The 144,179-nt window shown below is 43.0% G+C and overlaps 2 protein-coding genes and 1 long non-coding RNA gene across 17 annotated transcripts; 2 read left to right on the top strand and 1 right to left on the bottom strand.

Annotated features, from left to right (window-relative positions):
• Window positions 1–2,696: 2,696 nt before the first annotated feature.
• On the top strand, window positions 2,697–6,359 carry LOC311424700. Its single transcript, XR_014686164.1, has 3 exons — window positions 2,697–2,765; window positions 5,043–5,135; window positions 5,905–6,359. It is a non-coding gene; the product is annotated as an uncharacterized lncRNA (long non-coding RNA).
• A 27,324-nt stretch (window positions 6,360–33,683) lies between these two features.
• EMSY (EMSY transcriptional repressor, BRCA2 interacting) lies at window positions 33,684–73,374 on the bottom strand. 14 transcript variants are annotated; one of them, XM_084506081.1, is made up of 21 exons: window positions 73,227–73,374; window positions 72,155–72,268; window positions 68,579–68,678; window positions 67,880–67,954; window positions 65,447–65,622; window positions 64,186–64,338; window positions 60,625–60,884; window positions 55,859–56,135; window positions 53,632–53,937; window positions 51,345–51,494; window positions 49,619–49,792; window positions 47,403–47,539; window positions 45,722–45,895; window positions 44,610–44,808; window positions 43,556–43,720; window positions 43,190–43,348; window positions 41,277–41,336; window positions 40,067–40,221; window positions 38,101–38,664; window positions 36,758–37,264; window positions 33,684–35,235 (listed from the first exon to the last, which is right to left on the bottom strand). In XM_084506081.1, the coding sequence occupies exons 2-21, from the start codon at window positions 72,183–72,185 to the stop codon at window positions 35,041–35,043; spliced, it is 4,017 nt and encodes a 1,338-aa protein (XP_084362207.1). In that variant the 5' UTR covers window positions 72,186–72,268; window positions 73,227–73,374; the 3' UTR covers window positions 33,684–35,040. The 14 variants fall into 14 exon arrangements, with proteins under 14 accessions (XP_084362207.1, XP_084362199.1, XP_084362211.1 ...); XM_084506073.1 differs by having other exon boundaries at window positions 72,160–72,268; XM_084506085.1 differs by having other exon boundaries at window positions 36,758–37,120; window positions 72,160–72,268.
• Window positions 73,375–85,240: 11,866 nt separating this feature from the next.
• On the top strand, window positions 85,241–98,013 carry THAP12 (THAP domain containing 12). Of its 2 annotated transcripts, none has more exons than XM_084512212.1 (5): window positions 85,241–85,466; window positions 92,035–92,155; window positions 93,754–93,861; window positions 94,839–94,875; window positions 95,153–98,013. In XM_084512212.1, the coding sequence occupies exons 1-5, from the start codon at window positions 85,378–85,380 to the stop codon at window positions 97,099–97,101; spliced, it is 2,304 nt and encodes a 767-aa protein (XP_084368338.1). In that variant the 5' UTR covers window positions 85,241–85,377; the 3' UTR covers window positions 97,102–98,013. The 2 variants fall into 2 exon arrangements, with proteins under 2 accessions (XP_084368338.1, XP_084368339.1); XM_084512213.1 differs by lacking the exon at window positions 85,241–85,466 and adding an exon at window positions 87,765–87,876.
• Window positions 98,014–144,179: the final 46,166 nt, after the last annotated feature.

Here is a 144,179-nt window from a genome sequence, read left to right as displayed (position 1 = left end):
TTGAACACCCCCAGGGACGGGGACTCCCCCACCTCCCTGGGCAACCCGTCCCAAGGCCTGACCGCTCTTGCTGAGCAGAAATGTCTCCTCATTGCCAACCTGAGCCTCCCCTGGCACAACTCGAGGCCGTTCCCTCTGCTGCTGGCCCTGGTTCCCTGTGAGCAGAGGCCGCCCCCCAGCTCCCCACCCCTTCCTTTCAGGCAGTTGCAGAGAGCAATAAGCTCTGCCCTGAGCCTCCTCTTCTCCAGCCCAAACCCCCCCAGGTCCCTCAGCCGCTCCTCACAGGACTTGTGTCCCAGGCCCTTCCCCAGCTGTGGGTTCAGAGACAGAGGTATGGGATTAAGAAGGCCAGAGGAGCCTTCTGAGGGTTATGTCTCCTTCCTAGGAGACTGTCCTGTATATTTATCCAGCGCTTTTCTCGTGTCCGAGTGGTAACCGCATGTATTACAGAGCGAACGCACACCATCTCTGTGGTCTACGGAGCCGGTTTTGCTGGGAATTTGGAAAAACCAGCAAACCATCGTGCCTTTTAGATCTTCTGCATTTCAAGCTTCAGACCGCTGGATAAATATTTGGCTTACGCTGTGGGCAGCCTCTGGAATGCGGCTGTGAGCTGAACGGAGATGTGAATGCTTGGGCAGGGTGAGAGGGCACCGCCTCGCTCCGAGGGGTCTCGTAACCGGAGAATTAAGTTCTTGGAACAGCCTTGCCATTGTGGGTTGGCTGTGCTGGGCATTCCCCAGAGGATGTTCTGGAGGAAATGGGTTTTCTCTAACACAGAAATATGACCGTGCATTCCGGGCTGTGGGTGACGCTCCCGCTGGATAAAGGGTGATGGGATTTTGAATGAGGAGCTCATGCAAGGAAGGAATATTTTGTCTGTTTTCTGGTCATCCGCTCCAGGGTTTGTGGGGCACATCCTGTTTGAAGAGTCCAGTTTTTGTAAGCAAAGGGCTTAATTTCCATTTGAATTGTGGAGGATTTAGCATGTCCCTCCCTACTTTGCTAGATTTGACAGCAGATTGAGCACGTACTCAGTGTTTTGGTGACTTCAATGAGAAAAAACTTCTGGGGGTCTGCTCAAGTGGTGACTAATTAATTACAGACATACCAATCTAGATGTTTATTCCTGTAGTTTTGAGCCAAAAGCGACTGTCATATTTCTTGCTGCTGACTCTATCTCTATTTCTTCTGCAAATTGATCAAATTAGGTCTGTGAAACAGAACAGTTAAGGATTCAAAGTTTATTGTCAGAAGATAAAACCACACAGATTTATCTCATTGCTACACCAAAATTCTAATATTTAGTGTTGTGCAACAAACTTTCCAGTGTGAGGGGAAAAATTGAGTGGCTGAAATGCTCACAAAATGCCTGGTTTTCTATCTCTTTCTCCAGGGACAGTGTCTACATTTGAGGGAACCAGAGCTCCAGGTAGTGCAGGATCTGTATTTAGTGGCTGTATTTCTCTTATCACATCATTTATCACCATCACGTGGTCGAGGGGCTAACTTTTATAGGAGTAGACATCCAAAATGAGTTAAATTCATCAATGATAAAACACACGGGAATCTGACCACCTAAGTAGGCACTGGGTATCATGCCTTTCCAGAAAGTGGTTACCAGATGTGTGTGCGATTCAATTCTGAAAACGAAAGAGGCTGCAAAAGAGAAAGAGCTGGGGAATTCTCCCTAATGGCAAGATTTCTCATTGAAACATTCCTGTTAAAGGGGTTGCTCTTATCATTGGAGAACGCCTATTAATGAAGGAAATTTGTCTTATATTGTAGCCTTGGCTCTGAATTGGTATTTATTGTAGCAACTGGTTGCAGACCTCCTCATCTAAGCAATATTCAGTTTATACACTAGAATATGGCAAATTAGATGTTTCCTCATAGATTTTTGGGGAGCAGGCCACAGCTCAGGCTTCCCTCTGAACTTTTTCTTCTCAGTTATGACCTGTGCTACTGCTGATCTAATTCATCAGATAGGTACCTTATTCAGAACATACAGGCTGTGAGAATAAAACAAGATATGTTTGTCCCCTTAGTGAACCCGGATTAGAAAAACATACAGGGAATGGCTGAGTAAGCATTAGCATGGAACACACATGTTAATTTCCACACATTAGGATGCCATTTAGTTTAGATAAGAGAGCTAAGACCTGTGTAAAAAGCTGCTTATTATGCGGTCTGATACCACTTGCTAGAGCCTGCAGGAGGGTGTCTATAAGATGCTCCCTAGAGTGTAGCCTCCTTTGACAGCAGCATCACAGGAACATGAGGACAACACATCAACACAGAACCTGCATTTCGCATCAGGATATCTCAAAAACCTGCAAAAAATAAAATAAAAAATCAAGACTCCTTATCAGCCACCCTTTACAGATGAGCAGGCCAATGAACGAGCACACAAAGAGACGTCCTGAGCATACCTAGCAGAGTGCACAGTGATGAGCACAAGCCACCCAGCTACCCTGCTCTGTGGCTCTGCAGACAAACAAGTGCCACAATCCCTCTCCCCACCAGCTCAGGACTGTGGCCAAAAGCCATAAAAGGCTTTTATTCCATTAAAGGAAATGGACATTTTTAAGGCCGTAAAAAAGCTGAGGTCAGGGTGACCTGAAAGCCTGGAAGACATCAGAGTTTTCCCATAGTGCTGTCTTCGGCTTCAGACTTTCTGAGTTTTTCCTTCCAGGCTATACGTCATTTTGCAGATTCTGTGTTACACACATTCACGATATGGCCCCTCCTAACTACCCACACAGGTACGATGCTCTCATTATCTTTGTGCTTCTGTTATTCCAATGTCCTTTACTCTCACCCTGACAAATACAAAGCGAAGATTTCTTGCCAGTCATTAAATCATTTAAAATCATTTTATCCACCTTCCCCAACTTTATATCCCTCCATGCATATTTATTTTTAGGACATGATGAAATACAATCCGGTTTTCTTATTCAGGCCTCTTCTCAAGTTATGCTTATATCTTATATTTTATATCTTCTTCCTTTCGGGGCTAAAAGATCAGGTCCCATCTACAATGGACATATTTGCTATGCCCTAGACCTCTAAAAAATAATATTTTTAACTACTTTTGTTAGTTATGCATTTTTAGTCCATATTTGTAGAATGTCTCATACAGAAAAGCCTTCATATGACCTTAGATGAAGTCTTCAGACATTACTGGAACCTAAAGATAAAGGTTTCTCTTGAAAAATCAGCTCTAGATCACAAATAATGTGAGATATTTTGCTGCAGAAAAGTGTTCAAAGGTACTTTGCTGAAATGCAGATAAACATTAATGAAATGCAGATAAACAGTAGATAAACTATAGCAAACAGAGCATGGAAACCTATTCTTGCTATTGTGTAGGGCTGGAGCAGAGGACCTCAGGCTCCTGAGGTCCTTAGCTGTAAAAGAAAGCTCTGGAAGAAAACAAAATTCCTCGAGCAACAGCAAAGGTGTTGCCATTAGCAGTCCAGCCACACTGTCAGTGTGGGAGTGGTTTTCATGCCGGTTCCAACAACTCAGCAGGAGCAGTTTGCAATTCTGAGCCTGGGGATATTTTGGGTGTATGTATATTTGTGCTATTTATTTATTTTTTTTTACCTACATCATTTTTTTCCAGTCGTAATCTGATAATCTTAATGTTCTGGGGAAAAAAATAAATAATAATGGTGCAAACAATTATTGCTCCACGCAGTCAAGATTGTTTTCATTTACTCCATTACAGCACAGACTGGTCGGAAAAGAAGTCTTAGTCATGAATTTAATGTTGCATGAAGGGAAATTCCTGGGGGGTGACTGAAAGCAGCAATCTCTCGATGCCTTTTTTCTTTTCTTTTCTTTTCTTTTCTTTTCTTTTCTTTTCTTTTCTTTTCTTTTCTTTTCTTTTCTTTTCTTTTCTTTTCTTTTCTTTTCTTTTCTTTTCTTTTCTTTTCTTTTCTTTTCTTTTCTTTTCTTTTCCCTTCCCTTCCCTTCCCTTCCCTTCCCTTCCCTTCCCTTCCCTTCCCTTCCCTTCCCTTCCCTTCCCTTCCCTTCCCTTCCCTTCCCTTCCCTTCCCTTCCCTTCCCTTCCCTTCCCTTCCCTTCCCTTCCCTTCCCTTCCCTTCCCTTCCCTTCCCTTCCCTTCCCTTCCCTTCCCTTCCCTTCCCTTCCCTTCCCTTCCCTTTTTCCCTTCCCTTTTTCTCTTCCCTTTTTCCCTTCCCTTCCCTTCCCTTCCTTTCCCTTCCCTTCCCTCTATAAGAAACATCTGCTAAACCTTTTTTAATGATTTGTCATTGTTTCAGTCTGAAGTCAGCACTTCACATCCACGTTCTGCTTCGCACTGAGTTAGCCTGTACTCACTTTACCTTTCCAGTGTCATGACTAGGTGTATTTTCGCTGGTAGCAGAAAAAGGTCAAGATTTCCTCCCCTACCCAACCTAAGTCAGTATCTGGAGGGAGCATATCCAAACCTTGTGATGTAGTGATTGCTTTGCAGCTGGACAGCTTCCTGATTGAGATGGGGGGTGGGTTTACCTGTAATAACCTGAATTTACATCTGTTAGCGTGACAGAGAAATTTTGCCAATATAAATAGTGTTATCGAACCTCAATGTGTCTTATTCCATAGGAAGAAAGGCTTTACGTTGTTTAAGTAGATCCCAGGAACTTCTGGAAAACACTGCAGGAACTAAATTATCATTAGTGAACTGCAAATAGACCAATGCCCAATCTTTGGTCTTCATTTCCATCTCTGATGCTTAACAAGTGCAAAGACAGCAAAACACCCCTGGCCACATTCTCTGGGGAAACCTGAGGATATGTTTATTGCATGTTTAAGAATAAAAAGTGGGGCTTCCTAAATCTCTCTTGAAGTCTATTTGGAATGATTACGATGGAAACCAGAGTTCAAATACCACTGGAATCTCTTAGATGTGGGCTCCTACAGTTTCATTTTTCATTCTTCTGACTTTTAAGCACTACCACAAACTGATGAATGCCTAACTGTATGAAACACATTACATCCCACATTGCATTTCATCACTTCTGAACCCCCCAGATCCTTCACAGAGAAAAACAGCAGCTGCCACTTACAAGTAACCGCTTGCATTCGAGGAACTTGGACATCCACCGAGTGACCACGTGGACCCAGGTAAACCCATTTTACAGATACAAAATAGAGGCACAGATAACAGGACTGGGATCAGTCTGACCAAAATTCTCCCCCTGATTAGGGTTTGAGTCACCCTGGGCTCTCCCTCTAACTAAGGGGAGATGCCAGCACTCCTGGGGTGCGATTTACCTCCCATGGAAGCAGACATCTAAAACAAATAAGATGAATTGCAACCGAAAAGTGATTATTTCTCCCTGCTGACTGCAAAGGGAGTCATGGGTGACTGTGTCATATATAGACAGCAACACAGCACACATCTAAAGCTGTGTGTGAGGTATCACATCTAGGGTTTGCCCAAGACCTGACAGCCAGCTAGCTATTGCAGCAAAATCTGAAGCTCATTTAAAAGTGACATTCATTTAATTAACAAAAAATGAAATAAATAATATAATATAATACAATATAATTAAAAGCTTGTACTCTGGTCTGAGATCTGACTACTTTAACTGACTCAGAAGTTGTTATTCATCATTTTTAAATCTCTGTAGCAACAGGATGTCAATACATTGTGGACTACAGGATGTGTAGCAACTTTCTGTTGCAATAAGATTGTCGGCCACAATGAAAACTATGGGGGATCTCTGGGGGATGAGCCTCACGCTGTGTGTACAAGGCTTACAGGAGATGCAAATCATTTCACATCCTACAATATGTTCCACAAAGCATGGAAGGCTGAAACACCCCGATTGGAAAACCTGACCTAAAATATCCTGGAATTTACCTTTTGTCTTACTGTTTATTCTCACAGTTGCTGCTGCAATTCTGAGTTCAAAACAACAGCAGAGCACCTGGACTGCTCTTGGTGCTTCCTCCTGGCAGGAGGAATGGAAATCTGACAAATTCCCCATGGATCTGAGACTTGGGACAAATGGTATCAGCTCCAGGGGCTGAACTCAAAGCACACCCAGTTGTACCAGTGCTACGAACTGTGGGTTTTAGGAGAAAGCTGGTGGTAACGAAAGCATATTGTCATCTCTAGATGATCCATTGGTCTGTGCTTGGTGGTCTCAGGATATTTCAACAGTGGCCAGGTTCCTGTGGGGAAAATCATCACCCCAGAGGTGTTCATCTGGGGCAGTATGCACTTGCAAAAGCAAAGAGAAGAACTGCTCGCAGCTGTATAGGTGTCCTTATCTTAGAGACTGGGGTTTATTCCTTGTTGTAGGGATGGCTCCAGCAGGCACAGCACGGAGAGCTGCAAGCAATGAGGGAATTTGCAATGCTTCTGGAGTGAGACCACCAGAAAGCTTGAAACTGGGGAGTGGTGCCTTCAACTGAAATAAGGTTTTCATCCCAAAGACCCCAAAAGGGTTTTTTTTCCTCACCCTGGTGCAAAGCTCTGTTCTTTGCTGGTCCCAGCTGAATTCAGATCATGAAGGGGAGCGATGCTCTGGTGTTCCTTGTCTTCTGCTATGATTTGTAAAGACTCTGTAATAACCCCTACATTATGGGCACATTAGAAAATCAATAAATATAATTCTCCAATATAACTGTCAGTTACCTTTCCTGGAGATGTTTTTGGCACTTTTTTTTTTTTTTTTGGTCAAATTCCTTGGTAAACCTTCATTCCTCTATAACAGATCACAACTACCATGCATTTGTTTCACAAGACCCCATAGCATTGCGGTTCGCTTCAGTAATTATTTACAGTCTCTGTGTTGGAAACTCAGTTTTACCATGAAATTTTCAGGCAAATGAGTCAAAACTGGGTGCCTACAGCCATACTTAGGCTTTCTGAGAAATGTGATCTCATTCAGAGAAGTGTCAAGAATTTTTCTGTGTCAATGGAAAGCAGAGGTGCTCAGCACCTTTGAAATACTTTCAAACTCAAGTATCTAAAGATAGATTTAAAAGCCTAATTTGAGAACCTGGTTTTAAAATGTTGGTCTAGAAAATTCTGTGGTTTAAATTTTCTTCCACTTGCATATCTACAGAATGTAAAAGGTCTGGGGCAATGAACTATGAAATACTTGTGAATGTTACATCTCAAAAGCAGTTGCATTTCAGTAGGGAATTTGTGGTAAAGACAGTAGAGATTTTTGTTCAAATTAGGTAAGTGTCAGTTAGATGATGGCCCATTTCCCTTGAGGAGGTTCTAAATAATAACAATAAATCATTTTAAATATCCTCTATGTGTAAAAATCCCATGAATTCCTTCAAGACGCAAACTATGTTTTTACTTTTATTGCATAATAAGTCTAGAGTAAACAAATATGTACAAAAATATACACATCCCTTATGCCATTTCCTTTAAAACCAGAGAACATTAATTTGGTAAGAAGTCATTTAACCAAGATTTCTGATGAACTTTCACTGAATTATAGGAATTTACATTATGAATTTGGTTTACCATCTTGTCTGCTTTTGTTAGGAAATACTCAGAATAGCAGTGGGATCATCTGGGACAGCAAACCCCAAATCTCTCAGCATCGTCACTCTCCTAAAAATCAACGGATTGCACAAAAGGATGTTTTGCTCACGATGTTGGTTTTCGATACAGAACGTGTTTTCTTCTGTATTTGAGTAATAAATTGAAAGAAATGTAGCAAATTTACTAGTTGCTTATTGAAATCTCATTTAAAATGTTTACTTGTCATTTATTTCTACTCAACTATTCTTTTATATGGTCATGTTACCAGTAGGAAGTTAAAAAGAAAAAATAATAATTATCACATGCATAAATTTAATGATGTCATTTTTAGGGTCACCTATACCTTTTAACAAGCAGTCTTAAAAATAACCATGACTTTCATTGCTGGTGTGAGTTTTCACCAGATACCTGCTGAGCTTCTGAGCATCCGCATTATCTTTAGTAAAATGACGTGTTTTCCCAGGCTCAGATATTTTAAGACATATTAAGACGTAATTTACAATTTACATCACTCTTTCCAAACAAACCGTCCCATGGAAAGTCCCCAGCTGCAAACGTTTCACACACATGTACACACACACAAAAGTGATGAACTGATATTTGGCAACAAACCTGACAGACCATTGTAAAAATTAAACTCAAGAGGAAAAGGGTGGGGGTGTCTAGTTTTTTAAAAAATTAGCCAGCTTATATTACCCCTCCCTGTAAACCTACGATCTTGCTGCACAACCAGTTCTATTCTCAAAAGAAAACTCACTTGGTAACACGGCCCCATATACAAAGACTCACACTGCACATTGCAGCTGCAATGATGCATCCTGGGCCTGATCCAGTGTGGGCTAGAGGTGATGGAAAGGCTGTGCACGCCTGGAGACACCAACCCCGACCTCAAAGTCATCCTGAGAAGCACTTTGCAGAGCACCTCTGAACTCCCCAGGGCTCCTGAGGAGACCACAGCCCCCATCGCTGCTCCTCTCCCCAACAGCACGTTGAGTGAAAGTTCAGTTGGGCAGTGAAAGATGTGTTGGTCATCATCTCCAAAGCATGTGGTGGCCTCCCCCAGTGTATCTGAGAGCCCTCTGCTCCACAAAGGAAACCCAATCAGAGCTCTGTGGTTGTGTTTTGGCTGCAACAATGCCGTGATTGCATATTACAAGATAGAGAACAAAACCCGAGGCTGCCTTCTATCGCTTCTTCTCTGGAAGGCCATGCACCCAGTGTTGGCCCAAAACACTGCTGTGATTCCTTATCTACCACCAAGAGATGGTGTGGATCTGGTAGGAAGACAGAGGAGGGATCAAACCAAGCCCTGCACCAAGTTCTGCAGATCCAACCACCTTTACACCAACAGCAACACAACCAGCTTGCACCTCCAGGGAGTTACAGTGACATCAGAACCACAAGCAGTGAGATGAGTCCTAAGCAACTGAATCTGAAGAATGGAAAGAATTCATGAAAGACTGGAAAAGAAGGGAAGAAAATCTAGCTGGAAGTGGTTGGACTTTGTGCAAGAAGTGTGTTTGGCCTGGCTTTCCGTGGTTTTTACCAATGTGAGGTGAAAGCGTGAGTCAGTGTGGGCCTAGGTGGCCTGCTCTCCTCAGGCCGAGCACAGCCCAGGGAAACTTGCTAAGAAGGAACAACTTGGAGAAAGCAAAAACTTGCACAAGATGATTTCCCTCATATCTTGGCAGTCACTGTTTGAGTTCAGCCACAGTTTCATAGCAAGAAACTACTGCTCACTGCAGACACATCCCAGAGCCCTCACAGTTTGGAGGGGGACAGCATGACACCTCTATCTAGGCAGAAGCACACAGCTTAGGACATTACAACGTCATTTTTTAAATTTTTTTAATGCTCTATATGCTTCCATTTGTTAAGCTCTCCCATCAGATCACTCCTAGACAGCAGCTGTGTGTCTTTGTGTTCAGTTTCAGCTGAATTTGGAACAGCAGCCTAAGAAACCTGAGCCCTCAGCAAAACCCGATGTGGGTCCATCCCATGCTGGAGGCTGAAAACATCGCTTAGAGGTCTTAGGAGTGAAGAAATCAAATGCTTGTTACCTCCAGGCCTCACCTGTGACCCCGTGAGCTTCAGAAGCGGTTAATGGGGTGGAATGCTGCAATATTACATTTCAGGCCCTTTTCTGTGAATGAGGACCTAGGCTCCACCAGGCACAGACGCGAGGCGACCTCAGCCATGGTTTGAAACTAGGCACAGGTAAACGTAATTAAAACGAAAGCTGCTCTGCAGACCTGAAGGTTGCTAGATAAGACCGAAAGCAGAATGCACCATCAGACCAGAACAGAGGAAATGAAGAAATGGAAGCAGCCTATGCAATGGGGACCTTACCACCGGAGGAAACATCTTATCATACCTCTCTGACTGCTTGCCCGTAATTTCAGTGCTAGCGTCATTCATCTTGGAGCACAGCAGCACCAACAGGTTTGGGGGATTTTTTTCCCCCTCCACATCTGCTGGCAGAGGCCGTGCCAACCGAGACCGGCTTTGTGAGGCTCGCAACAAACTCTCACTGTGTGCGAAGGCGGCAGCGTGTTGGCAAATACATCCTGCCCTTCTCGGAAATGAATCTCACAAATTGGGTGAAGACACACTGAAATCCTGCCGAACCTTCACCACCTGCAAGTCCTTGTAATTGACTACAGCTGAGACAACCCCGCAGACCTCTGGGCTATAGGAAGCCCCATCCTCAGCCCCGATGGATGTCCCTCTAGCATTGATGGAACTCCTTATAAGCCAAGCCAACCCTCTGCAACTCCAATCCTCTTCTACCAAACCTGCACACCAACAAACAGCAAAACAGTCAACAGCACTGCAGTGATGAGTGAAGTGAACCCTAAGCATCTGAGCTCAGGGGCAGTCCTTAGCTTGGGTATATTCATGCTTCTCCATCATTCATGGCTCTGTTGACCTGCACAAGCTGGGGATGGGATGGGGCTTGCACCAGCCGTGGTTTCAGCCCCTGACATTGCTGCAAGGACCATTGCAGATCCCCCTCCAGATACACACCTCTTGATTTCACCGTGTGCAAGGTGGGGACGTCCCCAGGGGCTGGTTTGGTGGCTGTTTCTGATGAACAGCCTGGAAACCACCACGGGAGGTGAAACCACCGAGGAGGCTCTCAGCAGCCTGCCAAGGCAGCAACTCAAGCACCGTGCAGCACAAGGGCACCTCAAAATGCTGACAGTGGCTGTGCATGGTGTTGATCCCTTATGTTCTGCAGCCCCCATGTAGAACAGGAGCAAAGTCTGGTACCTTTGGGGTAGAAGATACCAAAATCCAGTCTTCGTGCCCCTCCCAGGGGCCTCCTTCTTGTTCCTGTACTTAATGGTACATGAAGTGGTAAATGTGGTGAAAAACAATGATTTACATACAGCTTTGGAGCCTGAGGCTTCTTTGCTAAAGGACAAAAAGATCATGTTGACCAGCAACTTTTATGCCTTATTCCCACACACCAGATAAGATTTGTCTTTCAGATTAAAAGACTGTGACATTTACAAACCACCGTGCAGTGCAGGCTTCCGGATAAATAATTATTCAATCCCAATTCACCTGCTATTCCTGGTCAAAAGCAAACACCCAGAAACAGAGAAAAAGACTCGTGGGACTTTACTACAGTGAGGTAAGACTAAAGGGCTGGAGAGAAGAAGCCAATCAATGCACATATATAATTGGGCACAAAGACTTGCATTTACCTTGAGATGTGTGCAGCACTTTGGGTAGAAAGCCAATGAAACCGTGCTAAAAAAAGAGACAGGTAGCAAAGGTCAGGATTAGCCCTGCGTGAAAAGGTAACCCTCAGCTTTGTTCTGCATTGTGCAATAAGAGATAATTAGGCATGGCATTGAACAAAACCCCAAAGCTTGGCTGTTAATAGTCACAGCGATGCTACAAGCAGTTCTCAGATACACTGAAATTGCTCTGGGAAAGAAAACTCCAGGGGCAGCGAGATTTCGGTAAATGTCGATGAACCTTGTGTGGCACTGAGTTCCCGGTGAAGTGGAGGAAGAAATCAATTTCCTTAGTCATTAGCGAGGCAGTCGTTGCTATCCACAGAGCCACCCCCATTCGTATGTGGGATGACACCGTATCGATTGCATTTTTTTTCATGGGGTAACTGGGAGGAGTGGTGAGGGCACCAATTGTCCCCAAATTTTCACCACACACACTTACTCTGATGGAAGTTTTCATTCCTATGGAATTGTACTGGTGTGAATTTGGGGGAACGAGGGAAAGAATGACAACCGCTCTGGGAACAAAGCACAAAGCACTGAGATTTGACGTGACTTGATAATAGTTTTAATGAACTTCACTGGCATGCAGGATCGGAGCTATGATACATCACTGACTGTATCCCTCTGCTAATTAACAAGAGCCCTGAAGCAATTTTTCCCTGTGTATGTCATTGAAGCACAGCCCGGTCTTTCCTGCCTGTCCTAATACACTGATTAATATAATTAACAGTCAGATTTTATGATTACTCCAGCCCACTTATTACCAGTCAGCCTGAGCCAAAAATTCACTTCCCTCTTACTGACAAGCCAACTATTTGCATTATTATTTTGTTTCAGACTCTAAACACCCTTCAATTTATACTGGTGAGTCAATCTCCTCTAGCTGTAAACCGCTGGCAATTTCCCTGGGAAGAAAAAAAAAAAAAGAACTAGCTTTCATCCTTCTTAGCATCTTTGTGAGGGGGAATGAAAGCCACCATGCCAAGAGAATCATCCTCTTGATATTTTTCAGCCTCTCTGCCTTGACTCCAAACCTTTATGGGGACAAGAGGTGTCATTGGGGTGTTTCATTGGGATGTCTCGGGGTTTGGGAAAGGAAATCCATTTCTTCCACCAGGGTGGATTCAAGCTGGCTTCAGTCTCTTCCTCCACGGTCCTCTTCCTCCACGTCTGCAGTTCCTGGTAAACCGCCGAGCGACTTCCAGATGGGCTAAAGGCCCGAGAGTATTTTTAAAGCTTTGTTGATTTTATATCTTCTGTTTATCTTTCTGTTCCGTGATGACAGCTGAAGTAATCCCAACCTTTGTGAATAAACTCAGCGTTTCACCTGTGCTTAGTTAAAGACCACGAGGTACAACACTTCGCACAAACACAGCCTTGTCAAAGGAGCCATGCATCGTGCATTGTGCTGGAAATTGTATTACCCAATTAATTAATTACCTTATTTTCCATTCTGCCAAGACCTCAGCTGAAAGTTTGCTAAGAGCTGTCCCAGCCCACCTCCTTTCATTACAGACTAGCTGACTCTCAACCTTTTTTTTTCTTATTATTATTTTCATTTTAAAATATGCAGATGTGACTTGCAAATTGCATTATGGGGTTCTTTATTTTTCCAATGAAATTCACAATTTCCAGTGAAAATGTTACATCTGAGCAAACTACTGGCATCACTTTCTTCTCTGAGATGAATATTCATCCATCTTGCATTAAGCCCTTTAGCCAGGGCCTTTATTGGCCAAGTACAATTTATTTAGTCCAAGCCCTTAACCTCCAGTCCTTCTTTTGCTGGCAGCCCGGAGCCTGAATATTTTGGGACAGATGCTCAGGGCCATGGATCATTAAGAAATAAAGATCATTAAGAAATAGGAGTTTGCTTTTCTCAGAGTTAGTCTGGAACATTTCATCCAACGCTCATTTTCCTGCACTCTGCATTTTTCATTTTCATTTTAATTTTTAACTAAGAGGTCTATTTCTTATTTTCTGGCTGTAAGTGAAATAAACCACAAAGAATCTCTCTTCTCATTAAAAAAAAAAAAAAAAGAGAGAGTGAGAGAGAGAGACTATAACACTGGTCTTGTGTGGATCTCAGGAAAAGAGCACGTAACAACCACAAAAGGTTCAAGAGGAAAGCTCCACACCCTTCGCCCAGGAGACATGGACTGCAGCACTTTGTGTACCACATTTTGGAGCACCCACCTGTTGCTCTGTGAGGTTGTAGAGATGCACCAAGGTGTTGTTTCTGATAATCTTTTGGGAGATAAGAATTTACAACCTGAATGAAATGGGTGATCCAACAGAAGACTACACCGACTTCATCACCGGATGCCAAAGCTTGATTTCTAATTCCAGGGGAGATTCAAATTGGAAATGAGGAGACATTTCTTCTCAGAAAACTTGGCAGGAAAAACTTGGCAAAAACGTAGGCAGAAAACTTGGGTGCATGTGCAGGGAGGGATCCCAAGTACACCACAGCAAGTCTGGTGGCTGGGGAGAATCAACTCAGGTGAAGTAATGGATCATCTGCACTTCATGTGACTGTACTTTCCTGTTGTTTCTGAAGTAAACTCAAGTCTTCAGCTTTTCAAAAATCTCAGATGAATTTGCAATAAATTTTTGGTTTTTGTCCCAAGCTTGGATACCCCCTGAGTTCCCACCTAGGCTGCACCCAACACTCCTGAGTCTCATTTTCTCTACTATTTCTATTAAGACCAACAGGAATTAGAGTCCCATTCTACCAGAGGGGCACTTGGGCAGTACAAAAGGTGTTGTGATTCATCCCACTGCATGGCCTAAAACCCAAGAAGCCAGCCTGGGAGGGTTTTGTATTGCCCAGCTGGGCACCCAGCTTGGCCATGCATTGCTCCTGAAATGGTGCTTTGTCTGGATTCCCTTCATCAGTCCACTGACACCCGGCAGTTCCATTTCCCCATTGCTCACCCTCCTTACACAAAAACCATAGCCAAGCTCTTTGTGCATCATATGATGAACCTCCTGTCTGAGGCTCTGGAGCCAGCTTAAACTCACCCTTTCCCAAATGAAAGAGAAACTAGAAGATGAGCGCAAGATCAGGCAGAGGAAAATATATAACATGCTGTGAATCCTATAAAGAAATCTTGGGTCTTCATCAGTTAGGACGGATGTCTATTTACTCATGAAAACGTTTGAAATAAATATCTATGTGTTTTTACCTTTTCTACGCAGCAAAAAAATAGACCAAGAGCACATGCAAATCTCTTCCAACAAATTGCTATCACTCTCTGGAGACAGTTTTTTGTTTTCCTAGTTTTTAATGATAATTTTTACATTTGAAAGCTGTAAAAATAAAGCTTCTGTGTTATTTTTTTTATTGTTATTTTACAGTTTTTTGTAGGAAGTACAGCATGGTGAGGCTGGGTTTCTGACTTGGGTCCATGGGAGAAGAAAGGCAGTAGTCCTCTTGCCGGACCGATGCAGAGCAATATCTGGGCAAATTTGTGAAGAAAAGAAGAAAGAAAGCATGTGAGCTCATTTAATTTTATTAGCTAGTTATGGAGTCCACCAAAGAAAATATTGCATAGGTCATTTCTTCCTTCCCTGTCTTCTAGAACTGAAAAGTACATTTTGGGAGGAGCACAACTCTTCCAGGATGTTTATATTGGTAAGGGAGCTGTTACAAAGGTAATTGTACACAGAGGGAAAAAAGATACTTAGAAATTAATTAAAATATGGTGGGAAGGGATGATGTGATGGTTAATTCTGGAAAGCGGAACAGCCCTGTAATCCACCTGACCTTGTAAAAGAGGTTGGGAGCCTAGGAAATGGTTGATTATGGGTCCAGTTTCCATTGGCAGAAATGCTGCCACTGGAAGTTTGTGGGTCCCAGAGTACCACAAAACTTCACTTGTCAGCCTTTTATTACCATCATTGGTGTAGAAAGGACACGAGGACACCTGCAGAAAAAATCACTGAGGGACATGTTCTCTGCCTTACCCTTACAAAAAGCAGGGTTTGCAAGGAAAAAAAATAAATACGAAAACCAAGTTCCTACATGAGAATATGCTCTCCATCAGAGTTTCTCAAGACATGGTGTGCAAAGACACATTCAGTGATGCATAAAAGATCAGGAATTATCCCATCTTCATAATATTTCCAGTTTCAAGTTTAATAGAAACATCTTGCTCCATATGAAATGTCAAGGACTTTGAAGGTTTGTGGTCCAAAATAATTGACAGTCTATTATCTAGACCAAAATTAATGGGCAAGGACTTTGTGAAAAAAATAAAAATAGAGTACGAAGACTCTAAAAGATGAGCAGATAACTTGTGAAAAGTAATATCCAACCCTGCCTACTCTTTCAGGCATAATCCAGTTTAGTAAAATAATCACGAACAGGCTCACAGTCTGAATATCAGCATCAGTGCTGCAGAGATATTTCTGCTACACGCCTGCCCTGGATGATCACTCCCTCTCCTGAAGTGCCACCAAACACAGTTTGGGAAAAAGCACAGGATGTTCTGACACAGTGTTTGGTAGGGACTGTTGTTGTGCAACCTGGACCCAAAAGAAAGAGAGAATCCAAATCTATTTCTTGTGTCTTTGGGTAAAGGAGTCACAGCAAATGCAACATTTTTAACTAGTTGGGTTGAATGTGGAGGTGTCATCAAAAGATGTTGAGTGGCTTGCTGCTTCTTACATCAAACAATGAACATCGTAAGGTCCATCAGCATTCCACTTTTCCCTTGCTTTGCTGTGCAAACATCCCTTTTTTGTCAAACTAGAGATTCAGCTTGGCTGCATAAAGCCAACAGCCAAGGAGGCGAAGGAGCAGTGCTGACATGTTTCAAGTAATTTTGCTTGAGATGAAAAGAAAAAAAAAAAAAAGGAAAAAAACTTTCATGGGCACAGATGTTACCCCACATATGATGAGTGGAACCTGTTTCCAGCAAAGTCAGTGAGTCAATGGCAAAGCCTGAATATAGATTTAGGATTTGAGTCTTAACCTAGGGACAACCCTGTTGTCTCTAACTGAATACTAAATGGAAATGAAAAAGCAAGGGAAAAGAAAAAAAAAATAGAACAAATAGAAAAAAAAAAAAAAAAAAACTAAAATAGCAAAAAAAGAAGAATAACTCCTGACAATTTTGCATGGAAACATGGATGCAGAAGCTATGGGTATTTGATAACAACATGGACACAAAGCAGATGTGCTGACCTGGTATTTGTTGGCAGGAATTGTCCAGCAACTCAACCCAGCCTGCTGAAGGCAGGGTGAGATGGGAAGGGAGCCTGCATGTACTACGCGTCGCTTGTGGTGTTTTTTCCCCCACCTACTCACACAGTAGGTTTGTGACTTGAATCTGTTTATTTTTAGTGGGAAGCCCGAGTAGGTAAATATGCGCTCTGAGCCGATATTTTAGGCAGGGAGGTTTAATTATGTATCTGTGCTAATTGTTGTTATGTTTCTGAGCACTATTGATTTTGGACTCACTCCTGCACACCCCTACGCACCAGAAGAGGAGAGGTTGTTTGGCTGCTATCGCAAACACTGCTACTGCTGTACAAACCGATCAGGGTGCGGGATTTTTTTTCCACTGGGTCTTTGCTGGAAAAGTCGGAGCTGTTGGAAGCTGCCAAAAAGGTCTTGGGAAAGAAGCTGTCTGTTTATCTGCAGAGGAGAGGCTCTAGAGAGGCACATCCCTGCCTTACACCTGCAAAACACAGCCACCAAGAGGTACAGGTGATGTGAGACTGAGCTTCTCTTCTTGCTCTGTGTTTGCTTTTTGCTGCAAGAAGCCATGAGATCAGCTGTGCCAGCACCAAAAATACCAACAAGCCTTGCCCACCCTGCCAAATTTGTTGATGGCTTACACCTTCTTACCACATCTGATAAGTCAATGAAGCCGATCAGGGTTCAGGTCAGTAAGAAATTGAGTCTTTCTCCTGCTCACATGGTAAATCTGCAATCCTTCAAGTGGTTGTGTAAGTGCTTGGCCATGCTCCAGTCACCCCAAGTCCCACAAGCAGCATGAGATTTCTGTGTTGTGCACAAATGTGTCCTAGGGCATCTGTGCATGGGAACTTTTCCTAATGAAAACTTCATAAAATGGAAAATTAACACTGAACATGGGCACTACAGGCTAATTTCATTTGGATGCCCAATTTTCTCCAAACTTCTTGGTCAAGACCTCTGAGAATAAAAACCTTTTTTTTTTTTTTCTTCTAGAAACACTCCAGTTCAGTCCCAAACCTATGTTTTTTGGGTAACATCAGAAAAATAAAACTTACTATAAATAATAATAAAAAAATAATAATAAAAAAATAATAATAATAAAAAAAACTTAAAGCAGATGGGCAAATAATTGCAAGGTGTAGTAAAATTACATGAGCGTGATTAAAACTGAGCATGGAAAGGCAAACCAGAGTTTAGACTTTAAATGACCCAGACCAAGTTGGACTAGCTGAAGACCTATCTTAATATCACCCATAGCTTTATCTTGTTTCCACTTATTTTCTAGTCTTTAAACCAAAAAAAAACTCTAATCACCCTCACCCCAAGCAGATCTCTCTTCTAATCACATTGTCATGACAATACATCTTTGTAATATTGCAGATGCTCAGGAACATCTTATAAACAGGATGTAAGTGAAATATCTATTAAAAAAATTAACTAGATTGCTGCAGTTGCTAAATATTATTAGATGTTTCATAATACTCAGTGTTTTATGGCCAACATATAAACCAGCAGCTGCTGTTAAGACAACTTTGTTTTTCCACTCGTAATCAAATTTTGGCTTGTGGAAGGGTGTTATTTTGCTACTCTTTTTTTTTTTTTTCTTTTTTTTTTTTTTTTCTGGGAATTGTTGCACCAAGCACAGACAAACAGAAAAAAACACTGTTATCTTAACTTTTTTTTTCCTGGGTTTCTTTATTTTTTGTGTTTAACCCATCCACCTACTCCCCCAGCTATTGCTGATAGCCGTCCTCTGTTGCTTTTGTGCTGCTGGGGATGGCTCAATGTGTCTGCAGCTGCTGCTCGGGGGCTGTTTTCCAGGTCCCACACCTGGGTGGCTGCCCCAAACCCTTTCCTGAATCCATACCATCGTGAAGCTGGGCTGTGTGCTGGCTTTTCCTTGTGCGCTGCTTTCCCTACAAAAGAAAACCTGGTGTTCAACTGGCTCCCAGTTTTGGTCCTCTGTATTTGTTTCCATCCACCTTCTCTTCTGATGTATTTCTACCAGGCTCTGGCCTCTCCGCTCCACCCTGGCGCTGCTCCTGGCACTCTCCACCCCACCACATGCCCAGGACCTGCAACTCAAACACTATTGTGTGTGTTTTTTTTTGTTTGTTTGTTTTTTCTTTTTTTTTTTTTTTTCCAGGAAATAACTCATTTTCCTTCCAGAACCACCTCTCCTCCTCCCATCGACTCCCACACCTTTGACTCTTTTTTCTCCTTTGCTCTCTTTGCTGCAACATGTCACTTGGTCTTTTCTTTGATTCCCAAGTCCACACTTTCCTCCTCCTTTTTTTGGGACTCACAAAAAGAGTCCTCCTTTTTTTTTGGGACCAAAACCCTGCACAGTATGCAGCCATGCACTTGAAGTTCAAAACAGAGCTGTGCAAAGACCTCTTCTTTCCTACCTTCACCAATCCTGCCTTTAAAAACCTTCATTTTTCCTGTAAGGGCCAAGCTTTAGATAGACCCTCATTTCAAAATACACTGGCTTATCTCTATCTTCTCATCTAATTTCTCTTTTTTTGTCTCTTCACATTCTTGGCCTTGTGCCTTTGCCCCTTCCCTGTGTTCATCTGTCAAACATTCTCTTTTCTTCAAAGCACTGCTTACGATTCAGCACTCCTCTTTTCTAATCACGGGTAACCCCGGATAATCCTTACCATGAAATATTTTCCCATGCTCTGCCATGTGTTTAGCTACTTCAGATTTCAAAGTCTCCTAGACAGGGAGTATGTCTTATCTGTGATCTATAAAACACTGTTCACGTCTAGGCTACCTTACAAACCTTATCTAACACATGGATTTCACTGCAGTGTGCTCTGATCAGCCACAAAAGGATGAGAAGGACTAACTAAGATGTGAAGTTAACCATTTAGAGCCTAAAACAAAGAACCCAACAACACAAAGAGATTGATTTCACAAGAGATTTTGATTTCTATTGTAAAGAAATTATTATTCACAACTACATTTCAGCAAGGGTTTGCTTTTTTTTCCCTTTTTTTTTTTTTTTGTATGTTTGGGTGTGTTTTGTTTTGTTTGGGTGTGTTTTTTGTTGTTGTTGTTGTTTGTTTTGTAGGGTTTTTTTTTGCTCCGTTGCTTCCACCCAGGAGGAATTTCCTCTGACCCATAAGTTTGTGAATAGATATCTCACGTTGCTTTGTTCTGATGGCAACTGCTGCGCTAACACATCAGGTCTGGGCAATCACTGGACCATGTTCCTCAGGACCCTGACACCCTGACCCTGTCCGGCTTATTGGGAGAGTTGTAGACAGTGAAATTAAGCTGTTGGGAGCGTGCGTACTGCCAAAAGCCAGGACGGTAGGGAATGAGGCAGAAAAGTCAGAAGTGGTTTTTGAAACCTAAGCAAGCAGGGTGACCTTCAGTACTGTTATAGTCCCCAAAGTGGTACCTCCAGACCTCCTACATGGTGAGAAGATCATTTGGGAACAGGGGGAAAGACAACTTTTTACATCGGCCCCCTATTAAATCACCCTGGATCTCTAAAAACTACCTTGCTGCAAACACAGTCAGCAGTTTCCCAGTCTCTAGCAGCAGAAGGTTTGGCAGGACACACAGCACCAGCTGCTGTGTCTTGTGTACAAAGTCAACACCTAGATTGCCGTTCCCTTGTAAACTGAAGTTACAACGTGCGGCTGTTGTTAACAGTCTCATATTCCACCCCAAGTGAAGTGGCTCAGCAGAGTGACTCTGGCTGACCTGCTGCGTGTGTAAGCATGGCCTTGATGCTGAGGCCAGGAGGAAGGAAAATTAATGCTATTGGCATCTAACAAAGCACAACTGCTGCAAAAGCTCCCAGAGCACCTCAGCGTCATCTGTTGCTGACCTGCACAAACCACGGTGGTTCCAGTGGAGAAGAAAGGACATGCTGACATTTGCTTTCGGAAAGCAGCACACTTACCCAGCCTCCAGCAGATGTGTACTCCATGAGCATGTTACTCGAAATTTAGGTTGGATTTTAGGAGAAATTTCTTTAAGGGTTGTGTGGCATTGGAACGGGCTGCCCAGGGAAGCAGTTGAGTCACCAGCCCTGGAGGTCTTCAAGAAAATTGTGGATGTGGAACTTGGTGACATGTTTTAATGGTGGACTTTAGGACTAGGTTGAAGGTTGGACCAGGTGATCTTAAAGGTCTTTTCCAACCTGAATGATTCTGTGATTCTGAGTGCTGCCTACCTAGCTTCTGGCTTCTTGAAAAGTCCAGATTATCCTACAGAGTATACACATGCACAATAAAATGTAAGGCAACAAGTAATTTTCTTCACATTTGAAAAATGAATATCAACATCTAATTCATGGGAATTGAGGCTTCTGAGCAGGTAAGATCTAGTAGTGTAGCTCTCTTGCCATCAGTATGGGCTGATCAATGTACACACCATATGAACCCAGCCAAATGCTCTTAACTCTGCCCTGAAAACCACTTTATCTCCTATCAGAACCACGAAAACCTAACCAGCCTCGGACATCACATATTAATACTTGTAAAGTTGCAGCTATGACCTCTAAGGATGCACAGGAAACAGGTTCTCTCTGGAAGAAACAGTATATTTCACCGGGTCAGCTATGCAGCCCATAAACAGTAACATTTATGGCATGCAGAGCTATCTTCCCAGCTGAAACCAGCAGTGGAGAAGGTGAGTTGGATGCTACAGTCCAGAATTTACCCACCTAGCTTTGGCAGTTCATTTTGGCAGCCCCTAAGATATTGTTGATCGAGAGTGTGTAGCTCTCTGCAGTCAGACTCATCTTCTTGGCCTGGAATTAGGTAGTAAAGATGAAATATCTATAACCACATTAGGTAATAAAGATGATGTATCTATAACGATTTTAGGTAATGAAGATCATATATCCATAATAGCAAAATAAGGCTGAAAATGAGCACTGCTGGTCACCGATGGTACAGGCTTCCTCTGGGGAGCAGATAACACGGGCAGAGCCCTGGATGAGGACAGCAGTCGTGTTTTATTGTTCAGGCACCACCCGGGGATGTTGCAGGGCAGAGAGGAAGCAGGCGGGAAGAAAGTGATGAGTTGTCAATTAAAAGTTGCCAATTAAGGAAAGAAGTTGCAGGGCCCTGCAGGGAAGCTGCTGAACGAGGACACCAGATGAACAGTGAGATCGGCAGCTCAGAATGGCAAACTAGCCCGAGGAAAGACACAGCAGTTGGTTAATTACATGAAGAAGGCTGGGGACCAGAGGGAAGACTCCAGAAGATGCATTTCTCTCTTTCTTTTTTTCTTTGAGAGAAAGAAAAGAGCAGAACAAATGATTTATTTGCCTGGGGTCATAGAGACTCTCTAACCCAGATGATAAGAACCCCATTTTCACCACAAAGGCTTGCTCTGCCCAAAGGAGGGAAGCTGGTCAGCAACCTGCTGGGGTTTATTTGAGAAGAGAGGCCTGAAGACAAGAAAAACACTAAGAGAGAAAGGACAGCAATTTCTCTCACACATGTGCAAATCACCATAGTATTATAGAATTTTTCCACTGGTAAAAATTACATGTGTGTCATTTCCATCTATGCCCACACACTGGAGAAAAGCTAACCTTGCACAGCACCTTTGGGTCAGCTCATGAAAGAGCTGGTAAAGTCCTGGTAAAGTCCTGGTAAAGGATTATGGACAACCATGGATCTATTTTTCCAAAGTCTGTATAAAAGGGACTTTTGCATCCTTTCCGACATGGAGGCTGCAGGTTTCCAAGCTGTCCCTTTCACCATCTGAACAGCGTGGTGATGGCGATGTATCTTCCCCAGTGCAAAAGCACTCCTTGCTTAATACTCAGTACTTGTAAAATCACTCAGTGCTGGATGGTCTCCTAGTCATTTGGATCCAACATGGTCTTCCTTGCTTCAACAAACAGTTTTCTTGCTCAGAGGCTCTCATATGAAAGTCCACTTGGATGAGCAGAGTCCAGGAGACAGGTCATCTCTGCACAAATCAGAATTTCTCTTCCTCCACTCCAGCTGTGTGCTCATCTCTGCTTCTCCAGAACTGGGAGCTGTTAATTTTCTCTTCCATGAGGTTTCTACATTGCCCTCTGAAATGGATACTGGGTTGAAGCCCTGGAAATGTCATGAACACCAAGGCACCAACCGTGTCAGCTCTGTGACTCACAGTAAGTTGGTGTTTGGGACCCTGATGGATGCTCCAGTTTTGCCATCTCCAAGACTCCATTACAGTTTCCACCACCTGTTCCTAGAGACCATTAGAACATAACAGAAAAAAGCATTGGACATATCCAGAAATATCATCTTTGCTCAGTTCCATTTCTCAAAGAAAATCCTGTAAGGTTCTCCAGGAGAGCTGCCATCCTAAGCAAAGTTTACTTGCATGATGGCTGTATAGAGACAAAATTTAATTATGATTTCAGAGAATAAATTACTGCTCTCATTCTCTCCAACCCTCATTTGTTTCTCTTACACGTGTTTTCCACACAGCCTTTAGTGGTTAACATAAGCACATTATTCCATTACAGGAAACAGCTATCCTTCCTCCTTCTCAAAAGGACAAATAACGGAGGATTTCCCACAAATATTTTAATCCATCACAGTTTCTTCAGTTCTGGACTTCTGAGAACATTCTGTTCAAGATGCTTCTTTTCAACTAATAGCTTTTCTATTATGTAAATCGCTTATATAATGTCACCCATTAAGAGCTGCAGAAAACATATAAAGAACTAAACTGGGCCTGCGCCTTTTGGTCACTCTTAGACATCACTTCAAATGTCAAGGAATGAACAAAAGGGTGAGAAACTAAGGGCAGATTGGTAAAAAGCATCACTTCTCCTCCAGTTGAGTCTGGGAAAGAAGTGAAGGATTTGTGTCCATAATGCCATGGAACATGGCATGACCAGAGTAGAGGATTTGGGGTTTTTCTGGTATTAATTTGTATTGTTTCATTTTAGAGCCATTTCCTTTGTCCAGTGATCATGAAGGAGACCAGCCTGCTACCAAGCTCAAAGTGCAAAATAAAAGAGTGATTAAATATTATTGTTCTTTGCAGGAAGCTCTGCATCCCACTGTAAACAGCTTGTGCTGCTCTGGTTTGAGTTCAATGTGAAACATCTGCGTAGGGTTGTTTATGCTCCTGCAAAACAGCAGAGAGCTCACAGCATGGCTGGACAAACCTGGCTTGATTCCTACAGGGCTTCATGCAGGTGGCATCTGATAGAGACACCTGAGCCTTTGATTTGTCTTTTACGTCAATAAGTATATGCTCTTAGGTCCATCCTTCCCCCCGAATCATATGTTTGAGACAAAACTCACGTAAGTCATCTGCCAGCTCAGCCCTTCAGCATCCAAATACAAGGCCATAATAGAAAGAAAAAAATAATTATGTGCTCATGTTTCAGAATTGAAGCATCCAATTAAACGAGTCAGTCTTTCCCAAGTAGCAACCTTTCTCCTCTCCCATTATAATCAAGTTCTATTATTTTGAGAAAACAATTTTATTTTCAATGGAACAATAAATGCTCAGCAGCTGAATCCAAAAGAAAACAGAACTTGGAGCAATGTCACATAAGCCCATGACAATCTAAAGTAACACTGGCCTTTAGTTCTTCAGATTAACCCGTTCATATTACATGTTCCTCACTGTCAGGGACATCAGAAATCTCGTGGACTCCTTGCTTTCTTCTTACCACAATCCAGCAGTATCCTACATAATTCGGAAGAGAGTGGCATCACCTAAATAGTAACGGAAATTAAAATTGTGTGTTAGTACAAGGCTGTAAGGGAGAAGAAACAGGAATAAGTCCCAGAGTCATTCTCCCCATGACTATTTCCCATCCTATTTCAGCCCTCCCCACTGCTCCACCACAACCCAGGGTGAGGAGAAACTAGAGCATCCTAGTTTGGATGGTAAACATCCAAAAAACCTTGATGCTTCAGATTTGGAGAGTCTGCCAGGAATGATGCCACCGATATCCCAGACACCGAGCTTCCTAAAACCAAGCCCTTCTACCAGAAATATCCTGTGCTCATTGTCTGAACTCTGCTCATTCAGCACATGGGTTCTCCCCCATGTTCTTCTGCAGGCAGCTTCTGATAATTCCTTGGGTCATTTTGCACCTTCTTTGATGCCTACCAGATGATACACTCTCTGGACAATTTGCAATCCTGCCCCATCACTGAAGAACTCACCATGGTCACTCCTCACAGAAGCACAGAATGGTTTGGGTTGGAATGGGCCTTAAAGGTCATCTTATTCCAACCCCTGCCACTAGGTCAGGTTGCCCAGAGCCTCTTCCAGCTGGCCTTGGGCACTGCCAGGGCTGGGGCACCCCCAGCTCCTCTATGCAGCCTGGGCCAGGCCCTCAGCGCCCTCAGAGGGCAGAATTTCTTCCCAAGGCCTCCCCGAAGCCTCCCCCCTGCCAGGCTCCAGCCGCTGCCCCTAGTCCTGGCCCCCCAGCCCTGACCAAGAGTCCCTCCCCAGCTTTCCTCTAGGCCCCATTTAGGTACTGGAATGCCTCTGTAAGGTCTCACCGGGGCCTTCTCTTCCCCAGGCCCACCACCCCCAGCTCTCTCAGCCTGGCCCCACAGCAGGGTCCAGCTTCTCACCCCAAACCACCCCCAGCTCCCTCTCCTCTGGGCTGCTCTCCAGCCATCCTCTTCCCATCCCAGATTTGGGCTTGGCATTGCCCTGGCCCTACTTCAGGTCCTTGCACTCGGCCTTGGTGAACCTCATGAGGTTTGATCCATCCATGAAGACGGATCAGCACATGACATTACAAAAAAACTTTTCAAAAACAAATAGTGTGTGGAAGGACAGGATGAATTTGTACACACCACGACACCACAGTCAGGACACCACGGTCACAAATTGGGAGGAGCAAGGCCGTAGCCGGGACACCATGCTCAGCATGGAGCTTGTTGCAACAACACAGCTCCGCTGGGTCCCTGCCAAGCCAACCAGAAGGTATCTACACTAAGTCCTCTTGGGTTGGATTATTTATGTTTTGGTATTAAAATCTGACAAATAAACCTAACAATATTTTTGGCAGGACTCCAACGGCAGCAATAGTGTTATGTTAACATAAGTTACTACTTACTGCACTGCAATACGCAACGTGTCTGGCCAAGGGAAGCAGAAGACAAGTCTGCTTGACAAGACACACCAGACAGTGTGAATTGCAGGAACAAAGCTGCCCTATTTTGCTCGACTTTTTTTTTCAGTATTTTCTTGACAATGAGGGATGAACTCTCTAGAAGAATGAGTACGATAAAATGAGCGGAACATAATAAGTGGAGGACTCAAATTACAAGCATTTGAATTTTGATAAATGAATCAAAAGGAAAAAAAGAATAAAAGAAAAAAAAAATAAAAGGAAAAAAAAAAAAAAAAAAAAAAAAAAGGACAAAAATTCTAAGTCTCCCAGAGAAACAATCATAATTTTCCACAGAAACAGAACCTGGGCTACCCAAGTGCTTCCGTACTTCCTGACTGCTTGTTATCTTCCAGAGCTCACCAATGATCTCAAAAACCAACGAAGGAGCTGTCATTACTTTAATGAACATTGCCATGGGACATTGTAGCCACTAGGCTGTCCAGGGAAGGTGAATGTTTTTGTAGGATGGGCTCATTCATTTGCAGGGAACTGTATGGTATTGACAAAGAGCCACAAAAATGTGAAGCAAAGGAAGAAGGGATCTTAGGTTGCTTGCAGGAGACTCTAAGTTTGTGGCAGTAATTGCAAAGTTGGTGTCATCACACCTCTTGGTAGCATTGACCTGCTGAGCTCGCCAGTCCTGGGCTACAAAAGAGGTCCTTAGATGACTCCTCTGGCTCTCACCAGCCCCATCTGGGGGCCTTTATCTACCTGTGGGGTAGTTTATGCACACCTCCAAAGACAATGCACAGTGTCTTGCTTTGTGCCGTGCAAGCAGTGTGCCACGCATACTCCTGCCTAAAATCCCATCCCAGAGCAGCCTCTCTTCTCTGAGGCATTGGGTCCAGGTCTGTTTGACCTCTGGTGAGGAGGTGGCCTCATGCTTTTCTGCAGCCATCTTAGCAGTCTACAAAACTTTTTGGTGATTTCCAATGGGAATCTCACCCAGACTCAACCTGAAAACCTCCATTCATTACATAATCTCTGTGCTAATCTCTGTGCTGTAGAAATTATTGCAGCATGAACATGACGTCCAGGAAGAAAATGGAGAGAAGAAGGGAAAAAGGTAACTGTGAAGTCCCTTGGCAGGCACACAAAGGACATCCTTTCTGCCAGAACCAAGAACCAGGGTGTGATTCAGGATGAAAATAAAGCTCACTCTCTTAAGAAAGTTGTCAGACAGGAAAAGTGATTCTCAGTGGCTTTAAAAACTTCAGAAAATTTATTTTCTAGGGGTGGAAGGTGAGGAGGAATGAGGTAATGAAGAGCTTAGCTCACCTCAGTCAGGAATTTGATATCTTTGTTTTACTTTGAGAGACACTCTAAGCTTTGCAAACAAGCATGCCACCACCAAATTGCCCATCTGAGTACAAACCAGGACTAACCGTTTCTCATTATTACAGGGATTTTAGCCATTCCCCTCCAGTTGTCCTGCTAGCATCTGCATTCCGTTGCTTCCCACATCCCACTCACCACTTGGCAAGCACCACAAGGCAAGCAAGTGTCCAGATCACTCTTTCTGCTCAACTCTTGCAAAGCTTTGGGGTCAGAGTTGTCCGTGTGTCTTCTTGCACCTTGCTTGAGAAGATTCAAATGGCCAAGGTTATGTTTACCCTCAGATTCAATGTCTGCAACTGCCTGGCTCCCAGCCCCAGTTTATTTCAGCTTCAGGTTCCTATTTTATTCTTATTTTATTCCTATTTTATTTCGAGACTCGCCCACAATATTGTTCTATAGAGCATCTGTACCGACATTTATAGTAACAGAAGCAACTCTAAGCCCCACGGTACATACAGAGCAGAGCATCTGATCAGATTAGGAAATTGATCTCCAACTCAATAATAATTTGTCATTAAGCCCTATTATGTGCTCTCTGTACTCAACCAACTCTGTTTTGTAGTTCTTTGTCTTTAGACACTTTTGCAGATCTTTATCATGATTTTGGTCTCTGCAACCCCACCTATGGCAGGAGAACTCATCCATCCCTCAGGATGAATTCACAGGAGGCACTGAAGCAGTATCAGCAACCAAATGAGTTCATATGGCCTCAAGACAAAGCCAGCCAGGCTCCATTTTGACCAAAATCACTGCTTTACAGGGGAGGCACTCTCAAATTCACACATACAGGCTTGTGTGTTGTGCGTTTACATAGTAGGATAGCGCAAAAGCCATAAATCATGCCATAAAACCATGTTGTGGTCACCCGTGGATCTATATTTTGTATTTTCACACCAAAAGAGGAAGATGCGTGGTGCTCGCTAACAACTACTGCACCCAGATGTAGATTGATGCAATTGAGAACACATTTCTGAGGGCCCAAATCCTCGTCCAGACACTTTTTTTAATATTAAGGATGCTAGAAAGTAGGAGATCACTACAAAGCTGCATTAGTTCCTTGCGTCACCGTAGTCCAAATGTGGCTGCAGGGTGTATGCACAAGTAAGAGTCTGGAGAGGAAAACAAATATCCCTATTTCTGGGAACGCTGGAGCTACAAAACTTTGTTCTCACTAAACTTGTGCTACTTCCTACTTCTTGTGGTTTGTTCTCAGGCTGTTTTTAACCTCTTCTCAACCCAATATAGTATTTCTATTTCATGTCCAAAACAAACTAAGGAAAAAACAGAAAACACAGCACATATGAAAAACAATTGAACAGAAACCTTTTCATTCCCAAAAGGATTTTAACCACAATTTAGGTCTTTTTTTTTTTTCCCCCCCTAATGAGTTCACATGTTCCTATTTTAGCTTATTACAAAAGCAGCACTGTGGTGCCTCTAAATAAAGCGTAGGCTCTATTTTCCTGTTAAATAACAAAACGGACAGCTTTGGAAAAAAAAAATCAGCTGAATTTCTCGCTGTTTTAAAGGTGACTTTTCCTACCTCGTTACTACAACCTCATATTAAGAAAAATGCCCAGATGGGATGAGAAGGGGGTTGCATCCTATGTGCTTTGAGAACTTGTGAAGCAAGGTGTGAAGAGTAAAGATTTTAAGAGCTATTGAGGAGCGTCTTCTTGACCCCTTGTGTTGGATTCCCATGTTATCCATGGTGATATCCTCCTGCAGGACCACGAGAAGAGTTTAAAACTGAGAAAAAGAGAAGAGGTCCCAAAAGGTGCCACTAGCATGGGAAGAGCACTTTCTTCAGTCACAGGACAAGCAGAAGGGCAATCCCAACAGCAGCTCCTCGCTTTTGGCTCAGGATCCTTACTTCTTTACACAGTCCCGCTGTTCAAAAAGGCTCTTCCCTCACTCACAGTACCCCAAAGTAGCTGTTTATCCTACGGGCTCTGTTTTTACTGCTGATTTCAAAACAAACCTTTGCCATTTCCTGACCAGAAAAGCTGTGCTTTTAATTCAGCGCTAGAGACTTTGAAAGTCGAGGTACTGCTGCTTTCCACTATAAATAGCCCCAGCTCGCTATGACATCTCGCTGTGACATTTAGTTCAAACAAAGAAAGAAATCTTGACAGGAAACAAACAAACAAAAAAGATACAAAGAAAAAGAAAAAAAATAAGATAATGAGTTCTGGTATCTCTGGGAGAAAATCATTTCTGGATAAATTCGTAGCCTTGAACAAAGTCCTGGTTTCCAGCCCTTGGGACATGTACATACCCTGTAGAAACTGCCTGAGCCTGATGCTGGAGGAGGCAGACTTTCTCCATATGACACATGGCAGGAAAAATTTATTCCATCATTTCTCAGTATAATTTCAAACTATTCCCTGGTATCATTTTCACACTTCCCAAAACCCATGGCTATCATCCCTCCAGGTTATAACTGCCTTTATTTCCCAGAGCCCTGAGAGCAGGGGATTTTGTATCACGCAGTTGAAATCCTTCCATCGTGTCACGTAAGGGTGGCTGAGCACTGGAGCAAGTCATCAAGTTTGGATCCTTGGAAACTTCCAAAACCCAGCTTGGCCCTGGTCCTGAGCAGCCTGCCCCAGCTGGCCCTGCTTTGAGCACAGGGCTGGAGCAGATAAACTTGCAAGAAGTTGATTTTCCTGCAAAAAGAGGAGCTGGCACAAATCACTGCTGTGAACTAAACTTGGAGGGAGAGCATCTACCTACGAACGAACTCAGAGAATTAGGAGAGACCTGAAGCAACCAGAAGACATTTATGTGTTGGCTTGCTTTGCTTTGAGAAAAGGCCGCAGTGCCAAATAGCATTTTAAGGTTTAATTATTGACGTTTAAGGATTAATTAATCTGCTGGGAAAGCCTGGCCGGATGAAACATCCGTCTCAAAGGGTTTACACTGCTGGAGACAGTGGCCATGGTGACAACTTCAGTGTGGCAATGACACTATCATACGTAGAGAAAACCAGCCTGTTCTGCACTGTGTATGCATTAAAAATAAATAATAAATCCTTAATAGCAAATAAACGCCTCTGCAAAGAGACTTTCAGAGCCTTCAATTGGTCTCTGGTAGAGACTGATGTGAAGTCCCAAAGTCCTGGGGCCCTATGAGCATCCAGGACTGTTCTGGCCAACAGCTGCAAAAAGCTGGGCTTGTGATGAGGCACAGCAGTTCCTGAACAGGATTTGCTGTAACGAGCAGTAAATGAGGCAGGTTTGCCCACTAAGAACTGTCAAAGTTTTAGCCAAGGCTCCATCAGAGAGGAGGCAATGTAATTTGGGCACCCGACTGACAAAACCTCTTCTAAGTCCCACACAATATCCGTGAGAGACGTGCTGATGTGCCCTGCTGCCCTCTGAAGGGTTTTTTGGTAACACCAAAGTCCTAATTACTCACCCCAGGTAAGCAATATGAGGTTTGCTTTTGTTTCTTAAACAACAAAACCCAACTTAAACGTGGCTACAGAAAATGGGGTCCCAGGAAATTTCCGCACTGCTAAGGGAAGTTTACGGACAAACGGAAAGCTGAGAAAAATATTGAGATATTTGTCATTAAAGAAATGATCAGATTTATCAGAAGTGGCCAACTACTGGGCAATGCCAAAGTTGTATGCAATTTTGAGTAGGAACTGATCTAATATTTATTGACAACTAAGAGTCTCATGCTCCAAAAATGATTCGAGGCTACACTACTGTTCTTCAAATAGCCTCCAGTGCTTATATCGTCCCAACCCCAAATAATTCAGACTCTTTTCTCTAGAAATGCTCTGCTGGACAACCACCAAGTTCTCAGGTACTCATTTCCAACACCCCATCCCAGTGCCATAGGAACGACCACCTCCGCCACAACCCACCCAAACTCACCAATTACCTTCATTTCCAGCCACACGTGCCTTGAGTTCCAAAATGTGTCACCCAACGATGGGATTTCCATCGTTTAAAGCTTCAAGATGCCCGTGCAGATGTCCAGAAGAGGTCTCTGGATTTCAGCCTGCAGCCCGTGTTTGCTGGAAGAGCCCAAACAATTTTTGCAGGTTTCTATCTCCATGCATGCCTACCAGACTAAGGAGCCACTGCAGAAAATTTCTTCTTTTTTTCTCTTTCTTTCTCTTCTTTCGGGAACCCACAAATACATCTCAAAGCACTTCTTGCCTAGCTTTCTCTTTGTTAAGCTCATCATATCGACCTCTGAACTTACCATAAGCTAAGTCTTGCATTCCTACGTGAAGAAACGAGACTCACAAATTGCGGTATGGTTTTAGGACGGGCTTTGGTGGAGGGGAAAACAAAGTCCCGTGGCCTGGAGGAAACTGCAGAGGCTGTTCTTTAGCACTAATGGCTTACCTTGAACCTAGGGAAGGGAACAAGTACCAAGCCTCGTATGGCCAGATGGGCACTAAACAGACTACGGCCAACACAGACAAACCTTTGAGTAGTGAGATTCTTCTAGCTCAGCACCCTAAAAATTGTGAACGGCCTTTTCAGGATTGAACACTGCCAAGCTGAAACTGTCTGCCTTTTCTGTGCCCCTGTGGGGAATCCAAAACTGGTGTTTCATCTCTGAAACACGTCTTAGATTTCACAGCTATTCACACACCCAGGGAAAAAAGTACAGTCTCAAATTTTCCTGACTTTGATTTTTCTAAAGATCTTTGGTTTTGTTTTGTTTTTAAATCCTATTTACTCAAGCATTCTGTTCAAAGGGTCCTCCACACGTAAGATGACATTCCTCACTTCTTCAAGCAGCTTCTGGTTTTCCATTTTGCTCTCAAATTTCAAAATCCCATTTTGTCAGTAGAAAGACTGAACATGCATTTATCCCGATGGTCAAATCTTTCCAGGAAACATAGCTCTCCATGACATCCTTAAACCTCTCCCTTATTTCACTACTTCCTCCAACTTTTACTGCATCAGATTTTATTGATTTACATATGTACTATTGCAGTGCCAGGGCACATTTGTTAAAATGTTGAATTCAAGGCAACTCTTCAGTCCTTTTTCACTTGCTCTCCAACTCACCCCCAGCTTCCCGCTGAGCTACAAGCCTATTACCTGCCAATTCCCAGGAGCACCGACTATGATCATCATCGTAGCTCACCTTTATTCTGTTCCAAGGACGGTCATCAAATTTATTTCAGGAAGGACGATGCGGCTTATTAGGGATAAGGGATATGCAAATGTTACTGTGCGCGCTGATCTTTTATTTTTAGCAGCTCGGTGATATTTATGAGGCTGTGGAGAACGGATGCAAGGCTGCAGGGGGATGAAGGAAGGACTTCAGGGACAGGTATGAAAACTCTGCACATCTGCAGGGCAGGATGAGTGCCCGAAATCCATGCAGAGAAGGCCAAAAGCCCCGAGCATCATCATGTCTTGTTGCAACTCTTCTCAGAAATCAACTAGGAAAAAATTAACAACTTGACCCTAACGCTTAGCTCATCTCGTACATTCCTCATTACTAAAGTTATTTATGTGGTTTAAAGTGCTAGAACAACAAAGTAAGGGAATCTGAAACATCTCCTCTGTGAAAGAATGGAGAGAGGAATTTCAAGGTAACCTGAATACACTGATTTCAACAGTCCTTTTCCTGAATGCCTTACACAAACCTTAGATACCCCCCCCAGAGTGCTTCAATTTGCCAATTTACACAACAATTACCTCTCATGGCAACGCTAAAAGCCTACTTGTTTTTCAGGATTTTGCTGTCTTCAAGGAACTGTCAAATATTCCACTGCAGATCCGCTCGTGCCTTTGCTGTAAAGTCATCGTTAAAGGTGCAAACAAAATCCTTGCATAAAACATCATGCTCAAAATGGAACAAGATCCAAGGTGACGATGAAAACTTGATCCAAGCCAGAGGAACCGTGTATGGAAAACTACAGAGGATGCCTTATGCTGGCACCTGCAAAGCCTAACAGGCTACTTGCCCAATCTCACTGGCAGCCGAATCTGTATTTAATAGCTTTTTGTCATTCTGTAGTAACAGGGAACTTTTGGGTCAAAACTTAGTCCCTCTTGTTGCTTATTTCCCTTAAACAAGGGTAACAGCTCCCAAATAGCTACCACAACCTGACCCACCTACAGCAGCACACAGGTAGGGTGATTTTGTTTTAACTAGGTGAATACCTAAGCTGTGTTTCACTTCATATATGTCCTCTTCCATCCTAAGTAGCACAGAAATCAAATCAGTACCTATTCCAACATAAAGGTAATACAAAAAATAGTTTCCCACTCCACCATTTCCTCATGTTGTATTTATCAGGATACCTCTCCACATAATAAACTGCATGATTTTAGAACTAATCTTTAAAAGGTCTTTAAAAGACGTTTAGATGTAGAGCTAAGTGATATGTTTTAGTGGAGGACTTGTTAGTATTAGGTCAGAGGTTGGACTAGGTGATCTTGGAGGTCTCTTCCAACCTAGATGACTCTGTGATATTAATGGAAGAGAAAACAGAAGGAAAAAAATCTGCATGAAAGTCACAGGAGCTTGCTTTTTCATCTAACTTGGGTTATTTTATAAAGGAACAGCACCATCTAGGGGATACTGCATGCTCTTATGCAGCTGGATACTCAGCACAAGTAAGATGAGTATTTTTTTTTTAGGTTTTGTATTTTTAGTTGGAGTTACTCAAGGTGGAATTTAGTCTAACTACAAGATAAACAGTAAAATCACAGCTTAAAAAAAGACTGACGCAAAAACTGTATTAGACTTTGGATGAAATCTACTTACAGTAGTACTTCAGCACCAAAAAGTGGGCAGTTAGGCTGATAGATGTATATACAATTAAATGATATGTCAAAGTCTTAAAATGCTTAGTTATTTATAATGAAATCTATACAAAACAGTTAAAAACGTGTTTTTATATACATTTGAGAAAAAAAAAAAAAAAAAAAGTATTGTCTTCATTAGCAGAATGTATTAAAACCGGTTCTGTTATCCCATCCGAACCCAAACCTCTCTCTGCGGCTTGTAACTATCACAAAAAACCCAATGTATTGCTTCGACAAGCCAAGTCATAAGGCTAATTTCCGAAACCTACCGCTGCATCACCGATTTCAGCTTTTAAACTCCCCAAAATGGTCACTTTAAAAACAGCATGTAAGAGTAAAATACAGATTTGTAAAAGCCTTAGCTCGCTTCTAAATTCGGGGGTTCAGCTTTGAAAGATGCTGAACCGCTTATCCCCCAATTTTGAAAAATGGATTTATAACAAAATACATCCCCCGCACCTCTTTTGTACTAGAATTTACACACCTGCCTGTTTAACAGGAACTTTTTAAACAACTTGGCCTCACTTTAAGTTTCATATTTAAATAAATAATCACAGATTAACTAGAGTAGATGAGCATTTCACGTGCTTATGGCACAGAGAAACACCTCATACACTGTTACCCTAATTCTTGTAAAGCATGAAAACAAAAATCCACTAGCAAAGCCACATTGCTATCAGTTATTGATTTTGCTTATTTCCAAACATTCACCAACAAGAATTTTAAAAAAATAAACTATATTTTTCGGCTTATGAAAAAATCTTAACTCTAAGTGAGCACAAGTGCAAGAAAGCTAACCAATTCCAAAATTCCTGGGGCTTTTCCAGCACTGTCAGAGACACTTTTTCTCTCACATGCTATTTAAAAATACAAATATTTATTAAACATCTTTTTTTTTTTTTTTTTGATGGTGTTTTGCTCAACAGCTAACAAAAAGACACAGCAAAATAAGGATCCCTTTTCACTGAAAGCTCTTTCAGTACCTGGGCAAAGGCTTCGATAGCACGAGCTGTAGATTTCGCTGCAGATTTGCTTGTTAACAGGAGTACATTCCACTGTCACAGGTTTACTATATCTCAGTAACTACATCTTTTTTTTTCTTTTTTTTTTTTTTGGAAACGATTTTTAAGATGCAGCTTTTGCAATACTGTCTTGTTAAAACACACTGATGCTTCAAGGGTCCAATGAACGACTCTAATAGGCAAAGTGCTCTAAGACATCACAATACGAGGGCATCTTGGAGACTCGAATCCCAAGATATTTTAAAGTGCACTCCCGTGTCCCAATTCCTTAGGATTGTTCAGCAGAACTTTGTGAGGGGCTGGGCTCGGTGCCGTCCTCAGTGCTACTGTCCACGTCTTGCTCCATCGCCGTCTCCTCGTCGTCGAGGCGCTGACTGGTGAAGTTGTTGAGTTCCAGGAGCCCGCTGGGTTCCACTACCACATTGGAGCTGGAGTGACAAGGGATGGAATATTGTGGGATGGTCTGAAAGAAAGAAAGAGATTTAAGTTTTAACTTGCACAGCTTTTGCAGGTAAAGGTGTCTGTGCAAGTGCAGGTACTCATGGAAAGGGGCAATTTGGTTTCCAAGAGCACTCCTCCCTAAGGCCCGTTGCATCTCACACTACATTAGCCAAAGCTTCAGAGCACCCTTTCACAGGATAAAAAGATAAAAACCTGAATGCTCTTGCTGGTAAGGCACTGCTCTTGGGCTTGGATCTTCACTACAGGTCTGTGACAGATTTCCAGCAGCTAAACTACCGATATCCACCACCCATCACTCCCCACATGCAAAGCAGAGAGAATACTCTCATCGGCCTTAACTTTTTCTAATTTTGTTTCAGACTTGACTTTCAGTTTTAAGGACTAGCTGTATTTCCTGTACATGATATGATACCAGCTCTGACCCTGCTTCAGAGCTGCAGTAGCACAGAGGCTGAGGAAACAAAATGGATCTAAGCTATTTATTTCTGCTTATGCTGTTGTTGGTTCTAGGAATTAACTCTACATCTTTATACAATTCAAGGTTCTGGGCAGTATTTTGGTTTGGAAAAGCTTGTAGCATGCCACAACGGTAAACGATACAGATTCTCAAAATACACAGTTTCGAAGTAAAATAGAAATCTACCTTCGTCTATTTAGGGAAATGAGGACTAAAAATTAGTACAAAATCGATTTCTACAAAAGCAAAAAGTTAGCTGCAATAAAGATTTTGACAAAGTAACATGAAAAATTTGAAAGTTCTGTACACAAGTATTTTTTCCCCGTCAAAAGCATTTCACTGTAACACGATACACAACAAAACCATTTCAATCCACACCAGTTCTGTAAACATATACAGTGCCAACTTGTCTACAAAGATTCATCCTATAACACCGAGTCCTCAGATGACTTAAATACTTCACCAGTTGACATTTTGAACACGTATTACATCATAAAACATCATATCAAAGACAACAGAACCAATTAAAAATATTCATCAGGTAGGCAACGATTCAAAGCATTTATAGTCATTTTATCTCCAAAGTGGCAAGACTTCATATGCAAAGTTAACAAACTTTCTTGTGAATCCAGACCATATTTGCTGAACTCTCCCACCCACATAAACCAAAACCCACTACTTCATTTTTTTTTGCCCTAATTATTATACTCGGAGGTAATTCTAAAAGGTATCAAAAAATTCTAGATGACAGTTCCATAGTAAGCGGTGATGGTCACACTTTTAACCGTTTCAAAGGGAGGTTTGTAAGAGATGAGCTTGTTTTGTTTTCTCAACAGAAAAACAAAGGAAGACACTAGGAACACTGTGAATGACATAGTGCCGGAGAAACTCATTTTAACAAGAGCTACCTGCTTTGAAGTAGCAATCCATTGCAAGCATAGGAGTGAAAAAACACAAAAACTGAAGAAAAAAAATACTCGAACATTGTTCAGTTGCTATCATCACATTAGACAAAGCGAGTTTGCTCTGCTCAACCTTTGTCTCATTTGCTCTGGTCTTCGCTTACCTGGATAACAATTTCTGATGAGCTCTCTTCAGCTTTCTTTTGTGATATATTCTGAATGTGTATAAATTGCTTTGTTGTAGGCATTCCTTGTGCATCGAGTTTCCTCTCTGTTACAGAAGGACCAGCAGCAGGAGGACTTGAACTGGATTCTTTACACGGCTGTTGCTGGGGGGTGGAAGTTGCCGTCATCCCTACTGCAGCCACCCTCGGCACCTGGGTACAAGGTGACGCCTCTGCTTCGCTAGCAGGTGTGCTAGTGGACGCGGCCTTGCTGGGGGGCTCCACTATCACAGTTTCTACGTTTGTATCACCTTCCACCACAGACATTCTCAAAACGTCTGCTACTGCTGTCTTCGTGGATGCCTGCGTGGGAAATAGGCTCGTGACCGGCAGTGCCAGCTGGGGCACGGAACTGCCACCTGCTACCTTTGAAACAGAAGGAGGCTGATGCCCCTCAAAAGTTATCTTTGTAACTGTGGATCCTTGCGTTATAATTGGATGCTGCACCTGAAAATCAAATTTTTGTTGTGCATGTTACAGCTAGACTTTTTTTTTTTTATTGAAAAATCTAATCATCATTTCCAAGGACAGTATGGCACAAACAACATACTTGCTCTTAGGAAGACAGTTGAAACTCAGTGTTTTAACAAAGGAATTAGCAATGATATGGTAACAGATAATTGAAGCCTGGGGGAAAGCAGCTCTTTGGGCTGCTACGTAAGGATTGTAGCAGTATAATACCACAGCAGCCTCGTTTTCCTTTGGGATTTACATCCCCTTGTGATGTTTGTTAACCCTGTTGTTTTCACATGTACTCCTGAAAGGGCTAAAAAAAATTCTGGAGTTAATTTTTTTCTCCATGTTTCTTAGTCTTTTTGTTTTCCCCTCCCAAGGAAAATCAAATTACTCCTGTACATGAAAGACATTTAACTTCAGGAAGATGTAAACTACAAAGGAAGACGTACAATGGAGCCTTTGGAGACTGCAGTGTATTCATCTTTATTTCCACAGAAATAAAAAGTGCTACGGGAACGGAAATTAATAACGTGTCATATCTAAAAAAATAAAAGAAAATAATTAGGGACAAATTCCATGCACCAATGGTGGCAGAAATTCATAAAAACTGTCCAACAAAACACGTTTGTGAGCTCTATGGATTTTTTTTCCCCTATAACATGTGCTTCTCTTTCCTAGTGTCAACCTTCTGATGGGGGTAATTAACACCAGCGGAATGAGGAGTTCTCTCTTGCCAGGACAAAACACTGCTACAGCGACAGGGTTGGTGTTTTGATTTTTTCCTTGAATAGCGACGTGTATTTTGCATGCTATCAATATTCCGTTACCTGGCTTGCTGGCTGTTTCTCTGAAGAGGCAGGTAGCTGCATTTGACTCTGGGGGGGTTGGGGTTGCACGTAGATTTTTTGTGCCGTTGGTGCCTGTTGCAGTTTGGGCAGCTGCTGCGTGGTTTTTACTGCAAGCACCTGTACTACAGTTTGCTGTGGCTGTGCCACTAAGGTAGGGAGTTGCCTTTCTTTGGCCATCATGTGGTGGGGGGGGTGCTGTGCATCTGGTTTGGTCTGTGCTTGCTCTTGCTGCAGGGGGGTTAGCTTTTGATGCCTTATGGAAAGCTGGGGCATTTGTGGGAGTTTGTGCTGGATTTGATCGGCCTGCAGGTGGATTGTCTGCTTCTGTTTAGTCTGGAAACACTGCAGAGTTTTCACTTGCAGTTGAGTCTGTTCCAGCTGCGGCTGACTCAGTTTTTGCTGTTTTTGTGCCTGCGATTGTGTCAGGGCAGATCTGTAGAACAGGCCGGTCTGAGGATCTAAGGTGTCCATCTCTTCCACTTCTCCCTCCTCCGTTCCAAGTTGTTCACTGTGTTTGGTGAACGCAGTGTGACTGCTTAAGGCCTTAGGAAGAAGAAGCGAAGAGTGAGTTAGTAAAGAGAAATCCAAATTATAAGGCCGCACAATCTAAGAACAATTTTAATTCTTCAGCTGTACTACTTCAACTTATCTAACAACTCATGTATACCCTTATGCAGAATTCAAGGTTTCTATGCAATCAACAGCTATTTTAACACCTTAAAATGTGGCAAGTCCCCAAGTGACAACATTAACCACATAGCTAATCCTCAATGGAGATTGGGTAGCCCTTGCTTGCATCAGACAGAGGTTCAAAACCACTAGAACTGCATGGCAGTTGAGCAGGAAGGCGCAGGGATTAGCAGGTGGTTGAATCAGTAGCTACTCAACCAGAACATCTACACAAAACCAGAACATCTACACAAATTCTTACTATGCCTCTTGAAAGCCTTGCCACCTATTCCATGATTTCTGCTGCAGCTCCCCATGTACCTATCTATCTATCTATCTATCTATCCTTTCTATTTCAGTACAAGTCCTGCTTTTTCTTTCCCTCCTCAAAATTTTATTACAATTTTTCTTGGGCATCGCACAAACATCGCTTAATTTTTCTGATGGAGCAAGAGTTACTGTGCTTTGTAAACCATGGTACAGACATACTAATTAGTGACTCCAGCAGGAAGAAGCAGCCTACACAAACATCAGTGACAACGTCCTCTTTGCAGGGGGTTTATAACCCTAACGTGGCACTGCCCTGGGCCACAGCTGAGGCTGCCAGAGGTTAAAGCATTGCAGAGTTGAGCAGCGTGCATTCACTGGGTGGGAATCGATTGTACTTGACTGACAAAAACCATCAGTTTTTGAATGAAGGCAGCAGCATGGCTTCAGTAATATTTCTCCAGAAGCTCCCCAGCTTGGGATAAGCTACACAATTGCTTGGGATCCTTACCATAAATGTCTAAATATAATCTTGTTTTTTGGTTCAGCAAGAAGAGGAGTTTTCATATAATTCATAAACTAAAGCCCTTGAATGCAAAAGCCACTTGTGCTCTGTGGACTGCTCAGAGTCTGCTTCCTCTCTCCCTACACTAACACCAATGTAATCTGAAGAACACAAACCCCTAAAACACAACATATAGAAAGAAACAGCTTGTTGCTGTCAAAGAGGTGTCACACAGACAGCAAGAACTGAGCTAGGTAAGTCTTTTCCATGGTGGCTGTGGATACCTCTTGCTTAACACTCTCAAGTCATCTCATTAACTGCTTCCCTTTTAATAGGGAAAATAACCACCACCTTCCCCACCAAAACAGGCAACGTTAAACTGAAGTTACGGATTTGCCCTCAGACTTGGCATTTTCAGTGGCACCAACATGCTCATTCTGAACAAGCCCTGGTCCCATACAAAATTCACTGTTTATAGACTGCTTGGAAAAGAAAGGGTACAACCTGCTGCATGATATGGGTAATTGCGCCTGTGGAGGATGCGGGGATAGATTTCACCACAACAGAAGTCTGCGTTGCTGTCTGTGACTGCGCCACGTGCTGCAGCAGAGTCCTCTGGGGCTGGGATGACTGCTGGTGGGGCTGGGACCGATGGCTAACTGAAAGTAAAGAGGTGAGTGGCACTTCTCCAGAACTGACTGAAGAACTTAATTACTTGCTTTCTATTTAACCTTCAGCTGAAAGCATGAGTGAAATAAAAACGTGCGTTTGAAATGCATCTTTTACTGCATGCTAGCTTCAACCTTTAAGTGCACAGCTATTCTGAGAAGCCTCTTAAAATAGCATCTCAGGGGTTTTGCTTTTGTCTTTAATTCCTAAGTAATCATGCTTGGTCCAAATCTCTCTGGTTTCCCTCTCCCAACACAACAACCTTGCATACAGGATCTATAATTTCAGCTAGGTTCATTTTATATAACCAGCACAACAGCACACAGCAAATTACAGTGCACAATTACTACAAATTATTCTGTAATCTTTACAGGTGCGAAAAGCACCTGCACAATTGACTGCAATTAAGAACAGCAAGCCTTGCTCACTGAATTTCTATCACTGATAAATCACAAGAAATGCTCCAGAGCATAGGCTAAATTTGCAAGATTAGCAATTGGAAAATGCTCTGGTATTAAAGAAAACGAGCAAGGTTGATAAGAAATCACAGGCAAAAAGTGGAGATCTTGTCTTGGGTCTGTGACTCTTGTTAGAGCAGTTACAGCTGAGTTCTGGAGCTACAGTTAGGGCTCTGTTAATTAAACAGTGGATTGACAGAGTAATGATATTCTGGTGAGAAAAAAAAACAACCATTCTATATTGCAGTCACTGATAAGATAAGAATCCAAATTATACGCCTGGCCATACCAATATGTAAATATTTGCTTTAATTAACTTTTTAGTCATACAATACTGAAAAAACAAAGGATAAGTAGTAGTTTATACCCAGATACAAAATAACTGAAAGTTAGAAGATACTAAAGACCTTGCTGAGAGTCTTAAGAAAGGTCTATTTTTGAATTAATATGACAATTTTACTTTCCCACTCCAGGAGAGGAGTTGGATTATATCAGTACCAGCCTGCATGCTGTGCCAGGTCCGTCGTGGATATCCCGCAACAGTTCCTGCACAATTTAAAGCTTCATTTAGAAGTAAAGTTTCTAACCTATATGGTTGTGTAGATATTCTTCCGAATGTGAACCAATACAGTGTTGTCTTCCTGAGTCTGCAGACAGACAAAAATAGTGACACTAAGACGTGTGAACTGCTCCCCTCATCTCACTCGGAAGCACATGTTGAATCCCAGCTCCCAAACAGATTCAAAGGTATCTAAATCCTTCGGTCTAAGCACATGCAGGAGATTTCACAACAGATTCTAGCTTGTAGGCTATCTCACGACTGAATTTTAGCAGAAAATACACCTCCGTGGATTACTGATGAATCCTGGGAAGCACAAATTAAAACAAAAGGAAACACTGCATTACCTGCATGCCCTGCCAGGGTGCACTTAACCTGAGTGAAAGGGAAGGGGCAGAAACCTGAGAGCAAATTAACCAGTTTTGTGCTCTAACAGAGACTGTTGTTAGTCAACCCACAGTAGCCTGCACTTCCCTGGTAGATTCCTCTAAATCACCTCAAAGTTTAAAAAAATAAAAAACCAAAACACCATTTCAAGCAGTAATCACAGTTTGGGGAAGCTTTCAATTTTTATACTCCATATGGCTTCTGGGCTGCAGGAAAAGATTCAAACCTACAGAGATACTGCCTGGAATTCCTTCTTCTCCCCCTAGTTTGCATGAGCTTTTACAAGAAGATCCAGCAAAAACTAGAACCTTGAATGTCAGTGAACATGACTGACTTGTTAATTGGAGATCAGTTTAACATTATTTATGGTACTTTGGAGTCTCTTTAAACAGGGATCCAAGGGAGCATGACTCAAACATTCAAAGCTGAAGCCAGATACAGTAAGTGCTATTTAGAATAACACTAGTCCTCCACCCCCAGTTCCACAGTGCTTAAAATTAGATCATACAAGGGATGAGAGCAAGGGGAGGAGGTGAGAACAGGAAAATTAAAAAAAGGAAAAGATCAGATTGGACATTTAACACTGAGAACACTGAACTGAAGTTATGGACAGGTACTTATTCCTCTTTTTCAATGCATATTTTCAACACGCTTTTTTCCTAATAAAGTAAGTCAGGAGACCAATAATGTGGAGTTAAGAAATTAAAACAGGAAACACATAATTTGATCCTTTCAAGTATATATGAAAGGTAGCTCATAACTGGAGTTCTGGGGGTAGCAGAGAGCATCAGAGATGCATGATACAATTAGAGAGCTGTCCAGTGGAAGGGATTCATTGGGTGACACAAAAAAGGACAACCAGATAGGAGAATTCAAGAGTTAAAAAAAAAAAAAAAAAAAAAAAAGGGTTGATTCCCAACCATAATTCCAGTTTAAATGATTTGTTAAAAGTGCAAATTTAGCAGATCCTCTCAGCAAACAATGAAGCTGAGATCTACGCTACCACACTAAATGCCCACCTGTCTGAACAACCTAGTTAATGCTTGCACTCAAGTAACATTTTGCAATTATGGATGAAAATAACTCAAAATCTGCCTTCTCTCAAAACAATGGGTGCAGTTCCTGTAACTTGGACTCAATGATCCTTACGGGTCCCTTCCAGCTCAGGATATTCTATGATTCTATGAACTTCATTTTTGCTTTTTCCTTACTAGACATTTTCCCTAAGGACAAGCGGAGCTGCCTTTCCTCACCAACAGATCAGAGGACAGAATATCTGTTCCACTAGGATGCCCTAAAGCAACAACCAATTGTTTCAGTTTGAGACATTCTCCAGCATGCCCTAGAAAAGCAGATGCAGTTTCTGCCCCTTTCTGCACAGGACTTCAAGAATGGAAGAAAATTCAATTCCATTCAGGAATGGAAGAGAATTCGTTTCACTCTAATCCTTAATAGAGGAAATAAGTGAAAGACAACTCCAGAGTAAGAAAACTTCAAATGAAGTCCCCAGACTTCAACTGCAAACCCACAATCATGCTACCTTAAGTCACTTACCAGTTGTGATATATTCGGCAACTAATTCCGACTCCACTACAGCAATTGAAGGGCTTTCTGGAGAATGCCTCTTTTCTTGGGTCATCTGGATTGGGACAGCCATTTGGCTCAAGTCGATGGTGGGCTGCCTTGGCTTCGATTCTAACTTCTCCTTCACTGCTTTAGAAGAAAAGCAGAATTCATTAAAACACATCTCCGACACAAATGCAATGGCTTAATTAAATACACTGTGAATATTATGTAATTGTTTCAGATGGACTTTTACAAGAATTCAGGTGATTATAGAAGATATCATAAATTGCTGCTAAAACAGGTGGCAGCTGAGTGCTTTGAAGTGATCTTAAACAACCACATGCGTTTTCACACCTGTTGTCTGCTGAAGTTCTAGCAAAGCTTTTATCGTGGAAGTAGCTGACTGAGACTCATTGGATACATCCTGGTAAATTATTGTAGGGCTTGTGTCCACAGCTATTTCGTGTTCTGACCAATCTTGACTTCTTGACGCAATCACATGGACTACAGGCTGAGAATCTGTTCACAAGAGAACAAAAGCACATCAGGTTGACATAGAATCAATTGGGTTGGAGGTCTCTCATCCAACCTCGTGCTCAAAGCAGAGGTAGGGTTCAAAATTAAATCAGGTTGAACTTTGACAAGGATGCATCATCTCATTCTTCAGTTCTCTTGTTTAGTTTTTATTTATAAGTGACTCGAAGTAAAACACAGCTAATGTTACCAAGTTTCCAACAAAAAGATCCTGTTTTTCTGTTGTTTATAAAAGCTTTGGTGTGAACAGGCAAAGTTCAGTAGGTTTCTTTGTATGCTGAATTCACCTTGAAGCTTTTCAACAAGTTTTAGTGGTTCAGATCATCAACATGTATTCAGCATTCGCAATTTACACATCATATATTTTGTTAAGTTTGCTGAATCTTCAACATTTTTTTTTAAAGTTACTTAAAATGGTAGTACAGATCAACAGATAGGAATTATTATAGAAAGTGACTGATAGCACATAAATAAGTGCACGTGTTTTACTGAGAGTCATTTGCTTGTTTGCTTTTTTGTTTTGTTTGTTTTGTTTTTAAACACAGTGATATACCTTATGGCCACTCCTGACCAAAGGCCGGGTGTTAATTTATAGATAAATCTATTTATTCTCCTCTATCACATGAGAAGTTGCACAGACGAGCAAGCTGGAAGCCGGGAAGAAAACATTATTCCCACTTTTTGCACAGGAAAATGTTGCGTGTAGTAAACAACTCATAGAAGTTAAATAAGCTCACAAGGGCAGCAAATGCTGACGCTCACTGCTAAAAGACTGGGTGAAGAACTGTGCTAAAGAGATGCACTGAAATATATGAATCTTGCTGGCATGTTTGAGAGAAAGACCATTCATATGCTATGAAACACGAATACATACCTTGAGAGCTCTGGGAGGACTCTGTGGAAGAAGAACTGCTATCAGTGTAACTTTGTGGTTCTTCTTTCACTTCTGGGAGAGACGAATTTCCTGTGTCTGCTACCCTTGATGCCTGCTGCAACGTTTCAGTTACCAACTGCCTAGTTTGTTCACTCACAACTGTTGCTTGAAATGTCACTGGCTTTGGTTTTATGAGGACCTAGTTAGAAAGACAGATTGCGTACAGTAAGAGGACTCAAGAAAACAGATCCGAGCAATCAGAGAACAGCGTGCCACGAAAAGATCAAGGTGCAAGACTCGTATAATATTGGTAACTCGCTAAAAGAAATCTACCTGTAAATTCAGCAGCTCTGATTATGAAACCAGTAAATGGCAGTGCACAAGAATGCACATCTCAGTAATTTGGAGCACTTAACACAATGAAGCACTAAACAGTCATTCCTCATGGCTTGACACAATGGCGTGGACAAGGGAAAAGCTACACGAGTGAGCTGGAACATGCACTGGATTGATAAAGACAAGCACCTCTCTTCCTTAGCCCACAATAGTCTCGAATGATCAAGACATGAAATATTATACCTTATGTAACTTTAGGTTTTTTTTACATACAAAGTGCAACCAGAAAAAAAAGTCTTAACTGACAGTGTCCAGAAACAAGCCAGATTCTCTATCTATAGCCCCACCAACAATACAAGGCTACAGGGACAACCTGAACATACATCAGTGATAGAGCAGCTCCAATAAGGCTCTCACATTTGACGCATGGCCTACGTCCAGTCTCCACATCTTTACCTTTAACAATCTGATCATTAGCTTTAACATTTAAGAGGCATCCAGAGCCATTGCCAGATAGCTTAAGTTTCAGCTATGTAACAGATTTAGCAATTCCTTTCAGCTTGGTCGAGGCCTCCAAGAACAGCTAACGAACACCAACACGGTGCTCAAGAAGCCAGAATCAAGGCCACCTCAATACTTCCCTAAGTCTCGTTCCCCAGAGACACATTCTGCATATATTCATCTTGCAACAGATGTGGCAACACAGTGAAAAAATGATCTATTTCCCGTTAAAATTTAGGGGTACATTTCAAAACAGAAATGGGTCCTCACTGTACCTGCGTTTTCCCTTGCTGACCATAAACAATTTTAGTTGGGATGATTTTGGTGGCTGGCTGGACCGTGGACCCTATTCCTTTTGGCTGTGTAACAATCATTTTTGTGATGGGTCTTGTGGCAGTGATGATAGCAGGTTTTGCTCCTGCTGGCACTGCCTGAATAGTTTTCTCCCCCTGTAGAGAAGCCAAAGTTTACAGGTTAACTGAGTGAAATTGTTCAGCGAGACCCACTTCTCTACAAAAATACAGTTATTGGTGAGTGTGTGTACCACAAAATCAACCTGCTGCTGTTAGAACTAGATGTATTTAACACAAAGAACATTTAAAGACCAAGAACAAAAAACCCTATGGCTTTGAATGGAAAAGCTACCAAAATCCCCTTTTCCATTGATTTACCTTTTGAGCTGCTCTGAAAGGCTGAGTAAAAAGAATAACTAAATGACACTAAGAAGTTTTTGAAGTTGCTTCAAAGAATTTACCTAAGTTGGAACTTTCTTCAAATCCTTCACGAATGATTTTTTAAAACTTCTTGTTTCTATTAACGCTAATTTTGGCACAACATCTATAAAACCTGAATTGAGATTCTAAAAATAAATTAGAGATCTTTGTATTATCCTCATGACCAAGACATTAATTATGTCTGGACTTCTTTTTCCTAAGTAAAATTTCATTTATTAAAAAGAAAATGCAGATTCACAGCTGTTTCATGGGAAACATTTGATTTTGGAATAGTTCTGACACATGACTAGACTCTTGATAGCTTAAGAAGAGCAAAGAAATTGAGCATGCTTTTTTAGTTCTGCACAGTAACAAACCATACGAGGAACTACGTTAGTTGGCAGTTCTCACAGCACTCCTACTAATTCCCGTCAAGTAGCTGGAAATCCCAAGAGCCATAGTTGTTTCAGAAATATCATCACATTCTCATGTTTCCTACTGTGTAACATCACAAGATTCCCATTTTTGTGAAAGCATGGCTTTAGTTTTTTTTCTTATTTAAACTACAAAAGCAGAAATTTTCAAAAAAAAAAGTTTCCTATCAGGTTTCAAAAAAAAAAATCCTACTGAGTTCTGCTAGCCAAGTAGATTTTAAAAGATTCCATGATTAAAGCACTACATCTCACAGTTTTAGCTAGGAATGTAAAGCAGGTTCATCATTTTTGCTAGCATTTGAAGGAAAACCCAGCTGAAGCTGGAAACTTGACTTTGTTCTTTCTACACATCAGGTTATTCAAAAACTAATTTAGCATTATACAGGACTCTTGAACAGGCAATCAAAGGTGTGAAGGGACAGCTTATTTCTGCCCAAAAGATACACAGGTGGATATGCAAGCTTATAACAGGACTGGGGTTCTCATTAGACCACTAACAGGGTAGAATTTTACTTGTTTTCTTGTGCTTAACCCCTTCAAGATTACAAAACCATTAATAGTGGAAGAAGGGTAAGCACAGAAGTTTTTATTTTCATTTAACTCTGGGAACACTTCCAGCTTGTTTTAAAGATCTTTCATATCCTATAAAACATACTCACTCTCCAAACACCCCAAACATTAAAGCATGCTGTATCTGTTACTGAGCTCATGCACAATTTGCTTTTAATTGGCATGTTAGCATAAAGAACACAGCAGCTAACACATCCTGTCACTTGGCCATAGACTTTAAACTCAAAATTCTTACTTACCCCAGCATTCAACAACGTTGTGACAACATTTTTGCCTGGAAGCCCTTGAATTGTAGTTCCTTTCCCAGTAGTCTTTTGCACAACAATCACATTGGGTTTGGATGTCATTGGAATCGTAGTGATTTTGGTTGTAGTTCCTTAATTTTAAAGGGAAAAGAAGCAGTGTGAAGTTTCTCACGTGTATATTTCCTTTCATTTCAGAAGTTGGTGAGCTGCACAAGGGTATTTAAATGTGACAGCACAACAAAACAAAGGTAGCGCGTGCAACAGGAATTTATGCTACCCAACTCAACATATAAAGATCAGTTAACCACTTTAAGAACCTTTCTTCTACAGTCAAAACGCATGTGCAGGACAGGAATAATTCATTCTGTGTTAGTGCAGTCTGCCCCTTCTCATGAATTACAAAGCAGACTAATGCAAGTTTCTCAATCTAACACGTCTAACTTTTCAAAGGCTTGTGTTAGGAGAGATAAGGGCAACACTAATACTCAAGTCAAGGTCCTATTTGCACAGATAAGTTGACTGAGATGACTTCAGAGCACACAGATAACCTCAGCAGGAGAACTTATGTACTGAGATAGAGAAAAGCCTTCACTTTCCAGAACTGAACTGTTGCAATATAAATGACCAACAGTGTACTGGAAAAAAAAAAAAAAAGCTATTGTTTTAAAAAGCAGCTCTTGAAAGTTGAGTATGTAAGTGTTTTTATTTTTATTTAAGTGCTGTGTTGAATATTTCTCTTCCTTTCCCAATTTTTATTAGGTTCCACTCCCCGCATCAGGTTATCTACCTACAGCAAGAGATAAATTTAGACAACCTTCCACAATCTACAAGAGTACACACGCTCATATTTAAGTAATTAATGTTATCAGACTGCCATTCCAAAGATGTACTCAGGCAGCTTTTTTACCATCCCTTTCACTTTCTCCCTGCAGAATGTACTCCTCTGTCAATATAGCTGCAATCCCAAGGATTGCTCTCGCTACCTTCTACCCACTAGTCATATCTGCTGATTCTTCATTAGGTATTTCTGATTAATAGTTGTATTAATTCTGAGAAAGGAAAGATTTGTTTGGACAAGACCATCATCAAGTTTTAGTGACTTAGGAATTATCTAGATGGCTAGGAAACTGCACCCACAGCTGGGAAAAAAAAAAAAAAAAAAAAAGAGTATGAATCAACAGCAGTTAAAAAAAAAAGCAGATATCCTTTCCAAACTTGTGTTGGAAATCACCCCACCACTCACCATACCTGCAACAGGCTGAAAAAGTCCCTTGTTCCCAACAAGCCACTCTATTAATCCCAGATACTATTTTGTAGAAATTAGGATGTGAAAAATTGAAGTCTCTCGACCAGACTACGCTCCAGGGTGGTTTTACCAAACTGCCTGTGCCAGGAGCTGGCTGGTGGCAGGCTGGGTCTCTGTTAATCAGCAACAGTGGGAGCTCTGAGTAATTTGGAGACAGGAAGCACAGACCCAGCAAATCCTGCTTCACACCTGCACCCAGCTAGGAAAATGAGGCAGACCTTCTCTTCATAAGCACTGTCAAAGCCCAAAACAGACACTGAGAACTGCAACTGGTGCAAGTATGCTTGGTCCTGACCCTAAGGAGACCCTATGTACTGTGGTTACATGGACAGAGAACGTAGAGGGTGGTCAGCAGACTGACAAAGACAAGCAGCTGGATCTGCACAAAGCTGGGAAGGAAGATGTAAGGATGGTAAGGGAAAGACAGGCTGACACTATTAAAAAAGAGAGGGAAAGAGGAGACTGCGTAGCTAACTCTACAAGCTACGAAATTAAATTTTATTCTTTTTTTTTTTTTTGGCTGTGCAGTGGAAGAAAAATAGCACCATCCACATTACCGAATGTTTTGAACTGGACAGTTTTATGACCTTCCAGCCCTCTAACAAGAGGCAATATAGCAGTTTTTCTCCACATTTCTCTTTTCTTTCAGGCTTTCCTCACATGCTTCCATGTTAAATGCTTCCATGTTAAACATGAGAATCACTGCAATCCACAGGAGTACTTTTCTTCCATACCTTCTACCTGCTATTTTCATTTTTATCCTCAGCTATTTTTCTTCTGAGTTAACTTCTCCAATAAAGCCCTAAAATTTATTTAAGCACGTAACCCACAGAAAAGTCCAATTAAAGCAAGTAAAAACTTGCTTGTGACAAAGCTTTAAATATCAAACAACACATATGCCTACCAGAAACAATATTACTGCTGATAATCTTGCCTCCCAGCGTAGCCAGTGATTTTGGCACTACCGTAATGATGCTGCCACTTGTGGTTTTCACATATGTTGCAGCCCCTGGGGTTCCAGCCATCCGGGCCCCTATAGAGGGGCTAACTGTTGGCCGCGTATATGTTGCTTGAGTTCCTGTTTGGAAGAGAAAACAAAGTTTGTTGTTAGAACATAATTCCCCACTAGTATTTATGGAGAAAAATAAGTTAGTCTAGACAAAAAGCACTAGAATTTATTCAGAGAGCTCCTATGCTGAAATTTATCACTACCCCTTACGATCCCACAGGCAGTTTTTAGACCTGCAGAGAAATATTCAAGTATATGCCAGCTTTAAAATAGTCTAAGAGTTTTGTAAAATATTATATTGTATTTTATAACTGCTACTTTTTAATTCATATCCTTGTCCCGAAGGCTTTGTGCTTTTTTTTAAAACTGTTCAATAGCTACATAGATTCTACCTGTATGTTTGCCTCTTGCTCTGTCAGATGCCCAAGAATTCTCTGATGAAACTACCAGAATGGATCCCTCTCTCTCAAAGGATACCTATACTCTCACTTTACCCATGAGACAAATCATTTAAGAACGCTGACAATGACTGATCTAAATATATCTCTAAGTGAAAAGTGCAATTTTACAATGACAACGTAATTTTACAGGTTTAGTAGTTGTATAAGTCCTACCTACTATTTTTTTTAAATCTCTGTTCCTCAGAATGGAAAGAGATTTGAGTCCACAAAAAAAACTTGCTCAAAATAATAACAGGAGTCAACACTTACACTAACACTGCAATTCCATTCTGCTTGTACGGCTGCAGATAACTCTCTACAGATATTAATTGCTACCAATCACACAGCAAAACAACTTGCTTCAACAGGAAAACCACATGTTCAGATCCAACGGAGCAGAATACAGGTTTTACCAATTAAATGAACTACAGAACTGCTACAACTTTTATATGCTTTGAAATGCCTGTGTGAAGTATTTTAAGAGGTAAAGTTTAAAAAAAGAACATTAACTGTTAGTTTATACTACTATCCCCAACTCATGCTAAAAATTCAGCATGCAAATTAATTTGAGTTTTCAGAAAACTGGGATAAAGCTGCCTTGCAAATTTTCCTCACACAAGTTTTACTTATTTATTTCTGTATTATTTCTGATCCTCAATCAATAAGACACAAATACAATTAGATCCCCAGAAAAACACTGAGTTTAAAATTCAATTTGTAGGCTTTTTTTTTTTTTTTTTTTTTTTTTAAGTTCACTGCGAGACTATGAGCAAGTCATCTGTCTTCTAAACTCCACATATGTAAACTAGGAATGACGATGACCTATCTACTTAAGGCACCTAAAAAAAATAATTAATGTAAATTATGTAATACAAGATACTACAGAAGTGCAAAGTATTGGTGTAAATTGCAAGAAAACTTTCTTTAAAACAAACTCAATGGCGATGGAATTTTCATGCTTTTGTGAATCAATTTAAAGGGATCATAAGGGAATAAAAGAGCACTCAATGCTACAAATCCTAATCTAGAACAATTATCAACGTTTGTGAATGCACTGTTGTGCTCACTGTTTACAAGAGAGAAGTGCTTTTTTTTTTTTTTTTTTTAACCCTAGTAAACCTTGTTTTATTATTTGCATGTCTGGGTTTACCCTCCCTTCCCTTCTCAGAACCATAACTTACCAGTGGGAGTAGTGACCAGTTTAGTTGTCATGATAGTCCCATTACTGCTAACCACCATAATAGGTGAATTGCTACTGCTGGGCAAGGTCGCTGTAACTGGTTTGGGAAGGATTTTACTGGGCTGCACCTGTTGAGTGATTATTTTAACACCTAGGAAAGGAGAAAGGTCACTGTTAAAATACAGGCACGAAAAGTTACTTTCTGAAATGTTTTCTCAGACCAAGCCCTAGTGGGCAAGTAGCCTCACGAGGCTTTTATTCTGAGACCAAGTATTCTTGATCCTGAAAAAAATGTTTTTTGTTGTTGTTGTTGTTTTTTTTTCTTTTCTTTTCAGATTTCTTTGCAAATAACAAGACAATCATCATCTTTGCCTTTCACGTGCCTGTTTCAATTCCTAGCTACTCCCACTGAGGCATGGGATTCCATTCCATCATTGATTTGTTTTATTGATCTTTTCTGGATATGGATTTTTTTCATGACTCAAAAAGTAGAACACATTTCCCAGGAACCAACAGGTTACAACCAATAACAAATTGGATTGTAGACAGTGAAGGATCTAAAAATGAAGTAGTTCTTCACATATTTAGCCTGTAAATTTTAATACGCCTTTAAGAGCATGGTTGAATTTCATCCCTGTGAATCAAAAAGCTTCCTGCACACCGAGTACTGATGTGCATAAGGAAGCAACTGTGACACTGGCTACACAAGGTTGCTTTCAGTGAACTATCATCTCTCCTCTTGATTTATTGGTTATCTTGAAGTTGCAAAGGAATTGGGATGAAATAAACTAAGTAGAAGCAGCAAGAACAAAAGGATGGGGACACCTTATTATGGCAAGGATTCTGCTCGCTTTCTCTCAGTTTGTGTAGAGGAGTAGTGTACGTGGGAGATTCACTTCTCAGTTGCAAACCACAATTCACGTTGACTTTTCAGAAGTACCCCCGGCCACTTGCATCTCAAGCGGTGTTTCATGTTGAGATAAATGAATTGAATTGTGTTGGGCAAATGTCATGAAACACCCAGGCTGAAATAAGCCCATCTAAATGCAGACATTTATATTTGTACAACTATTTCTAGGCGAACAATTTTGTCCGTTCAGGACATGAAACATCTTCCAGAGATATTTGCTTCTTTCTACGTTGACCATAAAAGCAGTACAAAGCAAGTAAGCTCCAAACTTAAGTGCCATAATGAAGCTGGGAAGACCAAAGCCTTTATCCAGTTTGTCTGAACAGTGCAAAAAGCCAAGTCTCCATGAAAATCAGCTCACATCTTTCACAGAGTAGATATCAAATGGTTATTTTCAAAGATACTTTAACTAAAAAACACTCTGAGCCTAAAACTATAGTAGAATGCACAGAGTGAAGCTCTTATTGCTCAAGTATTGTCCAGTAACAGGAGGATGGAGGCCTCCTATGTTTCCTCATTAGTGGATATTTTTTTCCCAGGCAATGGTGCTATAATCCAAGAGGAAGTTTATTAAAGGACAGGGGTAAGGTTGTTTTCTTTGTTTGTTTTGCTTTGCTTTGTTGTTTTTTTCCCCATTCTATGGCCTGATAATACAAACAAAATAATCAAATACTGACCACATGACTAATCTAAAAATATAGACAGAAAAATACTTTGCACTTTTATAGCACTTCTTGCTTTAGAATTTGGTAACTTTGCAAGCATCAGTTCTTACCACATCTCACTAAGAACTGCACTTTACAGCAGAGTAAAGCCAAGGCAGAAAGATTATGCGACTTGCCCAAAGTCAACTGAACGGATCAATGTTATAAAAAGAATCAAGTCCAACTCCCAGTCTCAGATCTAATTGCATTTTTGCTGTGACAAATATCTCAGAAATAGATTTCAATTTCTGGACACAAGAAAATAATTAAAGCGCAGATTAACTTTTTTTTTTTTTTTCCAGTCGATACAGTTGAACAGCTCTTGGATCTTCAGGAAACTGGTGTCTTCAAGTTGCCAACCAAGCTACTTTTGAAGATATTTACATACCTTTAAATGTCTAAAGATAAAACATTAATTCCTAAAGCATAGTCTGCAATACCTGAGTCAAGCAAGAAGAATGACAGAACCTAATTCTTCAGTTATTTTTAGCTGAAAACATTAAGATATCCTTTACTACCTATTTTTGTGTTTAATGCACAATCCAGTACACAGGTACTTGTGCCTTAATGACAGCTCCCCATGTACATTCACGACAGAATTCAGCCCTGCTTTCTTGAGGTGTGGGGTTAGACCTCATCAATCAGCAATACAACCAAAGATTAACTCCAACTACCTGATTCCTGCTTGATCTGAATGGTGGGCTTGATGCCAGGTGGCAACTGAGATTGCTGTGGCTGCTGTTGAGCTACAGAAGACTGTGCCAGCTGCTGCTGCTGCTGTTGCTGCTGCTGCTGCTGTTGTTGTTGTTGCTGCTGCTGTTGCTGCTGCTGCTGAGCCTGCTGTATTTGGTGCAGCTGCTGTTTGGGGGACTGCTGATGCTGTTTGGGGAACTGTGCTAAGATCTGTGTTGGATTCCCAACCAAACCTTTGGGGGAAGGTAGTCTGGTAGAGGCAACTTTAATCGCCGATGTAGACACACCTGTAAAAGAGCAAATAGTTTAAGATTGAATTATGTGATATAACATTACAATTTCTTGTATACTTTTGCATTTAAATTGCCTCTACTATTGAAAGGTGCAAATAAATATACATTAAAAAAACCCTCCTACTTAAAAAAGCTCCTACTTGTATCAGAAACGCTCTGTACAGAGTCAAGGGAGCTTTATGCAGATTTTCAGCGTGACAGTAAAACATATTACGGCAGCTAATGCAAAGACTCAACAGTCTTAGTCTCCTTCCTGCACTTTTTGTAGTACAAATAACTCCACTAATCTTTGCAAAGCCAGACTTTAATCTTCAATAAAGCAAAATATTTATAGTAAGAAAAAAAACAACGAAGACTGCAACAAGCTTAGGGATGACAAATGTCAAATCCATCAATATAAGGGAGTATCCCTTAGTGAACACAATGTTACCATACAAGAATGAATCAAGTAATCATGTTATGTAGAAAATTGTGGAACATTTTTTTATGCTGGTAGGTTAAACAATCTTACAAGTAATAAAGAAAAGCAATAGGATACAACAACAAAGCTCCCACATACATAAATACTTAGGTCTTGCACTGTTGTCACAACATTTCCAACTAATTTTGGCTTTATCTAAGCTTCCCATCCATAAGCACCAAAAAAGACAAAGTATGTCTTACACTGGCAAGGGCTTGGTTAAAAACTGCCTAAGGGGAACATTGAAAGAAAATCTCCTCTTTTACTTCTCTATATTTATAGATGGCAGTGTCAGTGCTAACAGCCATAATAAGCTACAATTCTGGCAATCTAAATAAGCAGCCTTCTTCTCACTACATCACTTAAGACAGATTCTCAATTTTCTTGCTCAGCTGTTTACATTCACAAATTTCACTTGCTTCACAGGGGAAATGATTATTCGTTTGTTACAATGGTTCATCAGTATTTTCTGTAATGACATTGAATCTTTAACTGCATGGGTTACTTTAGAACTGTAGCTGTCTCTTCCAAGATTAAATCCAACTAAAAATCCACAGTTCATATTATTTGAAGTTCTATTGTATGCTTTTATGCTCTGTAAACTGATGGGCTACCTTTGGGACCTAATAAGTAAAAGTAATAGGGAATGCGGAATACCTCCTGAGTTGCCCAATTTTTTGTGGAATGGAACAAGAATAGAAAATAACGGACCAGGAAAAATTGGTGTGTAACACTTGTCATTTTTAGGCACAGTAAGTGCTGGTCACTGAGCTCCTTTCATTTTTCCACAGTTTCCCAGCCAAACAGCTGGAGGTTGTACAGCTGAATCAGTCAAGCTAGCACATAGATGAAGTTAGAAATTAGAAAACCAGGAATTTTAAATTCAGGCCCACTCAGGTATTAATTTTAAGGACCTGAAAGTTAAGATGCTGAGAAAATACACAGATAAAAAGGTGTAAGTACTTCTCTACATTTCAGAATTGTCATCAAGACTAGTTACCACAAGAAGTATCCTAAGATTAGGCATGTCAAGTGTTAGTTTCAGTGAGCTGGTGTTAATTTTGTATATTTCTATAAATTGGGCATTGAGGGAAACAATTTCCAAATGATATTGGAAATGATCATCCTTTGTGCATCAGATAAAGTTCTCAAAAGCCATTTTTTTAATGTTTTAATGCCATAAGAAGTTATTTATTTTTTTCAAACTAAACAAAAAGCTGTGCCACACTATCTCAGATTCTCTTTAAGAACTGGATTTGCACATCAGTTGTTGAGGAGGGAAAGAGCCGTGTCCAACAACACGTTTTGTGGAGTACTTTGGATTTATTTCCTCAGACTTTTTTCACGTCTCCTGTTCTTTACTCAGGACATGTAAACACAAAGCACATCTCTATGCTGTTCTCAAAGTCTAACTCAGCAGTGAAAGCTTTTACACACACAGAGTTACTGCCATACCTTGTGCTACTGTTGACATAACGACAGATGGCGTTGATGATACTACAGCAGTCACTGCAATAGTACTTGCAGTACAGGAGGGAGTGGAACAGCTGCTGCTACTGCTGCTGTTACTGACCAAAGAGGACTGAGAAGCAGTTATAACCACCGGTTGCTTCTGAGTAGTTGAGGCAATGACTGACGTCGGGACAAGTTTCGTAACCGCTGCATAGTTGTGGGACTTGGAAAGGATGTTGGGTACAAAAGTTGAGCTTGGAGAGGTGGTTACTATTATCACCTGAAAGGAGAGAAGAAAAACAACAAGAAATTCATTTGTTCTTTGCACTTGTTTCAAAGCATAAAATTGCAGCAACATATTGGTGTATGAGTGTTTAGTTTTACGGATATATGCTTTTCATGACCATTTGAGACTGGCAAACGTTTGCTGGCAATAAAAAAATTCCCTTGGTTTGAAAAAACGCTAATAAACATTTCCATAAAATTACAACTCTTTTTAAAAACACAATTGCTATTAATTAAAGTAGAATTATCTCATATTCGAAGACAGACAGGAATGAACTGCTTGGATTCATTTAACTGGGCCAGGTAGCCTGAAGCCCATTTTGAAAACAAAACCAACAACAACAGCACAGCAGGGGTTTAAAGCAAGTTTTAAACACCATTCTCCCAAACCCTGCACTTATATCAAGAAACAGCAATGAAGAGAATAGAGATGTCTTTTTCTCTTTAACAAACAGTTGCTGAGTCAGTAATGGGCAATATTTTTGATCCATAATGCTGTAAACAACAATATTTCATCAGCGAAAAGCCTGGTTTAGGCTCAGAAACAATTTCTGCTTCAATTAGTGCTCTCAGTAACAGAAATTCTTTCCTATCTGTCTGAGAAACATTTGTCTGAAGACAATGAACGTTACTCCTAGTGCGAGTTACAATTCCAACCCCATGAATCTGATTTGACATTGAAATACATAGAATCCATTATAACGTTGGAACAAGTCTGCTCTTACACAACTGACCTAGAAAGCTAACCATTTCCTACATTTTTAATACAGGGACTGCTTATGTAAGGAGGTTTGCTTTATTCTGTTTACATGTACCTCCTCGTACTTACAAACACAGTTAAAATGAAAAGGACACTGGAGAGAAATACAACACATTCAGTTTACCACGCAAGAACTTGAAGAAATGGTTTCAGTAATGCGATTATCCCAATAAAAGTGTAATTTAGTAAAATCCTAGAACTTCAAAACCTATTCACAATTCCACATAACAAAATCAAATAGAAAAAAAAAAAAAAGATTACATAAGGAAGAAAGAAAAGCTTGGTCAGCTCCAATTGAAAATCTTACACTACTACCCAGGACTACAGAAATGCTGCCTGACACAGAAAAGAAATAATGTGATAATGGGACCAGAAATAGACTTAAGTGATAAACCAAACAGGAAGAGATTAGGAGTTTAAGTTTTGTTTAAAAAAATAAAATTAAAAAAAAAAAAAGATAACCACATGGATGGAATAAAAGCAGCAAATTTCACCACCATGGTTGCCTGCGTCTCCCCTTTCTTCCTGCTGTGCCTAGTTTTATAGGCCTGCCACTTAGCTGAGCCTTTCACATCTTGATCTGAGGAAAACCAAAACTTTATTACCTCCATGAATAACAGGAGGCTGACCACACCTCACCACTGCCTGAAGGACAAGGTTTCCGTAGCTGCTGCCCTACCACTTTATTACTTTCTCCTGGGAGAACATTTCTGCTGTGTCACTCTTCTTTTTGCCTCCTGCCTAAGCTTGATTTAATTAAAACACTTCCGAAATTGCTCTTAGGCTATGGCCAAACACACAAGCTGAGCAGTGCACAGCTCCAATCTGGTACTAATCCTGCAGGTGAAAAGATCCTGGGATGTGCCTCTGAAGGTTCATTCTGTGTCTTATATGGTCACTTAACACTAGAAATACTTCCAAGTTTTTGAATTTTAGGGCCAGCTCCATTCCACCTATGATAAGTGATTGAGGAATACAGAGGATGAGTTGCAGTTTCCTGCAAAAAAGGCAGATTACTCATGCCAACCTTCCTACAAAACTCAGTGCAACAGGACAACTTCAGCATCTCCCCTAAGTACAGACATGCAGGATGCCTCTGGGCATCATCACAGCTCCTGACCAGCTTTGTTCTTCATTCAAAGCCAGAGATAAACCATCTAGTCTGAAATTATCACTTAATAACACTTTGTTTAACCACCTAAGGAGAAAAGCTGGTAAAGGATTATAGTTTAACACTGATTGCTATCCTGTGACTAAGCAGGTTGGGATTGGTATGATCTGTTACATTCATTTTTAAAGAAATTGAATAAAAATTAGTGATCTTCACATGTGAAGCATATCCAGAAAGCAGAATTTTCTGATGAAAAATTTACAAACATTTAAGCTCAAGTCACAATTACATTTTTGAAATACTATTTTCAAGTCAAAAAAATTAGAAGTGAACTTGTCAGAGGTACGAAAACTGCATCACACCTTTCCACAGCAAAAAGACTGGCTAGTGTCTTAATAGCAAGTTGTCTTTTTTGTTGTTGATTTTAACTGTTAAGTTAAAAATAATAAATAAATAAATAAATAAATCCCTTACATACACTGAGGTTTGTCCCACCAACTCTATTTTGAGAAATATCAAAACCTAGTTTCTGGAGAAATAAACACACTACATGGCCAGAAGCTTCAATTAGTTTCCTTCTGAGTCCCAGACAGAGGGCTTTATTTTAGGAGGATCCAGAAATTGGAGCTGTGACATTATTAGTTGTTACGACAAATCTTCCTCCAGCCTACTGAGATGTCAAAACAATTCTGAAAGCTGGCATGCAGAAACTAAGAATTACATTCACATCCAAGATCTTCACTCATACCCAACTGCACTTCTTTAAAATAGTACGTTTCCAATTTGAGTCTAACAAGTCTGTCATTTAATTTGAAACTCCTAGGAGGGATCTCGCTCACCAAAATTATCCGGTGACGTATTTTACCATACCTAAATACAACGAAAGAGGGCAGTGTGACAAGTTCAGACAAACGCTATTATGGCTCCCTAATGAAACAAAACGATTTTCCTATCAGGAGATTAGCAAGAGAGTCAAATACTACACAAACCAAAACCTAAAATCTCCATATCAGAACAAGCAGAGGCACAACTGCAGAAGGCCCTACTAACACTCCATTCTCTTCCTTTTACAGCTTTAGCACCCTCCACCTTTAACTACCACAATATACAACATGCATAGTTAGTATAACACTACAGACATTTAAGGCAAAAAAAAGTCTTCTTGCACAGAAGATGAGGCTAAGAAGAGCAACAGGCTAGGGAGGTGAAACTCTAACCCAGCTGTGTGTTTGCAGGACATTTTAGTTGATGATGTGTGCTTCCTGACAAATCTCTATGCGTGTGTTCTGAGTTTTGATTAAGGACTCTGTTACAGCACAGTGAATCAAATGAAAAAAAAGAGCTCTGAAGTGGGAAGAGGCCAGAAAGCAACCTCTTTGTTGCACGTTACTTCAGGTAAATCCTCTCCTTGTCTTTCAACTTTCCCAAATCAGGACATGGGAACTCCGCTGATCCAAACAGAGCCATAAAACAATTAACAAGACTAATAGAACAAACAGTGTGTGAAGGTTTGAGCTCAAGAGTCTAACTCTCACGGTTGGGAAAAAATGCTTGTTAGCAGCCAGCCTACAATCAGTCTGTCGGTATCAACGCCAAATTCATTTTTTTTCCTCTCCCAAGTCTGCCTTAATTAATAACTGCCCCAAGAACTAACTTGGTCTGACGCATTAATCTTTTTTAAACCTCAAGGACAAAAAAAGCAGACATCTGAAGTGCATTGTAAAGCATGGGAAAACAGCCGTGCCGTAGATCAGGCACATAAAATCCGAGTCCAGTACAAAATTTCACTATGGAAAACCTCTCCCACAGACTGTACTCTGCATTCTCACAAAGCCTGGGCACACTGAGCTCATGAAGTTGATTTTGACCACAATAATACTGTTAATGTAGAATGAGAAATGGCACACTAGAACTGAAAGGAAAATAAAACCCACCCCCTGTCTTTGATCAGCTCCGAGAATAAGCCTTACAGACCCCCAGGAAGTAGTCTCTAGACAAAAGGAATGACAAGGGAAGGTCCATGCCACCTCTCCTGGAATTCTACTACTGCAAAGAATAATTATAAATAAGGAAAATAGAAATAAGAAAGATTACCTTTGACCAATAGTTGTTACCATCTGAAGGCTGTTCAGTGGCCTATGTGATCCAGTTCTCAGTGGACTAGTGTCCATATCACAAAACCCAACACCACAAATGGTACTAACTGGCAACCTTGTTGGCAGTCTCACCAGAGAGGCCAAGAATTGAATGAGCATGGAGACTGAATCCCCTCTCATCCCTAGAAGTGGTCCCTTCAGGTCAGGGTTGAGGCACATTGGTGGGGCAGTCTGGGGGAAGCTTGCACTCCCGCTGCCTGTGCTGTACCTGTTCTGTGGATAAAAAGAGGGCTTCAGTCTCCACGGCTGTCAATCCAGGTCCCTTCACACACAGGTGAACTAAATTCATACAAGACTTCGGTTTTCTCTTTGTTCTTTTTACAGAGGGATTACCTTATCCCCAGCGCAATCCTTAAAAAAACAGCTAGACAGTTCACAGAAAGGAAGAGTCAAACATCACATCTTATTCATTGATAAAACCAGAATAAAGGAACATTTGGCAGCTTCCCCCACATACCTTCTGTGTTGTCGTGTTTGTTGTCTGTGTTGAGGGCTTAGTGAAGGTTATTTTCACAGGCGACATGTGTGGTGGTAAGGAGTTGGCAATGCTCTGCATTATATTACTCATCTTGGGGCTGCCACTTACAGGCACTGTGATAGTTTTAGTGACAGGAGTCACTGCCTTCGGGACTTCTTTCAGGAGAACAGGGGAAGAACTAGAAGAATTAGTTCGCCGTCTTTTGCGGGGCTTTTCGTCATCGTCCGAGCAGCTGACACCTGGAAGAGAAGTGCTTTGCTAAATTATATTTTCCCCCTCTGCAGTTCCCAGTGCTTTCTAAAACACTTCAGGCTTGCTGAGTCCTGCACACACTTTAAAGTAAGAGAAAAAAAAAATATATAAATTACATCTTATGGTCACAACTAACCCATAATACACCACAGATGGTCTTAGTCCTTAATATAGACCACACTTACAGTGCCAGAAAGCAAAGAAACAACCCCTCAGAACCCAAGCTAGTCAGCCACTGGGTTACTTTGTTCTTTTTAAGATATTAAAAGAACACTAGAGCCAGCACACGAGTTTCATTCTGTCCCCAGAAGTTTGTCTAATGAAACTAAACACTACATTTGGCATAATGTCATGCATGTTTCAGTTTAAAACTTTACCCTACCCTGCAGTTATTGATTATGTTTTACTGGACAACTAAAGTTTATCCTCCTACAGTTTTCTCTGATTTCAACCTTTGCACCTACTTCCATGCCGTGCTTATTGTTACAGTAACCTCCTTTTCACCTCAATGCAGCATCTTGAGATCTAATTTTTTTTCATAACATACAGCTGTGAAGGTCAAGCCTCACTTTATAAGCTTCTGCTTTGTTTGGTGCATTGTGTGGAGCAGTAAAACATCACCTAACATCAAATTGTGGAAAACAAGGCGAGTCTGGCCTTTAAGTAGTTCATTCATCCCCACAATCAACTTCTGCACATGTAGAAACAAATCTGTTGTAACACTCAGCTGAGCAACAGACACCTCTTTAGAAAGCACAATCTAGGGATCTTAAGTTCCTATGAAACTTTACTAGAGTAAACAAGGGGATCATAAATTGTTATGCATTAGAAAAAGACACAGTTTAACTATCTTGAAAATCTCTTACAATTATTAGGAAGCATTTATGTTTACCATCACCTAAGGATAAACAATTAAAAAAAACACAAAGATATGCAGGAAAGACTCAGTTCCCCTATACAGAACAAGACTGAAGACCTTCTTTTGTATGCCTGTGGCTTACAGACAGAAAATGCTGTCATGGTAAAAAGCAGTCTTGCTGGTAACCCAAGCAAACTTGGTTGGCAGTCAGCTTCTAATTAGGGTCAGGATCTAATTACGGTCAATCTCTAATTAAAATAACTAAATATTCTGGTATTCAGAAAGTAAAAACGCAGGAATTAATATGGACAAGAGAAGGCCTAGTGGCACAGCATGTGAAAAATGACGATTTCAAAACTTGGCGTTCTGTATTAGTCTAGGAACAGCTCTTCTGAAGCAGGTACACTTCAGAGGCTGGAGGTTGTATCATGAAACTGAACTACAGAAAAGCCAAGGCTCTACTTTGAGCTTGCTTTCAGCTTCAAAAAGCATCCAAGTATCCACCTGAATGACAAATCCATGTGCAGCTTGGCTGGTACTTCGATGGGTTACAAAGAAATACTGAAGGTAAGAAGTATTTGTAGACTGCCCCTTCCACAAAACAAAAGGAGCAGCAAATTAAGCTAGCTGAATATTTATCTTTTGTTCTTAGGTACAGCTCGTTTCATTCCTTGTTTTCACTGCTGGGGTTTTGTAAGGATGCTATTCCTGTAATTTCATGGCAGAAATTGTGCTTGAGCCAAATATTCCACAAGCCTTTAGCTAAAAGGTAACAGAGCTGGGCTGTAACTCACGCTGCAAGGAAGCAGAGGCATGGAGGGGTTAATAGCTCAGACTGTGACATGAATGAGGTAAAACAACAAACCTATCCCTAACTCAGGCCTCCTGGGCTTGCTCTTAACCAAATCGGTTAAAATGTGATTGGTAACACCACACTCTGAAACATGCACAATTACGTTAAAAAAAAAAAAAAATAGAATAAAGCACTTCAAGTGTGTGTGGGGAGGGGAAAAAATCTGGGAATGGATGGAATAAAAATGAGAACCTTTGATCCCTCTATTGTGCGTCTAGACTGGTTTTATACTCATTACCATGTAATCATTCAACAGAAGTCTAAATTAAATTTTTAAGAGGTTAAGAACATTTTCCCCCAAATCTTCAAACTAAAGCCAAAGTGATTAGTGCAATAAATCAAAAAAATGAAAAATCTGAACGTAATGGCTTCTGTGGGTTGATACAGCCAATACAGATGATGGCTTGCAGTTAACATTGGGTTTATGTTCAATTTGACACTTCTGGCTAGCCAGAAGTTTATACAAACATGCACATATAGCACTAAGATTAATATTTATAATTTTAAATATTAACTGTCTTCAACATCCACAAAAACAGCAAATAGCACGTCTGATCAACTTCACTATTAATCTTTTTTAAAATCATTTGCATTTTAATAGGCACCAAAATTCAAATAAGGACAGATTAATGCATTTTTAATTATTAGATAAAACTATCTTGGATGAGCTGAACATATTTATGAGGACATACTCTGCTTTTGGAACTAGCTGATTTATTAGACAAGAAATTAAAAAAAAAAAAAAAAAAATCAAACAAAACAACGTGAAGAAAGACTGATTCTAAACATTACAGCCTGGGTTTCCAAACCTAGTAAATAAAAAATATGTGAAGATGGGTATCTGATGGGATTTCATATCTGATGGGATTTTCATAATTGCCTAGGTATGCAAACTTCACTAAAATCCGCTTCCAAATAAATCACAAAATGACTCGACTTATAAATATTGTAATTTGTTCAAACACAACTCAGAAATCTCTGTATTCTCTCAAGCTTCTAGCTGCATATAGTATGCAAAGAGCCAAATCCTTACCCAGCACAAGGCTAGGTTTGATCACCTGGGGAACAGCCCGATACCTGAATCTCTAATTAAAATAAGGGCACGCATAGTTTCCAAACTACTGCGTTCTGAAAAGGTCTAGGTCAACAGTGAAAGGGGGAAGGAGGGATCTTTTCTAACTCAACTAAATGACAACCATGCATTACTTAAGCAGGAGAGGGAAGAAGGGAGTCCTCTGAAGAACAGCATGCAGTGCCACCTTGGAGGCAACTCCTGACCAAGCTGGATTAGAAATCCACTGAAAATATAGCAACGACTATGTTTTACTTTCAAAATACTTTCCAGTCTTGCTATCCTTGCCACTACTGCTCCCTGCAGCATTTTACAGTCCGTGGATTTATCCTGAACACAATTTCTCTGAAAAAGGGAACCAATTTATTCAGTCCTGAGACTGAACTAAGGCATAAAGGCATTAAATGACTCGCCCAAAGCCAGAGCGTCTAACTCGCTCCATGCTTCAGCCACAAGGTTGTCCTTTTCTTTCCCTTTTGTTAATCAGTTACTAGCATCACTTACTTTTGACGTAAAGAGTACTTCCACTTGGCAAGGCGACTACATTGGAGGCTGGACTGGCGGGTCTGGGGGACTTCACTGTTGCTACACTGCCACTTGGAACAGGGGTAGATGTTGGGGTTGAAGTGGTACTTGTGTAGGAATAGCAAACCACCACTGAAGAGGAGAAAAGACACCTTCCATATAACTGAAGTGCAGGATCCTGTAATTCTATCACTAGCTTAGCAACTGAAACAGAAGCCAAAGACTTACTGTGTCATTATCCACATCTCTGCCTCTGCAATCCTGTTACTGCTGAAAAGTCCTGGGTTTGACTTCAGCATGGCCATGGAATTAACTGCCTTCAAAGGTAGAAATCTAACCTTCTCTTCTCCCATGCCCAGAAATTTGTGCTGCCAATTCTATGGTATGCTTTCTTCTTTTTCTTTATCATAATCAGATGTTTTACTTTCCAGCTTGATGTATTTTAAAAATTATTCTTAACTCAATATCTGCTTTTCTATAAATGACCTACAATGCTTATCTAGACTGTTAACTGATAGAAAATAGTTTGTGCCTCTTCTTCAACTGATGTACCATTGAGGAACTAAAACATTCCTTGAATAATGAACAATTGGCTTTTTTTTTTTTTTTTAAATGTTGCTTACAAGTAATAGCACAGTGGTCCAACAGTTCTCAGAAAAACAGAAAAAACAGCAGCCTATTTCAAGAGGTGTTACACACTCGCTAGTTGCTTTCAAGCCCATCCAGCCAAATCAGATGGAATGTGTACTAGCATTATTTCAAGCCACAGGAAAAGTGGAAATCAATCTTTTAACTTGATCCATTTTTAAAAAATAAAAAGAAAGCCAACAAAATTTCCTTGACTTGCATCAAGACCTACAGAGATCTATACCTACCTTCTTAAAACAAAATATTCTGGACTTACAGAACTTTACAGAGCCTTCAACCATCAATCTAAGGTTTTATACTTTACAGAACTTAACAAGTTAAGCAGTGAATTTCCTCACTTCGTGGCTTTTTTCCATTTTTTTTTTCCACTTCCAGTTCCTTGTATACTCACTACTAACAAACACAAAGCTCTCAGATTTACACTACACACACTACAAAGGTATATTTAAAAGAAAAAAATATATATATTTCTACAAACATTGTGCAATAGATTCATTTTTTTCTTCAATACCTAACACTAAGAAAACAATTTATACTGTGACATTATTTTTATATTCCCACAGTTTGTGCTAGAATCTCAGCGTTCTCTCACCTTCTTTGTTTCCAGTTTCTGCAGGAACTGGAAGAGATGCGTTGTGCTGAACAGCTGCGTTGGCAACAGCATTGGCAGTAACAGTAAAAGCTGTTTGCGGAACGAGTCGTGGCATCAGCGGCACCAGTCGACGACCTTCTATAGACCATTCCGAAGAGCTATTTGGTCCAGACATACTAAACAGAAATGCACATTCTTTAAGTATTCTGCTGACTTTCCAAAACGCTTAAGTACTCTTATTTAACTTCCTTTTTGCAACAATGAAAATTTAAAAGGCTGTTACTAAAGCCATACTAGAGAAATCATCTAAAACCTTCCTCATTTCTTGAAAGCCCTTATACATTTTTCCCCATTTGTCAAAATCCTCCCATAGCAAACCTGAGGGTTGCTGCTTCTTTTATTTGTAATGTTGTTTTACAAACAGCCCTTAACGGGCCAGAGATCTGTGGATGTCATGTTCAAACCCCCCCCCACACCAGATTATCTACTATTCAGGTAGAATATACTATTTCTAGATGACAATACATAGATATCCAATAGATTTCATAAAATTTTACACAAACTGATCACATTACAGGAGAAAACCCTCAGCTTCTAATGCAGATCTTGTTTTACCTCAGCAGAAGTTTCTCAGACTTATTCATGTAGTCCCAAAGTAAAAGGACATGAAATGACTTAGGTACCTGTGCGACTTCTTCAAGAGAAACCAACCTGCTGCTCTGATTTTCTCTTAACCTGAGTACTTACACACAAACTAGAATGCTTCCCAAAAATGCTGTTCTCATCTAGATCGAGAGGTGTTTGTTTCCGACTGTTTTACACCAGTCATTTGTTAAATCAGCAAAACTCGAATTACAGATTATTTTTCAATGCTGTTATGTCGTTCTTAAACAAACCAACCCGTTTAATGTATTAATATATTCTGAAAACCAACTTCCCACATGAACTATTGCAAGCAAGTTGCAGCAAAATCTACCACAAATTAGTTCGTAAAATGCAGAGGATCTGCTCCATTGTTAAATTCTGATATGCTTCAGCATTCTTCATACATATTCACATCGTATAAGCAGAGCTGCATCAGCTGAGGTAAAAATACATTTTTTTAAATCAAAAACAAGACTACAAATGTTGCACATAGCAAAGCTAGCAAAGACTGCTTTCCTAGTGAGTTAGAGAATTATTTAAATCAAATACTATATTACCAACCATCACTTACAAAGAATTTACCAGAGGAAAAATAAAGAGATGCAGCACTTTATAGTTGCACCTTGTCTGGATTATAATATCTCATCCGTTTGAAGTTCGATACATCAGGACAAACTGTACGCTTGTTCTGTAAAATGCTAAAAACAGAACTACTACTTAAAAAGGATACTTGGTTCAAGAAAATAATCCAGATTTGACAATTAAATACTTAGTTATTATTTTTTCTCTTTCGCTAAAGAAGTTGCTGGGATTTTGTTTGGTAAACATCAAGTTGTAACCCTTTAAACATAAGCATTAAAACACTAAAGCGTCCTTCTGTAGCACTACAGAGGCATGCTGATTTTGGCAAGTCTCAGTTCTGACAACTGCTAACTCCAAGCAGCCTGCTACCTGCCCAATTTCCTTTTTTCCCTCCCCGTAACACCTAAGCTACATGAGTCAAATTCAAAAATCAATGGTTATAACATGGAAAAAAATATGGGAAAACAAACACTCTTGAAATCTATTGCTTTTCAGGCACGTTTCTTAAAGGTCAGGTTATTAACTACCTCCAGAGATATGTAAGATCTTGCCCCCTTGCTCCTCTCCACCTCTCAAAATCACATGAAGCTAGCAAACGCAAGGAGGAACCAACCCAGCTGATGCTAGCAGAGCAGCTGCATCAAGCCGGGAACAGTGGACACTGATGTCATCAGACAGCTTGCTGCAGGGTGTTGTTTTTTTTTTTTTTTTCTTTTTTTTTTCTCTCCACTCTGACCATTTTTCCCCCCTCTATGCTGATATATGACTGTTTTCCACTGCTCTCTCCCACCTCTTCCCCTCCCTTTGTCCTTCTACAGTTAAGTCTCCTTTAACATAACGTTTTTGAATGGATATAAATAAAATTAAATTTAGAAAACAACTATAAAACAAAGACGAAATTTGTACACAAGAAGCTGTTCATGCTGTTTGTTTTCCCTCTATTCTGTTTCTTCTGTTTATTTTACGGAAAGCTCCTCATGACAAAGGACTGTCTCCTAAGTTGTGTCTGTGCAGCAAATGAGAGTAACGAGTACTAAAATAATCCTTTCCAGCACCCTGATCTCAATCAGATACAGTAACTCCTTTGGCCATATACTGTCTTAACTACTGTTCTTTAAACTACCATCAATTTTGAAAGTTCTATCATTCAGCTAATGGCATAATGGGCACCTTTGGAAATCGTGTAGAAAATAACCCAGAACTTACTTGTGTGCAATAGTCGTGAGTCGTTCATCATTTACTGCTCTCCGAACTTCAGCGCGATGTCTCTCCGTTGAGATACTGTTAAAAAGAAAAAAAAAAAAGTCAATATATTTTAGTCAGAGGGAGACATGAACATTTATCTAAAACTTCCAGCTAAAATGAAACTTATGAATAATCCAGTCAGGGAGACGAAAGGGAACAGGCAGTTACATTTAAGAGATTGTCACTTAATTTTTGCTATCATAGAGAGAAAGAATGAATGCGTTATTGTTCACAAAGTATTACTGAAGAATTAAGAGAACATTACTGTTCACTGGGTACCACTGCAAAACAGTGCAATAAATTTAAAGTACACGGTAGAAAAAATTGCAGCAAACATGCAGCGTTCTTCCTTGCTGCATCCTGAGCCTGAAGATCTTCACATCCTACCTGGAATAAAATCCGAGCCAGCACGCACTCACGAGCTAGCTGTGATGCTTCTAATGCGAGATATCTCCAAAACCATCAACAAACAGCAAATCTTCAACTAGAGAGGAACAGTTGTTTTCTTTATTCAAAGCCAAACTGGAATCAAAGCTCCACAAGATGGAGAATTACTTCTCTAAATGAAGATTTGCTTTAGGATGTGAGTGATAGAAAAAGCACGTACTACCTTCAAAGAGAACGGGCCGCTTGTTCTTATTTTAAAAAGGTCAGGATTACCTAAGCACTTTCGAGAGCTCTCCAAGAAGGTCCTTCTTCTCTTTCGTAAGGTCTCCTTGTGCACGTAAGGCACTGATGACACCTGCATATGCCTCCAGTTCTGAGGAATTAGAGCAAATGGTATTTCTATTTAACGCTCGCAGCAAAGGAAGAACATTATTTTCAGTATTACTGACAGTTTTCCATTAATTTTCAAAGTCATTAAAAGGAACACGTCTTTCAATTATTTAGTGCTTTTCAAAAGAGATTGATGGTTTAGAACTCTCTCAGTCAATTACACCGCAGCGGACAGCTTTTCTATGAAACAACTCTATCATCACAGAGGATTATCTAGTTTATACACCCAACCGAACATCTCGAGCTCTGAGCTGGCAGTTCAAGTCAGGGACCTTGAAGAAACAGTCCCCAAACCCGGACAGTACCTTAGAATTCTCTAGAAACAATAGAAGAAACTTAATGAATTGACTTATTATTAAAAGTTCCATGGAAGTGCCTGGCTTGCAGAGGAAATACACTACCAAGAGAGCAAATGATTTTTTCCTAACACTGTTCCTTCATTAGCATGGAGAACATAAGCTCTGCTTTGTTAAATATGCTCACCATTATCTTTTATGCCCATTTATTTGATACGTAAAACAGCTCGAATCTGAAAACAATGCACTGCGAGTGAATTAAACCTGTCCAGAGCATGAAAGAAACAATCCAGCTACTCTTAAACGTAGAAGCATCGTGAGGATCAGCACGCAAAAACATAACTCTGACGGAACAAATCGATTACACCAGGTGATTCATGGAAATATTCCATCAGTGTTTTCAAAAAAATAATAGTTCTAAAACCTACTGGAATTCTGGATTTTGTCCTATTGGGAAGGGTGAAAACACACCTAGTGCAAGTGATGTTGGAGCCTGCCAGATTCCCAAAGAATGACTTGCTGTTCTAGGCTTAGCATTAATGTTTTAAGAAAATGTTCCTGGGAACCACGCTGTGAGCCAGCAGGACAAATTCTTTCACTGCTTCTGCAGATGACTTTCATTCAGCACCCCTTTTCTGCAGCAAACCGACCCAACCCCACAACAGATCCCAGGTTAACCAAAAACACAAATCAAAGGGGCAGGCCACAAGCTAACAAGGGCCCAAAACCACATTGGAACTTTCCTGCACAATAAAGAAGAGGATGCTGCTCTGAAAAGCTTCCAGATTAGGATTCCAAAGGGCTCATTTACAAATCAAATTGAGGAATTGTGTTGAAAAGAAGCCCTGCTCTCCTGTCCTGATTAAGCAGACAAAACCCAAAGCAGAGTCGCTTTGGCTAAGCAGCCTGCACAGGGATGCTGAGTGACCTAGAGAAGCATTTACAGCTTCGGTTATAAAACATTTGCTAATTAACGGAATGGTTATTACTAATATCAACATTTATTTAGACAACCGTGTTACAATATTTAAGAAACTAATTATTTTCCTCTGTTAACAACGCAAAGTAATCCCCACATACAACCATATAATTACTTAGCAAGGACAGATTTTTTTTTTCTTCTCCTTCTTGCAATTTCAATGGAGATGCTTCACACGAAGGTTTTTAAATGCACATTGCAGCTTTTGGAAAGTTGGTAAGCTAAGTAAATTACAGAGCAGCTATAACCAGCTTCCTCAGCCTTCTGTCTTATATAGGGGTCACGAACCGGTGAGCTCTCTTTTCAAGATGAAACACGTCAAAGAGGCAAAAAAAAAAAGCTTCAAAAATTGGCTTTTACAAATAAATAGCATTATTTCAGGTGCAAGGTTACGAACCCAGGACACTGCTAGGTACTGCACGCCTGGGAGATGCGTTTCAGCCTCACCTACACCATGGCATTTCACTCGTGGAGCTGTGTGGAGCTGGCGAGGCAGGGCTCTGCATCCAGCAATATCGATCTGCTGCACGGCTGGCAGACAGCTCTTCGCTCCCCCTGCCCCTGCTCCTTCCCCCTGCAGCCTCCTGCTGTGTCTGGATAAACCCAGAGCTTTCCTACCCTCCAAGAGCCACGGCTGCTACAAGCTGCGATCCTCTGTTACGCTGGCAGGGCCCCCTTGTGGGGACACAGCTCATGCCAGCAAAGAAAAAAAAAAAAAAAGCTTTTTTTTTTTATTTTTTTTTTCCTGTCAGCCTAGGTTATGTCATTGAAGGAGGTGTAGCTGCAGTTCTGTTTGGCTCAGCTGCACCAGCAGGGTTCTGCCAGCACACCGCCATCAGCTGGGGTGGAAGTTGTTTTTTTTTTTTTTTTTTTTTTTTTTCCTTTTTCCACGCTTCTAGCCAGCAGATCTACGTGAACATAATTCAGTAGCACAGATCCGGTCTGAATTTTTTGGCATCCTGCACTTTCTCCTAGTTTTTGTACTTCTTGAGCCTTGCTTAAGACATAGAGCTGTCACCTCAACGGACGTACAGCTTCGTTTTGGTGCTGTGCACAACGTCTGTGCCACTGTCTGTTTCAACAGAACGCAAATCCCAGATTCCCGAGAAGAGAAATAAAGAGGAAATCAAGAAAAAATAACTTCTCAGTTCTCAGAAAATAAAGTCAGTGGCTTCATAACGTCTGAGAACCTTTGCACAGCCAAGGAGCACAGCACACAAGCTTTTAAGTTCCAAGTAAAATACAAACAAGGAGCTAAGTGACTCAACTGTCACAGGAAGTTTGTGGCAGTCTCAGCTTTCTTCCTGACATCATCTCCTACATTATGCTTCTCAGAGGACAGCCTTTCCTTCTACTCCTATGCATCATTTTACTGGGGGGGAAAAAAAAAAAGTAACTAAATACAAAAATTCAGTTCCTGAAGAATGCAAGAAGCACATTGCTTTGTCAGATCATCGATCTAACAAAAGATCTCCTCCCCTGTGACACCCAAAGGTGTGTGTGTGTGTGTTGGAAACAGCAAATATTTTTATTATATAGACAGTGCTATATCTCCTTGTACTCATATATGTACGAGGATGGAACGTGAGAAATCTCACAATATATTTATTTTCCTGTTGGGCAAGGTACCCAGATGTTGAGCTAGATTTGAAACAATGCCAAAAACTCCTGCTGCTTGTGACAGTGAGGTGATAACACTGTTTTCACATTTCCCTGACAATCCATGTACCCGAAGACTGAAAAATCACAACTTATCACACGGGTTGTTGGGTTCTTGTTTCAGATCTTTACACCAGAACCTTTGCTACTTGTGCTCAATCTCGCTGCATCAAACAAACGAGGATTCCATGATTTTTGGGTACAGATAAAGAATTGAAAAGCAGATGAAGACCTCTCACACCTTAATAGCCATGAAAAATACAGCACTGCAACATCAAGGCAGAGATGGACCAGGACGTCCGTGAGAGATTCACCCAAACCAAACCAATTCTGTTCTACTCCTTTTGCTCAGGCAGAGCATCTGCCAACCATCATTTTAAGCCCGGGCTGTCAAACCAATGACACATGCAAAAGGCAGGAAATGACTTGTAAGTTGCCTGTAGACGCATTAAAGTGTTTCACGAAAGCAGCGGGCAGGCAGATCTGGGAAGGGCAAACATACAGACCCACAGACTGTTATCTTACTGTACCCAGTTTGCGAAGGATCCTCTTGCATTCATCTCTGCTGAGATCCAGGAGAGTTGGCCACACCACAGGCATCTTTCCCTCGCCTCTGTGCTCCCCCAGAGCTCGGCCTGGCTGAAAAGGAACAGAAATGCAGTCAGCGCGAGGCCACCATTTATCGAGCTCCCAGGCTGATGAACGCAAACTCCGCTGCCTGCTCACAACTCCACCAACACATTCGCTGCCATTCCGGCTCCAGCTTTTGTGCTGGCATGTGTTACCGTGCAGGAATCCAGGGGCTCCGCAAGGGCACGGGCTTCTTATCCTCCCTTCCTCTGATCCACCAGCCGAGCCTTTCTCCCGAGTTTCCCATCTCCTCCTCAAGCCCTTTTTTTTTTTTTTTTTCATGCCGAAACGCTCCCCGAATCGATGCTCTCCAGTCTCCTCCCTCCCTTTATACACAGAGCACCTATTATAGGAACTCTTCCAGCTAACCGCACGCCCCCCCCACACCACCACCACCTTTCCCCTCGGGGAACACATTTAGCACGAGCGTCTCCTATGCCAGCAAAGCAAAAACACGGTGAAATTCGCCTTCCCCCCCAAAACGGGAACACCCCCTTTCCCCACTGCATGGCGGCGAGGTTTCGGGGAAGGAAAGGAGAAGGAAAGGGGGGGGCATCTCCTCGTTATAACGGGGAAAATAAACGGGAAAAAAGGACCGGAGGAGAGCGGGAGGAAGGGAAGGGAGGGGGGGAGCTGCCAGCACGGCGGGAGGCGGGCACCGGGAACAAAAGCCCCGGCTCCACCGCAGCTCCCAGCGCCTTGCTGGCTCCCCTCAGGGGGCAGCCGCCACCGGGAGCCCCCCGCCCACCTTTCCCCGGTACCGGGGGGTGGTGGAGGAGAACCGGAGGGGCTGGAAAAAGAGGGTTGGGAAGGGAAAAAGGGCAAAAGAGCCCTGAGGGGACCCCCTCAGCGAGCAACGGGCGGCCTGGGACCGTGGCGCTGCCGCCGGGCCGGGCCCTGAGGTGAGGCGGCGGAGGAAGGCACCGGGAGCCGCGGGGAGCGCGGAGCCTCGGCGAGCAGGACCCACCTGCCCGGCCGTGCCCGGTACATCGAAGGGGGCTCCTCAGAGGCAGGGCCCGACCTCGGCTGCCTCCTCCTCCTCCTCCTCCTCCTCCTCTTCCTCCCTTCCCCTCCCCCTCCTCCCGGTGCCGCGCTCCGGTTTGTTTGGCGGCGGCGGCGGCAGCAGCGCTTCACAGGACCAAGATGGCGGCGCGCCGCACTGCTCATGCGCTACCGCCGCGGGGCACGCTGGGAGTTGTAGTCCCCTCGCTCCCCTCCCTTCCCCGGCTGAGATGGGAGAAGCGCGGGGGGGTGAGATGGACACAGGGTGTTTGCGCGCATGCGCTCTGCCGCGGGGTGTTCATGGGAGTTGTAGTCTTTCGCCGCACACACGCTGTTGTGGACGCGCTGCTGGCCGTCCCGCCATTGCCCGGCGGCTGGGGACGGGTGGCGAGAAGGGACAAAAAGCCCGCGCGCGTTGCTGAGGCGCTGAGGGAGCCCGAGGCGGCGGGCTGCGGGCTCGTCACGCCCCGCAGAGCTCGGGTTTTAACCGCCGACCGCTGTTTGGGCGAGGAAACGTGGCGAGGTGGAGGCTGTCCGGCCGTTTTCTGGCGTAAAATCGCCACCGGTTCGCTGTGGCGATCAGTCAGCCCGGTTCTGTGCAAATAAAGTGGTAATAAAGTGGTAATAAAGTGCGTGCCCCAAAAGCACCCAAAACACGGCTTCGTTTCACCTGCCCCGCAGCCCAAAGCTGTGAGGGATGGATCCGGAGGTCTGGGCCTGGCAGCACCCACGGGTGGTTCATCCGTGGTTTTCACAGAAAAAAAACAAAACAAAACAAAACAAAAAACACAATAAATTATATCTTCTGAACATTCCTTAGATCAGATTAGAAATAGGAAAAGAAACCATCTCCGGGGCGCAGCTGAGGCTTGAAGGCGATGTGGTGTCAGTTTGTGGCTGCCGTGTCACGGCAAGAAAGAAAAAAAAAAGCCTATTGGTAAAACAAAGAGAAAACAAACAAAAAAAGCCTGGTCACAAAACTTTCTGTGAGGCGATCGCTGAAAAAACAGACAACCGGGACAAGCTTTGGCCCCCGGGGCTTCATTTTTGCCATGTGCACTTGTTTTTTCCGCCCTTCGTCTCGCGGCTTTTCTGATTTTACGAAGGAAAAGTGCACCCTGGGGCTGGATGAAGAGGAGGGAAGGTGTCCCGCCTCGTGGCACCCATCCCATGGGTGTTCCAGCTTGCATAAATCTCCTGCTTTTGGGTCCACACCTGCACTAAACACACCCGTGCCCTGATTGCCTTACGGAAATTCGTTACCAGCTGCCTCACCCGCGGCGTGTCTTTTAACAGGAAATCACATAAAACGAAAGGAATCAAGCCTTTTTTTCTTTTTTTTCCACCTATATAATATGAAAGCTCCAGTGTGCGGAGGCTTCTGCTGGAAATGCCAGCAGGAGAAACTCCCTTTGTTCCCGTCTAGACGTTTTACTGGGGAAGTGTATAATGCAGTGCTCGGGAAGCTGGTGGCTTGCTCGAGAGAGGGCTCATTGATATGCTTCACAGCACTGCAAGGAAGGATTCTCGATGTCAGTGGCCACAAGGTAAATGCTGGCTACGGTGTCTTCCATAGTTCTCCAGGAAAAAATAAAAAATAATAATAAAAAAATCTTAGAAATGAGCAATCTCTAAGGCGCAGCCCAAATCTAAATTTTGCCCACAATTTGCAGCGAGGAAATAAAATCTCATTTTATAGTTTGCTTTCAGAAGGCCAGAAACAGCTGGAAGCTTTTTGAGGTGAAGACAAGGCGAATGGTGCGCTTTGATCAGCAACACCTATTTTCAGATCTGCAAGTGCTATTATTTCCACCTAACTACAGAAAAAAAAGAAAAATGTTTCTTCCCTGTGATCATTGATGAATGTTTTCTCACTTGCAATTTCCTATTGTTCTCCACAGCGGTATAAATCTCAAGTACCTGAAAATAATTATGCTGAATGGTACAGAAGAGCTAGCACAATTTTCCTTTTTTTTTCTTTTTCAATGCCTTCTTAAATAAGAAGTGGCTGAGGGCAAATAGTATCATCCCTGCATAATATTGCCTAACAAAACCAAATGCCATAAGCTTTGCACAGAGCTGAGGAAGAGGCAGACAAGGATGGTGCCAGAACTTGCACCTTTCCTTTGCAGATCAGAGGCTCCACTGCAAACCTGCCTGGAAATGTGACTTTTAGTACAATTATCCTGTTCAATATGAGCAGTGCTTAACAGAATAATATAGCCCTTTTGAGGTTTACTCATCAGTCATAACTGTGATGCTCTAGCAGAGAATCATTTTTATTGCATGAGGTGTTTAACAGCTGTCCCTTAAGTTTGTAGAGTAAATTGTTCCCTGAGCAAGAAACTACTTCAACTTTTTTTTTTTTTTTTTTTTTTTTTTTAGAAACAAAATATATCTAAGTTGTAAGATGAATGTTTTCTTGAAGTTTGTGTGTTGATGAATGCACTCTGTCCTCATACACACTCTCCAGTGAAATCTCTGCTAACAACACAGCTCACCTTTTCTCAGAGAAAGCATTAATAATGTGTTTTCTCAGCCTGGATCAGCAGTTTCATTAAACTTAATGAGATTGCTTAGGTAATTTTTTTTTTTTTTTTTTAGATCTTTGATTTTCTTCCAGATGAGGACTAAACTGGCCAATGGGATCAGGTTATTCCAGGCGAGGTATGACAAATGCACAGCAACACTCACATGAATACATATGTATGTGCTCAGGAAAATCATACACGCTTCATTTCCCTCTGTGCACAGAACAAAAGAGAGGTAAAAGCTGAGCCAGTTATGTATGAACTGCTTGAAGCTGTGACTGCCGTGTTTTCGCAGATGTCATAACACGATTTCCAAGCATACTTCTTATTTTCATTAAGAATAAAGACCCAGACAGAGAAGTATGCAGGAGAGGTCCAGAAAGTCTGAAGGCCAAATTCTGCCTGTAGTTACAGCAGCACAGTTGCCATTTACTTCAGACCCACCTACTCAGCTACAATCAATTGTCCATTACCTGTAACAATGGGGAGGCTGAGATACTGTGGACAAGGAAGAAAAGAAAACATAAATAATGAATCCTGAAAAGCATAAGAGGCTACCCTGACTCAGAATGACTGCATAGGGTATTTTAGCAATCCAGGGAGGCTGCCCAAATGAGGCCAATACTTGACAGAATTTCTTTACGTCCGATGAACAAAATGTCAAGAGTCTTCCAATTATATACTAAAAAAAATGAAAATAAAGACAGGGTGGTTTAGACTTCATTAGCACAGAAACATGGCTAAATGTCTCATGGGTGAAATTTTCTCAGCAAATTCATATGAAATAGACTGATTCATTGTGGGTAAAAGAAGAAAATGCAGAATGTGAAAATGCTAGCTTTTTTTATATATATATTCTTAGTTGCCTTCCAAAGGTTAATCATAGAACTATTAGGTTTGGAAAAGCCCTCCAAGATCACCTGTTCCAACCACCCCCTACCACCAATGTCACCACCAAGCCCTGTCCCCAAGCACCACGTCCAACCTCTCCTTGAACACCCCCAGGGACGGGGACTCCCCCACCTCCCTGGGCAACCCATCCCAAGGCCTGACCGCTCTTGCTGAGCAGAAATGTCTCCTCATTGCCAACCTGAGCCTCCCCTGGCACAACTCGAGGCCGTTCCCTCTGCTCCTGGCCCTGGTTCCCTGTGAGCAGAGGCCGCCCCCCAGCTCCCCACCCCTTCCTTTCAGGCAGTTGCAGAGAGCAATAAGCTCTGCCCTGAGCCTCCTCTTCTCCAGCCCAAACCCCCCCAGGTCCCTCAGCCGCTCCTCACAGGACTTGTGTCCCAGGCCCTTCCCCAGCTTCGGAGCCCTTCTCTGGCCACGCTCCAGGGCCTCGATGTCCTTCTGGGAGTGAGGGGCCCAAAGCTGAACCCAGCACTCGAGGGGCGGCCTCAGCAGAGCAGAGCCCAGGGGGACGAGCATCTCCCTGGCCCTGCTGGCCCCACTGCTCCTGACACAAGCCAGGATGCTGTTGGCCTTCTTGGCCACCTGGGCACCCTGCTGGCTCATATTGAGAAGATCATCAATCAGTAATGCAGGACCCATCACTTGGCCATGTTGGACCTCAGCCCTCTACCCATCAACCCATCCTGTCTAGCTCTCTCTGCAGGGTCTTCCTACACTCTGGCAGATCAACATGTCCCACCAATCTGGTGTCATCTGTAAACTTACTGAGGGTGCACTCAATTCCCTCGTGCAAGTCATCAATAAAGATATTAAAAAGGCTGGGCCCCAACACCAACCCCTGGAGAACACCACTGGTGACCTGCCACCAGCTGGATTTCACTCCGTTTGCCACCACTCCCTGGGCCTGGCCATCCAACCAATTTTTAACCCAGCAAAGCGTGTACATATCCAAGCCATGGGCTACTGGATTCTCCAGGAGAATACTGTAGGAGACTGTGTCAAAGGCCTTGCTGAAGTCTAGGTAGACTACATCAACATCCTTTCCCTCATTGTTCATAGAAGAGTCACCCGTTCACAGAAGGAGATGATGTTGGTCAGGGAGGACTTGCCTTTCATGAACCCCTGCTGGCTGGGCTGGATCCCTTTGTTATCTTGCACACGTTGTGTGATTGCACTCAAGATGACCTGTTTCATAAAGATGATCTGTTCCATGAATCACTTTCTTAGCTCTCATTACCTACATCCTCCGTTACTGATTGAGTCACCAGTTAAGGAGACCCAAAATTACAGCGCGCTTTCTGACTTTTCCAAAAGGAAAACAAGAGAGAAACTTGTTGACAGGAGCTCCATTTCACCTTATTTCCATGAGCAAGGCTCATGCAACTGTGCTGCCTGCCAGTTCTGCCCCAGGATAAGTAGTAAATCTACTGACAGTCCAACCAAATTCAACAAGTGACTCAGGAGCTGGTCATACAAACTGGTTCCTTAGGTATAAACGTGTCAACAACAGCTTGCTGTTTTCTTTCCTATTACAGCCAACTGACACAGATAAAACTGGAGTTCATTGGGACCTGGAGGATTCTTCATCTGACGGGGACCCACCGACAAGTTGTTTCACCTTTCTTGTGCCTCTGTTTCCCACTTTTATAAAGAATTTAAAAGCCTAATGGCAGACTGATATACAAGAGCCATGCATTATGATTGATAACAGCAAACTGCTCATCTTTTAAAGAAATTGCACAATTATATGTATTTAAGGATAATTTGTCCCCCTGAAGAAACAGTTCCAGTAAGAAATATAGTGACCACCAACAACTCCTACTTTGTTTCATATTCTCCAGGACCTAACAACCTCAGATCCCCTATTAGTTTAACTAATTTGATTCTCATCACTTACAGGCACTGCTCTAATTAATTACAGACTTTCTGGGAGCCTACATAATAATCCATGTTTCACTACGCTTCCCTCTAGCATGCAAGGCGATGGAAGGGAGAAGACAATGCGCTGTAGTTTCGGACCCAGCAGTGAGATGGCACAGCTCAGGGGAGAAGTGGTGATTTTCACTTGGAGAATGCAATTTGTATGCAGCCCAGGTCACCAGCAGCAAAGCTGTTCCTCTCAGCTCTTTGGGGGCTCGTACGAAACGAGCACAGCAGCCTCACTGCAGCTCATGCTGGATTATTAACTACACCTCGACTCACGCCACTACGAACTCCATTCTCGTTGTGGCACCCAGCTGACAGACTTGCATTGATCCAAGCTAGAACTGGACTGCTACAAACCCCGAAATACCCCTTTTCTTCAGAACAGTCTTCTGAGGGTAGAGCAGAAATAAAATCAGCTCGCTACTACAGGGCGAACACGCGCAGCTATTGCAGCTGCTGCTTTTCTGCTGTAAATTGTAAATTTTCAACTTTCCAGTTTCACACTGGTAAGTTCAAAAGTAAAATTGGAAAATCAAGAAAATGGTTTTATCAGACTGCTAGCAACCAAATTCCCACTACACTCTTATATTAAGATAACTGCAACATCATGGACAATTTAAAATTTTAGGGAATTTAAAGATATTTTAAAATATTATTATTAAAATTTATTATTAAAATATCTTCTATATTTTGTATAGGAGAGGAACAGTCAGCCCAGGTTCTAACAAAAGTGAAATCCTTTCTTGGTCAATTTTCTTGGCCTAGCCAACAGTTCACACTTCTCTTAAGAGATTATTCAGTGGCTCGATACATTTTCCTGACGTAAGCATCTCCATTTTAGTTTTATTCTGCCACCCTTAGACTCCTAAACTCTTTCTTCTTCCCTAAACCCTTTCCTGTCACATTTTTCTCCCGGCTAAGATAAGAACAGAAGCCTCAGCAACATTCAGGCGCTGGCAGCTTGCCAGAGGAGCCCTTTTATACACAGCCTTGTCAGATGCAGGGATTGTCACTGTGGGCCCAGGACTAGATGTACTTAAATCCGTAACAGTATTTCACCTTCTTTCCCTGAAGGTAGTTGTGCATTGCCAGTTAATAGAGGTTTTTGCCTGTTTTGAGCAAGACACGCTGTATTCAATGCATATGTTTATTTTGCAAATCTTAAGAACTTCAGTGCTGAAAGCAGCCAAATTCAGCAAGATTTAAACCCATCCAAACGCCACCTTGCGTCAAGTTAAGCACCCATTTAAACACTTCGCTACACTGAGGCAAAAAACTTGATTATATAACCTAAAATAATATTAAAAAAAAACTTCATCGTGTCACTCTGCAGCATGTCGAAGAGCAGATTAAAGCCAGTGCCCTCTGCAATCTAGAGAGATGGATGCTTATCTCCATTCTCGTTGTAGCATTCAATATGTGTTAAGAATGTATAAAGGAGCAAAGGCACTTCTCAAGAGAGAAAGCATGGAAAAAATCAAATTATTAAAGATATTGGTACACTGTAACTCGTGTCCTTTCCTGTGGCCACATACATGTACTGCAAACTGTGGGTAACACGGCTGCAATTTAGGGCATTTAACCCAGATTAGCATGCAGCAGAATTTAGCCACTATAGCAACTGATCCGTGTTGTATTTTAGGTAAGCTTGCACCTTCTCTCCAGCTGCACTTTTCACCCAGCACACTTGGCATTGCTTCTAAGCTGAAGTCAACTCGTGATTGAATGACTTGTTCCCAGTTTAGACATAAATATTTTTACAAGGCTGGATGCACTAAAAATGAATGCTGGAGAAGCAAGGGATTGTATCCACTGTAAAGGATATATTTGATCACGTTACAGAGACTGCACAACTAAAGCAGCTCCATTGACCGTAGGAGAAATAGTTAAAGAGTGCAATACCTAATGGCTGATGACACCAGGCATTTCCCTATCTGGACAGCCACTGTCCATATTTTTCCTAGCAATATGATCACTTATAAACTGTTTACGTCCAGCTGATTTTGGAGGATTCCATGCCAGAACACCTTCCAAGTGAAAATTTACTTAAACACACGGTATTGAGGCAAGATGAAAACACCCATGGAAAAGAAAAACACATTGGTGCAGAGTCTGCAGAATGGATTGATGAAGATATAGAAAAGAACTTGGCCAAATGGCAACATACCTTGTGGCACACGTATTAAACACACATCCGACAGTGCCTGATTAGCTACTATTTGTTTTGGAAGTTTTTCTGTCTCTATGTACTCATATCAATATATTGTGCAATCAAGACAAGGTATTGAGGAAAATCAAGGGCTGTAAATTAAGGTTAGCATCAACAATTAAAAATGAACGCCTGCACACAGGGGCAGATGGGCAGGAATTTGCTTGGTTGCTGCTTTGTGCATCTCTGCCAGGAAGCTAGATACGGCTCCGCCAGCATGCGCTGCCCACAGAGCAGCACAGAACGTTGCAATCGTCTGCTTTGGCTGGAGGAACGCTTCAGAAATTGCAGCAGCTGAGGTGGAAGTGAAGAGTGAGCACAAAGCATAACTGAGAAGGCTGCTTCCCACGTGGGGAAGAAGAGCTGTAGTCTAGAATACAGGCAGCTTGGAGTAAATAGCTCAGTACAGGTTATCTGGAAAGCTATGGCAGCACACAAAACCACATTATTTTGGCAGACCCTTACTGACACAGACTGCACCCTCGCTTAAAAGTTGAGTGGCACAAAGCCAATCACCCTCTGTGTTTTCCTGTATCGAAGACTTGATACTAAACCTTCAAAACCCAGTGTTCTTTGAATCAGCCACGACTTCCATGAAATGGATTCCAGTAAAACAGGGAAAATGCAATGGGAGATGGGTCTGATGACCTAAAATGTCATCCTAGATATTGTAACTATCATTTGCAAAAAGCTAACTGTGATGATGGTGCCAGGACTCTGCATTACTCCAATTTACAGTTGCAGTTATGTTGCGTGTACATCACCAGCATGGTCTCAGAGGTCCTCTTGTACGTAAGAATTGGTTATTCCCCACCTTTGCCTTCCAGTTCTCCAAAATCATAAGCAAGCCCTAGACATGAGGATCTTGCTTTTTCATCCTGCCATTACAAATTTCAGCCTGTCTCAAAGGGAGCACAGATACATCTGTGGGATTAACCTGATGTCTCTTCAGTTCTTACAGACAGGTCATCCCACCAACAATGCGGCTGTAGGGCTTGTGACAGGTTATGTAACAAAGAATCATTACAGCAAATTAGACTACAAATATTCTGTTGCAAAGCATTTTTAAAGTTTTATTAACAGGAAGCCTCCAGAACACCACAATCACACTTGAACGGTATTAGAAAATGAAGGCATACTAAGCTTCGCCTTGTCAAAGAGACACCCAGCTCATTTCCAGAAATACATTAAAGAGATTCTTTTGCAACCACTGTAATGTTACACAGAGTCCAGGATTTAAGAGACAGATAACTTTAAGAGGGGAGAAATGAAGCAATTAAAAATCTGTATGAACACACACAATTCCTTTAATAATTTATCCAGATGACTTGCACAATACTACTACTACAGTATGTGATCTCTATTAAATGTGAAGAGAATACAGAGATAAGTTTGGAAATGTAATTGTGAACAATACTTGAATAATCTAAAGTTTTTTAAAAAAATCAACATACAAATTATGCATTCAGTTTTCAGAGGCTACATGGAAAAGGTGTCAATGATGTCTGTACTCCACAACAGAAGCTAATTTTAAGAGAACATACTTTGAGTAATATTTTTTTGAAAACAATTGATTTTTGTTTCCGTTCAATGGAAATCACTTAAAAAATTGCTCTCCTTATAAAAGTACCATCCAGCAAACTTCAGTAAGTTAACTTTAAGCATAAGCCATTCCATCCACTTAATTAGGAAATCCTATATACATATATATACACATCCAGAACGTAACAGCTACAACATGCTTCTATGGTGATTGAAACGATAGAATATGAACTGAAGTTTTGACGAGAAGTAGCCATTTAGAAATACGTGCCAGGATTAATTTCTTTTTAATGCAGCCATTATAATCTTCTTGTTTGGCTTTTCAGAATCCTCAGAAGTAGGTTCTACACACAATTCCTCTGTTTGGTGAATCAATTTGAAAGGAAAAAGGCCCTTTGCTCTTGGGTAAAATAAACACACAATTTTGTTATTAATTAAGGGTGAAGAATTATTTTTTCACGCTGAATCAGGTTTCAAAAGTGTTTTTAAATTACAGAGCTTCACCTTAACATTGTACATTCATGCTCCTCAACTATTTCTTCAACCAAAAATGATCCTGCTCTCTCCTGCATGAGCATGAACATTCATGCAATATGCATAGGAAATCAAAGAACAAATTTACCTGAATTAGAACCGACCTATTAAAGATAAATGAGTGTATTTTAAAAAGTTACTTCTCACCTGATTAACTCTCTTAACAATGTTCAATGTATATGCATATTGTGATCGTCTAGAGAAGCAAGAGCAATTAGTTGCAGCTAAATGTATCTTTAGCATCAGTTTAAATTGACTACTCAAAACTACTCAAAAAGAATGATCAGAGCTGAGCTAGAATTCTGGCAAAGAATTAACATGCCAATAAATTCATGCTACTGAAATGAGTCCAACAAGATATGTTTTTATATTCCTAGTTTGAAGGGCATTTTGAAGGTTTCCTTACCTAAAAGACAATTTTTCTCCAACTCACACTAACAAAATACGTGGAAAAGTTTTGAGGCTGTCCAAAAGGAATCAAAATTTTTTTCCACATTTTTTTTTCCTTTAAACAAACAAACAACTTTATTCACTGTTTTGAAAGACACATTCTTTGCCTGTTTCATATATATAGATTATGTTTCCATAATCCCACTAAGTCTCCTTGTCAGGATTCTTCTCCCATGACTTTAAAGGTATGTAAGAGATGGCTACATCAAAGCTAAACTCTTGCACAACAGTGCTACTGTATCTGAAACAATTCTTGTTTGACATCACCATTTATACATTTCAGAGCTGCTGGGTCTAATTCCTCAAATTACCAGCAGGCCATTCTTGGTGAATGAGTCTCTTCTTCTAACTATCTACTTTTCTATTTCCTATTTTTTTTTAATTATTATTATTATTTTTTTTCCCTCTAAGCTCTGTTTTATTTTTGCCTATGATAGAGCTGATGAAGTCTTCACAGTAGGTATACTCCCTGTTTCATTTACTTTATTACTTATAATACTCTTTTTCAGCTCTTGGCTTGTCTCAATATCTGTCCAGGCTGTGGATTAACACTTCCCTAAAAGAGAAAACAGGATACACCAGATAAAAAGGTCATGACCTCATTCTGCAACTGAAGTTCATTTTTTAGGGTAAACTTACTCAATATAGCACATACTTGAACATTATTCATATTGTTTGAGTATTACTTATATTGTCTGTACAGTTTGCACTTGCAAACTATAAACTAGCTAAAACTATAATAAATCAACTTGTTTATCTAGTATCAAGTGCAGATTTCTTGATTTTAAGCACTGTGATTCTTGAAGGCACCACAGTTAAGTGAATAGAGGAATTAATTAATTAAATTGCCTCCCAGGGAAAGCAGGCTGTGCCAGCCAATGGAAGGAGCTGGGAACCAAGAGTGACCAGGATTAGCTAACTGACCACCAGCAATACTTAATTTTTATTTAAAATAAATAATAATAATAATAAAGGTATTAAAAGTAATTTTTGTGGCTTTAATGGATGAGTTTCATTAGTGAGATAAACTTCAGGGTGTGATGAGCCTGGAGAAAAGGAGGCTCAGGGGCGACCTTATCGCTCTCTACAGATACCTTAAAGGAGGCTGTAGTGAGGTGGGGGTTGGCCTGTTCTCCCACGTGCCTGGTGACAGGACGAGGGGGAATGGGCTAAAGTTGCGCCAGGGGAGTTTTAGGTTGGATGTTAGGAAGAACTTCTTTACTGAGAGGGTTGTGAGGCATTGGAACAGGCTGCCCAGGGAAGTGGTGGAGTCACCATCCCTGGAAGTCTTTAAAAGACATTTAGATGTAGAGCTTAGGGATATGGTTTAGTGGGGACTGCTAGCGTTAGGTCAGAGGTTGGACTTGATGATCTTGAGGTCTCTTCCAACCTAGAAATTCTGTGATTCGGTGATAAAACCTCAGGAGCCTGAATTTATTGGCCATGAGGAATTAACCCATTGGAGGGGGTTGCCACGTTAGTCTTCGCTCTTCCTCAGCCTACAGAGCGTCTACAAGCAGCCTAGAGCCTTAATTATTGATTAAGGAAGGATTAATTAGGGATTTAACCCCTTATTAACACCCCTAGGCCTTGCCCTCACCCCCCCACCCCCACTTTGCCTTCACCCGCCCTCTCCGCGCATGCGCCGCGCCCCTTCCCGCGCAACACCCCCCCACTTTTCCCATTACCGCGCAGGCGCGCGGCTCGGCGGGAAGCGCCCCCGCCGGCGCGCGGCGCCTTGTGGGAAGGAGGCGGCCCCGGCGCGCGCCCCGTCCCGGCGGTGAATCCTCCCGGCCGCTCACAGCACTGTGGAGCCGCTCCCCCCCCCCCCCCAACCGCCCCCCTCTTCATCTTCCTCCTCCTCCTCTTCCTCCTCCGCCCCCCCTGTCCCCCCCCCCCTTTCGGATTTAAAGGGGCCGCTTCCCTCCTCCTCCTCCTCCTCTATCGGCGTGGGGGGAGGGGGAGGGCTTTATTTATTTTATTTTTTTTAATTATTTTTTATTTTTTTTGTGGCCATGCCGAACTTCTGCGCGGCCCCCAACTGCACCCGCAAGAGCACGCAGTCCGACCTCGCCTTCTTCCGCTTCCCCCGCGACCCCGTCAGGTGAGGGGATGGGGATTTGAAGGGGGGGGGGGGGGCAGCTTCACCTCCTTTATTTTCTTATTTTTTTACCCCCACACCTCGCTAGCAGCTCGGCCTCATCCTAAAAGGGGGAAAAATGGGGAAGGGGGAGCGTTAAGGGAATAAAAAAGGGGTTGTGAGGAGCTGTGGGCTCCCGGTGGAGGCCGCCCGCCGTGTGGTGCCCGGGGCGGGGCGCTGCGGGACCCCCCGGCCTGAGGGGGGGAAGGGGGAGGGCGGCTGCGCATGCGCCGGGACGGCCGTTGGGTGCCCCCCCCGCAGTGAGGGGATGAGGGGAGATAAAGGGGTGAGGGGGGAGATGGGGGAGAGGGGATTTGGAGGGGGTGAGGGGGTGTGTGGGGGAGATGAGGGACTGGAGAGGGAGCTGAGGGTCTTTGGGGGGGTCTAGGGGGAGCTGAGGATGTGAGGGGGGGCCTGGGGGAGCTGAGGGTGTGTGTGGGGGTCTGGGGGGAGATGAGGTTGTTGGGTGGAGCTGAGAGTATGAGGAGGGGTTTTGGGGGGAGATGAGGGTGTGAAGGGGGGGGTCTGGGGGAGAGTTGAGGCTCTGTGTGTGTGGGGTGAACTGAGGGTATGAGGGGGGGGGTTGGGGGGAGCTGAGGGTGTGAGGAGGGGGACGTGGAGGGAGCTGAGGCTGTGGGGGGAGGTCTGGGGGAGATGAGGGTGTTGGGGGGAGCTGAGAGTATGAGGTGGGGGCCTCAGGGGGGAGCTGAGGTTGTGAGGGGGGTGTGGGGGACACTGAGGCAGGGGGAGGGAGCTGAGGGTTTGAGGAGGGGTCTGGGGGAAGCTGAGGGTGTTGGGGGGGAGCTGAGAGTATAAGGAGGGGGCCTAGGGGGGAGCTGAGGGTATGAGGGGGTGTCTGGGGGAGAGTTGAGGCTCTGTGTATGTGTAGGGGGCAGCTGAGGGTATGAGGAGGGGATTTGGGGGGTGCTGAGGTTATGAGGGGGGGCCTGGGGGAGATGAGGGTGTTGGGGGGGGAGCTGAGAGGATGAGGTGGGGCCTGGAGGGGAGCTGAGGGTGTAAAGGGGAGGATCTAGGGGGAGCTGAGGCTGGGGGGGGGCTGGGAGGAAGCTGAGGCTGTGGGGGGGGCTGTAGGGGGAGCTGAGGCTGGGGGAGGGAGTTGAGGGTGTGGGGGGGGCATGGAGGGAGCTGAGGCTGTGGGGGTGAGCTGAGGGTGTGTGTGGGGGGGGTCTGGGGGGAGATGAGGGTGTTGGGGGGGAGCTGAGAGTGTAAGGAGGGGGCCTAGGGGGGAGCTGAGGGTATGAGGGGGGTGTCTCGGGGAGAGTTGAGGCTCTGTGTGTGTGTAGGGGGCAGCTGAGGGTATGAGGAGGGGGTTTGGGCGGTGCTGAGGTTATGGGGGGGGCCTGGGGGAGATGAGGGTGTTGGGGGGGAGCTGAGAGGACGAGGTGGGGGCCTGGGGGGAAGCTGAGGGTGTAAAGGAGAGGGTCTAGGGGGAGGTGAGGCTGGGGGGGGCTGGGAGGAAGCTGAGGCTGTGAGGGGGGGGTGTAGGGGGAGCTGAGGTATAAGGGGGAGGTGAGGCTGGGGGAGGGAGTTGAGAGTGTGTGTGGGGGGGGGCATGGAGGGAGCTGAGGCTGTGAGGGGGGGGGGTCCTGGGGGAGATGAGGGTGTTGGGGGGGAGCTGAGAGGATGAGGAGGGGTCCTGGGGGGGAGCTGAGGTTGTGAAGGGGGGGGTCTGGGGGGAGTTGAGTCTCTGTGAGGGGAGTGTAGGGGAGCTGGGATTTGGGGGAGGCTGATGGTGTTGAAGGGGGGGCCTGGGAGGAGTTGAGAGTGTGAGGGGGGAGCTGAGGGTGTGTGTGGGGGGTGTAGGGGGAGCTGAGATTTTTTTGGGGGGAGAGCTGAGGGTGTGTGTGTGGAGGTCTGCGGGGAGCTGAGGCTGGGGGGTGGGACCTGAGAGTGTGAGGGGGGTTGTCTGGGGGGAGCTGAGGCTCTGTGGGGAGGTGTAGGGGGAAGCTGGGATTTGGGGGGGCTGAGGGTGTCAGGGGGTGCCTGGACATGGGGTCTGGGGGGACGCACGTGTGTGTGGGGGTGCGAAGGGGTGCAGGAACAGGGCCAGCGCTGCGTCAGGTGGTGGCAGCCCCTCGGTACCCTGAGGTGGTGGCACGTGGCGAGGACAGTCCTAATGAGGTGGGCTGGGACAATGGGTGAGAGGAGTGGGACAGGTGCAAGAAATAAATCCTGCGTTTAGGTGTAGAAATTCCTATGTAGAAGCTCACTGTGTCTAGCTGCCACCTCTTGACTTCACTTGCTCCTCGCACTTTTCGAAGGTGTTATCCCTAGAGCAGTGGCAGTTCTAACAGCAGGCAGTTAAGGCTGAACTTCCAGCGATGGACACGTGACACCTGCTGGTTTCCTCCAGGTGCTTGACACATCTGAAAGAAATACACAGAAATATATCCAAAAATGTGCATCATCTATGTTAAGTTAAACAACATAAATTACTGAAACATCCATAGAAGTAGATCAAGGATGTGGTTTTAGGCAGGGTGTACTGGCTTACGTGTCTACAAAGGCACTGGTAGGCGAGCTTTCTCTTTTCATGACTACTTCATAATCCCCGTGAAGTAGTTCAGGCTAAAATGATTAACATTCCTCTAAGGGAGTAGTAGAAAATAGGTAAAATCAACCCTGAAGGATGATCTAGGCAGTTTCTTTGCAGGGGAAGGAGAACCTATACCTGAGCTCTTTCTAGCGTTTTTTGTCTGCTGTGCTCTTAAAATATGCAGTTACAATGCTAGCTACGCTTTTTTCCCCTAATACCTTCTACTTTTTATATCCAAACCTGTAGCAAAATGTCCAAAATGATCGTATATTCAATTTAATAACTATTAACATGAACTGCAGCACTGCTCTGCAAGTAACTGTAGATGTCAGGCGATGTTACTGCTGCGGCCTTGCAGTGCTGCTTGCTGTCATAGAGACCTCTTACCCTCGTAGGTCAAATGGGAATGGGGAGCAAAGTTGTTCGTGCCAAAAATGTGGTTTGTTCTTGGCAGCTAACAGAATTAGAGTGAGTCTTGGAAACTTTTAATTAAAAAAAATCATTGAGAAATACATAATTCTAGGTGAATTGTCTGTACAACCTTACTGCTTTCAGGTTTTCTACAATAACTGAGTAATTGCCTTTACTTTTTTCCAATTCAGTGCTAAGAGCTCTAATCTTAGAGTCATTAAGGTTGGAAAAGCCCTCCAAGATCACCTGCTCCAACCACCCCCTACCACCAATGTCACCACCAAGCCCTGTCCCCAAGCACCACGTCCAACCTCTCCTTGAACACCCCCAGGGACGGGGACTCCCCCACCTCCCTGGGCAACCCGTCCCAAGGCCTGACCGCTCTTGCTGAGCAGAAATGTCTCCTCATTGCCAACCTGAGCCTCCCCTGGCACAACTTTAAGACTGGCTTCACTGCTTGTTGCTATCTGAGAAAAGCAAGAGCAGGTGCACAGGTTAGGCTTTGGAAAAGAACCAATCGAATGTAATGGGTTGTGTCTAGCATTTTCACATCAAACATGAGTGTAAGTAAGTAGGCAGCCTCTGTTATGCCAGTAAGGAAGGGTATTTTATCATTTCATGCAGCCCAGGCAGACGGTAGGATCTGTGTTTGTCATCGAAGGAAACCTCCTTAAAACTTGATGAATGGCATCTAAGCATTAGTGCAAAATACTGTGTTGGACTGCATTTTAATTTTTGCCAAATACTTTGCAACTGAAGCACTCGCACCACAGTGTACAGTGTGAGTTAGTTGAACGCTTAAACAGCGTTTTGTACCTAGTTTTATTCTAAAATCTTTCTAATTGCATGGTGTTATCCAAGCAGCACAGCTACGCTGTGTGTTTTCAGGCATCTGACCTCTTTTTTCTTTGTTCTTCTGCTCATTCTTTGGAGTGAATTTGTTGAGGAGCCAAACTCATAGATGGACTGAGGTGCCAATTGCAGTCTCAGATGGAGTTTGTATCCAAGAGCTTGGGTCCAGTCATTTAACCTCCACCATCTCCCTTTTATCCTGTGGCTACCTGAGAAAACATCAGCACTCCAGCCTTTGCCAGTAAAGTTTCCTAGACATCTGGAGCTTCATTTACTGATCTTTTGCTCCAGCAGGGTGAGGAGCCTGGTGCCTGTGCCTGATCAGGATCCACAAACTCAGGCTGTCCGTGCCAAAGCTTCTCTGGGACTCTGTGCTCAGAGTTGACCAGCCCAGAAGGCAGCAGCTGCTCTAATATAACTGGGAGAGAAGTCAGGAAGGGAGAGGTGTATTTGGAGGTTGATTTTATCTTTGTAAAACTCATTTCCTGAGACCATTCTGAGGAGCTTTTGGTATCTTTCTTGATCTGGTGCCTAGCTGCTGCTACCATCTTCTTAACTTGTTTTCTGGATGGCAACATCAGAGGTAAAGGGATTCAGGCTGACTTTGTCCACGACAACTATGGGGCAGTTCTGGGACGTGTGCTGCAGACACATTATTGCTGCCACCAGTTTGTTGCCGTGGGTTTGCCAGGAGGTGATTCAGAGGAGTAGTAACATGAGGAGCTTTGACTTTCCTCCGTGGTGGTCTTCCATGGCTTCCTTGAGTCCTTGGAGAGAGGCAGGTAAAAAATCTGCCAAGGTCAAGCTCTTGCTCTGGACTGAAGCCCTCACCGCAATAGGAAGGTTCATCAGCCTGTGTGGCAGCCCGATGTGATTACTTTTAATTAACTGGCTCGTAACTGGAGCAACTGCTCAAAGTACTAAAGCCAGATTCAGTATAATCTGCACATTAAAGGTGTCCCATGTGAGAGGTCCGTGTTTATGCTGCTTGGTGAAACGAAGAATGCAAGAGTGCAAGGTCCGTGCTGCCAAAAGGCTGAGCAAGAGAAGATATTTTTCTTTTAAGCCATAATTCAGGATATTATGTATAGATCTACAATAACAATCGGGTAGAAGTTATCCCTGTTTTATGGTACTTGTTGCCAGTGTTATTTTTATGTTTTGCATGAGCTAAAGTTACAATGCACAGACAGTGCAGGGAGCAGGATCCAAGATTCCTTTTTCACTTGCACAGTTGTCCTTTAGGTACTCAGTTAAAGTAGATGTGGTGGGGAATCCACACAGAGCTGTGGGTTTCTTCATTTAGGTCGCCCACCAAAACACCTGGAGAAACGACTGTCATCCCTAAATTATTGAAAAATCGCTCATTATTGTTCTCCTTCCTTGCTCCTGTGAGCAATAATTTCATTTTTGTAGTGAAAAAGAATAATAGATTTACTTATAGCTTCTAGCAATTTATTAGCTAAGAAATTTGAGTTGAAAAGCTGAAAAGTATGTAGCTGAGAGATGTGTTGTAAAGTACAGTAAGAATATAATGAAAATTCCTCGCTTTTCATGTAGCATTACTGTGATAGCATCAGGATTCCTTACCATGTAGCTGTCCCTGGCCTTCTTGTGTTTGACTGGGGGGCGATTTAGCCTAGAAGGACCGGGAGCTTCTGCAACCTCATTACGTAGTTAGAACAATGATCAAATCATCAGCTACATTCATGTGAAGGTTTTAATCATCTGTGTTTTCAGCTGTATTTCCTCATGTGCTGTTGTGGTCGATCTGTGATGCCACAAGGTGCGTGTACATGACAATAATGCTTCAGGGAATGATTTTTGCAGGACGGAAGTGATTGGGTTTATCTTTTAAATACTGAGATATTAATGGCTGCTGGAATCTTGTTAATTTATATGTGTATATTTACTGCACAGATAAAATAGATGGGTTGTACTGGAGTAGCTGTACAGAATCAGTCTGTGCGTGGTGTTGCTCAGAGGTAACTGTGCAGACCCCCTTGGGGGCAATACAAGCTGGCTAATACACTTGCATCAATTACTGAAAGTCATTTACTCACCAGAGGAAAAATTATCTTGGATATCTAAAAGGAGCGCTATTACTTGGTAAAATGTTTCTTTAGCTTTGTGTTGTTATCTCGGAGAACTAATCTAAAGCAGAAATAAATGTCATAAAAATCTAATGAAAACTTACTTCAGGCTTCGCTGTCTGTGGAATGGTTGCTTTTGAATTTTTATTATTTCACCTTCTGAAATTCAACTCTAAATTCCCAGGTGATCAGAATAGATAAGGAAAAATTCATTTTTTTTTTTTTTAAAGGTAGGCAGAGAATATTACTATTTTCATAGTGGTTTGAAAAACCATGGCTGTATCCATGGCTGTTTCTAGTCTACAAGCTTTTTTTTGAATATAATTCTTGTTCAGAATTAGATGGTTGGGCTTTGTGAGCAATTGCATTGCCATGTTGTATGTATGAGACAAAGGCAAGAGGGAGAAGATTCATGACTTTGCTGTTAAATGGTGGACAAAAGGAGAAAAACAGATTTTAAAAAAGATGTCATGGTACTTTCCAGGAGAAGGTGCACAGAGCTTTCCTCAGCCCTGCGTGGAGGGCAGGGATTGCTGTGCTCCAGTTGTGAGTAAGGTTTGAAATTGAAAGGGATTTTATTTAAACTGAAAACTAGTTTTTTCTTTTTGCTTACTTGCAGATGTCAAAGATGGGTGGAGAACTGTCGAAGGGCAGATTTGGAAGATAAAACTCCAGATCAACTCAACAAGCACTACAGACTGTGCGCTAAACATTTTGAGACTTCTATGATATGCAGAAGTGTGAGTAAAACCAAGCATTTGTTTATTGCACCTTGCAAAATGTAATTAAGGTTTTTAATCAGTATGCTGCATTTTAATCTTTGGTCCCTTGGGTACGTGGTCCCTGGGAAAATGAATCTCCTTGTCTTAATTGACATCCTTGTCATGGTCCAGGGCACCGCACAGACTCACAGATGTTTGTACTGGCACAAAGGATGAGGTGGAAATGAGCAGTTTGGGAAGAGAAACTGCTTCAGCTGATTTAATCTGTTTGTGGCCTTCATTGCAGTTCTTTCCTCTTGCAAAACCATGCTTATTTTGTTTACTGTCACTAGACGTTACAACATTATATAATGTATTCTGTGTAAGAATGTAAGCTTGCATACCCCTAATTACTTAAAATCACTAATGTGCTGTTACCGAAGTGAGTATGTGGTGTAATTCAGTTAAATTGCACTCGGCTGTGACCATGAGGTTTACGCACACCGTATGTTTGTCAGGCTTCTGGTTCCTGCTGTATTCTATCCAGTTAAATCATGTTACTGTTTCCTGTTAATGAAATAATAGCTTTCAATTCTTCTTGTTAAACTGATGCTGATTTTAATAACTTGCTTAGCAGTAGGAACCAATGGATTTGTGGCTTTGTACCAAGTCTTGATTTCTAGGCTGAAAAAGTCGGTTCTGTGGGGTAATTAAAATACGTAGGTCAAACTTGGAGCCCCCGTTGGTATTACACGTGACAGGGTCTCTGACTAGGCAGCTTCCCAGAAACAAACCAACAGATGAATATTGGAAGAAATTCTGAATGTGAAATGAAGCTTTGTGAAACTCTGTTTGAAATCCACTTCAGTCTAATGACATGTAGAAACACGATCAGTCAAAGGTCTGTGCTTGATGGAAATGGTCCAGTTTAGATGACACAAGTTCACAGCATATTCAAATACATGTTATTTAAAACACTTTTAACTGCTAGAAACATTTATATGACCACATGGAAGCCTTCCTCCTACTCATTTGACAGATGTGTTTTCCTTCAGTATGGTCATTCACTGGAGTTTCTTGTGGATATGCATAATTTGACATAAAGAAGCAGATGAACGTTTTCATTGTGAAAATGTTTGTGTGATTGTTTCTAGAACTGTGAAACAAGTGATGATAAACAAAGCACTAGTAATAAGCAGTTTCCTTTCTGAGGCATAGGTGTCTCTATATCCAGAATATTTATTTTGTTAGAAATTTTAATATTCAAGTAAATTGAAATTATGGCATTGGGGATCTGTGACGTGAATACAAAGGGGAAGAAAAAGTAGTAGTGCTTTGTTTTCTTTTTTTAAAAAACCTCTTCTAATTTTCAGTGTTCTCATTAAATCTCTGAAATGTGAATTGCATAGCACAACTTCCTATTTGTTCTGATGCATCAGAAAGTGAAAATAATAAACCGGAAAAAAATTCTGTGTACCCACCAAATTTTATAGGCTCTTTGTATGCACATCACAAAAAACATGAAATTACACAGAGGCCGTGGGGTTTTCTTTTGTCCATGATGTCTGAAAAACACAGAATTTCAGAGGCCATGCTCATTTCCTAAAGGCATCGCTAATCTAGATGTCTCTTCACAGAGTCCTTACAGAACAGTTTTACGGGATAATGCCGTGCCAACTATATTTGATCTTACAAGTCACCTGAACAATCCCCACAGCAGACACAGAAAAAGGATAAAAGAGCTGGTAAGTTTTTTTATGTAAGGTTTTTTGTTTTATGTTATAAAAGTGAAGGCAAGGAAGTTTATATGAAACTATATAATGCCTAATAATACGTAGCACTGGCGTGTTTGCGGTTTCTGTGCTGCTATTCTGGTGTAATTTTGCTGATAGTAAGTTAAATACCCAAGTATTGCACTGGTAGAACTCTTACCTACTCAGAAAAGTTTAATAAAATAATTTGGAAGATGAGAACTGATTCTGTCTTCGAAAGCAAGCGTATAACTTCCTTTTACTTGTTAATGCAGCGCTAACTGAATACAACTTAGGCATGCTACCCTGAAATTCTTGCTATATGATGACTGATCTTCAGTTTGCCTGATACTCCTCTGAAGTCTGCAGTAATTCAGACGTGCATGTTTTAGCTTATTGTTTTCAAAAGATGATCATGTGTAAAACCAAGATCAAGCAGTTTCTCGGGTAATTGTGACTTGTCAATGGCTCTTTTGTGTCATTTACACAAAATGTCTATGGATCTCTGGATTTAAGTATATTGAAAATTATGAGGAATTCAACTCCTAAACTCAGCTTGTATGTCAGAGAAATATGATTTTTAAATATTTCTTCATGAGTTTAATAAGTCTGTTGTTTAACTGAATCTTAGGAAACGATTAAGACAGTTCTTTCTGTTGGCATAGTGCGTGTTCCTACTGAAACAGAATTCCTTAATGAAATGAATTTGCTCATAATTCAGATTCAACAAACTCCTAATACAAGTATGGGAACCTTAGTAGTAGCAACAAAGTATTCCTTTGTTGTTAGTAGTTATGTTGTGACAGCAATAAACTACCTAAAGAACCTCCTTCTCTTAGACCTTCTAGCACTTTTTAACTATTAAAAATCTCAATATGGTTTCATCTACAATATTCGTATCTTTGATGTGTTTTAGTATCTTAAGGTCATGTGGTAGACATTGACATCAATTTTATTTTATTTTTTTTAAGAGTGAAGATGAAATAAGAACACTGAAGCAGCAAAAGAGTAAGTGGGCAAAATAATTGTTTGAAAAACTTTATGTTGAAAAATTTAAGGCTAATAAGGTAACGTAAAAAATGTAACTTTAAGTTTATGTATAGCAGGAGGATAATTGAGTTGCTGCTTGATTCAAGTAGCCAGTCTAAACTCATTCCAACTCATTCACTTTTCAAGTGGAAACATTGTCTCAACTCCAGTAACTTAATGGTAATGGGGATAGTAGGGAAAAGCAAATATTATGTTTTAGTCATGTTATCTTAACACGGTATTTTACGTTTTGTAGTTGATGAAGCTTTTGAACGGGAACAGGCAACCCAAGAGCTGAATGAAAGCAATGCACAGAACACTGTCTCAGAGGAAGGCGGGGAAGAGCAAGAAGAAGAAGCCACTCCTTTAACACTGGAAGAAAGAGAAAACAAAGACTACCTTAAATCTTTGTTTGAAATTTTGATCCTAATGGGGAAACAAAATATTCCCTTGGATGGCCATAATGCTGATGAGCTTCCAGAAGGTATTTTTGCCTCAGATAACTTTCAGGCTCTGCTGGAATGTAGAATAAATTCTGGAGATGAAGTTCTGAGGAAACGGTTTGAGATGACTGCGGTCAATCTGGAGTATTGTTCAAAAACTCAGCAGAAACAAATGCTTGAGATCTGTGAGAGCTGTATCAGAGAAGAGACATTGAGGGAAGTAAGAGACTCGCACTTCTTTTCTATTGTTACTGACGAAGTGGTAGACATAGCAGGAGAGGAACACTTGCCAGTCTTGGTGAGATTTGTTGATGATTCTCACAATCTACGAGAAGAATTCATTGGGTTTTTACCTTATGAGGCTGATCCTGACATTTTAGCTGTTAAGTTCCATACGACTATTACTGAAAAGTGGGGACTAAACATGGAGTACTGTCGAGGTCAAGCCTACATTGTCTCCAGCGGGTTTGCTTCTAAAATGAAAGTTGTGGCTACAAGACTCTTGGAGAAGTATCCGCAAGCCGTTTATACGCTGTGTTCCTCTTGTGCCTTAAACGTCTGGTTGGCAAAATCCGTTCCTGTTGTTGGAGTTTCCACGGCACTGGGAACAATCGAGGAAGTTTGCTGTCTTTTTCGGCAGTCCCCGCAGTTGCTGGAAGAACTGGACAATACAATTTCTGTTCTTTTTCAGAACAATAAGGAGAAGAGCAATGAGCTGAAGGAGATCTGCCGTTCTCACTGGACAGGCAGGCACGATACTTTTGAGGTGTTAGTGGACCTCATACAAGCCTTGGTGCTGTGTTTGGATGCGGTAAACAGTGACACGTCTGTCAGGTGGAACAACTTCATTGCCGGTCGAGCATTTGTACTTTCAAGCGCAATAACGGATTTTGACTTCATTGTGACTATTGTAATTCTGAAACATGCTCTGTCTTTTACGAGAGCATTTGGAAGAAATCTCCAGGGGCAAACGTCAGATGTGTTCTTTGCAGCTAGCAGCCTAACGGCGGTGTTGCATTCTCTGAACGAAGTGGTGGAGAATGTCGACGTTTACCATGAGTTTTGGTTTGAGGAAGCAACAAATTTGGCTACAAAACTCGATGTACAAATTAAACTCCCTGGAAAATTTCGCAGAGCACAACAGGGTAACTTGGACTCTGAGATAACATCAGAGAATTACTACAAGGAGGTCCTTAGTATCCCCACGTTGGAACATATAATTCAAGAATTAAAAGATATATTCTCAGAACAACATTTAAAAGCTCTTAAATGTTTATCATTAGTGCCCTCAGTCATGGGTCAGCTCAAATTCAATACGTCTGAGGAGCATCACGCTGACATGTACAAAAATGACTTGCCTAATCCGGACACTCTCTCTGCTGAGCTTCATTGTTGGAGAATCAAGTGGAAGCACCGAGGGAAAGATATTGAACTTCCATCTACTATTTATGAAGCACTTCACCTGCCTGACATAAAGTTTTTCCCTAACGTTTACGCATTGCTTAAAGTCTTGTCCATACTTCCAGTGATGAAGGTGGAAAACAAGAAATACGAAGTAGGACGGAAGCGCTTAAAGGCATACCTGAAAAACACCTTGACAGAGCAAAGGTCCAGCAACCTAGCTTTGTTAAACATAAACTTTGATATAAAACACGACCTAGATTTAATGGTGGACACCTACATTAAACTCTATCCAGATAAAGTTGAATTTCAAGAAGACTTTATTCCCTCAAACAACTCCGAAGTAACAAAAGATGCTTAATTTTTTAAGCTCTAGCCAGCCTGGTGAAACAGCTTTTTGCTCGCTGGGTTTCAAGGCTGAAGGAAAGGCTGACTTTGAAATCCCAATAAATAAACACACAAATAAATAAATTACTGCAAATGTATTTCCATTTTAGGTCTCAATTTAAGAAGGTGTGGTCCGTGACCCAAATCACGTTTTGTTAGTCTGCATTAAATATGTGATGTGAACAAACAAGCCTGAAAATAAGCCCATGCTCTTAGCAGAAGTGCTTTCTGCATCTGATCGACTTAACTAGGTACTTACTTTGTTGCATCTTGGCAAAAGAACGTTGTGGTGATGTAGATCTGATGGGGCTGTTACATATTTGCTCATGAATTAGGGTAAGAAAAAAAACTGAAAATGTTAAGGGTATAATCCATTTCACTTCTGTTACTTAGAGATTTTTTTTCGTAAACTTGTCTTTAACTGATGTGCATTCAATTGGCATTTTGGAGAGTGAATCCAGCAACCGCACAAGCCTCATGCTGTGGACTGGTCTTTGTGTAAAGCGAATGTTGGTGGTACAGAGGTACGTTTAAGGTTTCACTGGAAGAGTCAACCTCTTTAATCTCTTGACTGTTTACATTCCTTTGTGTGAGACACACAACCTTTTTCTTTAGGCTTTTAACAGGCATGGCAGGAGTAATGAAATTCCTTAAAGACACTAAAAATCAAGATTATTCCAAAAAAAACACATTGAAGTCTGTTTGTTCAACGCAAAAAATGTGCATCTTATTATTTGTTTACTTGTAAACTCACCCTGGAAAGAATAAAATAAAAGTTTGCTGTTTGTCTAGAAGTAAGATTGAAAATACTGCTGATATTTTTGGCAAGAATAAAACATTTTTGTACAGTTTAATGCAATTTAAATAAAATGTGAATTGCTTTTTATGTAGTATTGAATTTATTAGTAAAGTAGTGCCTCTTTAAGAATGCCTATGCTTTTGTAAGGTACCTTTTAGTTTTTATTGTTGTTTTCACAATCCTAGTGAGTGGCATTGTCTTAAGACACGAGAAAAAAATGTGTAATAGTGCTTATGGTCTGTTGGTTCTGCTGAAGGTTTTTTTTTTAAACTATTTTGGGATGGTTCTAAATACAGAGCTTTTAATTGTGGAAACTTTGTCCAACTGAAACACTGACAGGTGGAAATGGCTTACGTTTGAAATGGCTGAGAAGTTAGCAGTTTTGCAGCTATCCTGATGCATGCCAATTTTATCACTTAGTTGTCCTTTTATGTACTTGCTTTCCTGTTACAGTGGAGAAAAACTCCAGCAACAGAAAACTGCTTGTAGAGACTTGGATAAAATACAACTCTCAGGGTATTAGCACAGTCAAACAATAAGAATAAATTTGAAGAAAAGAAAACAAAACACTTGAGTTACAACAAACTTAGATATTAAAGTGGCTGTGTGTGTCTTAATGCTTTCAGGAGCTTTTATTTACATGGGAGTAGTTAAAAATTACTCTTTTAAAGCGTTTATCTTTTCTTCCCCTGCTATTTGTGTTTGCTTTCTAACTACCATGCTTTCCTGCTAATGCAATTGTTGCCTCAACCAGTAAATAGTGTCCTAACTAATAGCTTGTTCTTTTCCTTTGGCTATATGAAAATAGACAAAATCTTTGACTTCTATTAAAAAGAAAATTTAATATTAGAATTCAGACAAATTTGTGTTTTTTATTATTTTATTTTAAAAAACATCTCAATTGTAATTTTAATTAAAATAATGGAAAACAAACAAAAACCTTTTCCACCCTGGGAGTGTTTGAGTTCCTCTGCTGAATGAACACAGCAATGTGAGATGGTGGTGGCCTCTGAGATACGAGATGGTGAGCCTCATCAACCCTCTCTAAGGGTGCTCTCTGGTTTGTTCTGATTGTTTGTTCCAGTTTGTCTACTTTTCATCGCTGATGATGCAGAGAGAACAAATACTGCAGTGCAGCTGGCACGGTCAGGTTGGATGAGTCCAGATTTAGGTGTAGTCAGAGAAGGAAAATTGATACCCAGTGCCATCTACTCGGCCAAAGGAGCTGAAGACTCTATGTAAATGGGATCTTTTGACTGATGCACTGAGACAAATTGAAGAGAAATGCTGTAAAATGCCCCTTTAGCTACCAGAATCTTCAGGAGCCGAATTGTGGCTAGCTTTGCTAATTAGCTGGCTCCGAGCGCCTCGATTGCTTGCTGTGCTTGATCATTGCACTGCCTTTCACAGAGATCCTTAGGCTGCTGTAATCAATCAAAAGCTCCTTACTTAGGCTGTTTGAATTGTCCCTTTGCTGTAGAATGCCTCTTTTTTTTTTTTTTTCTTTTTCCTTTTTTTTAGGCATTTCAGTGCATCAGTTAACCTGTAGCAGGAAGTCTGAATAGTGATGGCTTTGCATGATGCACAGGATTAGCGGATTGCAGTGGTAGGTACCCCCCTAATTTAGGAGAACTGCGTGGAAGAAAACCATTTACCAAAAATACAGTGCCTCCCACCTTATTGCTGAGGGTGCAAATAAAGGTTATGACCCAAGGAGAATCCAGTAATGATTTGAAAGACAACATTGATGCTAGAAGAGGCCAGATAGAGAAGTATCTGCAAATGGGACAAATAATCACTGAAAGTAATTTTTGGTTCCATTTTGTAACAGATTCTTGAGACAGATGGAATTGTCCTCTTAAATAATCCTACCAATACAGGGCAGTGTGTATTTCCAAGATGCACCCGAGGTACTTACTTTGCTTTGACCTTGCTTTTTGGAATATTCCATGTGATGAGGCAGTGTGTCTGCTTTAAATTATTTTAAGTATCCTTCCTCAGAGACTGGTAGGTTTTAGTGAAAGTGGATTTTCCTCAGCTGATGGTGTTTTGTGAAAGCAACGCTTGTCTTAAGACTATACATTCTTTCCTTTTCCCATGCACAAAATTCCTGTACTATAGCTTTGAAAAGTCGCATGTAGCTTTGTCTCCTGCAGTGCTTTTTCTATCGCTGGCTGTAGAAACCCTGTAACTTCTTGTCTGGCTGCCAAGGTTTTGCTGGGAGGAAGCAGAGGACCAGAACCGCTTAATGATTCTGGATGCAGCTATCCTGTTCCCCCTGCACCCTGTTTCTGTGAAACCCTGCAAATCTCAGCGTTGCCAGAAACATCCAAATTACCCTGAAAAGATGAAAATAAATCTCCTTGCTGGATCGCTTTCAGGAAACGGTTCCTAACCTAGCATAACAATAGGTGTTATCCCAAAGTAGGCTTAGCATTCAATAATAGCCAGGCCTCTAATGCTCCCTAGCTTCCCTAAGAAAAAAAAAAACAAAACCTTACAGAATAGCATTCTCCCCGCTGTTGTGCGTGTACATATGCAGTGAGGCATCAGCACAAATAATAGAGCTGGAAATTACTGGAGACACCTCCAGCAGTTGTAAAATACGTGTGTGTTCATTGTAAGCTGCCCTTGTTGTGCACAATAAGGTTGTGTTAATCAAAGGGAAGCCCATAGGCTTGTTCCACAGCACAGTAATTGTTTGCTGCTTTATTGCCCTAGTTGTCTGTTTCTTCTATTATTTATTTTCATGTAGCAAGCTTGTGCGTCTTCTGTTTTAGCTGATAACATGGTGACCTCTGGAAGTGCCCTTGTAGGAAGGTGCTAGTAGGATTTATTGGGTGATAGCACCCTATTCCTCTCTTTGTAGTGTCCCAAAGTTAAACGAGTCATGGAGTAAGCTGGCAGTGTGAATGCCCAAGTGATCTGACAGTAAATATCGATGCTCTTGTGTTGCAGAGGCAACTGTTCTGCAAAAGGTTCCCAGCCACTTCATGGTACTTGGGGTATGGACTGCAGGATGGTCTCAGAGCTGCCATATGCTCCATGAGCCACATAAAAATTTGCAGGGATGGCAAAGGTTGTTTTTTACTAAAAACCCAACTTCTATCACTGCTGCTTCAGCCAGCAAATATCTCCGGATCTGGGAAAGGACTTAATTGAAAGGACTTAAATTCTCCTGGCAGAACACCCAGAAGGGCAGCTCGGTGAGATGAGACCCCTGGCACGGCCCCAGAACCTCAGTGAGATTTTCTGGTAGGTAGATTCTGGCTGCTAGGAGACCTCAGCATCTACCATCGATGGGACGTGGCATTTGAGGGTGAAGAATGTAACACCAGCAGCTTGCTTTTTTGTCCCCTCTGATTTCCAGCACCGAGGAATTTCAAGCTTCATGGCTGGATCCTGGTGGAGCAAGAGGATCCTTCCATCCAGTGAGAATTTCTATCATTGTCTTTCTCCCTAACAGCTACTTGGGGTGCTTTCTGTCATGACTGTGGACTGCACTTCGCCTTCAGGTGAATTTCATCTTTGTCAGGCACACCTTGCCCTTTAAGGACACGTATCAGAGCCCTGCGTACTTTTTCCTGAATTCTTCCCCCAAAATCTGTCAGATGGAGACTGCCTACTTCTTGGCATACAACTGGCTGCACTGACCCATCTCCCTTAGTACCGTGCTCAGACTGATAAGGATGTTGGAAGGAGGCTGGAGGAACAAGGAAACATCTTTATTTGTATGTAAAGATTTCCCAGATGATCATTATCACAGAATGGTTGGGATGGGAAGGCACCTCTGGGTCCATCTGATCCATCCTGCCTAGAGCAGGTTGTCCAGGGCTGTGTCTAGGTGGCTTTCCAACATCTCCAAGGAGGCATTTATTTCTGAGAAATAAAGATGGGAGGCACCAATACAAGGTCACCCCCCAGTGGTCTCTTCCCCTCATCACCTGGTGGAGGCACACCTGATAGAAAATGCTCCTTGTGTAATTGAGTCACCTCAATTTTTATTCTGTATCCCTCAAATCCAGCGTCAGATGCTTGCAGGATGCATCCAGGAGCTGGTTCCTATCAAAAACCTCTTTGAGTCAGTGGTCTGAAGGTACGTTTCTTCCGTCTCTCTTTGGGAAGGGCTGGTTTGGGGAATAGGACAGAGTGTGTCTTGAGGCTCCAGGCAGAACCGACCCCTGTCTTTTCTCCCACAGTTAAAACCTGGTGGAAAAAGCCCAGCTCTGGCTGCTCGGAGGCTGACGGCAGCGCTCACCAGACCCCGAAGCAGCAGGCTGCCTGCCTAAGGTCTGTAACAACACCCAAGGGGGATTAAGGAAGAGCTCTTGGCCAAAGTGGGTGGGCCTGAGAGACGTCCTTAGGGACATCCAGGGGTAGGAGGGATCAGGGATGAGTTGGCTCAAGCCCTCATTTGGTGGTTATTTGGTCAAATTCCCAGTCTGGAGCCTCTCAGACAGCAGCCGAGGCTGTGATTAGCGTAACGATGGGTGGGAGCACGTAATGAGGAGGGAAATGGGGAAACCATGTCTTTCTTGTACCCCATCAGGCGAATGTTCTTGCAGGCATCCTTGTTACTTTCTTTTTATACCATCTTTACATTTACCAAATTTGGGAGATGGGGGTGGCAAAACTACTTGCCGTGTTGATGCTGGAAGCTCTGATTTGTATCTTGAAGGTTCTTGGTGGCTTTTTCTGCTTTCTCTCCCCTACACAGAAGCCATACACCAGGAACAACAACAGGCATGGGCAAAATTCAGCCTAATCCAGGATTCAGCGTGCAAGGGCATCCTCAAGACAGCACGTCTAGAGGGGAAAGGGCAGGAGGAAGGGACCACAGCTAACCAGGCAGTGCCTTCAGGAAAGAGAAGCTGCTTGGGAAACTGGCTTTGCAGTCCCTTACCTTCTAGTGTGAAGGGAGGTGGACTAATGCTGGTGGTGAGGAAAGATGTTTATGAGCTATTGGGGAGGAGGGAGAATTGGTTTTGGGTTGTGGAGAAAGCAGGAGAGGGGTTGGTACATGGGAGAGCTGATCAAGGGTATGGGTTAGGGGGCGTATGCCACGCAGGCTTGGAGCACTACACAAGGCCAGATGAGGTCCTGGCCTTCTCCATCCCCATCCACCAGCCCACAGTGGCATCAGGCAGCCCAGAACTGGGCTGGAGAGCTTTGGAAAGCTCCCTCACACAAAGCACGTTGAAGGCAAGCGGCCGTGAGGAGGCTGACGGTGCTGGAGCAGTTAAACCTGGAGAACTTAAACCCTTACTCCATCCCCGTGGATCCACCATCGTGCAGGCAGCCAGCCGAAGGCACACTTGACCTAAGCTGGGGGACTTAACAAGTTGAAGGTGAATCATCTGTTTTATTAACTCGGAGGCCACTTCAAGGACCGCAGCCCAATTATGCCACATGTTGTACATATCCTGAAAGGAATATTCGTGGAGAAATGGGATCCATATGGGCTGATCCTTACTGGTAAGCACGTCCCGCTGAAGAACAGCCTTGGGTATCTGCCCGCACAGATCAGCTTAACAGGATTCAGGCCTTAGCTCTTAATTTATAGCGTTGAACAGCTCTCCAGAAGAGGGAGGGATCTCTAGGAGGCACGGTATTAAGCGGACGGTGCTGTGACATGCATTTCCCCTCCAAGGATTGAGGCTTGTTGCCTTCGCTTTGGTGTAAGGCTCTGTGCTCCAGAAATAAGCAGGAGTATCACGGTCTGGCCTGAATTCCTCTCCTGAGGAAAGAGACAGATGATATCATTGTTGGAGTTGCTTGGACATCATAAAGGTACTTATTGAAATGAGAAAAATATGGTTTTAATTCCTTTTTTTTTTTTTTTTTTTTAATAATAAAAAAGTAACAGAAAGCCACGAGTGCCAGGAACCTCGCTGAGAAAAGAGTCTTTGCACCCTGGAGAACTTTGCCTAATGAATAAGCACTTCTAAGTCATTTTTGGGTTCATTTTTGTCTCTCTCTATATATATGTATCTAAAATATACAAAGTCAGATGTAAAGAAGTTACTCATTTGTCTTGCAGATGTCAACGTTGTTGAGCAGCTATGATTAAGAAGAAGCAAGCCCACAGTGAAGTGCTCACACCTCATTCCTGCAAGGCTTTGTCCACACTGCACAGCTCCTCCTGAACCCTGCACCCTAAGAGCCAAGCAGACAACAATTAGCAAAACACATGAGCCTAAACGTTGATTATCACATAGTTTCTTCTCTGCTGGAAGAGATGAAGTGAGCAATGACTACGTTTTCAGGTATGCCATGCAGAGCTACACCTTCCAAATGTCATGCCTAAGGCAGGGTGCTCTGTTCAATGTCAGCAGAGACGGCAATAAGCTTGAAGGAATTGCTCCTTGGCAGGTGAGCAGAGCTCTCCCCATTTAGCAGTTGGTATAAACTTTAATCCCACAAGTGTATCATCGCTGTAGATGTGTTTATTGAGAAACCCGTGGTTTCAGTGTGGTTTTTAGTGTACGTAAAAGTGCCCTTCTACAGTACTATAAAAGTTGGATTTGGAAAGTACTTGTAACATGTATAATTTGACTTCAGGTATTCCTGCACTTTCCAGAGTATTTCACGTTCTCCTTGTAAAAAAAAGGGAATAATGGAGCAGATTCGCAGCTCTGATCCTGAGTCTTTGCACCTTTCAGGCAGGACAAAAAAGAACCTGGATGTAACGGCCCAGCTGGGAGCACACCATTGCTCCTGCGAAGCTCTTCAAGGACAAGAAGAATGCTGACACAGCCATTTCCTGCACTATTTGCTTCTGCAAGGAATGCTTAAGGTACCACGCGTCTTTCCTCCCAACACTGATATGCAAAGAGCTGCAAGGAGGACAGGTCTCTCCAGAGCCAGCTGCAATTTTTCTGCCCATGTAGCCCGTGGTTTTAGGCCTCCACTGCTATCCTTTAAAGCCATGCTTTTCAAAAGTGAGTTCTTGCATGCCTGTGCTTTAGATTTCTCAACTCGAGGCTGTGATTTTTAGAATGTGGTTAGCATTACCCTGCTCTGTGAAAAGAAGCTTTAAAGCTTCAAGCTGGCCAGATGCAGTTCAAGGCACCGAAACGCACAGATTTTGAGAATCTTGGTATAGGAAGAAAATTCAACAGCTGAGGAGAGCGCTGGGTCTGTATTTGTTTTGCTATCTTGGTATTATGTTGGATTTCCCATGTGGTTTTCAGTAGATAATAAAGTAGACAATATCTTTCCCCCAAAATTTGATATTTTTTAATACATCTTCCCATTTTAATTATGGTTTGGAGAATAGAAGAACTCCACTGAATTCCATTTTTGATATTAAATATTGAATGTGCTATTTTTTTCTTCATTTACTATATTTACTTTTCTTCAGTTATTTCTTTTATTCTTACTTCAATTACTTTGTCCTTCCCAAATGCAGCCCAACAGTCCTTCATGCTTTTTGTCCACAAAGTTGCATTCTCTTCTCAATTCTAATTCAAGTTGCTTCTGATCTTTACTGAACTCTTTTATTCTAACCATGATAAAATTGCAAGTTGATGAGCAATCAATAAGTTTTTGTAGTTTTTTTTTTTTTTATATAGAGGGTGTATTTACTTCATGATGGTTGCTAGATGAGCTGCTAACAACTGAAGAGATATAAACACATTTCTTGGATCTCTTGGATATGGCTGGTAACTAGGAAGGGAGATGAAAAAGTAGTTGAATCTCCAACAAACAGTATCCTTAAAAATGTACATGCAACTTCAAGAGGAAGTGATATGACCAAAATCTACAAGAAAACTCCCTTGCTCCAGGTCCTGTTGTGTCTCTCTCCACAGCAACCATGTTCAGCCCTGTCAGAACAAGTCTTGTGGTCAACTCTTAAGTTGTGTAGCTGGGAATTGCACTGCTTGTTGAAAACACTACATATTTCTAGTGCTGGCTTTTAGTAAGTGCTATTATGTCCTTTCAGCTTGGCTTTATGAGATGTTATAGACTTCCCAGAAGAGGCAGGCATTTAGTACTCCTCATCTTTAGTGCTTGAATGTGCTCTCATTTCTTTCCAGTTGTGAAAATTCTGGTTAGAGTCACTTTTTAAACAAACAAAATAACCTATTTTCTCACTTAGCCTCCTGTTTTTTCCCCATCCTAAACCACTGCTTTTACAGATCACGCTTTTAGAAAAGCAGCAAGTTCCTCTTCATTCTTCTTCCAATACCAGCTGTAAAGATTTGTGCTTTCCTTCTGTACCTTGGCTATGCAGGGAAGCCAGCCAAGAGAATAACTCTTACAGTCCTATGGGAGAAGGTGCCCTTCAAACAACCAGGACTGATGAATAAAGCTTCTAGGCTTTACACTGGAATGTGTCCTGTGTGAATCCTCTGCTGTGAGTACAGGAAAGTATTATATGTTAATTAGTAAACTACAATCCTAAATGGTATAAACCCAAGGAATGCTTTGCCCACTGACTGTGGCAACCTGTTCAGCCTGGATGTACATGGAGCACTTAGTTATTTTGTTTGCTGCTTCTTGGGTTTACCACCATGTTGTTTGTAATTACCTGTTGTTTAAATTAAAGACATAGCAAACCCTCACAAATGTCTTTTTAGCCATTTAGCAACATTTTAGTTGCTCCATTTCTCTGCTTCTTTGCTCAAAGATCAACAATGTTATGAGGTGTTGCAGAGTATTGACCACTCTGGTCACACAGTCAACGTGGTATTCCAGCAATGAGGATTTGGGTTACATATCAGATCCTATGGATCCATACACTTTGCTTTTTGCACGTCGTCATGTCCATGCTGACTCTCAACTTCTACAATGTTGATTTGTCATCACATTCCTCCTCCTACTCATCTGCATAAATTGTGAATCTCACAGTGCTTGGCCTGCAGTCTTGTGCAGGTCTCTGGTCTTTGTGGGCAGGTTTCACCCCGTGCTCTGCCCACGCTCCGAGCAAACTGGAAATCAGGAAGCTCCAGGACTGCTGGTTGGCTGGAGACACAGGTGAACTCATTTTCTTTTGTGTACAAAAAGCCATATGCACATAGTCATGGATATTCATGCAACTTCCATTCCTGAAATATTTTTAATTTCATTGAGCTATTTATTTGCATAAAATCCCTAGGATATAAAGCCCAATTATCAGATACCTGAAGTTATTATTGTCTACATCTTTGTCACGTGAAAAAATGTCAGTGAATCAGGACATGAAATTAAGGTTTCCCTAAGTCCTGACTAGTGCCATAATAAATGTCTCTAGTCCAGGAGGCTTACAGATATGACATGATGAGAGACAGTGAAAACAAGACATGAAGTATAAAGCAGAAGGCGCAGCAGGGGAATTAGTTTGGGGTAAATGGACGTACAATCCATGTTATTCATAAAAGATGACAATCCCTTCTAACATGAGTATCATTTCGGATTCACACTCAGTGTAGGACAAGGAAGGATCACCAGCAGAGGATGAATCTTTCAAACTTTCTCCATGTGGTTTTGGTTACGTAAGCATCTTTGCCTCCTGTGACTGTCTCCTCTTACAGTGACAGCGGTTTATGAATGTTTCCACTTCACATCTTCCTCACTGCACTGACACTCTCATCCTTAAAACTGAGCATCTCTGCCAAAATGAAGGTGGGAACAGGTTAGAGACAGGAAAATGTGTGTAGGAAAGGAGCACGGGTTGGTAAAATCCATTCAAAACACTCAATATCCACAGCTGCCTCAGAAACCTACCTCCTGTGTTTATCTAATTACAAAAAAATTAATATGGTCTTTTCTTCATTTTCAGCAAATCAGCATTTCCTGAAGTATTGTGATACTTTCCTTGAGCTAAGCGTAACTCCACAAGGATTTTCATTTACAGACATGCTGGTAATATCTTATTACATGTAAGAGTTGTGCTAGGTTAGATAAAAATATGTCTTGCATTCCTTGCTCGTCCCAGAGCTGCTGCATGGTAGATGTTTGAATGTGCTAAAGACACAAAGAGTTACAAGTCTGCAGTTTCTTCTCTCTCTTTTTTTTTTTTTTTTTTATTTTTTATTTTTATTATTTAGGGGTATCTGACTTTATCATAGCCATCACAGAGTGATGTCTTCTGGGCTGACAGAAAGTTTAAGAACAAAGCTATAACATAATCCATACTTCTGATTCTAGAATAACCCTGAATAATTAAAAATGCTGTCTTTTAAATAAACAGTCGTAATCTAGTGTGAAACATCATTTTATAATTTTTAGCTCTATCAAGATTAAATTGGAGGCATATTAGAACAAACTTGTGTGGTTGGATATAATCAAAATAAAATAATTCAGCTTAAAAGCATTGAGTTTCATTTATACGTGAACCGTTCAGGAAAACACAGCAGTTCACAGATCATTTTCCAAGTTCACTGAAAGTTTCAGCTGAAAACCTTGGATGAATATCGTGTAAAATCACGTCTGTACTGCCCAAATCCACCTCATTTTCATAATGAGAAAGAAATGAAATCACATGATAATGAAACCACAGAATCATGAAGGTTGGAAGAGCCCTCCAGGATCACCTGCTCCAACCACCCCCCTACCACCAATGTCACCACCAAGCCCTCTCCCCAAGCACCACGTCCAAGCTCTCCTTGAACACCCCCAGGGACGGGGACTCCCCCACCTCCCTGGGCAACCCGTCCCAAGGCCTGACCGCTCTTGCTGAGCAGAAATGTCTCCTCATTGCCAACCTGAGCCTTCCCTGGCACAACTCGAGGCCGTTCCCTCTGCTCCTGGCCCTGCTTCCCTGTGAGCAGAGGCCGCCCCCCAGCTCCCCACCCCTTCCTTTCAGGCAGTTGCAGAGAGCAATAAGCTCTGCCCTGAGCCTCCTCTTCTCCAGCCCAACCCCCCCCAGGTCCCTCAGCCGCTCCTCACAGGACTTGTGTCCCAGGCCCTTCCCCAGCTTCGGAGCCCTTCTCTGGCCACGCTCCAGCGCCTCTATGTCCTTCTGGGAGTGAGGGGCCCAAAAAAAAAATTAAAGATGTTTGTAAAGATGAAGACAAGCTTACTTTCATGTTGTTTTCCTTTTCAATTTATTAGACTGCTCATCTTATTAGAGGCAGTGCATGGCAGAGCAGTGAGCAAATCTTTTGTCTGAGGTTGGGTTTTTCTTTTCTTTTGGCGTAGTTTATTCATAAATATGTTACAAATGATGGATGGGGCACTTGTTGGATAAGGAATTGGCTGGACAGGTGCACTCAAAGAGTTGATGGCTTGATGTCCAAGTGGAGACCAGTGACAAGTGCTGTTCCTCAGGGGTTGGTGTTGGAACTGGCGCTGTTTAATATCTTTGTCAGAGACATGGCCAGTGGGATTGAGGGACTCTTGGTCAGGGCTGGGGGGACAGGACGAGGGGCACCGGCTGGAGCCTTGCAGGGGGGAGGCTTCAGGGAGGCCTTGGGAAGAAATTCTGCCCTCTGAGGGCCTGGCCCAGGCTGCCCAGAGGAGCTGGGGGTGCCCCAACCCTGGCAGTGCCCAAGGGCCTGCGCTGGGGGGACATGTCCCTGCCCGTGGCAGGGGGTTGGAATTAGTTTGAAAGTCCCTTCTTTAAGGTCCCTTCCAACCCAAACCTTTCTGTGATCATACAGTTCTCAATGTTACTGCATCAGGGTGCGGGGAAGACCATTTGTTGGTACTTGGACAACTTGGCCTTCCTTTTCCACGTGGAATAAAAGCACGTGTTTTATTACAGAGCAGTCACCTTAGACCTGACATTCTTATGTTTCGTTCCTATATTAAAAAAGCAAAGAAGGAAAATTGTGTATTAGGAAAAAAGAGGGCAACAACAATTTCTCAGTAGGAGTGCAACGGGCGAATGAGCTTTGCTTCCCACGCAGGTGAGGTCCAAGGTAAACACCAAGTGGTTGTGTGTGCAGATTTCCTGGAGTCCTTGAAACGAACGTGTTTCTGCACAGACTTTCCAGATGCTGCAATTAAACCCTGAAAGTCTTTCTGTAAAGTTACACCACGTTTCGGGTTCTGTACAAGGTGATGCAAATCAGCAGAGCCAGGTGGGAAACGGCAACTTTTTTTCTGTGCTCTCAGCACTTTGCTATGCTCGTGTCTGCTGCATAAAAACGATGTGTGTATCTTCATTGTGTGGTGTTATTTCATTGCCACTTCCTAATAGATGATTCAGCTCAAAGATTTGGCTGTTCCTGAACATGCAAACTCACACTGCAGGGTAGGGAATTATTAAAATAAAGCCCTCACTGCTTTACAAAAGACGTTTTAGTGATCAAGACCGTTTGCTTCTACAAATGTTTCAAAAGGACACCAATTTTGCAGCAACTTTTAAAGTTTTGCAGTGCTTTAAAGTACTCTGGGCACTACACAACTGTGGCAATCGAGGGCAAAGCAGGCGGTGCTGTATTCAGCAGGCTCCTTTCCAGCTCTTTCTTGGATCTGTTTGCTTTTACTTCATGGAGTAAGTGTGCCCGTATCCCCTTGTGGATAAGAATTACTGGTGGGTCCCTTTTTCTTTACAAAGTGTCATCACACGGGGTCAGGGGAAGAAATGGGAAGGGAGATAGGGCTTTAGTTAGTTGGGTAAGGGCAAGATTTTGCTGCAGTAGTGATGGTCACAGGGAACTTCAGCAGAGCCCTTCCCTGTTTTTCTCTTTTTTTATTTCCTAAACCTCCAGGATCCCATTTTATGTGTGGCTTTTCCATCAGGCACTCCAACAGAGTCACTTTGATCCTGCCTACTGGGAAGATGACCCATGGATCTTAAAAGCTGTTTGCTCAGGTGTGTCCCCTCTCCCCCTTTTTTTTTCTCCACAAAACGCTTCATTTCTCAGACATTTTTTTTTTTTTTTTTAAGGAGAAAGATTTGTCAAATGAATTTCCACAGCAGGTTTTATTTGGCTCCAATATTGACTCAATTGTGGTGCTGCTGATGCTTATTTTTTTTTTTTTTTTTTTTTTTTCCTCCTGCAGGGTAGCTGTGACAGGTTGGAGCACCTCATTTGTGCAAGCAGGCTGCCCAGAAAACGAGGAAAATGCAGCAGCTGGAGAAAGCCAGCTCCAACAGCTGGAACGGTTTCCTTCTGCAGATTTCCCCCAAATCGCAGCTAAGAAGGGGCACAGCTCGCGGGGAAAATGTGTGCCCTGTAAAATAAAAGGATTAGGAAACCACTTTATGGCTTGTGAGATTTATGGATTCGGAACAAACGCCTGTAGCTCGCTTGGCCTGCGGCTCTTGAGGAGGCCAAAACAAACTGCTTTTAAAGCTTTGGTTCAAAAAGAAGGCTCAGATCCCCCCTTAGGTGGGTTTTGTGAATGATGGGAACACTGGAAAGAGCCTCGTGTGTCCTGCAGCACCTCCAAGCCACCCCTTCATGTTGCCTGAACGTGGCAATACTGAAAAGCAAATTCATTCCCAATGTCCCAGCACGGTGGAAATGTCAACCTGGGAACCCAGCGCTGTCTTCTCTCACTATATTTCTCCGAAAGTAGCATTATTATTTGCAATAAGCAGCTCAAATTAAATATATTCTAAAGGATTCAGTCATCCAACCCAGTTACACGAGGACTCACTGAGGCATGACCAGAGGTACAGGGCTCTTTGTCCCTGCCTTCTTGCTCCAAATTCACTCTGGATGCTGGGAGCCCAACAGGACTCCCAGGCTGCTGACAACGTGTCTCAAGCCCAGCTGCTGGAAGGATGCTGCTCGTAGGCAGCCCCTCGTATGTCACGGGGAAAACATTTCCTTCTACTACGCTTTCCAAGTCACTGAGGGCCTTCTGTGCAAACAGAGACAACTCCGAATTCCTCCTTGGCAGCCTTCAGCGTGGCTCTGTGGAGCTGTCTGCCTACCACAGAGAGCCACCTGCAGTTACACACATTCACCTTCTTTGCATTAATCGAAATGTGCTCAGCAGCAGTGGGGATGCTCTCGGCAAGCCAGGAAGGACAGCATCTGCCACGGGCAAATGCATCCAGATTTTCTAATGAGCCTGCTGATCGTGGATGCCTCGGATTTCAGCTGGTTGTTCTGCAGCCCTTGCAGAAAGGTTTTCTCTCTAGACGTTCGTGGCTACTGCCTTTGAAATTGTTTGCCATCAAAATGTTTTTTTTTTTTTTTTTTTGTTTTTTTTTTTTTTTGTTTTGTTTTGTTTTTTTTTTGTTTTGTTTTCATGTGTTTTCAGATTTCTGAGGATTCCAGCCATTCTGAGAAATCACAGCACTGGGACACCCCCAAAGGGGCTTAAGGATAGTAGTAGTGGGGTTTACTGGGTTAGAAATGAGAATAAAATTATCGCTTTCTCGCTGTTCAATGAGTGATTGTGTGCTTTGGTACCCAAATCTAAATCCTTAGAGAAATGGCCTGATTTTGAAGGTTCAGAGATTGTCTGTCGGTTCTCTCTTTGCCTGTCTTTAGGGATTGATTGCTAAAGCTGGTTCCAGATTAATGCATTAGGAATAGCACTGAATTTCTCTAAATTTGTCCCTGAATGGCAATTTTACAGCTTAGCATTAGAAAGGGTTGTGACACTGGTTCTTTATTTGTATTTTTGGCACGTGCCTAACCCAAAGGTAGCTTAACAAACCAAACCAAACAAACAAAAGACCCACAATAACAAACCAACCCTTGTTTTTGCTGTGCAAACAGTCTCTAAATGCAAAGAAATACAGCAAGCAGCTGGAGGCAGGCTGGCATGATGAGATGCAAGCAGGCTCAGAGTGGGAAAAAACTTGTACAAGCAGGGTCTCTGCTCCTGGGATGGAGGGCAGTGTGGTTTTGTCTCTACTTTCTGACACTTTCTAGGCTGGCATAGTTGAAACCACCGTGTTTTGGTGAGTATTTGGGTGCTTGGAGATGGACTGTGCTGTGTAAATGCTTTTCCAGGCCAGAAAACAGTTGCTGAATCATCTCAGCTACTAGAAGAGATGTAGGCATCAATAGTGTGTGGCTCTGAGCTGCAGAGACCCTGTTCTTGGATTACAGCCTACGGAGAAATGCTGCTGGAATTAGCAGGCTTGGGGACAAGGACTTGATGGGGAAGGCAGCAGTGTCCATGCAGTGGTTTACTAGATCAGAATATTTGATAGAATACCTGTGAGCGTGGCTGAAAGCTTTCAAGTGATTTTAAAATGGTCTCCATCATTTGCTTTGTGGATTTGATGTGGATGCTACTTGTAAAAGTGATGCTTTTCTTTGAAACTTAACGTGTCAGCAACCACTACCAAAAATAGCCACCCCAGCCTCCAAAAAAATTGCTACCAAAGTTGAAAGGGTAACTCAAAAAAAAAATAAAAAATCTCATTTTGCCTTCATTTTCCACTGAATCCTCCAAACCTTCTAATGTTTCACAGCTGGTATGGAATCAAATCAAATATCTGGTCTCAACTACTTTGGAGATCCCTAACTCCCCCTTTGGCCCAACCAGCAGGAGATTAGGTGTTGCAGAGTCTGACTTCGTGATGCCTAATTGACTTCAGAGCCTGAATTTGCTTTTCAAAACTGATTTACTCGTGGGAGAGCCTGCAGGTGATTGGCATTCGATGAGCTAAGACCTGAAACTCTGTACATGGGTCGGGGAAGGACCACACGCATGGTTGGGTGCTGGAGCCCAGGTGATGAGCAGGGGTTTGCTAAGCAAGCTGCTAGGTTGATTCCTTTAGCTCTTGGATGCTTACAGTCACATCCTCACTCTCTGATGTTCCTAAATCCTCCAGGCACTGTAGGAACACGGCTGCATATCCATAAACATCAGGGTCCTGATTTTCTCGTCTTGTTTTACTGTCACAGCAACGATCTCCTGTCATTGGCCAAATGTCTTTCATGAGATGTACCTGAAATATGCAAATTCACCATAAAACTTGAAATTTATACCTAGACTGGCAGGTTACATTCACGACTTTCATCTTTAGTTTGCAGCCTTATGTTTTAATCCATTTTCTGTGCCTGTAAAATAAATCTAGACTAAGGACCACAGGCTTTCATGAAGATTGGCCACATTTTCAGTGCAGGTAAATTGGCTGTAATACCTGTTCCACTAAGAAGTTGAATTTTGCCATTGCTTATTATACTCATAATGTTCCTTTTTGTTCTTTTTTTTTCCTATTTTTTTTTTTTAAGTTGCCATAGCTGAATAGTGGCTGGTTTGTGTCCAGTGCAGAACAGACTGGGACTAAATGGAACAGCTGCACAAAGATGTTCAACATAATAGGTAATGTGAGTCTTTAAACAAAACCCAGTGCCATCAAAGCCAAAATCTGAAAAGCTCTTAACAAAAAACATATTTGCGAAGAACAGATGGAAAAAAAATTGTTCTGCGAAGGGATAACAAGATCACATCAATCAGCCCAGCAGCAATGGCATACAGAAACCTTCACACATGAGCAAAGAACATAACCAGAACCAGACACCATAGCTCCAAGCTCCTCCAAAAACAAGAGAGGATGGGGGCGAGCAATGTTCTGGGAGACTGAGGACAGACAGGAAGCACAGTAGTTGTAGAGGTGTTTTATCTCCATAAAGTTGGGGTTTGGGAGAATTAGGAAAGCATCGTTCCAATACATTTTTCAACAGATCAGTTAAAAATACAACCTTCAGCCCTCAACCGGTCTTTTTTATGTGTCCTGGAAAGCTGGCGATAATCGAGCTGTCGGTGAGATGAAGCAAACACTCCCGTATTTTCCCCTGCACATCTTTGTGTTATTTTTGCCACTAGATGTCTCTGCTGGCTTCACAGTGCACTGCATGAGTCGGAGAGAGACCGAGGTGGAAATCAAGCTGTGACCAAACCTGCTTGTCACTGTAGTTTGTAGGGTTTTGGTTCTCATTAATAATATGTCTTGTTGGAAGACAGAGGTAGTCCTCGTGTTGTAAGTCCAGGTGAACTTTCTCAGCTATCTCCCTTTTTTCAGCTGTTAGAGTGGGAATAAAACAAGTGCTGTCATCCATGCTTGCGCCTATTTTGGAGCATTTGTTGCTTACTCTGATGTTTTGACTCTCATCCCCTTCCCATTTCCCTGTTTGTCTCTTGGCTTTTTTTTTTTTTCCAGGGGGTTGTTCTCCTTGGATCTCATGCACACTTAACATGTGCTGTGGACTAAGGGCAGCATTTCTTTCAAAGCACCTTGTAGCCAGCACAAAGGGCTGTAGGATGTCGTATAGAGCTCAGGGTGTCCGAGCAAGGCACCCTTTTGTTAGGTGCAAACAGATAAGGAATGTCATAGGAACTGCTTGTATGACTGGGGAAGGTGTTGGCTCCAAGCTCCTGTGCTCAAGATTTGAAAACTGGTCCAAAATGGCTTTTTTTCCTCCATTGATATCACTATAGGGACTAGTTCCTGCCCTAAGAGTCCTTCTCCCCCCCAGGACAGGCAGGAGCAGGCTTATGCAAAGCATAAGCTTTGTGGGGGAACTTGAAGTCTCAGGGCTACAATCTTCAGCAAAGGGCTTCAACAAATCCTCATCATTTTTCCTTTTTTTTTTTTTTTTTTTTTTTTTTTTTCAGCTGACAGCTCTGCATTTCCATTCCTTCCTGACCAAGCTAGGGAGCTTTCCACCCAAACAACACCTTCCCAATTTCACCCTGTTCCCACGACAGTGGCCAAGTGCAGGGAAATTCCAAGGATGCTCCGCGGCGTATTTCAGGGGAGGAGCTTGGGAGAAGATATCAGCAAACTCCTGTTTTGACAGGCTGCCCTTGAGATAATGGTGAGAATTAGGGAGCTTTGCCCCCTTTCCATTATTTTGCTCCGTGTATCTGCAGCTGTTATCAGAAGGGAAGTGCTGCACGGGATAGGTGGGGCTTTGCCAAACAACCGTGGGATATCAGCTCTGGGGCTGGCAGATGTGGTCGGTGTATCTCCTGAGCTGACACAACACGTTAAATCTGAGTTTAAAACCCGTGACTGCAGGAAAAGAAGGTGGGATCCAGAGCTTGGGCTGGTCCCCGAGTCTGATATCATAGCTCTGAATAACAGACCTGAGAAAGGGAGCTGGCGTGCCTCTTCCTTCTCTTCATCTACTCCCACTAAAAGACAAGCTGTACCTAAAACTGGTGTGGTTTTGAGTCCAAATTCACTTTCCCCTTTTGCCTTTTATGATTAAAGTCAGGAAAAAAAAAAAAAGAAAAGAAAAAAAAGGTATAATATTGAGTGACGTTCTGAGTTGCAAAAGGGTTCACTTCCACTCTGCCATCAAGCTGCCGTGTGATGCAGGGGACACACTTAGCATCCCTGTTCTTCTGTTCGACCGTCTTAAAACAGAATATCAATATTGACTGAAAGGGATTGGGATATTTAAATGTGTGGTAAGTCCTGGGGGATGGGATGCTGAGCTGCATGAGGTCCTGTGGCACACTGAAGAAGAGAACTAGTAAGGTTGTGGGTGCAGATCATGTGCCAGCATGGAGACTATTCCCAGGAATTACATAGTCAATCTCATAACAAAAAAAAAAAAAAAGAGAGAGAGAGATAAGAGAAAAGAGAAAAGAAAAGAGAAAAAAGAAAAAAAGAAGAAAGAAAAAAGAAAGAAGAAAAAAAGGAAAAAGAGAAAAGAAAAAAAGGAAAAAAAAAAGGAAAAAATAAAGAAATGAGAAAGAAGAAAGAAGAAATGAGAAAAAAAGAAAGAAAGAAAAAGAAAGAATAAAAAAGAAAGACTAAAAAAGAAAAAAAGAAAAAAGAAAAAAGAAAAAAAAAACAAAAAAGAAAAAAAAAAGAAAAAAATGGAAAAAAAAAGAAAAGAAGAAAAGAAGAAAAGAAGAAAAAAAGAAAAAAGAAAAAAGAAAAGAGAAAAGAGAAAAAAGAAAAAAAGAAAAAAGAAAAAAAGAAAAAAGACAGCTTATGGTTGTAACTACTGACATTAATAGCATTATCTGGGATTTGCCATAGTGAGCTGATAATTACCCTAGAATTTAAAAGGTGTTATGTGGGGACTTTTTCCTTTTGAAGGCTAGATGTGTCTAGCTTAATTATCTAGCCTGATTAATTCATCATGCAGATTGCTGGCTTTTATTCAGTGGTTCTTAGAAGATGCTCCAAAACCTGCAGTGCCTGGACCACTTGCATCATGGATGGAGCCCAGGTGTTAAAGCCACAGGTATAAAGAAACCAAATTAGCTCGTTACTTCATTAAATTAAGGCAGGGGAGAACACTGAGACCCAAATGGGGACGTGTCCCAAATGGGGACGTGTTCCCTGGGATGCTGCCCAGGGAAGTGGTGGAGTCACCATCCCTGGAAGTCTTCAAAAGACGCTTAGATGTAGAGCTTAGGGATATGGTTTAGTGGAGGGCTGTTAGTGTTAGGTTGGAGGTTGGACTCGATGACCTTGAGGTCTCTTCCAACCTAGAAATTCTGTGATTCTGTGATTCTGTGTCACAGCCTTTCACTTGTCCCTGTTGGTCACCCATCCAGCAGCTGCCATCCCCCCACGGACAGCAGACAGATGTGGACTCCATGTGGGATGCTCTGATGCTCATTGACAGTCATAATTGCTCTAAAAAGGCCAATAATAATAGTGTAAAGGGAAAATGGGGTGCGACCAAGCTGGTTTTGTGGGTTTGGTTGTTTTTTATTTGCTTGTTTTCAGTGATGTTTGGTACAGACCCTTCCTTCTCGCCTGGCCATGGAGCCAGGGAAGAGGCACTGGCAGTGATCGTTCTGCTGGCATGGAAAAAGCTGAGATAGTAAAGTGTCTGCTCCAGGTGTTCTGGTATGATGAGTCGCACAGATCACAACATTTTAGCTTTCCATGGGTTCATTCAGCTCTGTCCCTTGTCACACACAAAGCTTGATCCTCGGGCTGGCAGGGCAAGAGATGGGGAGGGAGCGGAGCAGCTTTTAGCGGATCATTTTCACCCAGGCTGATGTCTGCAGCTTTCCAAGGACGCCCCACATCTCACGGCTTCGCCGAAGCATGAAGTCAAGCAGCTTGGCAGCAGCCAAGCTATCAGTCACTCTTCTCTGCTTTACAATTTTCCCTAATTCTTTGCTCCAGGCAGAACCACTGAACTCAAAGCAGGAGATCCTACCCAGGGTGCATGCTGAAGGCGAGGATGCAAAAGAGATTTTTCTTCAATGGCACAAAATAATTTATGTTGGCTGCATTTCAGTTGTTTCCCCAACTCATCCATCCTTTTCCTCATACACTGTTTGTACAGAAGGAAAGCTACTTTGTTAGGATTTTGTTCTGGTTCTGTACCACATTTTGGGGCAAGCCAGAGATCAGATTTCCAGACCACAAGTACAACCCATCTTTTAATAATCTGCCCTGTTAGGAAGAGCTTCTTACCTGCTGATTGCTGGGACAGCATTTCCAGACAAAACAGGAAAAAATCCCTTTCCCTAAGGGAAATCCCTTTCCTTGCACCCCTGGAGATCTGCAGCATCGCATCTGAGCCCAGCATCCAGCTCCCCCTGAGCCACGGTGCTCCCTGAAAGCAGACAGGCACCAGCAGAAAAAGGGGAGATGGGGAAAGGGGATGGGGAAAACAAGGCAGAAAGATGATAAAGGGCTCCGAGCCCATTGCAAAATTGCTTCTGGTGCAAATCCCAGCTTCTCCCCAAAGCCCTTCTTTTAAGAACAGATGCTGGAGGGGAAGGTTTACAAAATAATAGCTGTATCTGGATTTAGGATGCAGTAAATCTCTAAGGTGTTTGTTATTCTGCCTGCACTTTAAATAAAATGGGTTTTACAGTGCCAGGCACTACCCATGCCAGGAAGAGCCAGCGATGGGCACACAGCGTGTGTAACTTTGTCATAAATAACCAGTGACCTTTATGGTTATCTCCCTGCAGACAAGGACTGCTCCTGCATCAGCTTGGCAAGTGGAAGCTGTCTCTGCAGCATGAAAGAAGCACCAGAAAGATGAAGGGGAGTGGAAAAGGTGCGGGTGCTCATCACTGAGGACACCAGGAGGCAGATAGGATGCATTAATTTGGGATTCAGGTCAGCTTTGTCTATCTAAGGGCTTTTAATAGGCATAGGAACAGGCCCCTCTCTGTGCTAATGGCAAGAGAGGTATTTCCAGAGGGCAGATATCCATCCAGAGGGGAGATGGGGAGATGTCCACCTCTGGGGTGGGCTTGTTTAGCCCCTGTGATGCCCCTCTCTCCCTTTTCACTGTGGGAGAGCACTAGGTGACTATCTTGTGCTAGTCTCAAGTCAGTGAAAAAAAAATCCAGCCCTCCAATGGAGGAAAAAAAAAAAAGAAAACAGGGGAAAATCCAGGCGTGACTGCCCGAGTGACAGCTCGTAAGGGCCACAATCAGCTGCGAGTGTGAGCAGGGTGAGAACAGGAGGCTGAAAGAAGGGCTGCCTGGGGTGCCAAGCCAGAGAGATTACGTGGAGTGGATCAAAGGAAAGGGAAGCAGGACGTGATAACGTGGGACAGCCCTTCTCCAGGACCCGATGTAATGGGAGGGAAGCTCACGTCTGCAGGGGGGCAGCAGGAACCCCAGGGAGCAGGACTTTAAAAGCAGGACCAGAGGAAGAAGCGGTGCGTACCCTCTAGAGAACAATCCCAGAGTCTGTATGGGATTGTAAACCATACAGTCTGTATCCCTAGCTCTTATTTTGGTCATTGTTTTCGAAGGAATAATGGTTCATTTGGAGACTACAGGGGCTACTGTCAAAATAAGGCAGTAACCAGCAGAGAAAATCCCCACCTGGCTCTACTAGAAGGGGTGAATAAAGCTGCTGCAGCTCTTGAAGGATGCTTTCCGCCGAATCCCACACCACTTTTGAAGTCCCAGCCCCATTTCTGCACCGTTTGGCTCTGGGGACCATGAGGTGGCGCAGTTACCCCGAATATCAGCCCACTGCTGGCTGCACCCCGGCCAGGTATCCTCCCCAAATACATGTCCTCTCCCCAGCTGCACGACAACTACCGTGTGTTCAGGAGCTGCTGCTTTATACTCTATAGCTGCATCACCTAACCTCCTTTTTTTTTTTTTTTTTTTTTTTTTTTTTTTTTTTTCCCCTTCCCAGGGAATAAATGAAGCTATGTGGGACAAAAATGAGCAACCAAGCACAGTGTGCTCTGCTATTAGCAAGAGTGTTGCTTGCAGAGATCCCTTCCCTCTCCTTTTTTCATACAGGGCTTAAAAAGAAAAAGAAAAAAAAGAAAAAAAAAAAAACAACAACATCAAAAGCATTTTCTGTTTCCCCCTGGAAAGCACCACAAGGACATCAGTTATTTTACTGGAGGGGTGGCAGGATCCAAAATACCAGACCCAGACCGCATGGCAGAGGGGGGTGGTGGAGGCATCACATTCAGCTTGCCTTTGATGCTTTAGTGAAGCTAAGGCTGGGGAGCACGGCCACGGTGTGTAAGCACCCCTTTGGGCACACTCCTTGCCAGGAGGTTTTTGGTATTAATTCCCTAGAGCATCGCCGATCCCCGGCGCGATACGGTGCCAACTCCCCCTCCTGCCCCACAGGGGCGTTTTGCTCTGCCTGTAAATGCCCTCCCCATGGGGTCAGGGCCTGATTCTTATCACCTGTAAGCTTGAGGGATCAAAAGAGCCATAGGAAAGGTTTCTTCCAGTGCAGCTCTGTGCTGCTCTGTGCTGGCACCCGCTACTCCTTTAGCCAAAAGTGCAGATCGCCACTACCCTGAAAGCCTAGAGGGTGCAGACGCTGCCTTTGGAGAGAAGGGACATGCCTACCTCTTCCAAATTCCTTTTGCAATCACTTTCCAAGCTCAGCACAGCTCCCACCACATCCCACCTCAAGCAGGACCAGCATTTGGGCAAGGGAAAGTACAGAAATCCCTTCAGCAGCACAGCTTCACCCTACAGGCTCTGTGCTAAGTAGAAACCTACCTAAAGCCCCATGAGACCCAAATCGCCCTTCAGGGGTGCCCTTCTCCATCCTTTGGGTGCCCAGGACTACTGACTGAACACCTTTCAGACTGCAATTAACGATATTTAATATCTTTGCCTCGCCGTGTTGCCTGCCAGCTTCCCCCAGTGGCTTGTGTGATGCCAATTCCTGGACCAAACCTGCTGGGTGCTGAGGCCTGGAGACACAATGGGATTACCCATTGGGATCAAGGATGGGTCGAATGCTACAGCAGGGCCCTGGGCACTTTTGGGATCTCCAGTTGGGTTGCTCTTGAGCTTCTCCCCATGCTCCTTCCCCGTTGCCCGATGCAGGCAGCGCAGCCGCGCCTGCTGCTGGCTCCTGGTTGCGAGCTGAGCCCTGCAAACCCTCACATTCCTCCTTGCTTACACACCACAAGCTTTATTTGTTTTAATCAAAGGGGCCCCTGATAATTATTAACATATTTAATTATTTTTACTCTGAGTCACTCGGCTCGGGCGGGGAGTGAACCTAAGGATCGCTCTACCACAAAGCCCGGAGCATTCGCAGCACTGAGCTCCCGCTGATGCCTGCCCCAAGCCCACCTTCCCTCGCAATTTGAGCTGCTTTTCTCTAAATCCTGACGTGGAAAAGAGCAAACCTGGGCACTTCCAGACAACTTGTAGGGCTCTGGGTTTGCACAATGGGGTAGGATCCCGGGGCAGAGTTAGGTTCATCCGAGCTGTCCAGCTCCTTACTGGGGTTTAGTCCGTCTGCCCCCAAGGCCAATGTCCCCCCTCCATGCTCCGGGTTTGACAGCATCTAAGCATGTTACGTGGCCTTGCAGCAGCAATCAGAGCTCTGCAATTAGCCCTGTTTGTCCGAGGAAACGCCTAACTCCACACTTCCACATGATTTATGAAGTTCCCAGGCTGCAGTCATTCCCAGCCCTAGCAGTTCATGGCGAGGCTGCCTGGGGTTTTCCAACCCCATGGTCCATCGGGGCTTAGCAGGTCCAGAACCATTTCTCCAGGGTAGCTTCGTGCCCCCCGCCCCATCACTGTGATGTCCTTCTGCCACCCAGGCTGCACCCCAAACCTGTGGGGAGACACGGGATGGAGTCTGAAAAAATATTAATGCAACCCTGGGTGTGCAGAGCCAAACAACCTCCATCTGCGCCATCCTGGGTGGGCTTGGATCCTCCTCCATGCCCAAGGGGTTTCCCCAAAATAAGACAGGACCAGGATCGTGGTTCCTACAGGACTGTCTCGTCCTGGGCCACTGACATCCAGAGAGTCGCCGTGGCTGGTGGGCAGCAATTGCTGCAACTCTGTCCTGCCAACAGAGCGGGGTTGCGATAGCCAAATCTGTAAAACCGAGAATGAGAAATGCAAGGATGCACAAATGAGGCCTTGGCAGGGCTGGGAATTGAGCAAAAATCTTCAGACACCTTAAGAGAATGTTGGCTCTTGTTGAAATCTGTATTTAAGAATAAATTTTTGGTTAAATGCACATGTAAATATTTATACAGCACGAGAGAGTGAAAGAGGTGGAAAGCAAGAAGCTTCACAAAGCAAAAACTGCACAATTTTAAACAAATCAAATCTTTTAATAAAAACCAGAACACTGATGCTACTTTAAAAAGACATAAGATAAGGCTGCTCTGTGCTTTTCCTGGAGGGAAAAGGTTGGAAAATAGTGATCAGGCTGTTCCTACAAAGGTTGGGCTCTTGCTCAGAAAGCCCTTTTTTTTTTTTTTTTTTTGTGTATGTGTGTCTGAAGCATTTTATCAACATTTTTATTCGCTCTAATAATAGCAGCACTTCTTTTGTCTTGGCTGTTTTCACTGCAGACTCCGGGAAGCAGAACTGGTGTCCCAGCATGGAAAGGCTTGTACTCACCACAGCCAATTTCCAGTCCCAGGGAGGACCCCAAAGTCCTTGTAATTTTGGTGTTGTCTCGCCCCTCTGATGCCTTTGTGTGTGTGTGCGAGCAGCCCCCAGTGCAGGGAGGAAGGGGTTTTGGGAATGAAGAATAATTGTGAGATGTGGTTTCCTCCTCTTAGAGATGCTGCAAGCTGGGGTGAGTGATAAAGGGGAGAGCAGTGCCCAGCCCTACACACTGATGCTGCCACAAGGAAAAGGGACTGCCCTGAAGCAGCAGGGTCCAGAAAGTGCCCTGGGATGCTGCAGAGAAGCAAGGGCAGGAAAGAAAAGAAGGAGGTGAGATGAAGCATCAATCCTGCTTGCTCCCATCAGACAAAATCCCATTGAAATGTAAGTGTGAGGGAAGCAAAGCATCATCTCAGGGCATCTCAGGATGTTGAAATCTCTGTGTTCCCTGAGCCTGGGTTATTTTTGATCCAGTTGGGCTGTCTGAGCTAATTCCTCAGTTTCACAAGCAACTGGCCTGGGAAAACGGAGAGGGGAGGATGAAAGGCCTGGGGCGGTGACTGATCACTGCTGCTGCTGCTGGAAGCAGGTTTGTGCCATCACAGCCTTGTCCCGGCCCCTCCGCAAGGCACCAGACAAAGCTCCTTTATTGCAAGGCCAGAGCAGGGAGGGGAAACACAGGACCATTAAAGACGAGACTTTATTCAGCCATGGAAAACCACAAAAATAAGTGCCTGCAATCCCAGGCGCGCTCAACCTGTCCGCTGACTTCCTCCCCGAAACCCATCTCAACCTGACCCAGGTGGGAAAACGCCTGTGGTCGTGACCATCCCCCTCCGAAAACATAAAGCCAGGCATTTATCTGAGCATTTGATTGCAAAGCTCTGCACTGCAATTCGCTCCGCTCTGCAAAATAACAAAGCCAAGACGCTGCAGGTAACAGCCAGGCCAAGAAGTCTGCGAGTTTCATTCCCTACAAGTGAGTTTTGGCACAGTAGCTACTTCACACCCAATTAATTACTTCAGCACCAGATTATACTTGCAGGCTCCAATAGAAGTGATAATAGGAACCAATTAAATTAATTTATATTTACTTTGTAAGCATATTTTCCTTTGGTAAATCTTTGCTTTAATTTGACAGATTGGACTCCAGCATTTTGTTTTTGTTATGAGATATGGTCCTAAATCCAGAGGAACAAATCCAAACCTGTAAAGCCAAGAAGTCTTTCCCTTTCAGGTTCAAAAACATGTAGGACAGCGATCTTTTTTTTTTTTTTTTTTTTTTTTTTTAAAAAAAAAGAAGAATGTATGCACGTGCCTTGACTAATAAAAACATAGCATGAAATGTGCGGGGAGGTGCTGGCACAAGTGTCTTCCTAGGAGAACAAAATCGTCATTAAATCAGTGCAGACGAGAGATGAGGAGCCTGGCTGATGCTGAGATCCTTTTCCTGAGTCCTTGACATGCACCTGAGGACTGGTTCATAGGATCCTAGGGTCACGGAGTGGCTGGTGGTGTCGGGCAGCTGCGGGTCCCTGTGGTGCCAGCCCTGCTCCAGCAGGACCACCCCGAGCAGGGGGCCCAGCCCCACATCCAGGCAGCTGCTGGAGATCTTGGTTCTTGTGCTATCACCGCTTGGAGGCTTTGCTTATCCTAGGAAAGTCTCCAGAACTGGGGAAAATGCTGTCCCCAGGCAGCTGGGAAAGGTTGTGCTGAGATACTCCTGCTTCCAGGAGTGGGAACTTCTGGCTTCCTTTGGTGGAGCAAAAGCTGGGTTGGGTGGTTGTTTTTTGGTGAGATGGCTGTGCCATCACTTGGAGTGGATAAAACTTCCATCTCACAGTGGTGATGCTCACAAAACAGCTGGCACAGGAGAGATCTGTGTCCCACTGTCAGGGAACTGGCTTGCTAACTGCAACCAGTTAAACTGGGATGGACCCATAGACACTGTATGGGATAGTCCCAGAGACATTTGGCAGAAGCCTGAAGAGTTTCAATGCCTTTGTGTTGCAGTAGCATATGAAGAAGGTGCTGAAGAAATGTCTGCTCCCTTTGCACCCAGTTTGGATGTCTCTACAGCACATTCTTCGAGAATAGCTTAAGGCCTTCATTTCTTTAGTGAACTCCATCTAGGATGATCCAGATGTGAACAATTTACAAACCTTTGCAATATCTCATCCATATCTCAGGAAACAAACCCAGTAAAGCAGGGTTTCTTCCTCTCCTTCATACCTCAGGCCAGCATTCAAGTGTTCATGAAATGAAGAAGTTCTTGTCACCCCAGTGAAACCACTCCTGAAGTGTTTTGGCACCTTCTGACTATTCTTCTCTCTTCTCTCTTGAGCTCCAGCCCAAAGTTCAGCTCCAGCAAAAGCATCCTTGTCAAGCAAAATCTGGGGATCTATCAGAGCACTCTGCTGCTGTAGGAAAGGCTGGTCTTCTGTTTTCACACAAGCTTCAAGCAACAGATTGGGAATTGCAATGTGAACCACATTGGCCCTTGTTAAAAAAACTGCATCAAGGTTGGTAAAGTACTGCGGTTTCCAGTGATGGTATTAAATCATGGACTGCTATTCAATTAAGGAGGTAATTGCTGACAGGCAGCATGGCATCACTAAGGGTAGATCATGCCTGGCAAATCTGGTGGCCTTCTGTGAGAGGGTTACAGCATTGGTGGGTAGAGGAAAAGCAACTGATGTTGTCTACCCGGACTTGTGCAAAGCATTAGACATGGTCCCATATATCCTTGTCTCTAAATTGGAGAGACGTGGATTTGACAGATGGATCACTCAGTGGGTAAAGGACTGGCTGGATGCTGGCAGTCTCAAAAGCCAAGCGTGCCCTGGGCTGCAGCAGCAGCAGCGTGGCAGCAGGGTGAGGGAGGGGATTATCCCTCTGGGCCCCCCCTGCAGCGCTGCGTTCAGCTCTGGACCCAGCACAAGGACACGGAGCTGCTGGAGCAGGCCCGGAGGAGGCCGCGAGGATGCTCAGGGGCTGGAGCAGCTCTGCTGTGGGGCCACGACGAGGGGCAGCGGCTGGAGCCTGGCAGGGGGGAGGCTTCGGGGAGGCCTTGGGAAGAAATTCTGCCCTCTGAGGGCACTGAGGGCCTGGCCCAGGCTGCCCAGAGGAGCTGGGGGTGCCCCAGCCATGGCAGTGCCCAGGCATGGCACCTGGCATGGGGCTGGAATTAGATGACTTCTAAGGTCCCTTCCAACCCAAACTGTTATATGATTCTTTAATAAATTTAGCAGAGACACCTAAGATGACAGCATGGTCTTGTGACTAAGAATCAAGAGAGACCTCTAGCTGAGCTCTGAATAAAGTGTCATTGTGCTGATCACAATGGGCATCATATCCTTAGGGTAGGAGCAAATCCATGGCCCTCCCAGTCCCTCAGTTTGTCCACATGGAGAGGATCTGGGCTGAAGCCTCCGCCTTCCCCTGTGCTCGCAGCAATAGGGACACGATGGGGAAAACCTATGGGACAAAATTCAGGCAGCTCACCAAAGTTGCCAAAGAGGCTTTGGGGACACTTTAATGCCTTTGGAAAGCAGTTGAGCTCCTTTCGGGCTCTGGAAATTTGCTACTTCCAATGTTGCTGTTTCCTCAGCCCAGCATAGCACGTGGATTTTACGGCCATAGAGTTGCTACTCATTTTTCACCCTCTGGATGGTGATTTATGGCTTCTGGAACAAAGGTTAAACCCTCTTCCTCTCCTTGTTAGTGCTGTTTCACACACTTCACACAGCTCAGGGCCATTGCACGCAGGAGTGTTCCTTGGCCAAAGTCCCATAAAATCCAATTTTCTCTTCCTTTTGGATCTCCCATGCTTTAAGTCTGGGAGATGTGTGGGTATCTCATCTCAGCAGACCCATGACCACAAAATCTCTGGTTCGATGAAGTGGAGAAGGATCCAAAAAAAAAAAAGTGTCTACAGCACAAGTACTCCTACCTCCTTTGGCATATGCTAGTGAGGCAGTAATATCTGGCTGCCACAAAGTGCTGGCCAGATCCCTCTTTTCTCTGCATATGAAAAGGTACATTGCCCTCTCAACAACAAATGTGAAGATAGACGTGCACTTGGCAGGTCAGCAACACTTCAACTCTTCTGGAAAAAAAAAAAATCAAAACAGGAAAATAAAACCATTGTGTTAAGTGAAGGGCATGCTGCATCCTTGTAGACTGCAACTAAAAGCAATTTTAGCTAATTTCCCTTTTCTGACTCACATTTTTCCATTTTAAGGTTCAGCTTGCTTTCTGCTGATGACTACAATGGGTAACTGCATGCGCATTAGCTGCTGCATTCCCACAGGGCTGGGCTGAAGATCACTGGATACCACAGGCTGGTCCTGAGCTGAAGGCACCAGTACTGGCTTGTGCAGTCCAGGACCCATCCACTGATGACCCACGACAAGGAGGCAGCTGTGGGTGGTCAGTGTCCTGAATCCAGAAGAAGGTGCGGTTCTTCACCCACACTGAGACACTTTGCTTTACCACCACGCCCCACGAGCCATTGTTGTACTTGGCTTATTCTTCCACCAGATGCAAGTTTTCTGTTTTAAAGGAAAACTTAAGAATGAGAACTATGCAAGCAGAGATTTATGGGCTGAGTTACCATTGGGCTCAGCACTGAGAGCCTTCAGAGCTGAAATAAGTCTGCACAGATATGCAAGTTCTGCTTTTCACCCTCTGTGAACTCACAGGTTGACTGAACATCCTCCATACTAGCCTGTCTACTGCAGTTATATTTGGACATTCTTTAGAACAGGAGATGAGACCAGGCTGTGCCAGAAGAACCCCAGAAGGGAAACTGCATGAGCCACCAGTTACATAGGTGCCCGTGCATATGTAAAAACACACATCCACACATCCTTTCCTTCTAGGTATTGGATAATGCAGCAATGGCAACGGACAAGTTGTTCTTGCAGCTTGGAGAAGAGTGAATTATGCATTGTGTTCTCTTGTCCAGCTGAAGAAAAGGGAAACAGGATGTGTTCTTGTTCATTATGATGATCCCTCTCTCCCTGACCCCATCCAGGACCTTGTAAGAGAAATGTCCACACTCCCCAAACAATTATCTGAAACTGCAAAGCAGGTCCATGCCTGAATATGCCTTGACCTGAAGTCTTGTTGCCCGCTTGGTCTGTGTGGCATCACCCAAGAGCTGTCTCTGAGACACGTGCAGCAAGCCGTGAGGATATCACATTCTCAGTTCGGTGTCTTCACCAGCCCTTTCCCATCATCAGTGGAAGCCTCTTACAAGTCCTGAATATGTCCCTGCTTCTTTCTCTGACTTCCTCTGGAAAGCTAGTTCCTGCCTTAACAGTTTCAGGAGATGAGATGATGTTATCAAACAACATGAACATTTTAACACTGTCAAGGGCCCACATCAGACTAAGAAACGAGACTCTTGGGTTCTTTGAATTCTTGCCTCTTCACCCTTCTCCCTGCTTAGGTCCCCTCCTGTGCATTGACTGTACCAATAAAAACATGGTTTGTACGTTATCCAAACTATTGTTATGTCATCATTTTTTGAAAAACTTCCCCCAAGAAATGTGAAAAGTTACAAAAAAGTTCAAAAGTCAAGGAAAAACATGGCTCATAGTAGATCTCCACCTGCTTCCCTCACCAGGAGAAGGACAGAAGAAAGCTCAAGAGGGTTAGACGTTCTTTCTCAGGAGAAAACACCCAGAGGCAACAGAGCCTTGTAGTCTACCAGAGGTCCAAGGCTGGAACCTAAAAGCAGACATATTTCATTTCAAAATGAGGCCCAGTGCTTTAACAGTGGGAATGATTAAGTGTTGAGACAAAATACCAATGAAAGCAGTAGATTCTTCCTCTTCAGATATTTTCAAATTGTGAGCAGATGCCTGCTGGAACAGAGGTTTTAGCCAAGCACAAGTTATTGGGTTCCTTATTGGAGTATGCAATTTTATGGTCCATATTATATGGAGCTCAGAATAGATGATCTTATGGCCCACTGTGACTTTAAAATCTATGTAACAGGTAGTTCTGGATCGAAAGGAGCCAGGTTTCCTCTGGATTTGTGTCTTGAGGCTAACTGACTTTGCTGCCTAAGAAGACACGAAATATGATTGAAGTTTTTCTCATTTAACAGGCGTGCTGTTAAAAACACAGACTTTATTTCCAAGCCGAATTTGTCTGGCTTTGGTGTGGTTATGGGTCTGCCTCTCTTTTCTTGACTGGCTAGAAAGTCTTGCTCTCGTGGGGATGCCAAGCAAAGTCTCTTCAGCCTCTACTTTCCAAAAAGTGTGGTTGAGTTTGGCCAACGCAGTCAGATGCTCCAATGGAGGGAATGGACAGATGAGCATGCACACACCCACATTCTGGCAGAGAGGATGTTGCAATAGCTTCGTGTTCTTCAGGCTAAAAATAGAGGGTAGTAAAGGTTAGCATTAAACGAAATTAAAATGTGTTTCTTAAGATGGAGGTGGATACGCTGAAGAATGTCCTTAGTCAAAGCGGTTGCCTCTGATAGTGGGGCATTGAGTTAGATGGCTCCAAAGATCTTGTCGTGTCTTTCGGAGTTACAGACTAAATATTCGTGTCAGTCTGACTCTATTTATTCTTGGATTTCTAGAATGTGAGAGTCATTCAGTGCAGAAATCTGGTCCCTGCTCAGTTTTCATGAGGGGTTGGCAGCTCACCTTCTAAAAATAAAAGCTCAAGACGTGTTCACTGCCCACATCATCTGAACTGGTTAGGATTCAATTAAGAGCATTTCTAGGCTGTATTTTAGGAGTTAGTGTCTGTCAAGGTTTTACCTTGGGGTTCTTGGGTTAAACCTTCCCGTCTCGGTGTCATGCTGGGTGGGACAGCTTTGCTCTCTGAAGGAATCCATCTCCTTGTCTTCTCACCCCCCACCCTCCCACCAGCACGAGGGTTAGCTGATTTTTGCTATGGAGTAATAACAATTTGTCAGGATGCCAAGTTCAAAGCCTCTAACCTGCTGCCAGCGTGGAGCCCAAGAGTGAGGTCACAACTAATCTCAGCCTCCTGACCTCCCAGTCACATCCACCATTACTGGATCAGAGGAGAGAAGTGCAAGGGCTTATTTTGAAAGGTTTTAGATTTCAGGTGAGGTCAACAAAAGATTTGCCCAGATGGAAGAAATCAAGGGGATAGTATGGAGCATATTAGGGAAGATGAAAGGCATTGTGTAAAGCAATCTCCTCCGTAGCCTAGAAAAAGAAATTCTAACTACCAGGGTAACCTTCCGGTAATGACAAATAGGTTTGAGCCATCAGAAAATGTAGCAGAAACCAGGCTCTGTCCTGGAGAAAGTAAAGCAAGCCTAAAGATTCAGGGTGATGCTGCTGGGATTTTCTAAAGCTCCCAGAGAATGCTTCAACCTGTTAAGCCAAAGCCTAGACACTTTTGAAAATCCTGTGAGGCCTCTCTGCATTTTGAGGAACCTGCATAATGTGGTAAACCCATCTTGTGGGCTCGATGTGCCAAAACGTTTTGCAAAATATGAGACATATTGAAATAAAAAATATTTGCAGACTCTGCCTAGAAGAACCAGGTCATTCATGCAGCATCCAGCCCCATGTCCAGCCCAGTAGACACCTAATGGGCCAGGCATTGCTGGGTCACAGAGGTTTGCTCACAGCCGTACTGAGAGCTTCTGACAGAATTGGGAATGGAAAAAAGTTTGCCTGCCTGCCAGCTATGAGCTTTCGATAAAATGGAAAAGGGACCAACAGAATAGATCTCGATTTCTGGAGCCCCTCTTTGCCTCCCTATGCTTTTCAGCAGCTCACTTCCACCCAGATTTTCCCCAGTTCCAGTGTCCTGAGGTGCTGGAGCACCAGTGAGACCAGGACTGGAGACAGGGCACTCAGATTAGAAGTGGGTTCTGTTGGCATTCAGGTCTCTATTTCATCTGTTAACAAGATTACATTAATAGGAGACTATTTCCTGGGCTAATAAGATAAATTGCACAGAAAACAAAACAAAACCATAGCCCATTTATTATAAGAGTAAGACAGGAGTTTTGTTAATCCAAGGTAGCTGAGATGTGTGAGCACTGGTTCACATGCAGATCTTGGGGTTCATTGGAAGGGGATCCCAGCTCTGAACTCCATTTGTTGCTCCATCCAATGCTCTCTGAAAGGACTTGCATGAGAGATCCATTTTCCATTCCTTGGACACATTTGTTAGTGTTTTAGACACAGACAAATAAGGGGAGATGGTGCTGTCACTTTGAACGTGGTCTTATCTGGGGTTCTCCGGTCCATTTTCAGAGCAGAGCCAGATAACCGCTCTTTATGGGCAGTTATCATATATGTTTTCCCTTTATTACTATAAACACGAGTGTTGTTACACGCATAAATCAAATTACAGTTTAGACTTTTCCATGCAAGTTCAAACGTGTATCGCAGTCAGCCTCATAACTAATTCAGTTGTTTCCTGGAGTTTTCACAGGTCTGGGCTAGAAAATAAATCAAACCTTGTAACAGACAGAACAGGACATGCGAAGACTGCAGACATCTCCCAGCTCATCCCCGTGAAAACTGCTTTTAGCACCTCTTCCCTGACTTGTGGAGCAGCCTCCAGAGAGGAGAATGCCTCCTGCATGAAAATAATCATCCATCAGCAAGGAGCATCGCAGGTCCTCTGCCGAACAATGCGCTCTCCCCGATGGATGAGCCTCCAGCCCCTCAGGCAGATGACCACTGGACCTCCACCAGCAAGATAAGCATGTTTGCTATTGCAGTCCAAGGAACCTTCAACCCGTCGTAGAAACAGGGCTATAAATTATCATGGCAATGAGTTTTAGCAGGAAATGTGGGTTGCTGCGTCCAAATATAACAGTAACAGCGCTGTAAAAACAGAGAGCTTTATAGGAGGGGAGTATTATTCAAGCTGTGGATTTTTGAATCCCATTTTACTCATCTTATTGGGTTTCAGTGGGAATATTAGCTGTGTGAGGCACAGTTTGTCTTCAGGAACAGCTGAAGAGCCATCTCAGCCTCAAAGGTTTTCCCTCCCAATGGCACACCGTCATCCTCCTTATATACCTAGTATTAGCAATGAAAAAGGCACAGAGGCACACAGTTTTCATGGAAGAGTTCAAATGCTTTATCTGAAAATCTGATACATCTCTGAGGAAGAAAGTGTCTTGCACTTACTTGAAGTACAATACCAGGATGGTCCCTTCCATCACTAAGTCTTGGCATCCTATTGCATACGAATTCACTCTTCATTAAAAAGACAACAGTTAGTATTTAGCCTCTCCCCACTGCCAAACTGATGTTTGCTAAAATATTGTTGGCCTCTGAAATGATAATCATAACAGCATAATAGCAGATGGAGGAAAAAGTCCAGTTACAGATAATCATCCAACTAAAATCCCAGCATAGAGAAAGAGCAGCGGTTGATATTCCCCTGAAGTTATGACCCATATCTTCAGTGCTTATTCTCCTTTTCTACCTTCTCTGATCACTTAAACCATTTAAAATATTAATATTTCTTTTACCATTTAAGATTAAGAAGAAAAGACTTTCTCCATCCCAGCTGTGTATTCTCGAACTGATTTTGCACTGTTTTCAGAACAGCAATCAGGGAAAGATTTAGGTTTTCCCATTAAGAAAATAGAAGTGAATTACTGAGTTGTAATAAACACGCCTAACTTGAGTTTTAAGCAGAACAGAGCAGAAATTAGGAGCTGTCTGGTTTCTTCTGCCTCACATTTGATGGAAGATGGAACTGACAAAGTAGATGTAAAAAAGATCTGATATGATACAATAGAAATGGTTTTGGAACCAATCCTCAGTCATGCTGGTTACTTTGCAAACGTCTTTAATGCTATGGAAAAAAAAAAAAAAAAAAGACTCCCACTTTTTATACTCATTTTTCACGTTCTAAAATGTGAATAGAAAAAGTTAACCATAAGTGCCATTATTCAACCAATTCATCTCCGTGGGAAACTTGAGCAACTCAATTGACTTTGTCAAGTACCAGTTTTGGAATCCGTAAAATCACATTTCTCCACCCCAGAGCAAAGAGCTGGGCTTAAAAACAAAATAATTTCCAACTCTTGAAAAACACAATTTAGGGACTATTGTTGAATCCAGATCCATCTTTAAAATGAAAGTGCTTGGAGCAATACTAAACTCAGATCGCTCCAGAGATAGCCGGGTGGGACTGTGAGAAGTGTGCTCAATTCTGCGTTACCATCTGTCTGCCCCCAGTGACGGCTCAATTTATAAAGGTAAAATTACTCATCCAGTAGCAATATATTTGGCACGAGCACGAGAAACTCACGCTTCTGTAACCAAATGCCCTGGCAGGCAGCAGAGGCATTGGGAAGGCTCGGCTGAGTGATTTTTGCTTGGCTTCGCTTTGGCACCCATCTCCAGCTCATGCTGAGCCCACATTAAATGGAGCACAAAATCAAACTGTTTCGTACCCGTGGCGTGTTTCAAAGGAGGCAAGTTTTCACAGCTCCCGGGTCATTTCTAACAAGCTGTGCCTACATCTAGTTCTCTTCTGAGCCTGGCACAATTGCCTGTCAGCTCCTCTACCGAAACCCAGTAGCCCATGACTGATGGTGCCTAAAATGAAAGGTTGCTCACTCTTTTCCTTGGTTCTCCTCACTGAATGCGAGGCTGGCTGTAGGTCCTTTTGTTGGGAAAGAATGGAGATTAATCATTTTTAAAATGAAAGGAAGAGGTTCAGCAGAATTTGAAAGTCACCCCTGGAGACAGAAAAGATGATTGTGGGGTGGGCTGCAGGGGTGGTGGGCAAGAGGTCTGATCATTTTTTATTCTTTTTTTTTTTTTTTCTTTTCCCATGGCTTTTTGCTTTCACTCTATGAAGCAGACACTAGGGACTGTCCATCTCAGCCAGGCTGAAATTAGAGTGGCTTCACCAACAGAATATCACGCTGTGTCTGCTGAGGATCAGTGTTCAGCACCGCCACTGTGTATTTCACAGCGCATTGATTAATCTGGAGGTCCAATCAATACACCTTGCCATCCTGATGGTGCTGCAGTACCATGTTCTGGCCATCTGAACATTAACTTGCCAGAATAAACTCCATGATGCTTTAGCTCCCTGCATCATTTCAGGCTTTCCAGCAAGTGCTTGTGCTTTGCAAGTGCAACAGTTTGATACCTCAGGTGACTTCTTCATATAAACCACCTGGATCATGGGAGGAGTATTTTAGGTGTAGAACACCACAAGCAAAGCACAGAGCCACACTGATTTCCCAGCTGATGAGCAGGTCCAATGCAGTTTGACATTAATGCAATCCTGCACTCCTGATGGTTCTGAAAATGTAGATTATATAGATAGTGGTGAAGTCTGTCATGACTTCAAGGAACCTCAAAATACCTTCACAGCTGAGATCTGCATTTTCTGCCAGGCTTCATATCTGCTGCTGCCTGGTTGGCCTTACCTGCAGCTTGGGCAGAGCATCCAGCAGCCTGTCCCTGTATTGTGGAAGATATTTCCTGTTACCACTGTGCATCCGTATGACCTCAGGTTAATACCAACAGATCAAATCCTTCCTTTCTTTTTGCTTGGTCCCTCTGAGGAGTGGATGGGCTGATGTGGCTGACCCATCTGGTGACCATAATAATCACCGTCTTATTATTTCTTCTTAGCCCCCAGTTTGTGGAAGGAAAAAAGCTTTGATAAACCAAATTTGGTTCTCCTCCCGCTCATCTTTGGGATTTTTCATACATGAAGCTCCATCCCCTGCTGGGGTGGGACCAATTCGTGGGAAGTTTTGGACTTCACCCCAAAGAGTGATTCAGCCTTTCCAGTCCCAGACCAAACAGCTGCAGCCTTCTGTGCCAGCAATGTTAGCTCCCCTCAACCAACCTCCTACCCCCAACGACCAGCAATGCAAAACAATGGAAGTTCCTGATAAAAAAGTGTATTAAAATACCTCTCAGAACTATACAGAGCTGTGTTATCTTCCTTTAAAAGCAGTGATGGGAGCTGCAAGCTTTTTAAACACTTCCCCATATGCAAAAGTCAAAACCTTTCACAGCCTACAGCTATTGCAAAAGCCAAATATCAGGCAGCTAACTATACAAATCATACCATTTAAATTATAGTTTATGCCATTTAAATCATAGTTGAAGATTTTCCTAGACCTCAGTACAGTGGTGGTGATGCCAAGGTATCCAGGTTGGCCATGGCTGTATTTTTACCAGCCGTGGGTGTTACGTTCGTGGAGAATTCAGGGGTTAATGGCACAGATGCAGGGCACAGAGTTCCGTGGGAGTGAGATGAAATCTGAAAACTATTACACATATTTGGGCTCTACATCTTGTTTGGCCACACACAGGCCTATTTAATGCCTGCACGGACCAGAATCTGCTGTGGGGACAACCCTGCAGAGATGGCTGGCGTGGCTCGAGGTCTACGGTTGCATAACCAAGATCCAAGCCTGGAGGCAGTGATCTAATCTTTCACATTTTGGGTGTAAATGACCTTAAGAAATGCGAAGCAACGGCTAAGTGTCCATAGGAGGTTTTTATGTGAAAATAAGGAAAACAAAAAAAAAGTACAGGAGGAGCAAAATTATTGCTCTGACTACCTCAGGTGTTGGCTGCGCGCACACATCCATACTCCGCAGTGCCAACTCCTTCCCTTCGTGCAGTTGTATTTCGCTTTGGCCTTGTTCCCCCATGTAAATCAGGCCACAGTCTGGCTCAGTCCTGGTGTCAGGTATCTGCCTGGTGCTCGGTTTCAGCCCAGCTCCTGGAAGTTTACCATAAATAAAGACAGAGTGGGGTGGGGAAGCAGCAGGTGGATGGTATTGCTCCCCCAGACCCTTGGCAGCTACCTGGGATTCATGTGATAAGTCCTACAAATGCTGTTAAAAGAAATCCCTTCTGACTACGTTAATTTTAATAGAGTAATTATCTGGAAGAGTATCAGAAAGCACACAGTTGAGAATCATAGAATCATTCAGGTTGGAAAAGACCTCTAATATCATCTGGTCCAACCTTTATTTAGCCCTAAAGTCCACCACAAAACCGTATCTCTAAGTTCTACATCTACACATTTCTTGAAGACCTCCAGGGATGGTGACTCAACCATTTCCCTGGGCAGCCTATTCCAATTCTGTATAACACTTTCAGTAAAGAAATTTCTCTTAAAATCCAACATAAACCTCCCCTGGTGCAACTTGAGGCCATTTCCCTTTGTCTCATCACTTGGTGCTTGGGAGAAGAGCCCAATCCCCACCTCATTACAACCTCCTCCCTCAGCTTCTCCTCTCAAGACTTGTTTTCTAGAGTCTTCACCAGCTTTGTTGCCCTTCTTTGAAGATATTGCCACCTCTTCCTTTCCTTACTAAACAGCTAACGCTATTTTATTTTTCCCCTACTTCAACTCCAAGGACTTGCTTGCAGAGTGTAACCACCACTTCATTTTGTTGCTTCTATTTCAGACCTGGAGAAGGCCTGGTGTGATGGAAACCTTGTCTACTAAGCAATACCAGATTGGTGTGATGGCAGATAAGCTCCCTAGCACAAATCTCAGTCCCCAGCAGGAGACAACCTTACAGCAAAGCTGGGTATGAAGGCTTTTATCTTGCTTTGTACAAAAAATGTATAAAAAATGTGTATATGTACAAAAAAAGTACAAAATATGTATAAAAAATGTATAAAATATATATATAAAGATGACATCTTTATATGTATAAAATATCTGTAAAGATGATCTCTTTATACATATAAAAATATCTATAAAGATGACATCTTTATACAAAAATGTCATCTGCAGGGTTGTATGACTGCCCATGTGTGGGTGTCACACATGCTCTCTGGCACATCACCCCATCTGTCCTGTCACCCTGCCAGCTCTGCAGGTGCACTTCAGCAGCCCATGAGCACAGCTGGAAGCAGGATTTATTTGGGAACTGGCAGCAAACCTTTATGGGGTCTGTTATGTGAAGGGAGTTGAGGCTTGGGTGATATCATCCCAAAAGATCTTGAATGAGGTTTTCTGGGACTGGGATCTTTGATCATCACAGACTGGAGAGAAGAACTTACATCTCTGAGAAGGTGAGGATCTAGAAAAGATGACCAAAACCAGTGCCAAACTTATCTAGGACTGGAGACATTGCTGTGTTACGCTGACCCACAACATATTGTCTTTGACAGTGGTCACCACTGAATAATCCCAAGGAACATGTAAGAAACCCTATAGGTATGGGACTCACCCACTCCATGAAGACCCAGCAAGTCTGAGATGGTTTGTAGCTCCCAGGCATGAAGAGCTCTATCTGTTTCAAAACCTTGATGATCTCTTTGAGGAGACAGCCACTCACCTCTGAACTTTGTTGAGATCTTGGAATTAGAGGGGAAGGGAAAAAAAGAGGCAGAATTTAAATGTTTGAAATATCTTTGGAAATTCCTTCCCCCAGGGTGGTGCTCAGAGACACGTCTCTGTGGCTACTTGTTGATTAGATTCTTACTTGGATTATTTAGGATATTGTGACTGAAGTTTGATTCCGTAGGTTAAATCCTCTGAGGCTTTTAGTGCTTAGAGAAGGACTGGGGCAGAGGGTCCCACAGAAGTGGCCTGTGCTGATGAAGAAGAGAATGAGGCAGCAGACCATGAGCAAGGGGTGAGGAGGACTGGTAAGAGGAGAGTAGGAAAGGAGAAGGAGTAGATGTTCTGAACTGGAACAGGTTGACATCCTGGTGTTTCACAAAGCATCAGTGCAAGTCAGTTAAATGGTCCCAAGCCCTGATAGGGAGGCACCTGAGAAACCCCAGGACCACGTCGTTGGTTGTGACCAGTGGATATTTAATAGGAGAGAGTGAACTCTGTAGAGGCTGGGGTCAGGAGCTGCTTTCCCACAGGGATTATCTGGGATCTGTCCCTGCTGTTCTCTAAAAAGATAAGGGTGGACCCAGGCAACCATGGTACCAGTTCCCACTAGTAACCCTGGAGCCCTTCTCCAGCCGGGACCAGCAGCACCCAGTAAGCCATTAACTTCATCTACCCTGTGACCCAGAGACCTCCTGCACGATGGAGCTGCAGGGGAAGGGAGTTAAGGGTTGGACTAGATGATCTTAGAGGCCTTTTACAACCTGAATGATCCTGTGGTTCTATAAACATATATGAACTTACATTCCTGTGTACCGGGCCTGACTTCTCTCATCGAAGTCTTCGAGAGTTTGGCTATCAAATTCAACAAGACACACATAGGCGAATAATCTTTGGTTTATGCCACCAGACCGACACTCACATCACAACATCCTGCAGAGGGAAATCTGCTTAAAGGAGCGAAAATGCACATTATGGAGCAGGGAATGGGGAAGAAAACAGCATACCCACATGGTGCTGAGAGCCCACAGTGGATGCAGGCAAGTTAAAGACCAGGCTATACTCATTTCCTAGCAGTAGCCCAGGGATAGGAGAACTGAATAGCCGTGAGATGATGGCTTTGCCAGCCTCGGCTTTGCATTGTTATAGCACTTTTGCAGTTGGACGATCTGGTATTACAGGTAGTTGTCACAGATGTAAAAGTTATTGGTTGAAACTTCCTCCCAGCACCTCTCTCTGTTTCAGCCTTTTCCTTCTTGCACTTCAAGAAGCTTTTGCTTTGCTCTGTTTATTCAGCTAGCTTTGGTGTTGGATGTGTTTCAGTTTCTTGCCACGAATACCTCCCTGCTTAAACGTCAAGATTGGCTATTTGGGAGATTATCAGCCTCAGGAAGAAATTAAAAACACTTTAATAATGTCCATGACTTTGGCACATTCTTCCCATGATAGTGGCTAAAGCATCAAAAAAAATAAAATAAGTAGTTTTTGTGTTACAAAGAAAATTAGAATTTCTTAAGGGAGGTTAATCTTCTTTCTCCAGTGCAACTCTGATGTAATACTTCAATTGCTTTCTACAGGGAATGTTGATTTCCTTTTAATGTTTCAGGGTGGTTTTTCTTAGAGAATGGTGGGAGTATTTCTGAACACAGAGTCCAAAAAATTAAAATACTTGAGCTTTCTTTTCAGAAGAAAAAAAAAAAAAAAGAAAAAGCAGAACATTGAAATAAAACCAAACAAAAACAGTGCAGATTTTCTTTTTCCATTGAAAAGACACTTTTAACCTCCTGAAAAGGTTTGATGAGACAATATTTGTCCATGTCTGCTCTGGGGGTTTAAATCAATATTTGCTGGAAGTTAGAAAGAGATTCCTGCTATTGATCCACGTTTGCTTATTCTGGATTTTCTTGCAGTTCTTCTGACATATTTATTCCTTGCCAGAGTCTGAGACAGGACACGGGATTGCTCAGGGGTCTGGTCCAAGCTGGCAGCCCCCCCTGCTTAAACACACTTTGCACGGCATGGAGAGGAGGCCAAAACAGGGTTCTGCTAGGGTAAGGTGGGTAGAAATGTGAAGGAGAGCTCTGGCTGTGCTCAATCCACAGAGCTCATGGATAGATTGTGAGATCTTGTCCCCATTTGCTTCGTGCCAGACCACCTGGCTGGTGCCAGTGGCTGGACTGGGCACCACCTCATCCCATCTGCGTGCTCTCAAGTCTACACAGCAGAAGCTCGAGGCAAGCATTTATAAACAGTTGCCAGAAAGGAATCCAGCATTTCTAACACCCAGCTTCATGGGCTATTTCTGCCACATCTTTCAGCACCATCCTCTTCCATCCTGTTGGTGCTCCAGAGCAGAAACACATGTGCAAGCACAAAGTTGAGTTGGAAAAAGAAGTGGACTGGACACCCTGAGAGCTCACTGCAGAGAATGAGCATGAGACACCCACCTTGAAATTCTTCTGAGAAAAATATCCGCTGCCTATGCCCCTTACTTAATGCTCTTCATCTGGAGAAAGCTAAACAAAAGACCCTCTGACGGTTTTGCAGAAGGTCAACGCTAATTTCTCTGTGAGGAAATTGCATGTCCCACACATATGAGTGATTTGTTTCCCATCGTTTGAGTGCTGGTTGGAGCTTAGCTGTGGGCTGCAGCTCGTTCCTGTGCTTGCACACAGCAAATATGGACGGAGCCATACTGAAACATATCCATGGAGCTCTTTGTGTCCCTGGACTGGACATGAAAAAAAGCCCCTGCTCCCCAAACCATGAAGATAATTGGTAAATAGCAGCTGTGGGAGGTGGAATACAGCCTTGGTATGGGGAGATGAATGTAGGCCAAGATTTGAGCCCATATATGCAAGGCAATGCATCCACCACATTGAGTTGTGGGGTATTAATTAGGGTCCTACAGCTGAACACCTGTAACTTTTAGCATCCCTGTGCTCGGTGGTAATGAAATACACAGTTTAACCTGGTGACCCAGAGAAGACATTGGATTTGAGGACCTTGATAAGAAATGACTGCTCTATCTGGCATAGGCAGGGTCAGGTAAATGTAGTGCAGAAGTCACAGAGCTCCTTGAGACAGGGCCTCATGTTGCATTGTGGTGTCTCAAATAAAACACAATGAGCTCTTCCTCCTCTGGCTGCTTTCAGGATAGTTTTGTGCCATTTGAGTCAGACCACATTCAGCTTGCCCATCTCTTCAACTTTGGGGATTGCCAATGAAATCCCCACTTCAGGTGACTGCACAAGGTGCCATATCCTTCCTCCTCCTTCCAGTGTGGTGGGGCTGGAAATGCATAATTAACACATTGAAGGAAGGAAATGAGACTCAGAAAGATTTTACTGAGGACAGTAAGTGTCTGGTAGTGTCTGGTAAGTGTCTGGTATGGAGCTCAGCATCCCAAAGACAAGAGCTGTCCCAAACCCGTGACACAAGTGCGTTATGAGTTGCTTTAGAGGGAAACACATAAACTCAATGAGCCTGAAGTAATTCTTCCCTCTGGTGGGGCACGTCAGGATTAGTTCAGCCTCACAGCCTCACATTGGTACAGAAGGCAACCACATGAAGGGAGAAACAGGTCTGAAGTTCCACGTTTGCATCAAAATCACAGAATCACAGGATGGTTTGTGTTGGAAGGGACCTTAAATATCACCTATTTCCAAGTCAACCCACGAAGTCAGGTTGCTCAAACCTCAACCAACCTGGCCTTGAACACTTCTAGGGATGGGGCATCCACAGCTTCTCTGGGCAACCTGTTCCAGTGCCTCACCACCCTCATAGTGAATAATTTCTTCCTTATATCCTTAAAATCCTTAAAATGATCCTTTATGTCAAGCTGAATTGGAGATAAGGGCAGTGGAAGTCATTCAGGACAGGACCCATAAGGGTCAAAGTACAGTTTTGCTGGCATTTAGCTCTATATCTCGTGTGTTTCTCCCCTCCTCCTGGCTCACATCAGTGAAACTCAGGATCAATGAGCTCACACCAGTCTCCGTGTAAATAAATGCAATCAGCTGTCTGCAAGGATCTGCACTTGCTCCTCTCTGGCTCCAACATGAGGCTCAAATCTTCAACCAGAATAGATCTATGTGTCTCCATGGCATGGAATACACCAAGAGCTATAAAGCATCTGGGGTCTAGGCTCAAGTTTCTCCTCAGTGAGAGCTGAAAAGAACTTATGAGAATTTTGTTTCATTTATCTTGCTGAGGCAGGATTGCTCCTTACGGTATATTTTCTCTTTCTCTGCCATGACTTCTTTTAAAAACAAAGGGACGTTCCCCGAGGTGCTTTTGGGGGAATTCTTTTCAGCTTGCCTTTTCATGCGTGGCTTTTGAAACAGACGAACACGGTGGTGTCAATGGCTGGGAAACCAATCGAGCCCCTTAGGTGTGGAAAGAAACTCAAAGTCAGATGCCCGATCCGAAATACCGAGCCTGCTTCTTTTGGGTAGGTTAGGATAGGCGTTGGGCAAATCCCATTCCTGGGTTTGAAACGGGTGATTTTCCCTAGCTTTTTGGGCATGGCCCAGCTGTCCCAGGTCCCCTGCCTGTTTCCTTCTGTTATGGCTTGGCGTTGAACGCCCCAGGGTCAAGGCTGCTGAAGCAAAGACAGACTTTATTGTTTTTTAGTGTTAACAAGACAAACGTGTGCCCATTGATGTGGTTCCACCCACCACTGCTAACCCTGGATACAGTGGTGACCATGAAAAGCCTTTGCTTGGGGAAAGAAGCCTTCTCTGCATAAAAATCTGTGTCACAGATCTATGGCATTCTCATAAAAAGCTGTACCAAGCTCTGTTGGCTTTGAGGTTACGGGGGTGTCAGCCCTCACTCCTTGCTGTTAGCCCCCAGACAATTGGATCCAGCTCTTATTCGGGCAGAGGAGGGGGAATTTGTGGTGGTGAACGCTGACAGAAAGAGTGCTGGGGTAGAAGAGGTATGGGGATGCCAACCAAAAAAAGAAAGCCAAATGAAATCGTCCTAGGAGGTTCTGCAAGTATGATAGAGGACAAAATGACCATCCTAAGGGTATGCCAAGGGAAAACCAGAGGGATATGGAAGGACCCTGGGTTTGGCTCCATCATATTAATTGATAATTAATTTTGGCCTCCTCTAATCTCCTCGACCCTGCAGCAACCCACGGAGTTTCTTTCTCGTGCACAAACGCCACTTTGTTCACCAGTCAAAGGCAACTTTCTATTGACCTCGTTGAATGCCGCACAGCGAATTTGGAGGGCTGATTGAAATATGAAACAAAGAAAACTTGACAGCAGGAACCAGAGGAGGCAAAACTCTATTCCCTGAAGGACAAGTCTGAGACCGACTTTGCAAAGGGCCACGTGAGATGACAGTCATTTTTGGGCTTGCTTTTCAAACAGTACAAGAGAAGGATCCGAAATTGTCGGAGGGTGAGTCTTGTGTTTGTGCCCAGAGATGGGAAATTGTGGCACAACTGTTGCTGAAATACCCTTTCTTTTAATTTATTTTTTTTTCAAGACCAAGTTGGTTGAATCGTTTGGAGAGGCAGACACATTTTTGGATACCTGTCAGCTCTTGAAAGGTTTGTTATGGTTCTCTGCAGCCCAGCAGCTGCCTTTCAAAAGCTTGCAGGGGAAAGTTATAGTGGAAGGCATAATTTCAGATCAATGAATTTCTGCTGCTGATGTGAATACATTACTTTGCGTGTCCTCTGCTAATGTGGATATATTTTCTCTGTTTCTCTGGAGACAGTTTACGCTGAAATTGTGTGAATATGACTGAAAAGATTTTTTGGGACCGGGATAAAAACCCTCCTGGCAGGGACAGCAAGTGGCTGTGCTGGTGATTGAATGCATGTGTGCCAGGCTGCCGGGTGAGGGCTCGGTGTCCCACTGCAGGGCACAAAGGCTGGATGTGATTATAATGGCACAGCAGCCTGTTAAAGTCTCTTGCCCTGTTCCTGATTTGTGCAAAAATTTGGAAATGGGATTTATCCCATGAGCCTTCATGGTTTCCATCTCAGCTCCTCTCCATTGCCTTGATCCCCTCCATGCTCCATCTCCAGATCAATCACACATCTCCGTGAGCCCAAGGAGGCATCACGACCCAGGAGAGCCCATGACGTGTCCCTGGGGCAGCCCTGGCACCTTCTGAGGGTAAATGTTTTCCTCTGTTCCCTTTGTTTCCAGACAAGAGATTAACTTGGTTTCAGAACACAGTTTTATTGTGGGGCGTGAAGTAGCCGGGGGTCAGTGTCTGAGGCTTGCATGTTTTAGTGATCTTGTTCAATGATCAAAGCACGAGGAGCCAGGCACACTGTGATTTATATACAGTGGGTTCATTGCTGGGTTCTCCAGACTGCACCATATACACACTCTCCAGACTGTACCATATATGCACTCCAGGCTTTATTATGCCTCAACTAAGTTTGCACTTACTTTTCTTTTTAATTTTCTTTCTTTTTTTTTTTTTTTTTTCCTGTTCTGTTCACCTTTCCCTTCCCTTCCCTTCCCTTCCCTTCCCTTCCCTTCCCTTCCCTTCCCTTCCCTTCCCTTCCCTTCCCTTCCCTTCCCTTCCCTTCCCTTCCCTTCCCTTCCCTTCCCTTCCCTTCCCTTCCCTTCCCTTTCTTTGTCACAAAAATTGTAAAGCAAAAGAGAACCATGGAGCAGGCAGGAGGACCTCAAAAACTTTAAACCAGATGACTGTCATCACCTGTGGGTAAATCAGGACTTCCATTGCCATCAGTGGGGCTTGCAGCAGGTGGCAATCTCTCTCGTTTCAGTGCAATAACTCTCAGGAGTGATGCAATGCCTCTGGGTAGTGAAAATGTGAGGACAGAGACGGTGGGATGAACCTTTCTGGCTCTGAAGCTGGTCACTGGGGACATGTCTTTGCCTGAGGATGACAAGCTGGCCCTCTGTTAAGGACACTTAAAATAAGGAGTGGATAAATAAATGGCAAACCTAGAGGTTTGCACAGAGAAGCTTGGGTGGAGGCAGCCCCAGCCCACCCCAGGTCAAGGCCAAGCACTGCTCGCTTGTGCTAGGATGGGAGAGCAGAGCCTGGAGCTCCACCACGAGCTAAATTAAGTCACGGGGAAACCTGGAGGATTGGTAGCCTGATGCTGGGACAGGAGAGGAGGTGAATCCAGCTCCATCCATCCATCCTTGTGCTTTGTGTGTGTGCCCCACAGCTCCTTCAGCTTGCCAGAAATTGGTGCTGTGGGTGGGCATCGTGTTAGGAGGAGAGTTTTCTGCTCTCCTGGCTCTTCAAATGAAAAAGGATGAAATCCC

Source organism: Aythya ferina (assembly GCF_964211825.1).
Source record: "Aythya ferina genome assembly, chromosome: 1".
In the NCBI taxonomy this organism is placed as follows: Eukaryota; Metazoa; Chordata; class Aves; order Anseriformes; family Anatidae; genus Aythya; species Aythya ferina.
This window is presented reverse-complemented; position numbering and strand designations above follow the sequence as displayed.

Excerpts from the sequence above, each read along its gene's own strand:
- EMSY (XM_084506073.1), bottom strand. The coding sequence starts at position 72,229 with ATGCCTGTGGTGTGGCCAACTCTCCTGGATCTCAGCAGAGATGAATGC. Across the intron at positions 56,136-60,624 it reads CAAACACGACAACACAGAAG|GTGATAATAGTAACCACCTC; the intron begins GTATGTGGGGGA and ends CTCTCCTTTCAG. Across the intron at positions 43,349-43,555 it reads AGAACTTCAGCAGACAACAG|CAGTGAAGGAGAAGTTAGAA; the intron begins GTGTGAAAACGC and ends TTTCTTCTAAAG.
- THAP12 (XM_084512212.1), top strand. The coding sequence starts at position 85,378 with ATGCCGAACTTCTGCGCGGCCCCCAACTGCACCCGCAAGAGCACGCAG. Across the intron at positions 92,156-93,753 it reads CTTCTATGATATGCAGAAGT|AGTCCTTACAGAACAGTTTT; the intron begins GTGAGTAAAACC and ends GTCTCTTCACAG. Across the intron at positions 93,862-94,838 it reads GAAAAAGGATAAAAGAGCTG|AGTGAAGATGAAATAAGAAC; the intron begins GTAAGTTTTTTT and ends ATTTTTTTTAAG.